The sequence below is a fragment of the Squalius cephalus genome, assembly GCF_949319135.1.
Source record: "Squalius cephalus genome assembly, contig: scaffold_79, whole genome shotgun sequence".
NCBI lineage: Eukaryota > Metazoa > Chordata > Actinopteri > Cypriniformes > Leuciscidae > Squalius > Squalius cephalus.
The window spans coordinates 18,642-162,820 of NW_027645807.1; the positions used below are offsets into that span (position 1 = coordinate 18,642).

Consider the following 144,179-nt stretch of genomic DNA (forward strand, 5'->3'; position numbering starts at 1 on the left):
TTCACACATCACTGATGTCCAAAGTTATTGAATATTTTCATAAAAATCATTAAAAAAATCATAAATTTACAATTGTAGGCTATATACAACTTAAAAAAAAAATTCCAAAATAAGTGTTGTAGTATAACCATCAGGACATCAGTGATGTGTGAACTGAATTTGGCAACAATACAGTGAATTACAGTAAAGTTATTGAATATTTTTCATAAAAATCATAAAAATTATACATTTACAGTAATTGTATATACAATTTAAAATATATATTTTACCAAAATAAGTGTTGTTGTATAACCTTCAGGACAGCAGTGATGTGTGAACTGAATTTGGCAACAATACAGTAAATTACAGTGAAGTTATTGAATATTTTTCATAAAAATCATAAAACTTCTACATTTACAATAGTATATACAATTTAAAATCTATATTTTTCCCAAAATAAGCGTTGTTGTATAACCATCAGGACAGCAGTGATGTGTCAACTGAATTTGCCAACAATACAGTGAATTACAGTGAAGTTTTTGAATATTTTTCATAAATAATAATCGTAAAAAATAAGCAAAACGATATTTATACAAAATAAGTCTTGTAGTATAACCATCAGGACAGCAGTGATGTGTGAACTGAATTTGCCAACAATACAGTGAATTACAGTGAAGTTTTTGAATATTTTTCATAAATAATGAACTCAACTGCACTAGTTCTCTTCCGCAGTCGGTGATGCAGGGAGTCTTGTGATTGGTTTTCAAGCCAGCCAATCAGAATTTAGCAGTCTCATCTCTGATTGGCTGGAATTATGGCATATTGTAACGTTGGGTTGTGTTGAGCAAGCGAGCTGTCTGCGCTTAGAGAGCGCTCACGGCTGGTATGAAAGGAGCAAGAAAGTGAAACTTTGCACACGCACATCCAAATACTTATTTTAAATGCAAAATTGATTTTCGTTCGCTCGCAATATTTTCTTATCTGCGAGACAAACATTTCTGCGCAAAACTCAGTTCACGCGCGTGCGAAATGCCCTTTTGCACGCTCAAAATGTGATCTTGCGCGCGCAGAATTGTGACCGAAATCTCACCCCATATCAATCAAACAGCACAGCGCGAGCCGCGAGAGCTTATCTGGACACTTACCAAACTCGTGCTGAAATAATGACACTGTTGCACTACACAACGAAGCTCTTACTGTGTATTCACATCTTGTTTGCATTGTGATTTGGTGTAAGCATTTGTGAGAGTGCAAAAATTGCGTTGCAATGATAAGATCTTTATTCACGCGATCAACAGACTGTCTGTCATCTGCTCAGTCAGTGCTCATCATGCTGCAACCTTTCATGTAATCATGGAAATGGAATAGATTTAAATATAATGCTTTAAACGATACTGTTCACGATTTGTTAATCTCGATAGCTGTAATAGTAAAAACGTAGTAAAAGTTTTCGAGAGAGTTCATGTAATACTAGCTATTTCATATGCAAGCATGTCAGCCAATCACAGCAGTGGGCGTTTGCACTGCAGTCTCACAGCAGACACGCCCCTTAAAACAGAGCGTTCAAATCTGAGCCTGAAATCAAGCTTGGAAAAATGGCTTTTATTTATAAATTATGACAATTTTTGATGTAAAAATCATACTAACATTATAAGGGTACCCCAGGCAACATTATAAAATAATAAAACAATCCAGTTCATGACCCCTTTAAGTCTGATATGAGTTATTTGCGCTGCGCTTGAATCTTTTGCAGCAATAGCTCCATCTGCAGGTTGAGGTTGGGCTGACCCTTCTTGGTTTTTCTCTTCAACAGCTGATATGTTGCTATTTTCTTTTCCTTGTATTTCTTCAGAGCCTCCTCACGCTGAGATTTGTCTTTCAAGAATTCCTACAGAGACACACATAATAATACATGTCAATCATTTAGGTAAAGAATGTAAGGGTGGTGAAAATGTGTATGTACATGACATAATGGATCTTACTTAAAGGCTTAGTTCACCCAAAAAATTTAAAAATGTCATCAATTACTCACCCTCATGTCGTTCCAGACCTGTAAGACTTTTGTTTATCTTCAAAATACAAATGAAGATATTTTACACGAAATTGACAGTCCACACAACTAAGAGACACGATCATTGTATATGATGAACACATTGAATTTAGGCTTTAATTCACATATGTGACCCTGGATCACAAAACCAGTCACAAGTAGCACGAGTATATTTGTGGCAAAAGACAACAATACATTGTCGGTCAAAATTATCGTTTTTTCTTTTATGCCAAAAATTATTAGTATATTAAGTAAAGATCATGTTCCATGAATATAATTTGTAAATTTCCTACTGTAAATATATAAAACATTTGAGTGAGTGAGTGAATGCAGCGAAATCGCGAAAATAAATGGACAACTTTAAAGACGATTTTCTCAATGTTTAGATTTTTTTGCTCCCTCAGATTCCAGATTTTCAAATAGTTGTATCTCGGCCAAATGTTCCTAACAAACCAAACATCAGTGGAAAGCTTATTTATTCAGCTTTCAGATGATGTATAAACCTCAATAATAAAAAACTGACCCATGTGACTGGTTTTGTGGTCCAGGGTCACATATAAACATTGATCAGCGAACATAAACAGAAGCTCAACAGATCCTGCTTGACGCGCGAGAACAAACCTCATTGGTTCTTGCTGAAGCTCAAACGTGCTGCGTAACACCAGAATGAATCTCATTATTTATTTCTCACATGCTTGAGCTTCTGTTTACCACAACTGATGTGTGAGTTGCTGAATGTTTATGTGAATAAAATCCTAAATTAAATCGATTCATCATATAATTTTTTCTTCCGAGAATTCAAACTATAGTTTTACAATCTCTTTATGACCTTTTTGATGCGTCAAAGTGGTAATTGCGTGTCAATGGAAGGACAGAAATCTCTCAGATTTCATTAAAATAAATCCATTTCTGTTTCGAACAACAGAATGGGTTTAGAACAATATGAGGATGAGTAAATGATGACAGAATTTTCATTATTGGGTGAACTATCCCTTTAATGACATCACATAGGAGATTCATTGGGAAATGGAAAACTATACAACAATTCCCTGATGGGATTGAACCCTTCAAACACGAACAGCATCAAGATGTCGGTAGATGGATGTGACGCCAAGTTCGCCTGGACGCGCTATGTATAAACACGGTGAGTTTCGGTGCTATAAATGGATAGCCTATATAGGCTATACAGTATATTGTTTTGTGTCTATATGTGTATTGGTGTTCTGTTATTCTAGGGAGAGATATTACATGTTAAAAAGGAATCCAACTAATGCTTTATTTTTCCCATAAAAAATTTAAAATAAAAAATAAAAAAAAGCTTTAAAGCTTTTGGCTTCATTTGACAATTTAATTTGATTTTTTTTACAAACACTTAGAAACGATTATTCTTATTAGGTTCTTATTATGAGAACCTGCTGAAAATACAATAAATAAGCTTTTCACTCTCACTGCTAACCTATATTTAGGCTACATCATTGTCACTCTAGCCTGTGAATTAGAAATAGCGTAGCCTATAATTCAGACAAAGAGTAAAAGGAATGTGTTATGAAGTGAACTATATAATCAATTATAAATAAAAATATAATCAAAGTAGCTGTAAACAAAGTAATGTACACTTTCTACCAATAAAGATGTAGACAATGAGAAGCTCAAATGGACAAGACTCTGCTTCTCTTTATAATAAGTGTTTTGCTGCCATCTGCTGGAGGAATTACGCATTGCAATATTAAACACACATTACAGCTACAAATGTCTGCCAAATGTATGTGGAAAAGAAAACAATGTTTATTTACAAATGTGGTCTGAAACTTGTCTGTTTGTTGTACACAACCATTCCAGTTTATTTAATAATTTATTAACATTGCCTACTGTTAATTGTGCTCTTGGTTAGAACATAATAACAGTATAGTTAAATACACTTGATATTATACACATTTGTTTCAAAAATAACTTTAAAATGTTCAGTTTAATATGATTTATATATTTATAACAAAGATCAAGTATTTTTGTGTGTGAAATAAAGTGTCAGTAAGTGAGCAGTCATCAGTCAGTCATCAGTCTTGTATGTTGTGTGTGCAGATACAGGCTTTGATGCTGAATATAACCTGCAGTGTTTCTCTATCAATCTCCTGTAAGTTTAGTGTGACTTTCTCTCCACGCTGAAATATGACTGACACGAGTCTGTCCTCAGTGAAGTGTCTCTTCACACTGGAGGAGGAGTCCCGCTTATCAGCGCTCACACTTTATTGATATATATGGAGAAAATAAAAATGCTGCTGTGTGATTTGTCAGTGATTGTGTTTGATGATTTCCTCTGTTGTGTCTAATAAGGTAACAGTGAGTGTCATTGGCAGCTGTGAGAGTCTCTCTCTCTTTAGGGGACTGACAGGAGCCAGTTTCAGTCCCAGTTAATGAGTCCGGCGATGTATGTCACCATAAGTTTATTTATTTATTTATTTATTTATTTATTTATTTATTTATTTATTTATTTATTTATTTATTTATTTATTTATTTATTTGTATTGCATTTTAATAAGAACAAAACATAATTTACATACAGGAGTAGAACATAACAAACATGTCAGGGGTAAACAAAATATAGTCACCATAAGTCTGTCATCTATCAAAACCCTATACAAAGGATGTACCAGTTCTGTAAAATTAGCAAGGGGGACTTCTGGGAGATTTGAAATAGGTAGAGGGATCAGACAAGGGTGTCCGATCTCCCCATTTTTGTTTTTGTTAGCAACGCAAATAATGGCCCTTCACATCAAAATAAGGACATTTTCAAGAAATTACAGCATTAGGGAAAACATTTAAGTTGTGTCAGTTTGCAGATGACACTGCTTTATTTTTGAAAGATAGGAATGAAATCATTAAAGCAGTGAAATGCATAAAATAATTTTCAGATGTATCAGGGCTAGGAATGATATGAATATATCTGTTTCCTCTTAAAGAATGTAGTTTAACTAAATTCTGTAATATTTCAATTGCAAATCAAGTAACATATCTGGGAGTTGTTATATGTAAAGATGAAAATCTGCGTAACAATTTAAACTTCAATCCAATTATTAACAAAACTAGTAAGAGGTTTAATGCGTGTTACAAAGGGATCTGTCAATTCAGGGGCGGAACTTTTGTCAAAAGCTGAAGGAATCTCCAGATCAGTCTATGTGTCATCATTGGATATTCCCCCTAAAGTTACCAAACGATTGCATACAATGCTTTTTGATTTTATATGGAAAAACAAGCCACATTATTTGAGAAAATACATTTTATGCAATCCCAAAGATCATGGTGGGTTTGAGGTTTTGATTTATGATGCTTTGAACAATGTATTTAAAATAAATTGGCTTATTCAGTATTTAAAAAATAAAGACACTATTTGGAATTCCTTTCCTAACTATCTATTTAAACAATTGGGCAACCTCTCATTTTTATTGAAGTGTAATTATTCAATTGAAAAAATACCATTTATGCTTGCAAAATTTCATAAGCTCTCATGGCATGGACACTGGCCTACAAACATAACTTTTCACCTATAGGAGATATTATATTTGGAACAACAAAGACATCCTTTACAAAAATAAATCTCTCCTTTTTGATTACTGGTTTGAAAACAATATTATATTAGTTAGTCAGCTTTTGAATAATGATGGACATTTATTAACATATAGAGAATTTTTGAATACATTTAAAATATAAAGACTTTGCAGTTGTAATGGATGAAATTCCCAGGAAAGTATTGATCCTTCTTAGAAATGCATCACAGGAGGAAGATCTAAATTTTACAGATATCATGGGTAAAATATTTCTTGGTAATACAAATATTTTACAAAATAAAGTCTCAAATAACTACATTAGGAATATACTTAATAATATTGATCACCCTCCAGCTCGTTTTTTCTGGTCATCTGTTTTTGGAGATGTAAATTGGCGTAATGCTTGGCGAACTGTAGATAAATTCTACATTAATAACAAAATAAAATAAGTCTCTTTTAAAATAATGCATAGAATATATCCAGTAAAACGTGCTGGAACGGTTTCAATTAGATATTAATTACTTCTGCAATTTTTGTAAAGGTGAAAAGGAAACAATATTTCATTTATTTTTCCATTGCACACATTTTGGATTGATGTGGAGCGTTTAATTAAGAAAAAATTTACATTGATTTACAGCTGAGTGGATTTGACATAATGATACACTTCAATGATAATGGGATTGAGAAAGATAAGGCACTTCATACAATTGTTAATATTAATGGGGAAGTTTCATATTCATAAAATGAAATGATCTGACTCCAAACCTAACTTTTCTTGCTTTAAAAATGATTTTAAGCTTTATTGTTCTGTTTTAAAATGTAAAGTAAAAAGGCAATTAGAGCTTATAGCATTGTAAATGATGTTGTATAAAGTTTTTCTGTTGTTTGTAATACTTTTTTTTTCTTGTCCTCTTGCACTGTTCTTATTTTATTTTACTTTATTTACTTTGTATTTGTTTTACTTTGAATGATTATGTCTCATTGTATTGTTCTGGTTCATGGCATTAATAAAAAAAAATAAGAAAATAAAATTAAAAAAAGTCTGTCATCTCATAGTAATTTTACTGCCACCCAGGTGAATAGATCGGTATTGCAGTATTAAACAGAAGTGAAGCTGCAAAGTGCAAACTTCGTCGAGTATTCCAGTATGATGAGCTGGGTAAAGGCATATGTATACTTTATTGTCTTTTTAAAATCATTATTATTTTTTAACAAAATGCTATTTTCCTTACACTCTTTTGTGAAATAACATTTACAGTACTGTGCACAATTTAGGCTACTTCTGGATATATTATAGTAGTTAAAATGAATCTTTAAAACAGCACATTTGATTTCTGTTTGTATCCAACTAATATTTCTAAACATGGACTCAAAGTGAGAAACATGAAGCAGTTAGTTATCAGTGTTTGTATTTGTATATCTGCAAATGCTGTGCTTTGATGCTGTAAATAAACTGGAATGTTTCCTGAAATCAGTTTCCTGTATGTGTGACTGTCACCCCTCTATCTTGCATGTTTCTCCCCAGTTAAGTGTCTCTATGGTGGAGGAGGAGTCCTGTTCATCAGTGCTGACGTGCTTTTAATAAATATGGTGAGAATCATAAATACGTCTCCTGATTTGTCAGTGAAACTTTTTGATGATTTCCTCTCTTCTGTCTAATAAGGTAAAAGTGACTTTGATTGGCTTGTTGTTTGGTGATTGTAGAGCCTTCTGTCTCTGTCTCTCTTGAACCTTTCACTTCTGAGTTGATCAAGAAGAGTGTATGATCAGTGAAGATGGAGAGCTATCTAACACTCATTTTTTTGTCATCTGTGATCAGACTCGCCACAGCTGGTACGTACACACACACGGGATCATTATGTGTGAGTTAATGTGATTAACTCTGTGTTAGTTATGAAATGGTCATAACATATGTTCCACTTTTGTATGTAATATTTGAATTAATATAAATGTTAATTTACTTCTTTCATGGTTATTTTCTCTGTTCATCTGTTTTGCATGACTTAAAGTCTGTTGTTGTTTGTCTTCTCACTGTGCATTATATATACAGTAAATCATTCTGTATCTCGTCTGCAGGAAATGTGAGGCTGGTGAATGGTAATAATTCCTGTGCCGGTAGAGTGGAGGTTTATTATAAAGGAGAGTGGGGAACAGTGTGTGATGATTATTGGAGTTTGTCAAACACTGCAGTGGTGTGTAGAGAGCTGGGATGTGGCGGTTCTTCAAATACAATGCGTGCCGCTCACTTTGGACCAGGATCAGGACAAATCTGGATGGATAATGTGAGATGCAGTGGATCAGAGTCCTCAATATTCAATTGCTCAAAATTAGAAATGGGTGAACATAACTGTGGGCACAGTGAAGATGTTGGAGTAATCTGTTCAGGTAGGTTGGTTTTCTGTCTAGATTTCAACATTAAATGTATTTGATGTATTTATTCTATTAAAAATATGTACTAGATTTTAAAATTAATGTTCAAAGTTCATAAATAGTGGAAACCAACAAGTGTTATAACACAGTTTAACCGATTAGAACCGATCTATCGGCTCAATGTTATATCAATCATACTGCACATGACCACTATCTTGATGTGACAGTAGAAGCTGCAAGACTGTGTACAAATATAAAAAATCTACATGACAGTAACAAATAAATTTTGTTTTATGTATTGCTCAGGCTTATGCATGTTTAATGAGAGCGCATGCATGACCTGAATCAGCAAACTCTCTTGTTTAATTTCATATACAAAATTTACTCTAAATGTTAAACACTTTCACCTTTATGTTAAAAATAAACCAGAAATTGAAAAATAAATTCATGTACAATATTAAAACTGATGTTCTATTAGTATTACAGCTCACCAGATCCAGGGCTGGACAAGTCAATAGCGGTGTAACAATACACTGATGTGACGATTCAGCTTGATACACAATACTGAATACTGAATCTAATACTTTAAACAAAGACAAAATGGACTAAATATTTAACAAAAAGTACTGCAAGATGCTAAATTCGGTATAACATAATGAATTAACTTGAATAGGCTTACTTGGCCCTTCTCCCCTATTCACAGAGCAACGGTGACACCAGTAAAATCTTAGAAATATTTATATTCTTCATAGCATATCTCTTAATATTGTAAATATTAAATATTGTATTTTATTAAATAATGTATTTATTTTTTAATTGATTAATAATAATTAATAAACATGTTAGATCAAATGTGTGAAGTTCTGTGAACTTCTGGGTTAATCATATTTGATGCTACATTAACCCTTTAACTGTCACCGTCCCGTATACGGGACGCCTAAGTTTACTTCACTATATTACAATTAAATCTTAATTTAATCATGACAAACTATATATCATTGGAAAGGTCTAAGACTCCTTAATAGATATTTCAGCACTGTTTTTTTGTTACAATTTATGCAGGAACAGTAATAGATGAATTTATGACAAGAGCGCACATCAAAAAATCTACATCATAACAGGAGTTCTGACCTTTGTCACAAAAAGTCGATGCACACACTTTTAATAATTGAAACTTTGGTTTTCATGCTAAAAGTTCATAATAAAACATTTAATCTAGTATTTGTCAATAAAAAAAATATAAAATAATATTATCTTCTAAAAAGTATAATATATATATTATCCTCTAAAATATAATATTATCTTTTTTTATTGCCTTTTTTTATTCCATTATATATTTTAGTAGTTATCATAAATTAGGTATCATTTGAAAGCTTACGATCTCAGAATTCATCCTGTGAAAACTGTTTTGAAATTGGACATTGTGTTACCATAGAAACGGTACTCTAAATTATTTGATCAGGCTCCTCCCCTTTTGGGCGTCGTCATGTTTCATAATTTATGATCAAAATATTTTCTAATCTTGACAAAACACATATTGTCAGAAAGGTCTGAGTCTCAAGGTTCCATATTTTGTGACAGAAGTGATATTTGGACAGAAATTTATTAATTTGTTATGGCAGAATGCACACAGTTAAATTCAATGGAATTCAATGACACCCGGTGGCTATTTTTGGTAATACGCCTAAACAAAATCTCATGGGAACTTCAATTTTTGTGATATCAACTTCAAATTTGGAACACAACTTGGTTAGATATATGGCTTTGATTTTATAGTATTTTTTTTGTAAAACATATTTTGTAAAATATATATTTTATATAAAATAAAAATATTAAATTTCACTTTCAGCAATAATCTGCTATTTTTTCCCTTTAAAACAAGACCAAACTTAGGTCTATACTCCAAAGCATTCTTGAATTACAACCATTTAAGCTTGAATAGTGCATTTTAATGTCCATTCTCAAAAACGGGGGTGACAGTTAAAATTGCAATTTAGTCCCAAGCAGTATTGAAATACACTTACAATTTTCTACTAGTACATTGATATTAGTATTCTTACTACATAAAGTATACTTAAAAATATACTTGAACTAGAATTATATATTTTATTTTGGGGATTTTTTTTAATGTCTTGATATTTTAAATGGCTTGTTATCATAATCATTTCAGGCATCAGGCTGGTTGGAGGTTCTCGCTGTTCTGGAAGACTAGAGTTGCCTCATGGAAACACCTGGTACACAGTGTGTGACGCTGCCTTTGACCAGCAGGATGCAGAGGTTGTGTGTAGAGAGCTGGGCTGTGGGGCTCCTGTACAGGTGCTGGGAGAAGATGCTTTTGGCAAAGGAGACGCTCAGATGTGGACACAAGAGATTCAGTGCAGAGGAGACGAGTATCAGTTTGCTCTCTGTCCAATGTTACCTTCACACAATTGTTCATATGACAATGATGTGAGCGTTGTATGTGCTGGTAGGTGAACGACATATGAACTATACAAGTATGGACATAAAATCATTGAGTAATATTGTACAACAATTGTTTTTCTTTTTTCTCTATCTTTCTTTGCCCTTTTTACCTTCAGAAACAGTGCGATTAGTAGATGGTAAGAGTTCCTGTGCTGGTAGAGTGGAGGTTCTTCATGATGGTCAGTGGGGAACAGTGCATGATGCTGGTTGGGATATGTCTGAAGCGGCAGTGGTGTGTAGAGAGCTGGGATGTGGAGAGGCTTTAAGTGCACCAAAGGGTGCTCACTTCGGAGAAGGATCAGGCCAAATCTGGATTTCTAGTTTACTGTGTACTGGATCAGAGTCTACATTGATGAACTGTGGATTCAATGGATGGGGAGTAGAAGCTAAACATACTGAAGATGCTGGAGTCATTTGCTCTGGTAAGCTTAGCTCATCCACGTTCATTTCATAACCTTTTTCCCCACAGAATTTCAGGATAAATAAAGATTTTCTCACGACATTCAATGTTACATCAGGTGGTTGTTTGGTTGTCTGTGTGGGGTGAAGTAATCTATTATGTGATGTGCTGAATTACTAGATGGAATGTACATGAAGCAATTTGTGTGCAACATGCTTTTTTTTTGTCCCAGACAATCGCTTTTGCGAACGAAACAAATATATTTTTAAAAGGTTGAGCATTTCGTGCTACATGCATTTTAGTAACACCCTGGGTGCATTTATCTTACTAAAGTTTTCCTCCCCTGTTATTCATTAAATGAAGAAAGCGAGTGTACTCTGGGTTCGGGCCACATTCAGAGCTCTCCCCCGGACAGCACACCAGTCGTCAAATACTCATACTCTTTTACTCTAGATAATTATTTGTAAATGCAATTTCGTGAAATGCAAGAAGCTTGTGTGAATTTTATGCATGAAACAAACTGCTGGCAATTAAAAAAAAAAAAAAACTGGTCAGAATAAATTGTTTAGTTTTATAAAGTAATAGGTCAAGAAGCAAAGCAAATATCATTAAAATTGTCCTTTTTTTATTCAAGGAGTCCGGCTGGTTGGGGGATCTCTCTGTTCTGGCAGAGTAGAAGTGCCTCATGATTGGTCATGGATGTCAGTGTGTGATGCTGCCTTTGACCAGCAGGATGCAGAGGTTGTGTGTAGAGAGCTGGACTGTGGGGCTCCTGTACAGGTGCTGGGAGAAGATGCTTTTGGCAAAGGAGACGCTCAGATGTGGACACAAGAGATTCAGTGCAGAGGAGACGAGTCTTATATTTCTTTTTGTCCAACATCATCTTCTCTTGAATACAACTGTACCCATGAGAGTGACATTGGACTGTTATGTTCTGGTAATGGAGCTTTTCAAAAAACTTTTTTAAACCATTTCTTTTGCATGTTTTGTACTGTTTAACTAAACTCTCTGTTCTTTATCCAGGTTACACTGATCTCAGACTGGTCAATGGTCCTGACGTCTGTTCTGGTCGAGTTGAGCATCAGTACTTCAGTAAATGGGGCACAGTGTGTGATGCATGCTGGGATATGAGAGCTGCCAGTGTCCTCTGTAGACAGCTGGATTGTGGGATTGCTGTGTCTGTTGTGGGATCAGACTGGTTTGGAGAGGGAAGTGGTGAAATCTGGGCTGATGTGTTTGATTGTGACGGGAATGAAACAAAACTCTCAGAATGTTCCATCTCTTCATGGAGTCGAGCTGAATGTTCTCATAGACGAGATGTTGGAGTCGTCTGCTCTAGTGAGTCCAAATTACTGGAAGACTTCATTGATTTCATGCTCCTGAAAGACTTAATAGTAGGCCTATAAATGCAATATTTCAGTTTTCTTTATGCTCATTTTTTTATATTTTTATGTATTATTAATGTAAAGCATACTACCAAACTTGCAAATAAAACATGAGCTCTCCTCTTTAGATTCCTCTCTGGCTGTTCATGATGGTCTGGTGCGGTTGTCTGGAGAGAGACAGTGTGAGGGGGAGCTGGAAGTTTCCATCCATCAGGTCTGGAGGAGAGTTCTGCTGGACTCCTGGAGTCTCACTGAATCCTCTGTGGTCTGCAGACAGCTGGGCTGTGGCTCTGTGCTGAACTTCTCCGGCTCCTCTTCATCCAGTCCTGAACACAGTCATGAGTGTGTGACGGGCTTCCAGTGCTCTGGGAGTGAAGCTCATCTGGGGAACTGCAGCTCTCCACAAACTCTCAACTGCAGCTCCACACAACAGCTGTCAATCACCTGCCTTGGTGAGAACAACAACATCTGGGCAGATTCTTCAGTTGTTAGTGATCAATAATGTGTTTTTCTCTCTCTGAATATCAGGTCGCGGGTCCATCAGGCTGGTGGGTTCTGGGGGAGACTGTGCAGGGAGGCTGGAGGTTTTTCACAGCGGCTCATGGGGGACAGTGTGTGATGACTCCTGGGATATTAAAGATGCCCATGTGGTGTGCAGACAGCTGCAGTGTGGAGTGGCCCTCAGTAACCAGCAGGTACCAGCCTGGTTTGGTCCTGGTTCTGGACCCATATGGCTGGATGAGGTGGAGTGTGAGGGGAATGAGACGTCCCTGTGGAACTGCTCTTCTCCAGGCTGGAGGAAACATGACTGTCAACACAAGGAGGATGTAGGAGTCGTGTGCTCAGGTAAACAGTAAAGTAATGTGATTCATTTTTAAATATATCATTTCAAATATTTAAAGGGATAAGGTGGTAATTTTTGCTAAATAAACACCAGGTTAATTAGGAGCGGATGGATCATATTTGACAACATAGTCCATCTTACTGTATGATGGTCTGATAGACAGCACTGCCATGGATGCCGCTTCCTTTTAAATATTTTTTTATTGACCAAGCAGAATCAAGTCGTAAATAAGTTTCATAGTATATTATAAAAATATAATTAAGTATCTTTTTCAGATGCTACCCAGCATGCATTAGCCTTGTATTAACCAGTTATTTTGGTGATATTTTAGGTTAAGCACAACTTAAACTCCAATATTTTTAATGCACATCCTTTTCCATCTAGAGTTTAAAGAGATCAGGTTAACTGAGGGCTGTGAAGGGAATGTGGAGGTTTTCTACAATGGATCCTGGGGAAATATATGTTACAACAAGATGGACAGAGACACAGCGAGTCTGATCTGTCAAGAGCTGAACTGTGGAAGATCTGGCAGTGAACCCGATTATTCAGAGGGACTGAAGTCTCATAATTGGCTTGATAAACTTAAATGTCGACGTCATGATTCCACTCTATGGCAGTGTCCATCTTCACCCTGGGGACAGAATGACTGTGATAATGAAGTGGCCAAGATCACCTGCTCAGGTAAGATGATATTTAACTGATTTAAGATAGGTGGAAAACATCATGTTTGTAAATAATAAAATAATAAGTAAAATAATAAATTAATAATGTTTATTAATAATTTTTCTATTCAGCATTTAATTAAATTTTAACATTTTAATTTTAGAGGAGCAGACTCGTGAATCTCCTCGGAGTCGTCTGACATGTTCTACCTCAGAATCTCCTCACCAGAGACAGTGTTCAAGTAAGGATGCATTTTCTTTATTCACAGTATCTTGAATTATTAATATCTGAGCACTTGTACACTGAATCCACATTCCACATTCATAATTTGTCACAACTTTAAATAGTCATAAAATGCATTGTAAATGTATTTCTGGTCAGTGATGTGAGTTTCTGTGTTTTGTTGTAAATGTTGTCCTGAAGCTGGTCAGTGATGTTTCTGCGTGTGATTTAGATCATGTTCCTCTCAGACTGAGGGGAGGTTTGGGCCGGTGCTCTGGGAGGCTGGAGGTGTATCATAACGCTGTGTGGGGTTCAGTCTGTGCTGATCTGTGGGACATCAGCGATGCTCAGGTGGTCTGCAGGCAGCTGGGTTGTGGAGCAGCACTGAGGGCTGATGGGAATTCAGTCTTTGGTGCTGGTGAAGGTGTTGTGTGGCTGAACAGAGTCGAGTGCAGAGGGAATGAGATTCACCTGTGGGACTGTCCTCTCTCCCTGGAGAACCACACTGACTGCTCCCACAAAGAGCACGCTGGACTCACCTGTGCAAGTCAGAGCAAAACACTGACCGATAATAGTGATTTTCACATCATTTTAGTGCTACTAACTGTGTATTTGCATGATTTTTAATCTGTCTGTGTCTGTTTTGATAGATTTGCCAGATCTGTCAGTGTCCACTACTCCTGCCACAACAACATCAGCTTCTCCTCCAGTTTCTCAGACAGTGCGCTCAACATCAGTCACTCCTCCACAAACTCCTCCAGTGTCTCTCTCTGTGCTTGTGGTTGTACTGGGAGTTTTGCTCTTACTGCTCTTAGTGCCACTGCTTATACTGATTCAGCAGAACAGAGTGATGAGGAGAGGTAGGAGAGATCCAGAGACTGTCATATTGTGTGTTATTCAGTGTGTGATCAGTCATGTGTTGTGAACTGACAGCAGGTTTGTCTGTCTACACTCACAGCTCTCTCTAAGAGGAGACACAGGACGACGACTGAGGCCGTTTATGAGGAGATTCATCACAGACACAATCACTTCACTCAGAGAGGTGAGACATGAGCCGTGAAACTTATTTAATATGATTAATAAGAGAGTCTGTCAGACACTTGATGTTCATCTATTATTAGTCCTGTTAAACCTCCGGCTTTAAACCAGAGAATTCCTCACAGTAAACCACAGAGCTGCAGGTGCATGTTTATGTGTGTGTGTGTGTGTGTGTGTGTGTGTGTGTCTCTTCCTGTGTGTATTTTTAGAGGGTAATAAGGAGCGATTCATGTTTGTACGTGTGTGTGTGTGTGTGTGTGTGTATGTGTGTGTGCATGTCTGAATTTGTCTCTTGTGTGTGTATTTCTGGAAGGCAGTGAGGAATGGGTTCATGTGAGGATACATGTGTGTTTGCTAATAGGCCTAACAAAAAACAAACAGAAAAAAAACCCATGGGATTTCTGCCTCTAATGTTTTTTTGATCCAATGGAAATGAGGATTCAGTCTGTTTGTGATGATGAACATGTTCCTGACTGTTTTTCTCTCCTTTAACAGGGAGCCTCGTCTCTGAAGAACTGCATTCTGGGTATGAAGATGCTGATGAGCTTCTCTCAGGTTAGACAGCAGAAGCTCATATTCATTCCACTCAAAATACTTTTCATTGAATTCAACCTAAATAAATAAATGTAATTAACAAATTCTATTAAACATTTGACTAATGACTCAATACATTTTAAACACTGCTGATTATTTATGTATTAACATTCTGTTCTCCTTTTTAGCAAAAGATTTCAAGACTGTATATTATGATGATGTCACCAACGACAGTGGCCTGAAAGGTCAGTGACCTTTTTATTTGATCACATGATTTATTATCAGATGATTAATAACTTAATGGTCTCATGACCTGCAACAAGGACATATTTTGGCTTTTGTATCCAAACATATTCTGTGTTGATGCAGAAGAGATGAAGGAAATCACACCGGGATACTATGATGATGTCATCACTGATGGACTGAAGCCAGATCGTGAGTCAGGTGTCGTTCTGTTATTCTATATAGTTTTAAATAACAATATTAAAGTATTGTGAAGAAAAGTGTGTTTTAAATGTAATATTGTTAACCTTGTAGAAGACACACCTGAGAACTATGATGATGTCATCACCAATGGACAGAACTCTATTAAAAAAGGTGTTTTTACTATTTTAACAATATTTTACATAATATTCATCTAATCAAGCTTGTTACTGAAAGTCTTAAAGTTATATATTTTGGCTTCCATGTTCATGTGTAGTGGATGCACCAGAGAATTATGATGATGTCATCATTATTAGACAGAGCGCTCAAGGTGAGTTGCACTACATATCACCCTTTACATATAAGTTTGCACGAGTATTACACGATTTCTGTATAATCAAAGTAAGGGAAAATTATCCATTAAATGAGAAAGTGTTTTATGAACTAGTGTGACATTTTTATGTCATTAATGTTGATCAGAGGGAGTTCAGGAGGAGATGATGATGTGATGAGTGTCACTGAAGATATGTGAAACCTGTTACATAAGTTATTGTAACATTTCTGTTCTCAGTATATTCTAACACTATTTTTATATTTTCCATGTTTATAGACTGACATTTAACTTTTTTATTTAAAAATAATGTTAAATAGTTTAAGATTTTGTTTTTAATAACAGATTATGACGATGTGGGGGAGGAGTCAATCAAAGGGGGAGGGGCCGTATGACTGAATGGCCACACCCACTGCCTCGGTTCAAGACATCTGAACATTCAAGAGTCAAGAGTGATATTTCTGTGTGAAATCTCAGATTTGATGATATTTGAAAATTTTCTGTAATGAAACTATGCTTACTGCTTTTATGACATTTTAGTTGTATTGGATTGTGGCCTATTGTTTTATATCAATAAAAATAAAACAAATATAAATATATGTATCACAGTTTTTCTGAATTGCTAAAACACTAAACCCCATTCTCTGAACCAAATTCTCAATTACCAATTTGTCGAATAAATCACTCTTTCTGTAAAACAAGTTCAGGTAGTTAAAACACAGTTTGCAAATCTCATGCACTCTTTTTTTCAAAACTCTAAACACATTCTCACTCACTAAAACACATTTTGCACTGTGATGCACTTACATTTCAAAATGCTAAACACAGGTAGGCGAAAGTTAAACACAACTGCAACACAGCTGTCCTCGTTTACACACAGCAACTTAAAATTGTTCACACTTATTTCTAATGATGTGACCAAACCAACTGTACATAATACAAGTCAGTTCAGAGTCCCAAATTTACTCAAAATGTTGCACTGAATGTTGATACCAACAATGGATGGAAACAATATAAGAGGGAGAGGAGGATGAGGACGAGGAAGAGGAGGTGAACAAGCAGGAAGAGGATGAGGACGAGGAAGAGCAAGGTGTGGAGAATGTTGTCAAGGCTGGATCTGCTTTAGGGTTGTTCATGAAAAATTCATTGTTCTTGTGTTTATTCATTTAAACTTGTTGATTTCATTTAACTATGTGTAGTAGCATCTGACCATGTGCTTCTCTGGGGGGTTTTCTAACAGCTGAAGAAGGGACAGGAAGACAGGGTAATAAATACTTACACCTGGGCACGAGAAAGGATCCGGCCAGGAGAATACAGGGGTCGTTTAACAATAAACATGGGGTCCCATGCCCTCCCCTTAGGGGAAGCAGGAGGCAATATAGCAGGAGGCAATTTAGGTCATAAATGAAGGCCGTTTGAGTTATCAAGAATCAAAGAACAGTGTAGTCTGCTCAGGGGGGGGGTTAAGAAACCAGTCCAAACCAGCTGAAGATAGAAGGTATCTTTTCTGTAAAATTACACTAAACAAGGAGGGTGTGGTCAAGATGTTGGGGACCTGTATAAAGATGTCTCAGTTTTATTATGTCTCCAGGATTGTTTCTTACAAGCTGGGTAGCTGCGGCTCTGTAACGAATCCTCAGTGAATAAACCTTTTTCTTCTTTATTACAATTTTGCCTTTTGAGTGTTCCTTAAACCTGTGATGCTATATTTTCCCAGTGAGATAAAAATTGTTATTACAGCTGGTGTCAGAAGTTAGGATCCTGTGCGGACGCTTCTTCTCCTGGTCCTGAGAACGGATTGACGGGAAAGTGCACGACCTCGGCAGCAACAGGCGGCCGTCTCATACCTCGACAGTTTGGGATAGAAACTCAACAGATTACGGGAAGAGAGAGCCAATACGAAAAGAGAGAGGAAAAAAAAAAAGAGAGAGGGAACATAAAGAATCCGCGGTGATTGCGGGAAAACAGGACAAAAAGCATCTGGGTAAGACACGGCAAATTGTTTTATTGAAGTTTAAGTGTAATTTGATAATTGAGGTGAACATGAACCATGTTGGCTGAGTGTCTGTCTTTGGTACGAGCGAGAGGTGATTCGGGTAATCACAATTTTTTGGGGAAGAAATTGATCTGACGAATTCGGATCGGTTTCTACCACACTTAGCTCGTTGGTGGACGGAAGGGCCACAGGTGATTCAGATAATCACAGCTACTGATTAATTAGTTTTGCTCAAAAGCGCTAGTAACCCGAGAATTAAACGATTTAGGTGGACGGAAGAGCCACATCAAATCAATTAAGTGGACGGAAGAGCCACATCAAATCAATTAAGTGGACGGAAGAGCCACGTCAAATCAGAATTAATCAAGCGCTAGAAAGTGCTTATGGGAAGATTTTGAGTAAAACGTAATTACAAACTGAAACCCGACCGATCTTGGGGTAAGGGAAAGATCGGGTCTGTCGAAGACGTTTGACAGACATTATAAGACACGTGTCGAATTGTGAAAACCAGAAGGGGGGACTCAGCCAAAATGGGGTCATCTAACAGTAAACCAGATCGTTTTTACACACCTATTTTGTGTCAAATGAAAAATTACGGCCAGAAATGCATGCAAGAAATTGAGAAATGGATAATTGTTTAACAAAAAGGTTGTTGTAGTCGTGTTCAGCATGTGTGTAAAACTGTGAACAGACAGTAGTTTGTTGAACTGAAGAAGGTAGGGAAAGATAGAATCAGGGGTTAAAGTGAAAAAAAATCCTGAGCCTGAAATTTTCTTGGGGGGGGGGGGGGGGGGGGGGGCTTCATTGGCACCATTTATTTTCAAGCATGTTAATGGCATATTTTTATGAATGAAGACCAGTATCACTGATATAGCTACTTAAGTCTCGATGAAAATTTATTTTTCCAAAATTTGAAACATTTATTAGGCTTAAAAAAATATAACAACTTTTAATTTAAGTGAACTTAAAACAATCCTCACTTAAACCCATGATAAATGTCATATTTACCTGTACCTTACCTGTCTAACCGATGTGAATTATATAGAAATTGAATACGTTTATAAAACAGTTCGCACTGCATAAATTATAAATTAAAAATAGATTAATCCTTAAGCGTTGAGCAGTTAGTAATTTTCTCTGTTCCCATTGTTCTTTGGTTAACTTTACTAACAGAGAGAATTGCTGTCACTTTAATACCCGCCGCTGCTGACAGGATCTCATTCTCTACTCTTTACTTCCATTTAAGATTGTATTTAACTCATTTGACTGTTCTTGTGAAGATACTCGACAAAACTGACATTTTGGCATAAATGTGTGTGTTATCGTTCAAGCGCGAAAGAGAACTCGATGGCGCGCTGTCGACTGCGATCCTGGCGCGCGTCTTTCTATGTGTGTGTGTGTGTGTGTGTGTGTGTCAGTGTGTGTTTCAGGAGGACATTCACTGACAGCGCGGCATTGATAGTTTAAAACATTTGCGTGAAGGAGAGCATGATCATATAACCCAAAGGATGACAGAAAGAACGGACGCTGCAATAAATATTTAAACACTTTAAAGCTGGACAAAAATTAATCGCATGCGTTTACGTTGTCATACATTGCTGACAGAAAATGCTGCGGTTTAAAGTGGACTCGTTTTCATGGTAGGCCTACACAGAATGTTTTTGGTTTTTTGTAAGCTACACAGAATATTTAATTAAATATTAAAATTAAATAAGTCTGAAATTACCAAGCAGCAGTTAGCGTTAGCTAAGTTATCAACAGGTGTAGACAGAAAATATGATTATCCTGACCTGAGCTAATTTACTGAATCAACCAACTCACATCTCCTTTCTTTCTTTTCATCCATGATGACATTAAAGTCACCTGTTGTTGTTTCTGGCGTTCCATCACTGTCTGTGCCGCAACCGCTGCTTGCTCATTAGAACATTCAGTGAGCTTTTACACAGGCTCGGTCCTGCTCCTCCGTGGCAATGACGGCGTGCGGTTAAACATAACAAACGAATTTGAGTGGGGGTGGGGGGGACAACGGGATTTTGGAAAGTGTCCCCATAGGAAATTACGCCCGTGGGTAGGACATCATCCCCAAGTTTCATGAACTAGCGCTCCTTTCACCGACAACATATAAATCTCAATCACACTGTGTTGCCAGGCCCCGCCCTGCTCCGCTTCTGATAGGCTTGTAACGTTAGTAAGAGCTGCGTTCCTTTCATATGATTGGTAGGTGAAGTCAATTGACTCGAAAATATTAAACCGCATGCAAGTTACAAATTTTTTTTTTTTTCTTCCTCACGGCCGCACGCCGGAGATCCGGCACGGTGCCGGAATACTTTAAGCCCTGTAGAATGTTTTTCCTGATGGAAATTATAAACAGAGAATTGTTGGATTGCAGATAAAAGAGAACAGATGCAGAAGGAACTAGCATGTAGGGCAAGATAGAGTTCATGGAACAATTTATGAACGCCTGTTAAGTCAAATTAAGTTAAAAATGGTATGAAAAGTGAGTTTTTAGATAAAAATAAGGCATTGAGTATGATTAACAGGGATTAACATGATATGAAGATGAACAAAAGTTTTATTAAGCAGAATGGGAAACAATTTTATTTTACTGGTAAAATAATGATGTCTAGAGAATTTTCATAACAAGAGTTGAAGGAGCAAGCAGCTATAATGGCTGCCTGTGCGATTTAGGGATTGAGAGATGAGTAATATGATATTTAGTTTTTTTTGTGAAACAGCAGAGATAAGTGGGACTGAGAAAATATGGATAACGTTAAGTTGAATCTGCAGCCTAACCATTTGATAGAGGAATACTGTTTCAACACAGTTTTTAATGAAATTGGTGGCATATAATACTAATGTTTATACTTTATGAAGAGTCCTGAAACAAACAGTAGGACAGAAGAGAGCAAACGCTGTAAGCAGCTGTGCTCTGAAGCTTTGACTTCAAAGAAATGTGAAGTTAAAAAAGAAAATGTTCAGTGAAAACCCCTTAGAATATGTTGAGTGATTTTCGTTGCAACTTATGAAAATTTATGTTTTATGCCAATAATAATGATGAAGAATATGATTTGGCTATTGTGATTGAATCCACACTGGTGGACTGTAAAAGAATACAGAGAACTGCTTATCAGTGGCTCTGTTTACATTCCTGATCGGGACACACTGCTTCAAGGGTGTGCAGTAAGTTGGAGCTGTTTGCAAGCTCAATGATCAAACTATAGGTAAAGAGAGTGTTTTAATTGTGGTCAGTGGGGCCATTTAGCCTATAATTGTAAATGGACACTCAGAAAAGAAAGTGATAACGTGAAAGTGACGTGTATTAATGTGGGTTTTTGAAAGTAGAACAGTATTTAAATGAAGATATTAAAGTTTTCGTCTGAGAAAGAACTAAGAATGTGAACGCAGTGCTAAAGAAAGTGAAAAGAACGTGCAAGGGAGAAAAGAAAGTTAAAGGAAAGTTAATAGATGGAAGTCGTAAGAAGATTGAAGATTAAAAGAAGGTTGAAAGATTTAAGTCTTAAGGGAATCCTTTTAAAGGAAAGAGCTAGTGAATTGATGAATACAGGTTGATGTAAAATTACAGATAATAATGACTCCAACAAATGAGTTGCAAAATACATAAAAGTACCTAAAGTGATGATTGTGTTTTAATGGAACACTTTAAAAAGGGTTTAGATGATATAGAGAGACTAATCTGACAGATTATTTACAATGATAAATGCAAAAAATGCATCACAAGCGGAGAGTGCTAGCCTCCTCAAAGTTAGTGTGAATCCTAATTGCAGATTGATAAACTCCTAGAAAAAAACATTGAAGTAATTGAGAACTTGACAACTAAAATTGAGATGAAATGCGAAACGTTATTAAGAACTAGAATAATTATTATTCTTTCTTTAAGATAAAATAAGCAGAAGCAGTATTACTGGATTAAGAGTTGCTAAATGTAAAATGTGTGTCTGATTAAACAAACAGTTTGTTAGTGTTTTGAACGTGGAGGAATAGTATTGACCATGAAAGAACTAGGAGCTGATGTTTTGCTTTCAAAAGATAAGCTTGTGATTGGCTGAAATGGTTTGCTTATCTGAATCTGGTGTGTGCTGTGGCTAAGACGTCCAGTGCGACAGAGACACGATCTGAGAGGAAATTTGTAATGTGATGTCTAAATTCCCTGATGTGGGCAAAAGACAAATGTAAAATATGGTTGTTTGAAAATACATGTAAATTCTGGCAAAGATGCCTTAAGCTGGGCTAGAGTTAAGAGATGGTAGATAAAGTTTGATTTTAGAAGTTTATGAGAGTACAGTGTACCAGTCCTGAATGCCTCAGAGTCTCTCTCATTCAATGTCAGCTGTAAGCTGTTGTCTGAACCTGTGTAAGGCACATTGTTTTAGTTGAAAACCATAGACATGGATGTTAAAGGAAATCATGCTACAATGCAGTTCAGATTTCATACATTTAAAGGGAAATTTGTAAATGTTTTAAAAAAGTAAAACTGAATTTTTGACTAGTTTAGGACCAGTAACTTCTTTGTCTGATTTTAGCCTCCACCATGAAACAGGGCTGATGGCTCCGGCTACAGATGTAACAGTACACTGAATAGACGGTTGTGATGACTAAATTCACTAAGTATAGTCTCAGTATTGCGATTTTGCTGATTTGAAGATGTTTAAAAGATTTAGGTGATTAAATACTGTTGTTATTAACCTGTCTCCCTGTGTTAACACTATTAGGCAGTCCAGAGTGCTCTGGTGACTCTTGAATGTGCCTTTCCTAAGCTCCAGAAAACAACTGAGTCTGTTGGGGAAAACTGATCTCGTGGTGGGAAAGAGCGGTTACCAGTGTGCACGAAGTGATATCACTCAAAGACGGGTAAGATTCTCTAGGGCCAGAGGTCAACCTAAGACAGAGGGTCACGCCGACACTGGGTATCTGCAGAATGGCGGTGTTTTATGTGAGTTGGGTATGAGAGTGGCGCTGATTGACTGAGTGGCCACCAGCATCAGCAGATCATTGAGAGGCCAGATGGGCTGTGAGGAGTTACGGCATGTCTGACCCAGAAAATGTGAGTTCCTCTATATACCACTTGCAAGAAACCGCATTCATTGTATGGCTTGTTTTTCATTATGACAAGTGTTTGCAACCATGCCAGGGGACAACACCCTGATGGAGATTATAGATAAAGAGCTGATGGGAATGGGCTTTCAAGAGCCAGCTGAGACCGTGAGGTGATTGTCATTATTTGTTGGGGAGACAGTAACAAAACTTAATTTTTATCAGGAACATGATGTTGGTTGCCTTATGGGCAAGGGAAAATATTATAGAAGTTGATATTGAAATAATATGTCTGTAAGATATGTAAGATATGTTTGGTAAGTTTTAAATCCTGAAGGTCATTAGACGCGGTGGTGGCTAAAGGTGAAGACAGCTTTTGTAGATTCAAGAAAAGTCTGGATAAAGGTTAATGGTCAAAGGTTATTGAAATGAATTTATTATTAGATTTTGTCTAAATTACAGTCTTAGGAAGCTGTTGAAAAGATTATTTGTTTATAGTGAGAGAGACTGCTTGAGTGAAGGAACGGATGGTATTCTGTCAGTCTTTCTGTTATCGGCATGCTAAAGCAAGTTGAAGCAAAATAATGATAATGAATCAAAACGACCCAGCTGACTTTTCTAAGAGAAAATGAATAATGAACAAACGTGCTTTGAAACTGGTAAAGAGACCATGTAAAATTAGATAAAAGCTACAGGAAAATGAGAAGTTTAAAATCTTATTTAAAATTTAAATATGTTTAGAGTTAGAACCAAAGATATGAACATGAGAATATGAGCGGTTCATAGTCAGGTATGTGTGTGTGTTGGATGGTGACAGCATTGTATGTTTTATGAGTGTTGATTCATGTTTGGTATGTGTTAGTTTAGGGAAGCTATTCTGTCCCCATAGTGTGTATATTGTGTCATTAACCTCTGGAATGAGTTTTATCATTACAGATGGGTTAAGGCAAATGACAAATTTGAAAGAAATTTGGTCATCAAGCTCTGTAGATTATTGTGAACAGAGAGAGAATGTTGTTTGACTGATACTGACCAAGTCTGTACACGACGACCTGACCTGATAGAAACAATTGATGACTTTGACATTGGAAAATGTTAGTAGATGACTGACTTAAGAGACCAAATAACAGGCCTGAAAAGCAGTGAGACTCAGGACCGGTGCCCTTCAAATTATTAGATAAGAAGATGAGATTGTGGCTTACGTAATGTTTTGTTTCAGAGGCAGAGAAAGATGTCTGGGGGAAATTTGGCTGAAGGACAACATTTGGGTTAGTGTTGAAAACTTTGTTTACCCAAACACCATTATGTTAAATTGATGGACGAGTTGTAAGGGGGATGGTAACAATTGCCATACCAAGGGGTTCAAATTTGATGAATGCATCGTACAGGTGGAACAATAAATGTTGGGAGGACACTGCGTTTAACTGGGTAGAAGCCCTGTAAGAAGTCATTTTTCTCCTTAACAAAATTGCTGTCTGTAAGTGTGCAGATTCGGCAGCGAAGGACGCGGCAGCACAGCAGACAAAAGAAACTATGTGTACTTTACTATCTGACAATAACCTCGACGTTTGTTTTTCTTTACAGAGGATGTAGACTTTTGATACAGGGCAAACTGTGCCCAGTAAACTGGGTTATTATTGTGGCAGAGAGGTGCCACACCTTGCGCAGCGCATAACTTAAAACTTTCCTTTTGCAGGATGTCAGGATGGATTGTGTCAAACAGAACTGATTCTGTTCCAAATGTATAAATATTGTTTTGTTAACATGAGCAAAGTGGGTTGAGTGTTTTTTTTCCTTTCAGGTTTTTCAGTGCCATTCAGTGAGCAAAATGATCTGGTGACAATATGTTTCAGGCTGTTGATTCAACAGGTCACACCAAAAGGGACGACCGGCTAGACAAGCGGTCAATAACAAAATAGCTAGGGTCTGCATTCACAGGTGACAGTGGGCAGGAAATGGTTAATTCCAGTAGAGGTGCGGTCGGGATAAGGAAAAATCTTGTAATGATCAGAAAATGGTTGGAGAGGGTGACACCTGGGTCCACGCCTCTGACCTTAGACTACACCAACCAACCTCAGCAACCCCATGCGCCGACACGAAGGACAGTGAGGGGTCAAGGACGTGCTAGTAACGTACCCTCCCTTGCCAACGATGGAAAATCCTCTCTACGGCACGCAAAGTGTCATATTGGTGAAGACGGAACGTCCATGGGGCGAACGAGATGGTCAACACACCTGGAGGAGGATGTGGACCAACTAATGGTTTAAGTTTAGCAGAATAATTTGTTTTGTGATGATGTTGATGATTTTATTTGATTAAATCAAACTAGGGCTTAGTATTGATATAGATCTAATGATTTGATTGGTGCAAATGTTTTCAGGAAAACTATCAAATCTATTCAATGATGTGAAGTACGGTCATAAACAAAAAAAGACAGTCGGTCTGCAATGGAAAAGTAAGAGTTAATTTTTAACAACCAAATTGGATAGAATGGATAAAATCATAAAACTCTTCTGGTTAGATTTGATTAAATAGGGTATTAAATAGAGCTTACTAAGTAAAACCATTGCCCGATTGAATTAAAAGGTTAACAAAATATGGTTAGGAAATATGTGGATGGGCGTGGATTAATGGGAAAGGCTGAATGTATAGGAGTTATGATTGTATGTGTTATTCTGATAATTTTGTTATTCATGGGTGAATACGAGTACTGGAATGTCTGTTCAATTTATCCCAAGGATGGACAAAATTAGGCAGATGGTGGAAGTAGCGGAAGCTACAGTAACGTGGTAAATTGGGGGGTGGTTTTTTCATTTTCCGATTTTCTTACTTTCTAAATTCTTTCTTTCTAAGGACGATGATAATGTGTAAAGAGGGTTAAAAACAGTAGCCATCCGTGTTACGAGGTGGCATACAAGGACAGGGTTTGAAACATGAAAGATTTTCTATTTACTTTATATTTACTCTGTACTTGGTTTTTCTTTTGGGTTTTTATTGAATTAATGATGTTTTTCCAACTAAATATAACTTCAATTTTTCTTATTTATGCTGAAATGACTGAGGGTCCACCTATAGTTGTGGGGATGCAATTACAGTGCTAATTCGTCTAGCCCGGTTTCAGAATAAAACCGGGGGTTAAGAAACCAGTCCAAACCAGCTGAAGATAGAAGGTATCTTTTCTGTAAAATTACACTAAACAAGGAGGGTGTGGTCAAGATGTTGGGGACCTGTATAAAGATGTCTCAGTTTTATTATGTCTCCAGGATTGTTTCTTACAAGCTGGGTAGCTGCGGCTCTGTAACGAATCCTCAGTGAATAAACCTTTTTCTTCTTTATTACAATTTTGCCTTTTGAGTGTTCCTTAAACCTGTGATGCTATATTTTCCCAGTGAGATAAAAATTGCTATTACAGGGTTTTTCCCTTTTCCTGCAGAGATGACATTGTCTGAGATGTGGAGAAACTCCTCCGGCCGGACCAAGATGTGTAATGAATGATCTGTAGTGTTTATAATTTTGACTCGCTGTGTGTATGATCTGAGAGCATTGTTTGATTTTGAGAACAGATAAAATGGTTTTGAGGCAATTGTTTGATTTTGCCAGAAGAGTCAGAGGTTCTGTGAATGCGGTTTGAACATTTGGTTTTGTGTTTAAGGTTGAGTGAGTGATGGTTTCAAGAAATGTGTTTTTAGCAATTCAGAAAAACTGTAAAAACTGCTTATGTATTACTGCCATCATGTGGATGAATTATGCAATACAGCAACTTAATGGTTCTGTCAAAATCTAAATAAACAATTCATCTAAAAATAATTACAGTATTTAAGTTTTCATTGTTTATTTTAAATCCGATATATATATATATATATATATATATATATATATATATATATATATATATATATATATATATATATATATATATATATATATATCACTGGTTCTGAACAATCCGTCTACGGTTCCCTGGTGCCGAAGCCAATACATGGTAATCCTGTACAGGTAAAGATTTTTTTGTTCTTTTGTTCCAATAATGACAAAAGAGATGGTATTGCAGGTTGTGTATAATCTAATACAAATTATGGTAATTTAAAATCAGGTCATTAAAAAATGTTTAACAATAATAAAGGCCCTCTGCAGAATATTTAAAAAAAATAAAAAATAAAATAAAAAAAATAAAGAGTTAAAAAGTAGTCTACTGCAGTACCAGTAATGACAATAGCTAATAGTAACTATAGCCTATACCATAGTCTGAATGATTGTACCATAGGCTATTTATGTACCATGGTAAGTATATCTAAAATACACGATATTTTCATGGTATTGTTTAGTAAGTGCTTTGCTCTTTTGGTCAGATTTTCTTACCTGTGGCTGGGGAACAGTTACAGATACACCTTGTAAAAGTGTCATTTGCTGTGCTGTAAATATGTACCAAATAACAAAATATTTTTAAATAGATCCTCTTGACTGAATCCAGAGGAAAACTCTCCTATGGTCAGGTATCCATTTTTTGTCAAGATCTAGTGAGTCAAAAACGTTCTCGAGTTCCTCAGCAGTGAGTGGCAATTCTTTGTGTAGCCTCTAAGATAGAGAGAATGATGGTATATGATTAAATACTCAAGAAAACAGATGGAAAAATGACATCATTAACACTATTTTCTGCCATCTAGATATTCTGATTTGCCTATTTTGTACTAATAGAACATTGTAAATAACAAATCCTTTTAAATAGTCCTAAAACATGTTCAGTTTGTGGACTCTTCTGTTGTGTTTCCTTCCTGTGTTTAGCTCCTGTTTGCGTGTCCTTTGTTACTATGGTTACTCATTGGTTAATTGATTATGTTCACCTGTGTCTTGTTTGGTTCCTAATTTAGCCTGTGTATTTAAGCTCTCAGATTGTTGCAGTTCATTTTTCCTGTGTTGTTTTTGAGTAAAAGCAGAAACTGTTACCTTTATCTATTCCTACGATTCCAGTGTTTTGGATTATCTTTGTTTTCATTTTTGTAAATAAAAGTAAGACTGCAACAGTTTAGGTTCTCTAATCCTCTTTCTTTGCCTGAACTGTAACAGCAATATATGCACCCTAAGCATTTTAATAAAACAAAAAAACTTTGATGGCCATACAAAGCTAAAAAAAAAAAAAAAAATACAAAAACATAATTTGAATACAGAGCTGTATTATTCCAAAACCATGGCAGATGTAACAATAAATAAAGTAATAATCATGAAAGAATAAAAATATTGTGGTGAAGGACCTGTAAAGTTAAGGCCCCCTACTTTACCCTCAGTGCGTGTGTTGAAGCCTTTTCCCTCGCTGTCACAGATCTGAAAGAAGTCCTCTATTTTGTCCAACATAGCAATGTGTCCCCATCCTGCGTTCTTCTTCACACTTTTCCTTGGCTGCGGTTTCGGCTGCTTCTCATCCTGGTCTGAGCCACTGCTGGTGACCCGTGTGTCTCTAACGTGTCCGATCTCTGACATGATTCCAGCGCTGCTTACCTTGACCGTCTTTCAACAGCTCAGGATCATGTACAATCCAAAGCTAGATCCAATACAGGGAATTATGCTGATTAATTCAGGAAACATCATTTATTGTCTTGTACTGAATGCCTGCTGTGGGTCCCAGCTGAAAGAAACAGAGAGAGTGCAACACATCAGCAATCCTTTTCGTCTTTAGGAATGTTAAGACTTTGAGAAATGCAGATTAGTCTTAGTCATCATCACTGCTGATGTTATTGGTGAGCAGAACTGTCCCACCACCACAATGTCAAGGGGGAACAGGAAGAGGTTTCTGTGGTGAAATTTCCAGTTTGATCACAAGTTGAAGTTGCTAAGGGTTGAATAAGGGGGTATCAATTATTTTAGGCTATATATTTTATTTTAATAAAGAACCAATTGAAATGAACTTTTACATGATTGACAGACATAAAAGTTGACGCATCATGCTATTAACCTCATCAGTGTAAAAAAGTTAAATGTTAGGGCTCTGTGTAATTTGTGACATTAAACTAAATACATGATGAAATACTGATTTCATGAAGCCTAAAACTAAAATTATTGCTAACTTAAATTATAGCTAAGTTCTTATAGACTAGAGAGAAATTCGTAAAAACAGAATTACAGCTCTTACCTGAAAAAGTGTTTTACTCTTCCAGGTTGTAAGGCCCGGCTGGATCGAACCAATGAGGGCAGTCGATCAGCGGGGAAGGTCTTTGCACGCGCAAAGTGTCTTTTAACTGTCTTTCCTTTTACGCAACACAACAAGATTAAATGGAACACAATTCTCATATGTATTTTCTCGTTATTTCATCTGACTCCATAAATGAAAAGGTTTTAATGTATCTTTGGATCATTAATTGTGAGTGAATGTTTGACTATTCCTTTTAACTCTTTAATGAAAATAATGTCAAAGTCAGTTAGAATAATCAAATGAAACAATTTATTATGTCAGGTAAATGTATCATGCCAATTTCATAATCAATTCAAGGATAATCGATACAAAACATCAAATGCTCTGGAATAAAGAGAAAAGATGCAACCCAACATTAAGAAATCCATGAGGCTGAGAGATCTCATGGGCCAATCTGAAATACAGAAAAGGCCTCGAACTCCCTGCTGCATTTCATTAAATAGACAAACCTTTCACATGGAAACAAGTGCTAACAAAAGAAATTTGCATTCAGAGGTTACACCTTTGGGTGTAGGGAGACCATTTGTCTAGAGGCCAACACCTCCCTGTGTGTCAGTTATCCATAAACTCTTAAAAACCTTATTACCTTTTTTTTTTCTTATTTGGAAATGAGACATTTGTACCAGTCGCACTGTGACATTTTAAATGATACCAAACATGAAAGATACTCTGTGGTAATCATTCACATTAAACTATACATTTTCTTGGGTGAATTCAGGTGATCATCTGAGCATGAAAGAGAGGGGGTGAGGGGAGAGGGAAAGAGAGATTAGGATGACTCGGAGGTGAGACTTTCGTCTCATAAATGGTGAGTTTAAATGCTAATTTCCAGCATTTCCAGGTCCTTTGTCCTCTCAGGGTCTGGTTGCTCTTCAAACAGACTGTCCTGCAATTCTTACAAGGTCTATACAGAAGAGCTCGCGGACACTGAAGAGGGGGAACTTTATGTCAGGGTTCTGTCACTTCTGTCTAGTCTATTTCTTGGTTTTGTGACAGAGCCCAGACACTCCTGTTTTGCCTTTCTGTGCCTTGTTTCGTGTGCTTTCATGTCATGTTTTCTCTCGTGCTGTGTAGCACCGGTACCTGATCGGTAAGATAGAAGCGTCTGGCATGGAGCAGGCACAGAAAGACTCCAAATATATTGACCAGGTAATGTTTCACGATTTCATACAAATATTAGGTTACTGCATAGTCTACTCAACTACTGATGATGGTGATAGGATAATAAGTTTGTCAAGTGTTAGACTACTTTATAATAATAAAGTAGCACTGTGTTTGCTGGCTTATAACGTTTTTACATGATCGCAGCTAAATCATAAGTAAATAGCCTATAGTCTAGGCCTACTGTATAATTTCATTTGTGTTTTTTGATTGTAATGTAAACATTACAAAATGCCAGATGACATCAATAAAGTTAGCCTAAATGTACGTCGCATTATTTCAGTTGACCGTTATGATGTCATTAGACATGATTATTGCAATTTATCATAATATTTTGCAAATTGTGCTCATTTACAACCTCTAGGCTTATGTATGTCCTGATAATTATGTGAGATATTGACCTGTTCTCATGATAATCGCAGGAATCAACGTCAACAGCGTCGTTTACAAATAAGAGAGTTACTTACTAGTCCATCAACAAGATCGCCAGGTCAGCATCGCTGTAGCATAGAGTGATAATCGAAGGAATCAACGTCAACTGCGTCAACAGCGTCGTCTGATATCCCTCAGTGCTTTTTAGCTCGCGCCAACGAGTGAAAGCCTGACCGGGACTCTTGTCCGGTTACTCACGCGGTCAGATTCTCTCTTCCTTTTCCTACACTCTTCCGACCGCGCTTTCTTTGTTTTTTCCATTGTCGAGTCTTCCAATAATCACGTCTGAAATGCGCGCAAGTGTCTTCGTGCTTAATGTTGTTGTTGTTGATGTATGTGACGTCGTTGCCGTAAACCAAGTCGTGATTCTCGCGAGATTTGTTGGGGGCGCCTCTCTCAAACTTGCATTGCTGTTTTTTCCAGTGGCGTCCCTCCCAAGCTTTACTACCAGGATGATTCGCCCTACTATGACTTTGTTTACCACCGAAATGACTTTGAAGCTGTTATATTAAGGTACAATTCTTGCATAGTGTGCCTTTAAGATCAAGATGCCGTGAACACCTACCCTGGTAATCCAGAGTTCTCGCGAGAGCACAAGTTGAATTTGCTCAGCGAGTTACTCTGGTGTCAAATAATGATGCTCATTAAATATGCCCCTCGATCTGAGCTGCACCAATCACATCGGATTATCTGATATAGGCGGACCAGAGGCAAGCTAAACAGATGACGACAGCGATGTGACGTCGAAGTCATTAGTAAACATTGCAATATGGCTATGGATGAACACCAGTTGTTTGAAACGGCTTTGGCCGCTACAATGAACGAGTTAGACTTGGCTTTTTATCTAAAACAGGAACAGAAGACGCCGCTCGAATCGTTCCTTTGCAAGAAGGACGTTTTTGCTGTTTTGCAGACCGGATACGGCAAGAGTATAATATACCAGTTAGCTCCGCTGGTAGCTAAGCATATGGGGTTTATTGTTGTGATTGGTCGTATTGTTATCCAACTGCGTGCAGTGAGATTTTCAAATGCATGCTTGGTGCTGCCCCTCGAGCTGGCCGATTTTCATTAGTCGACGCCAGACCTTTAATCTTTTAGATTTAGGTCTGGATTTCCAGGCTAGTGAACACCCAGCATCTATAGGCTAATTTTCGTCTTAAAACAAATTTATAAAAGGAAACTTAATAAAACATTTTTGTGATGTAGTATAGCCTACTAAATGTTTCCATTTTCTTCTAGAATAAAGCATCATGTAGGCCTACATCTAAACTCACATGAAAAGGCCCCCAAACAAACAAACAAAAAAAGATTATAGGGCAAATTTCAAAAATTGTCAGTATAAAACCTTATATTAAAATCCTGCTAAAGAGCCTATGTGTAAAGACATTTTCTGATTAGGCCTACATAGGCTACTGTCACTCTGTGCTTAGGGATAGGCAACTCCGGTCCTGGAGGGCCACTGTCCTGCAGAGTTTAGCTTCAGCCCTGATAAAAACTCACCTGCCTGTATCTATTTAGTAATCCTGAAAACACTGATTGCCTTGTTCAGGTGTGTTTAATTAGGGTTGGAGCTAAACTCTGCAGGACAGTGGCCCTCCAGGACCGGAGTTGTCTATCCCTGGCTTATAGGCTATAGTAGTGGTTCTCAACTCCAGTCCTCGGGACCCACTGCTCTGCACATTTTGTATGTCTCCCTTATTTAACACACCTGAACCAGATCATCAGCTCGTTAGGAGAGACTCCATGAACTGATTTGAGTGTGTCAGATAAGAGAGATATACAAAATGTGCAGAGCAGCGGGTCCCGAGGACTGGAGTTGAGAACCACTGGGCTATAGGCCTAGGCTATTACAATGGCAGATAAAGTGTAAAATCAATGTGCAGTGAAATGAGCTCTACTACATGAAACAAGTTACTTATAAATGTTGCTATAACTGAAGAAAAACCATTGATTGCCATCCTATATCCTGTCCGTTCACTCTCCCTTATGTGCTAACCTTTACCCTTTACAATAGAAGATGTTTTGCGGCCATCTGCTGGACAAATACAGCACTGCAGCATTAAACGCACATTCATTGCTGTTATATTTTCTCAAAAAAATAGTTTACCTATTTATGTAGATAATGTAGATAATGTTTAATCTATTTAATAAATACACATCTGAATAGCTTAGCAACAATATAGTTTATACTATGGTGTAATAAAATTATATATTTTAGAATAAAAGATCAAAGCAGTAAAATCCACATATAGTAATATGCATAATTTTTCCAGAAACAATGAGATTAAAATGTTACATTTATTCAAATAATTCATGAAACAATAGGTCTACTCCTACTAAGATCTCTACTAAGTTACAAGTGTTTGAAGTGATCAGACTTACAAAAATCAGTCACCAGTCTTGTATCTCCTGTGTGCAGTGACAGGCTTTGATGCTGAATATAACCTGCAGTGTTTCTCTATCAATCTCCTGTAAGTTTAGTGTGACTTTATCTCCATCCTGAATAATTAAAGATATGTTTCTATCCTCTGTGAAGTGTCTTTTCATGGTGGAGGAGGAGTCCCGTTCATCAGCGCAGATGTTCTTTTGATATATATGGTGAAAATAAAAATGCTGCTGTGTGATTTGTCAGTGATTGTGTTTGATGATTTCCTCTGTTGTGTCTAATAAGGTAACAGTGAGTGTCATTGGCAGCTGTGAGAGTCTCTCTCTCTTTAGGGGACTGACAGGAGCCAGTTTCTTCAGTGTGTTTGAGGGAGCAGAGGAGAAACAGAGTCAAACAAACAGTGTGACGAGCAGAAGAAGATGGAGGGATTTCTGACACTCGTTTTACTCTCCTCTATAGTCACTATAACCACATCTGGTAAGTGCAAAATAGATTTTAAAGATGTAAAATTTAACATTTTTAAATAAGTAGTTTGCTTATGATGGCATTAGACCACTACAAACTGAATAGAAGCCTTTGTTATATCTAGAAACCAAGATCTTGTGACACTAGATCAATAATTATCAATTACATTTTATAAATGATTTGAGCTTTTACAGGAAACCAATTTGTTATACACTCATGCACAGCTTTAGTTGTCCAGGTAGACATATTTATATGTATATACTGTATTTCTATTACCCAACTTAGTTATTACATCTTATTTTTCTTGACGTTGCATGATTCGATCCCTTTCTCTCTTTCATGTACAGATTTTGAGACTGTGAGGTTAGTTGGTGGTAACAGTCCCTGTGCTGGTAGAGTGGAGGTTCATCATGGAGGTCAGTGGGGAACAGTGTGTTATAGGAACTGGGATATGACTCATGCTGGAGTGGTGTGTAGAGAGATAGGATGTGGAGAGGCTCTAGAGGCTGTGCGTGATACTCGCTTTGGATCAGGATCAGGACCAATCTGGATGGATGCTGTGTTCTGTAGTGGATCAGAGTCAACACTGAAGAATTGTGAGTCAAGAGGATGGGGTGTTCATGGCTGTAGTCATCAAAATGATGCTGGAGTCAGATGCTCAGGTGAGCGGCTCCATACATCACTCTGTTAATACATCACTGATCAGACTTTCATTGATAAACATCTTATAAGCAATTTAATGTAATTTAATGTAATTTGTTGTCAGAGCAAATCATAACCAGCTAATTGATGAAAAGTATATTTTATTGTCTTAACTCAATTTTATCTATTTATAAACCTATTATTAATGAATGAATATTGTTTTATGTCCATATCATAATCATTGTGAATTTGTGACAAATGGTCTTCTCTTTTGTGTAAATATATTCAGAAACAATAAACTACGGAAGGTCGAGACTTGTGGACGGGTCTCACCTGTGTTCTGGGAGAGTGGAGATGCTTCTTGTAGGAGGCTGGGGTTCAGTGTGTGACGCTGCCTTTGACCAGCAGGATGCAGAGGTTGTGTGTAGAGAGCTGGACTGTGGGGCTCCTGTACAGGTGCTGGGAGAAGATGCTTTTGGAAAAGGAAATGGTCAGATTGGATCAAAAGAGATTCAGTGCAGAGGAGATGAAACACACATTCGACGCTGTCCATCATCAACCTCACATAATATGAACTGCACCCATGACAATGACGTAGGACTGATATGTACTGGTAAAATGTCAATGTTCAGCCTTTCTATAGAGAAATCAAATTGTTAACTAAAACTTAATTATTTGATTGGTTTCTTCTTGGTTTGATCAGTTTCAGTAAACTCTGTGTTCTTTGTCCAGGTTACACTGACCTCAGACTGGTCAACGGTTCTGACGTCTGTTCTGGTCGAGTTGAGCGTCAGTACTTCAGTAAATGGGGCACAGTGTGTGATGCATGCTGGGATATGAGAGCTGCCAGTGTCCTTTGTAGACAGCTGAATTGTGGGATTGCTGTGTCTGTTGTGGGATCAGACTGGTTTGGAGAGGGAAGTGGTGAAATCTGGGCTGATGTGTTTGATTGTGACGGGAATGAAACAAAACTCTCAGAATGTTCCGTCTCTTCATGGAGTCGAGCTGAATGTTCTCATAGACGAGATGTTGGAGTCGTCTGCTCTGGTGAGCAAATTCACACCGTGATAAAGTCATTGGTTTCAGATTAAAATGTTGTATACATTTTAGATAAATACTGAATTACAAATAAATACTCTCCAGAGAGTGAAGCTCATCTGGGGAACTGCAGCTCTCCACAAACTCTCAACTGCAGTTCCACACAACAGCTGTCAATCAAACACTTTGGTGAGAAAATCAACATCTGGGCAGATTCTTTAGTTGTTAATGATGAATAATGTTCATGTACAAGCACTGTTTTTCTCTCTCTGAATATCAGGTCGCGGGTCCATCAGGCTGGTGGGTTCTGGGGGAGACTGTGCAGGGAGGCTGGAGGTTTTTCACAGCGGCTCATGGGGGACAGTGTGTGATGACTCCTGGGATATTAAAGATGCCCATGTGGTGTGCAGACAGCTGCAGTGTGGAGTGGCCCTCAGTAACCAGCAGGTACCAGCCTGGTTTGGTCCTGGTTCTGGACCCATATGGCTGGATGAGGTGGAGTGTGAGGGGAATGAGACGTCCCTGTGGAACTGCTCTTCTCCAGGCTGGGGGAAACATGACTGTCAACACAAGGAGGATGTAGGAGTCGTGTGCTCAGGTAAACAGTAACGTAATGTGATCTATTTTAAAATATATAACTTCAAATGTTTAAAGGGATAATGTGCAACTAGTAATTTTTGCAAAATGAACACCAGGATAATCAGGAGTGGATGGATCATATTTTGCAACAAAGACCATCTTACTGTATCGATGGTCTGATAGACAGCGCTGCCATGGATGCCGCTACTTTTTAAATATTTTTTATTGACCAAGCAGAATCCAGTAATACATAATATTCATAATATATTATAAAAATATAATTAAGTATCTTTTTCAGATGCTAACAGTGTGCTAGCAGTGTGCATTCGCCTTGTATTAACCAGTTATTTTGGTGATATTTTAGGTTTAGCACAACTTAAACTTCAATATTTTTAATGCACACCCCTTTCCATCTAGAGTTTAAAGAGATCAGGTTAACTGAGGGCTGTGAAGGGAATGTGGAGGTTTTCTACAATGGATCCTGGGGTAATGTGTGTGTAAACCAGATGAACACAGACACAGTGAGTCTGATCTGTCAAGAGCTGAACTGTGGAAGATCTGGTGTTTTGTCTGATTCTACATCAAGACTGGAATCAGCTCGTAACTGGCTGGATAAAGTGAAATGTCGACCACATGATTCAAATCTGTGGCAGTGTCCATCTTCACCCTGGGGACAGAACGACTGCAATAGAGATGAAGTGGCCAAAGTCAACTGCTCAAGTGAGATTATGTTTTAAATAATGTAAGATGGTCTCAGTAGTTATGTTTCTTTATACACAATGTTTGTATATAATGTGGTGAATAAACTGTTTCTGAAACACTAAACTAATTTGATGGACAGAGCCTAAGATGATTTATGAGGCTTAAATTATGTTTTTACATTGATATGTTTCATTGAGAGAAGTTATGACTTTTGAGTCCTAATGTTCAGTTCTCTTAATATTTAATCTCAGAGGAGGAGAATCCTGAGTCTCCTCGGAGTCGTCTGACATGTTCTACCTCTCCATCTCCTCACCAGAGACAGTGTTCAAGTAAGATTTTTAATTTAAGACTGTTTTCCATTAAAATATGCATTTAAACAAGAATTTACTTGCATTTAAAAATCATAATCAAATTCATAAATGTAATCCACTAATCATACATTTAAAGCCGTCTTAGTTAAGTTTCAGTGTGTTTTGTTGTAAATGTTGTGCCAAAGCTGGTCAGTGATGTAAAGTAAACACCCATGAGACAGTTGAGACAGTGTTCAAGTAAGATAAAAATAAATAAAAGGATGTATTTTCTTTATTCACAGTATCTTGAATTATTAATATCTGAGCACTTGTACACTGAATCCACATTCATAATTTGTCACAACTTTAAATAGTCATAAAATGCATTGTAAATGGATTGCTGGTCAGTGATGTTGCTGTGTGTGATTTAGATCATGTTCCTCTCAGACTGAGGGGAGGTTTGGGCCGGTGCTCTGGGAGGCTGGAGGTGTATCATAACGCTGTGTGGGGTTCAGTCTGTGCTGATCTGTGGGACATCAGCGATGCTCAGGTGGTCTGCAGGCAGCTGGGTTGTGGAGCAGCACTGAGGGCTGATGGGAATTCAGTCTTTGGTGCTGGTGAAGGTGTTGTGTGGCTGAACAGAGTCGAGTGCAGAGGGAATGAGATTCACCTGTGGGACTGTCCTCTCTCCCTGAAGAACCACACTGACTGCTCCCACAAAGAGCACGCTGGACTCACCTGTGCAGGTCAGAGCAAAACACTGAGCAATAGTAGTCGTTTTCACATCATTTTAGTGCTACTAACTGTGTATTTGCATGATTTTTAATCTGTCTGTGTCTGTTTTGACAGATCTGACAGATTTGTCAGTGTCCACTACTCCTGCCACAACAACATCAGCTTCTCCTCCAGTTTCTCAGACAGTGCGCTCAACATCAGTCACTCCTCCACAAACTCCTCCAGTGTCTCTCTCTGTGCTTGTGGTTGTACTGGGAGTTTTGCTCTTACTGCTCTTAGTGCCACTGCTTATACTGATTCAGCAGAACAGAGTGATGAGGAGAGGTAGGAGAGATCCAGAGACTGTCATATTGTGTGTTATTCAGTGTGTGATCAGTCATGTGTTGTGAACTGACAGCAGGTTTGTCTGTCTACACTCACAGCTCTCTCTAAGAGGAGACACAGGACGACGACTGAGGCCGTTTATGAGGAGCTTCATCACAGACACAATCACTTCACTCAGAGAGGTGAGACATGAGCCGTGAATCTTATTTAATATGATTAATAAGAGAGTCTGTCAGACACTTGATGTTCATCTATTATTACTCCTGTTAAACCTCCGGCTTTAAACCAGAGAATTCCTCACAGAAAACCACAGAGCTGCAGGTGCATGTTTGAGTGTGTGTGTGTGTGTGTGTGTGTGTGTGTGTGTGTGTGTGTGTGTGTGTGTGTGTGTGTGTGTGTGTGTGTGTGTGTGTCTCTTCCTGTGTGTATTTTGAGGGTAATAAGGAGAGGTTCATATGTTTGTAAGTCTAGGTGCAGGTGTGTATGTGTATTTGTCTCTTCCTGTGTGTATTTCTGGAAGGCAGTGAGGAATGGGTTCATGTGAGGATACATGTGTGTTTGCTAATAGGCCTAAAACTTAGGATTTTCTGCCTCTAATGCTTTTAAAATGCAAGTAATTAATATTTGTGTTGTGTTGTAAGTAACACAATGCTTCATGATCCAAATGAGAAATGAGGAGTCAGTCTGTATGGAATGATGAATATGTTTCTGACTGTTCTGCTGTCCTTTAACAGGAAGTCTCGTCTCTGAAGAACTGCATTCTGGGTATGAAGATGCTGATGAGTTTCTCTCAGGTTAGAGAGCTGAAGTAGATCCAAATTAATAATTTGATTTACAAATGTAAAAAAAAAATATTTACACATTTTAACACTCATTCAACTGTTCACAATACTAAAACTTTTATCTTATTAGAAAAAGAGTTCAAGACTGCATATTATGATGATGTCACCAATGGCAGTGTCCTGAAAGGTCAGTGATCCCGCTGTGTCCCAATCAGAGGCTGTGTCCCAATCAGAGGCTGTGTCCTCCGGAGGCCGCATCTGAAGACTGCATACGTCATTGAGTCGGTCTCATTTAAGAAAAATAACCGTTAGATTGCAAAGTATGAAAGAAATCTCAGTATTTTACACCTCATGAGGAATAACAGTCAATTTTATTACGGTTACTTCTCTTAAATAAGACATCCTTGATGAGGTATACAGCCTTCAAATGTGACGACTGGAGGACACAGCCTCTGAATTGGGACACAGCAAACATTCATTACCCAAAACCTGCAACAGTATATTTTACATTTATTTTGTTTCCCAAAATATTAAAAAATGCCCAAATTATACATGTTTTGATGTAGAAGAGATGAAGGAAATCACACCGGGATACTATGATGATGTCATCACTGATGGACTGAAACCAGATCGTGAGACAGGTGTCGTTCGGTTATTATATAATAGGAAGAAATATTTAAAATATATTCAAATCTGTATATATATATATATATATATATATATATATATATATATATATATATATATATATATATATATATATATATAAATATATATACATTATATATTTTCTCATGTTGAATTTACAGAATACACACCTGAGAGCTATGATGATGTAATGACAAGTGGACAGAACTCTATCAAAAACGGTGTTTACTTTTTATTGTTATTGGTGTATTGGTGTAGGGGTGGTGGTGGCGCAATGGATGAGACACATGCCTTTGGTGTGAGAGACCCGGGTTCAAATCCACTGTGAGACACCAATGTGTCCCTGAGCAAGACACTTAACCCCTAGTTGCTCCAGAGGCGTGCAACCTCTGACATATGTAGCAATTGTAAGTCGCTTTGGATAAAAGCGTCAGCTAAATGAAATGAAAATGAAATGAAATTTTCCATAATCCTTTTATAGTGATTTATGATATTATGTATTAATCCCATTACATTGTAAGATATAATGCAATGTTTGTTCTGTCTGTATGTTCATGTGTAGTGGACACACCAGAGCATTATGATGATGTCATCATTAATGGACAGATCTTTCCAGAAGTAAAAGGTGAGTCACACAGAACTGCATTTCATGATCACCTTCACCCACTAATATTGAACATTTCTACCATTAATGAATCATCACGACTTTATCAGGAGTAAATCTAATAATCTCAGACAGTCATGAGGTGAAGAGATCAATAACATCATTAATGACACAAGCTGATTTACAAACTACAATGTGAGGTTTTTATTTCACATGTGAATCAGAGGGAGATCAGGAGGAGTATGATGATGTGAAGAACAGCAGTGAAGATGAGAGGAACCTGTTGGGTAGATTATTGTAACATTTCTATAGCATATTTAATGTATTTGTTGTGTTTCATATTTAATGTATTTGTGTGATGTAAATATTACAATAAAAATGATCATTGTAGTTAAATTATAGTTTGCTTTTGTTTTTAAAAACAGATTATGATGATGTGGGGGAGGAGTCAAATAAAGAGGGAGGAGCCATATGACTCACTGACCACACCCACTGCCTCTTCATCCAATCATATTACAGTTACTGGAGAAACTGGGAGATTCTTATGTTGTTTCTAATGCATCAGTGCCTTATGTTTTTATGCTATTTCAAATATTTTTGTATGAAATGCTACATGCCACAAAATTTGATTCAGTGTTTGGCCTGTTATTTTTCTATTGATATCAATGGACACTCAAAAGATATGTTTTTTTAATCAATAAATTAATTTGTATGAACTTAATGAATTGATTTTTTTTTAAAGAACATTTGCAGGATAGTGGACAAAAGAAAATGTAGGGAAATAATTTTTAGTTACAGTATTTTAGGCAGTTGACAGCACTATCCAATGACACAATTTCAAATCAATTTAGCATAACAATTCCCAATGCAATTTTATTTTATACATTTTAGTGATAACAACAAAAAGGTGTGCAAAGATAATTGTACGAATAATTTTGGTCATCAATAAATAAATAACACATATTTAAACACCGATCTCAACTGCAGTTTATTGTGTGATGGTCCATTTTAAATTTAAAATGCGTAAAATAATTTAAAGTTTTTTAGTCTTATTTTGTGGTTGATAGAATATTTTGCATTAGCTCATCTTGCAGGTTGATGTTGTTCTTGGTTTTTCTTTTCAACAACTTTTCAAAATTTCATAATTAATTTCATAATTTAAAATTTTCATCTTTCAAAAATTCATACAGACAGACATAATAAGACATGTATCAATCATTTGCCAAATAATTGACAGGGTTCTGAATATGTTTACATGATATTAAATACAGTAGATTCACTAAGACAAGGTAAACATATAAATATATTCCATCTTTTCTTTTCTTCTTATCTAATCGTATTAAAAAGAGTAAACTAATCCAGTTACCTCAACATGAAAGTAACATGATAATACTGAATTATTTTATTTATTATAATTTTTATTATTATTTGTTATACCTATATTACTTCAAGACATGCAAATAAAGAAGGGGGGGGGGGGGGTACAATTTTGCTGTTCTAGAAATGTATTTACAATAAAATCACTGACCAGCACACGTATAATTTGATGTTCTGTTGGTCTAGGGGGAGATATTAACTGTTAAAAAGTATTATTTTATTTTTCCCATTTAAGAAAACAAGACCTTTTATAATTTGTCCCTTTCTTTTATGGCTTCATTTGACAGTTTCATTTGATTTTTAATAAACACTTACCTTTAGAAACGATTCTTCTTATTGGGTTATTATTATGATAAGAGAACCTGCTGGAAATAAAATAAGCTTATCACTCTCACTGCTACATAGCTTATATTTACATCATTGTTATTCGGTGTACTGTGTATTACAATAGCCTACATTATAAAGTCAGACAAAGAATAAAATGAATGTGCTATGAATTGAACTGACATTTCAGTTTAACCAATTAGAATTGAGTTACAGGGATGAAATCAGACAATAATATCTCAGTGATTTATGACCTCATTCGGAGGAGACAGCAGAAGTTGTAATAAAAAATAAAAGGATTTACCAGACAAACAATACATTTTAGAAGTAGGCCTATACATTTTTGCAATATTGTAAATGTAACATACGAATGTAGAAAATATATTATCTGAATCAGCGGAATCTCTTTAAATGTTTGATATATAACATTTACTCAACATTCACTGAAAAGTAAAAAAAAAAAAAAGTAAATTTTAATACAAATATTACAAACTGCTGTTATATTAGTTGCAACACCTCTAAAGTCTGTAACTCTTTATTATTTTAAACTGTTTTGGGATAAGTAGCAGATTTCAAAACAACTTTAACTGTAAATCTGTGGCAGACACATTTGGCAGATATCAAATATTGAAAAAAAGAAAAAGAAAAGCTGACTTAAAAACATTAAAGGAAATGTCCAACATGCCATGCTCTCCTCTACCATATAATAAAATATGTTTTTTTTTTATTTTGGGGAATATATGTTATGATATTTTAAATGGTTAATCAACACTCCTGTATTTTAGGAGTCAGGCTGGTTGGAGGTTCTCGCTGTTCTGGAAGACTCATGGAAACACCTGGTACACAGTGTGTGACGCTGCCTTTGACCAGCAGGATGCAGAGGTTGTGTGTAGAGAGCTGGACTGTGGGGCTCCTGTACAGGTGCTGGGAGAAGATGCTTTTGGCAAAGGAGACGCTCAGATGTGGACACAAGAGATTCAGTGCAGAGGAAATGAGTCTTATATTTCTTTTTGTCCAGCATCATCTTCTCTCAAAAACAACTGTACCCATGAGAATGATATTGGACTGTTATGTTCTGGTAATGAAGCACAAGATTTCAACTTATTGAGATAATCACAAAGAAGCTTTTTTTAAACATTTATTTTAATTTACTGTTTAACTAAAAAGCTCACCTACAACAAACATCAAAAATCTAAAATTCTGGTTGATATGATCTCCTCTTTGGGAATATATAAAGCAACTCCCTCAACATGCAGACCGCTAATTTGCTAAATCTGCTAATTTCCTTTGATTTCCTATTTAAATGATGCTCTAAATCAATGACATTGTTTATCTGTGGTTGTTGTTTTATCATTATTATTATTATTTTTTAGGTTTTGTACACCCTGTAACATGAAGAGAACTTTGTTGTGATACTGTTAATGTTAGTTTTCCTGCAAAGCAGAGCTGAGCTTATGAACAATACGCGTTACACGGAGGGAAAATGAAAAGAAAATGTCCTTTTCTCGAGGCAGTCAGTTTCCTTCAGAGATACATTCTTTATTCATAATTTCCCTCAGCACTCGGTTGTAAATTGTAAAATTTCTCACTTCATTCTGCAATTTTTAAAAAAAAACAAAACGAAACCTATACGCTGCTGTGTCTGTGTGAGACTGTTGCTTAATACTGGACAGTATTTACTGTGAGTTTTTCAGATCCTGGCAATAAAACACAGTTTTAATGATGATTACAATATTAAAATGTAATTAACAATTACCATAAGAAAAATAAAAAAAACATCAAACGAAAGTGAGCTTGGCGACCCCTTGTAAACCTTTAAACCTGTATGTGTGTCGATCATTGTTTAGATAAAAATGAAAGGCTAAATTAAATCTGTTCATCATATAAAGCAATCCTATATCTCTTTAATAGACTTTCTCAAATCATATGGATTAATTTTATGATTCCTTCTTAACCTTTTTGGATCTTTTAAATTTTGTTTACTTGGACTTTCAATAGAGGGACAAAAACATTGCAAAGATAATTTCACTAAAAAATATCTTAATTTGTGTTTCAAAGATGAAATGTCTACAGAACGACAACAACCTGAGGGTTAGATTATGATGACAGAATTTTCTGTGAAATTGTTTAGGTGTTTTTGCTGTGAATGGTGTCCTGAAGCTGGTCAGTGATGTTGCTGTGTGTGATTTAGATCATGTTCCTCTCAGAATTGATACATTTTGTCTGTTTTGTGAACATGTTTCTGGTTCTGCCGTCCCTCCAGAACAGGAAGAGTCCTTCCTGAAGAACAGCATTCTGGGTATGAAGATGCTGATAAGTTTCTTTCAGGTTAGATGACTGAAATATAATGCATTTTATTTTTGCATACACTGTAAAAAATTTCTAACCCTCCCAAATCAAAAATTTCAAGTGACTGATAACATCTAAATTTTTCAATTGGCCCAAGTGAAATTCTGTAAATTATAAAATTAAATTTACAGAATTTCATTTGGGCCAATTGAAAAATTTAGATGTTATCGGTCACTTTAAATTTTTGATTTGGGAGGGTTAGAATTTTTTTACAGTGTATGATGTTGCATATATTATTTATTAATTTAATTATCAGAATCTGCGGTAGGAATCACGCCTGGTTATTATAATGACGCCACCACCATTAAAAGCCCAACATCGTGCTATAGTTTTATTTCTGTAATTATTAATATTATTTGAAAATGCATGTGTATTTTATGTGATTTCATTAAATATGTTTAATTTTCAAAATCCAACATTTACACACATGGATTCATTTTATTTTGTAATATTTTGTTGCAGATGACATATCAGAAACCTATGATGATGTCGTCATCATATGACAGTTCTCCAATAATAAAGCAGGTGAGCGTTTAAAATGTATTTTTTTTTAATGTAGCCTGATAAAATATTTTTCTTTTCAAATTAGTGTTATATAAAATAACTTTAGCAATTAATTATTACATTATTACATTATAATTGATATATTATAATAGTGTACTTTAAAGCGCAGTGTGAGTTTAGTTTATGAAAATAAATGTAGATGATAAAGATGTGACAGACCTGTTAAGTAAGTTATTGTGTCCTGCTTTATCTCTCACTGAATAGGTCCTGTTTAATCTTCATAATTAAATATTCGAAATTCGAAATTTCGAATGAATTTAAACATTAATGAGCTCAATGTGTTACTTTATAAACATAAATTGATACATTAATATTTTCTCTTTTTTTAACAACAGACTATGATTATTTGGGGGAGGAGCCAAGAAAACAGGGAGGAGCTGTTTAAGTTCACATTGTTTTATATGCAGCTTTTATATGAGCAGAGTTTAGTTGCTGCATACTGAAGGGGGTGGATTGGAATCCACTGCTGCTTCAATGTATATGTAATGAGTGATTATAATCAAGGTATTAATCAATATTTTTCCTTCTAAATATAACATGGGTTGACTTACTTCTCTGGAGATTTTACTTTGTTATAGAAGTTACCAGTGTGATTACTGAAATGTTCTTTTCATGTATTCTTTAATATCTGTATTTGATATTTGAATGCAGTAACATTGCTTGCCTATTTATCCCAGCTTCCAGAAATTAAATAGGGACTGGTTTTGTGTTTTTAGAAAGGTCTTCAACGTGTTAAAACATATAGGGGTCATTGAAGTCTATAGTTTAAGGGACCATTTGTCAGTTAAAGCCTATATTTTCCATTTAGACTAAAGTGTCCTATCCTGAGAGAAAGAACTTGTTATCTTAATGTTTTGAGACGAGACTCCTGTTTATAGTTAGAGCCTGGCCAAATCCAACCTTGGAAAAGATGTGTGTCGGTGTGTGTGTTAGTCTTCTTGCTTACAGGTTAAGGAACCACTGGCATTATTGGAGTTTGACAGAGTTGTTGTTCGAGACATGCTGGCACCCAGCCACCCAAAATCTGCGACCTGGAAGGTCACGACGTGCCTGACTTCAGGGTCTGAGTGTCAGCGGCATAATCTATGGAGATATGCTTCTGTCTATCTGTATATGTGTGGAAAATTACTATGTTTATCAATTTCTTAGCCAATCAGAATCATTCAATGACGTAGCTTAGACCTTGGAAATGGTATAACTGCTGTGATCTGTGTAACTGTAAGAGGGGCGGCCTACGAACTCCTGTGTGAGTCTTGAAGCTGAACTTCTGCTGATGAAACTGCAAACTATCTTCAGTAAAACTTTTCTTCAATTTTTTTATAATTCTGACTCCGGGTCTTCTTTCAAACATTTGGTCCATGGGTCTTAAACTGTTTACCCCTAACAATATTATTAAGTTTTACTTGCAATCCATCAATATTTTTTGTTACACAGCACTTAGTTTTGAAATGTACCAGATCAATTACATTTAGCTGATTTTCTACATTTAAACTGAAAGAGAATATGCTTTGCTTTCATGTTGTTTCTTATTAATTTCATCTGTGTGCTTTTTGCCAAATTCTTTTGCTGTATTATTTGTAATTCAAAGTGATATTATTGGACAATCTTTCAGAGGCTTGTGAGAAATGATGTACTTTGTTCATTGGCAAAAAATGATGATGCAACAGGACTGTGACTGAACCTCTTACCAGTTCAGAACATCACTATTAAACAGAACAACTCAGTATTTAACAATTCACTGCACCTTCAACTTATTAAGATCATATATAGATGAACATGTGGAAAATGGATTATGATTCAGGCATGTGATCAGCTAAGGAAAAAAAGGAAACCCCCCATTTTCTCCTGCATTCAATATGACTGTGCAATAACTACAACAACAACAACAACAATAATAATAATAATGATTATTATTCACAATTTATTTTATTATTGTTTAAACTATAAATTCAAACAAATCAATAAATATATTACTATTACAATAATGCTTCTCTAATGTAAAATAAAAACAAGCATTTAATAAAAATAATTCACATTAATAATATTATTAATATAAATTATATTGTAAATAATAATAAAATGTTAATTGTAATTTTTTAAGTCATCCTGCAGACCCCTATATGGAAGTTTGCTGAGGCCCCCTATAGTGGGCCCTGACCCCCGGGTTAAGAACCACTGATCCTGGGGAAGGTAACTTCAAAAGGAAGTCAACTAAGTTTTTTATTTTTATTTTTAGCTTTATATTATAATGATTATTATATGTTATATGTTAATGATTATTATAATAACCTAAAGAAAATACAAATATCACTCAAATACATGTGCAGTAAAATAAGATCTATGTTTAATAATAAAAAAAGAGAAGTATCTGTAAAAAGAGTAATGAACAATTTCTGTCCAAATGTCTGTCGATTTATCCACAAGCAGTGGCGTGCACAGACCTCCTCCGGGGCAGGGGCGGAAGGACCAAAAAGGGCACTTTTTTTAAAAATCTTTTATTTTTAAAATAAATCACCTGTATTTAAAGCAGTATCCGTCTGTCTGTTGTGTTTTATCTATTTTAATGACTTCCTCACAATTATTTGGAATATCTCACTCGATGGAGAGCAGCAGTAGGTCAGAGAGCCTCTCTCGGAAATGATGATAATATAACTAATTATTATTTACATTACCAAACAAAACAGAGAATCAAGTCGGTAATTATGAGGAATTCATGTTTAGTTATGTTGATGTTATAAATTGTATGCCTATGTATTCAATAAAGTGTTAGCTATCATGAAATCAGTAACACTTTACAATAAGGTTTCATTAGTTACATTTATTAACATGAACTAATAATGAACTACACTTCTACACAATTTATTAATCTTAGTTAATATTAATTTCAGCATTTACTAAAACATTATTAAAATCAAAAGTTGTATTTGTTAACATTAGTTAATGCACTGACTGTGACATAACATGAACAAACAATTAAAAGTTGTATTATTAATAACTAAGATTAACAAATAGGCCTACAGTAGCCTAACAAATGTTTAGTTTAGTTTCAGACACAGTTGAGCTAACAAACAACAGCACAGTCTGAAACAGGTGTAGGCTGAAGCTCTTGCTTATAATGCCTACCTTTTTAAAACATCTCATTTATTTATATAATAATAATAATTATTATTGTCTTACATCATTATGCTGACAAACAAATATAAACAGAATACAAAAACATTAGTATTTCCTATGCAATACCGTTGCACAATCCAAATACAACAAAAGCAGCTTGTTCATTTATCATTCTTTAAATGGTTTCATATAGTTTCAGTGCATTATTTTTTAAATAGTTTCTTTAACTTATTAAGTGCCCCACATATTTGTAATTCCTCATGACAGCTATTCCATAGATTTACACCTTTAACTGAAATACAATGGTATTTTGCATTGGTCCTATGTTCTTTTTGAATTGTACAAGTTCCCCTTAAGTCATGTTGGCATTCTCTTTCTGTGAACAACCCTTGGATACTTTCTGGCAATTGATGATTTTTTACTTTGTACATGATCTGTAATGTTTTTAGTTGTTTTGCATGATTAGTTAATGTTAGTTAATATGAATAATAAACAAATGAACCTTATTGTAAAGTGTAGCCTACTATGAAATCAAAGATATAAATTCCTTACAATTTAGAGCTGGACATGGACTTTTCCTTGGACATGAAATTTCCTTTCACTAGATGCATTTCCCCAAGCTAATTACACTTGCTATGGCCTGGACAAAAACGAATGACATTGTCAGACTCAGAATGCGGCTGAAATTGAGTTATACTTTTATGATTGTTAAGCATAACTCACATGCTGCCGCAACTTTTACAGTAGCATGGTAGGATAAATGTAGCCTAACTTTTCCGTATTAGCTTAATATTACCTGCTGCCCGTGCAGTTTGAAGACTCGCGGCGAACTGCTGCGTACATAGCGCTGAAAAAAAGAACTCCGCCTACTGCCACTTCACCTCCGCCAAATGCTTCCGCCAAAAAAATAATATTTAATATTTGTTTGTATTATTATTGTTCGTGGCAATGGTGTATAAGTGTATTGTTATTTATTATAATATTTATTTTAATAATTATTATTATTTACATTTATCAGAGAGGGGCACAATACATTTTGAGACAAAAGGTATTTTGTCCCCCCCCCCCCCCCCCCCTGTGCACGCCACTGTCCACGCCACTGTCCACAAGGTCAAAACTCCTGTCTGCTCCTCTTCACAATAACAAGTTCTGTGTCGCCATCTGGTGGATGAATCAAGCATTACAGCATCAAACACACTACTCCACTAAACACACATAACAGCTACAAATGCATAATATAATGCCAAAGGAATAGCTTTGGAACAGAAAACAATATTTATTTACAAATATTATCTGAATAGCCCTCTGTTTGTTGTACACAAACCAGTCCAGTTCATTTTTTATATTATTAACACACTGTTTATTGTGCTCTTGGTTAGAACATAGTAAACTACACTTAATATTATGCACAAAAAGAAACTTATTAAAACATTTATTTACAGCAAAACTATTTTTGTGTGCGAAATGAAGCTTCAGTAAGTGAGCAGTCAGTCATCAGTCAGTCTTGTATGTTGTGTGTGCAGATACAGGCTTTGATGCTGAATATAACCTGCAGTGTTTCTCTATCAATCTCCTGTAAGTTTAGTGTGACTTTCTCTCCACGCTGAAATATGACTGACAGGAGTCTGTCCTCAGTGAAGTGTCTCTTCACACTGGAGGAGGAGTCCCGCTCATCAGCGCTCACACTTTATTGATATATATGGAGAAAATAAAAATGCTGCTGTGTGATTTGTCAGTGATTGTGTTTGATGATTTCCTCTGTTGTGTCTAATAAGGTAACAGTGAGTGTCATTGGCAGCTGTGAGAGTCTCTCTCTCTTTAGGGGACTGACAGGAGCCAGTTTCTTCAGTGTGTTTGAGGGAGCAGAGGAGAAACTGAGTCAAACAAACAGTGTGACGAGCAGAAGAAGATGGAGGGATTTCTGACACTCGTTTTACTCTCCTCTATAGTCACTATAACCACATCTGGTAAGTGCAAAATAGGCTGTAACGATATTAAATTTTACCTTTTTAAATAAGTAGTTTATGATGGCATTATACCACTAGAAACTGAATAGATTTGTAAAATATATATAAACTGAGATCTTGACACTAGATCATTAATTATCAATTACATTTTATAAATTATTTGAGCTTTTACAGGAATCCAATTTGTTATACACTCATGCTCAGCTTTAGTTGTCCAGTTCGAAATATTTGTAGGCTATATATATATTTCTATTTACCAACTTTTTACATCTTATGTTTCTTGACTTTGCATGATTCGATCCCTTTCTCTCTTTCATGTACAGATTTGGAGACTGTTAGATTGGTTGGTGGTAACAGTCCCTGTGCTGGTAGAGTGGAGGTTCATCATGATGGTCAGTGGGGAACAGTGTGTCATAGGTTCTGGGATAAGACTGATGCTGCAGTGGTGTGTAGAGAGATAGGATGTGGAGAGGCTCTAGAGGCTGTGCGTAATGCTCACTTTGGACAAGGATCAGGTAAAATCTGGATGGATTATGTGGCCTGTAGAGGATCAGAGTCAACACTGAAGAACTGTGGGTCATTAGGATGGGGTGTTCATTACTGTGGTCATCAACATGATGCTGGAGTCAGATGCTCAGGTGAGCGGCTCCATACATCACACTGTAATGCATCACTGATCAGACTTTCATTGATACGTATTGATAAATCTTATTTGCAATTTAAAATAATTGTGTGTAATTTATTTTCAAAGCAAATTTTATTATTAAGCATTTCATGGTCTGAACTTCTCATTAGTTTTAATCCATTAAAAAAAAATCTGGTGTTGTTTTATGTCCATGTCATAATAGTGACAGATGGTCTTCTCTTTTGTGTAAATATATTCAGAAACCAAAAACTACGGAAGGTTTGGTCTTGTTGCTGGTTCTCACCTGTGTTCTGGAAGAGTGGAGATGTATATTGGAGGACGATGGAGCACAGTGTGTGACGCTGCCTTTGACCAGCAGGATGCAGAGGTTGTGTGTAGAGAGCTGGACTGTGGGGCTCCTGTACAGGTGCTGGGAGAAGATGCTTTTGGCAAAGGAGACGCTCAGATGTGGACACAAGAGATTCAGTGCAGAGGAAATGAAACACACATTCAACACTGTCCATCATCAACCTCACATAATATAAACTGCACCCATGAACACAATGTGGGACTGACATGTTCTGGTAAAATATCAATGTTCAGCCTCTCTACTGTATAGAGGAATCTAATTATTAAATACTACATCTAATTATTTGATTATTCTTGGTTTGATCAATTTCAGTAAACTCTTTGTTCTTTGTCCAGGTTACTCTGACCTCAGACTGGTCAACGGTCCTGACATCTGTTCTGGTCGAGTTGAGCGTCAGTACTTCAGTAAATGGGGCACAGTGTGTGATGCATGCTGGGATATGAGAGCTGCCAGTGTCCTCTGTAGACAGCTGAATTGTGGGATTGCTGTGTCTGTTGTGGGATCAGACTGGTTTGACGAGGGAAGTGGTGAAATCTGGGCTGATGTGTTTGATTGTGACGGGAATGAAACAAAACTCTCAGAATGTTCCGTCTCTTCATGGAGTCGAGCTGAATGTTCTCATAGACGAGATGTTGGAGTCGTCTGCTCTAGTGAGTCCAAATTACTGGAAGACTTCATTGATTTCATGCTCCTGAAAGACTTAATAGTAGGCCTATAAATGCAATATTTCAGTTTTCTTTATGTTCATTTTTTTATTTATTTTTATGTATTATTAATGTAAAGCATACTACCAAACTTGCAAATAAAACATGAGCTCTCCTCTCCAGATTCCTCTCTGGCTGTTCGTGACGGTCTGGTGCGGTTGTCTGGAGAGAGACAGTGTGAGGGGGAGCTGGAAGTTTCCATCCATCAGGTCTGGAGGAGAGTTCTGCTGGACTCCTGGAGTCTCACTGAATCCTCTGTGGTCTGCAGACAGCTGGGCTGTGGCTCTGTGCTGAACTTCTCCGGCTCCTCTTCATCCAGTCCTGAACACAGTCATGAGTGTGTGACGGGCTTCCAGTGCTCTGGGAGTGAAGCTCATCTGGGGAACTGCAGCTCTCCACAAACTCTCAACTGCAGCTCCACACAACAGCTGTCAATCACCTGCCTTGGTGAGAACAACAACATCTGGGCAGATTCTTCAGTTGTTAGTGATCAATAATGTGTTTTTCTCTCTCTGAATATCAGGTCGCGGGTCCATCAGGCTGGTGGGTTCTGGGGGAGACTGTGCAGGGAGGCTGGAGGTTTTTCACAGCGGCTCATGGGGGACAGTGTGTGATGACTCCTGGGATATTAAAGATGCCCATGTGGTGTGCAGACAGCTGCAGTGTGGAGTGGCCCTCAGTAACCAGCAGGTACCAGCCTGGTTTGGTCCTGGTTCTGGACCCATATGGCTGGATGAGGTGGAGTGTGAGGGGAATGAGACGTCCCTGTGGAACTGCTCTTCTCCAGGCTGGGGAAAACATGACTGTCAACACAAGGAGGATGTAGGAGTCGTGTGCTCAGGTAAACAGTAAAGTAATGTGATTCATTTTTAAATATAAACAAATGTTTAAAGGGATAATGTACAGGTGGTAATTTTTGCAAAATAAACACCAGGAAAATCAGGAGTCGATGGCTCATATTTTACAACAAAGACCATCTTACTGTATCGATGGTCTGATAGACAGCGCTGCCATGGATGCCGCTACTTTTTAAATATTTTTTTTATTGACCAAACAGAATAAAGTAGTAATAAGTTTCATAATATATTATAGAAATATACTTAAGTATCTTTTTCAGATGCTACCAGTGCTAGCAGTGTGCATTATCCTTGTATTAACTAGTTATTTTGGTGATATTTTAGGTTTAGCACAACTTAATCTCCAATGTTTTTAATGCACATCCTTTTCCATCTAGAGTTTAAAGAGATCAGGTTAACTGAGGGCTGTGAAGGGAATGTGGAGGTTTTCTACAATGGATCCTGGGGTAATGTGTGTTACAACAAGATGGACAGAGACACATCGAGTCTGATCTGTCAAGAGCTGAACTGTGGAAGATCTGGTAGTGAACCCAGTTCTTCAGAGGGACTGAAGTCTCATAATTGGCTTGATTATTTTAAATGTCGACGTCATGATTCCACTCTATGGCAGTGTCCATCTTCACCCTGGGGACAGAATGACTGTGATAATGAAGTGGCCAAGATCAACTGCTCAGGTAAGAAGATATTTAACTGATTTAAGATAGTTGGACATGATCATGTTTGGTTAAATATTATTTATGATGTCTAATATTCTGTTCAGTCATGTTATGAAACTTTAATATTTCAGAGAAGGAAAATCGTGAGTCTCCTCATAGTCGTCTGACATGTTCAAACTCTTCATCTCCTCACCAGAGACGGTGTTCAAGTAAGTTTATCATAAGCTTATATTTCTTTTTTTTTCTTACATATATTTTTTTTGTAAAGTAAATTAATTTTGATTCCACATTCAAAATTAATCACAGCTTTAAAGGCCTCCAGCTTTAGTTTGTTTTGTTGTCAATGTGTTGAAGCTGGTCAGTGATGTTGCTGTGTGATTTAGATCATGTTCCTCTCAGACTGATTGGAGGTTCGGGCCGGTGCTCTGGGAGGCTGGAGGTGTATCATAACGCTGTGTGGGGTTCAGTCTGTGCTGATCTGTGGGACATCAGCGATGCTCAGGTGGTCTGCAGGCAGCTGGGTTGTGGAGCAGCACTGAGGGCTGATGGGAATTCAGTCTTTGGTGCTGGTGAAGGTGTTGTGTGGCTGAACAGAGTCGAGTGCAGAGGGAATGAGATTCACCTGTGGGACTGTCCTCTCTCCCTGAAGAACCACACTGACTGCTCCCACAAAGAGCACGCTGGACTCACCTGTGCAGGTCAGAGCAAAACACTGACCGATAATAGTGATTTTCACATCATTTTAGTGCTAATAACTGTGTATTTGCATGATTTTTAATCTGTCTGTGTCTGTTTTGCCAGATCTGTCAGTGTCCACTACTCCTGCCACAACAACATCAGCTTCTCCTCCAGTTTCTCAGACAGTGCGCTCAACATCAGTCACTCCTCCACAAACTCCTCCAGTGTCTCTCTCTGTGCTTGTGGTTGTACTGGGAGTTTTGCTCTTACTGCTCTTAGTGCCACTGCTTATGCTGATTCAGCAGAACAGAGTGATGAGGAGAGGTAGGAGAGATCCAGAGACTGTCATATTGTGTGTTATTCAGTGTGTGATCAGTCATGTGTTGTGAACTGACAGCAGGTTTGTCTGTCTACACTCACAGCTCTCTCTAAGAGGAGACACAGGACGACGACTGAGGCCGTTTATGAGGAGATTCATCACAGACACAATCACTTCACTCAGAGAGGTGAGACATGAGCCGTGAATCTTATTTAATATGATAAATTAATAAGTGAGTCTGTCAGACACTTGATGTTCATCTATTATTAGTTCTGTTAAACCTCCGGCTTTAAACCAGAGAATTCCTCACAGAAAACCACAGAGCTGCAGGTGCATGTTTATGTGTGTGTGAGTGAGTGAGTGTGTGTGTGTGTGTGTATTTTGAGTGTAATAGGGAGGGGTTCATATTTTTCTAAGTGTAGGTGCAGGTGTGTGTGTTTGTGTCTTCCTGTGTGTATTTCTGGAAGGCAGTGAGGAATGGGTTCATGTGAGGATACATGTGTGTTTTTCTAATAGGCCTAAAACAAAAAAAACATGGTATTTCTGCCTCTAATGCTTTTAAAATGTAAGTAACTAATATTTGTGTTGTGTTGTAAGTAACACAATATTTCATCCAAATGAGAAATGAGGAGTCAGTCTGTATGGAATGATGAATATGTTTCTGACTGTTCTGCTGTCCTTTAACAGGAAGTCTCGTCTCTGAAGAACTGCATTCTGGGTATGAAGATGCTGATGAGCTTCTCTCAGGTTAGAGAGTAGATTAAAATCAATAATTTGATTTACAAATATATAAAAAAATATTTACACATTTTAACACTAATTCAACTGTTCACAATACTAAAACTTTTATCTTATTAGAAAAAGAGTTCAAGACTGCATATTATGATGATGTCACCAATGGCAGTATCCTGAAAGGTCAGTGATCCCGCTGTGTCCCAATCAGAGGCTGTGTCCCAATCAGAGGCTGTGTCCTCCGGAGGTCGCATCTGAAGACTGCATACGTCACTGAGGCGGTCTCATTTAAGAAAAATACCCGTTAGATTGCAAAGTAAGAACGAAATTTCAGTATTTTACACCTCATGAGGAATAACAGTCAATTTTTATTACGGTTACTTCTCTTAAATAAGACATCCTTGATGAGGTATACAGCCTTCAAATGTGACGACCGGAGGACACAGCCTCTGAATTGGGACACAGCTAACATTCATTACCCAAAACCTGCAACAGTATATTTTACATTTATTTTGTTTCCCAAAGTATTAAAAAATGCCCAAATTATACATGTTTTGATGCAGAAGAGATGATGAAGGAAATCACACCGGGATACTATGATGATGTCATCACTGATGGACTGAAACCAGATCGTGAGACAGGTGTCGTTCGGTTATTCTATAATAGGAAGAAATATTTAAAATATATTAAAATCTGTATATGTATATATAGAAATATATATACATTATATATTGTCTCATGTTGAATTTACAGAATACACACCTGAGAGCTATGATGATGTCATGACAAGTGGACAGAACTCTATCAAAAATGGTGTTTACTTTTTATTATTATTGGTGTTGTATTTACCATAATCCTTTTATAGTGATTTATGATATTATGTATTAATCCCATTACATTGTAAGATATAATGCAATGTTTGTTCTGTCTATATGTTCATGTGTAGTGGACACACCAGAGCATTATGATGATGTCATCATTAATGAACAGATCTTTCCAGAAGTAACAGGTGAGTCACACAGAACTGCATTTCATGATCACCTTCATTATCACATTAATGAATCATCACGACTTTATCAGGAGTAAATCTAATAATCTCAGACAGTCATGAGGTGAAAGAGATCAATGACATCATTAATGACACAAGCTGATTTACAAACTACAATGTGAGGTTTTTATTTCACATGTGAATCAGAGGGAGATCAGGAGGAGTATGATGATGTGAAGAACAGCAGTGAAGATGAGAGGAACCTGTTGGGTAGGTTATTGTAACATTTCTAAAACCTATATCTATTTTTACTTATGTTGCTTGTTTAAACTAAGCCTTAATGCATTTATAACAATGAGAATATGAATTTACTTCTGTTTTCAAAAACAGACTATGATGATGTGGGGGAGGATGGAGGAGCCAAATAAAGAGGGAGGGGCCATGACTCACTGACCACACCCCACTTCCTGTTCATCAAATCATTACAGTTAGTGGAGCTACTGGGAAATTATGTTGCTCCTAATGCATCAGTGCCTTATGTTTTTATGCTATTTCAAATATTTTTGTATGAAATGTTGCATGTTTCGCATTCAGTATTTAACCTATTATTTTTTTATTGATATCAATGCATACTCAAATTGTTTTTTTTAAACAATTAATGATTTTTTATGAACTTTATGAATGAATACATTTTTAAAAGAGCATTTGGAGGATAGTGGACAAAAGAAAATGTGGAAAAAATATTTTAGGTGATTGACAGTATTTTAGGCAGTTGACAGCAGTATCTACCTGAATAATGAATTTAAAATAAGTGTAGAGCATAACAATTCCCATTGCAATTTTATTTAAGAAATATTTGTGATAACAACAAAAAAAGGTATGTAAAGATAATTGTACGCATTATTCATCAAATAAATGAATAAATAGCACATTTAAACACCAATCTCAACTGCATAGTTTATTGTGTGGTCTATTTAAAATTTTATATTAAAGAAACATTAAACAGTTTTTTGGTTTTATTTTGTAGTTGATGCTGAATTATTTGCACTGTAATATTTTGCATTTGCTCCATCTGCAGGTTGAGGTAGGACTGACCATTGCTGGTTTTTCTTTTCAACAACTTTTCAACTCTTTCAAGAATTCCTACACAGACAAGCATGATAAAACATGCATCAATCATTTACCAAAGAATTTAAAGGGTGCTGAATATGTTTTAAATGACATTACATACATTCATAAGACAAGGTAAACTACATAGGCCTATATTCCATCTTTTCTCATCACATCGTATAGGCTATGCAAGAAAGTAAACTGACCCAGTTACCTCAACATAAGAGTAACATAATCTGATCATTTTAATTAGCCTACTTTTATTTTTCTATTTATTACAGCCTAGTTTTATTACTTCAAGACCGCACATGCAAATAAAGAAGCATGCAGCATATCAATATGTCGGAAGATGGATCCATTGCCATTCTGTGCAATTTATAAAGGCCTACATTGTATTTCAGTCGTGGTTAAATAATGAGTTGATGATCGTTGACGCTGTATCAACGGTTCGAGACTAAAGCAGTGTTGTGAGAGAGTGTCAGTTGCTCATGTTAAAGTCACTGTACTAGTGAGGTTCTCAAATAAAATGCATATGGCAAGCCGTTTTAACATTTAATCCTTAAAACCTACTAGTATCTATTTTCATGCTACTAGTGCTTATTTTTTAGATACTAGTATCTTTTCCATTAAGTACTAGTACTTATTCATTAGCTACTAGTGCTTATTCTTTAGGTACTAGTGCCTATTTGTTAGATACTAGTGCTTATTCTTTTGGTACTATTACCTTTTTAAATATACTAGTAATTATTCATTAGTCCTTTTTATTAGATACTAGTACCTGTTAAAAAGACACTAGTACTTATTCATTAGATACTAGTACTTATTCATTAGTTACTAGCAGTGTTGTAATGTAACGGAGTACAAATACTTCGTTACTGTACTTAAGTAGAAATTTCACGTATCTGTAGGCTATACTTCGCTATTTAAATTTATTTCAACTTTTACTTTTACTCCACTACATTTCCTAGATAAAATATATACTTTTACTCCGATATATTTCCACTAAGCATCTTCGTTACTCGTTACTACAAAATAAAATCAGAAGAAATGTGTGCGACTGCAATAAGGGATGTTTGGCGAATCACTGCTCCTAGATTACGCACGCTCCGCACGGCGCGCGCTCTATTTCAGCGTATGCTTGTTTGTTGCCATGCCAAAGGAGGAGGAAGCACAACCATAGACTGTAAAAAATAGAGCACAACTGAAACCGCCATGGAAGCACGAGCACCTACTGGAGGACCTCCCGTTATCGTAGACGACCGTCCAGAGCTGCCAATTCTCACGCATTCACCGTGAGACACACGCAATTGACACTTTTCACACGCTCTCACGCCACACATCCATTTTCTCATGCACAGAAAAATCGCGAAGCAAAGAGGACACTAGACAGAGCAGGTTAGTTATGATATAAAAAAAAATCTCAGCTCTTAGATTCTGTCAATTTTATTACGAAATTCAAACAATAAAAAACGTTTTGGCGCTTGTAAATGTGACGTGACGTGACAGATCCCAAGCGCACGTGAACCGATCATCTCAACTAGCTAATAAACACGAATGAACAATGTTAAAAGAAACAGTACAACTTACCGAAATGTATATTCATCATACATAATATCGATCAATCAGTGTTTTTCAACCGCGGAAAGGGTCAGTAAAACAGCTGGAGAACAATTATGTCACATAACATTTACCTCAGGAAAGCCATTTGATGACCATAATATAGCACGTTAACGTTAGTTGGCTAGAAAAAAAAGAGAGCTATGGAGAGTATTTAGCTAAATATGTGTACTATATTACATATTTATTATATTTTTACTTATATCATTAAATAAAGTTGTTATGACAAAAAACGCATTATATTTAATTTGAATTATTTTTAACCTTAAATAATACTACCAGCTGATAGGGCTCTCTGTATGTTTACAGCATTAGGTGAGATTTTTTTTTCTTGAGAAAAATTAATGCCTATCTTGTGTAGGGCCAGGGCCGTTTGAAGGAATTTGGGGGCCCCAAGCAAAATGGACATGGAGGCCCCCCCAATAAAAAACATATTATAATTCCGTCCGTTCGAAAAAAAAGTTGCACTAACTGTTTGTTACAAGCAGCATTTGCCGTCAGGCAGGTAGCTAACATAAACATATTTTTTCTAGCCTACCTGCTGCAAAATTACACCATTTGTACAAGACAAGTGGAGCTATTTTATCCAGTGTAATTTATCACTTACCACTAGGGGTGTAACAAAATTCACGGTTCGGTTCAATACGATACACACGGTTTGGTAGGGCCTATGTTTTCGATACAGCAAAAAGAAAGAAATGCCAATTTCCTTGATTTATTTATTTTTCTTCTTTTTTTAATTAAAACTAGCATCATAAAATATGATTTCTTTTTACTTTGAGCAATTCTGGAGCTATAATTGACTCTTCTTAGGAGCATATAAAACAAAACAGCTCCTTGGAAAAAAATAAATGTAATATTGTAGTAGTTATAAACAAATGTTTATTTTAGTTAAGATTAACATTTGAGGGCATTGTATTCTGTCAAAATAAAACCGACGTAATGTTACTTGAAGGCATTATAGCCTACTATTCCTGCCAAACTATGTGAATGTTTCAACTATGTGAATGTTTCTCACTAGATCTCGCAGCGATGTTATTACTTCTGTGGCGAATTCAAATGCTTTCTTTACTGGATCTCTTATTAGCACCGTGTAGTAACAGTGTCGCATGATCACGATCGGCTCGCGCTGCACTGGTCCAAACTGATAAACAACGGTCCGTCAACCACACAATAACGAGTAGCCCAGTTTCGTTCCGCTTGCATTACGTTTGCACATTTGATGCTGGGCAATGTTGTCGCGCCGGCGTCTCTACATTATGAGCGCGCTTGCCACGCGCAATGCGCCTACATTTGAAATAACGAAATTCTGGTCGGCAGGAAAAATTATCCAACGAACCGTTCGGTTTGAAAATGCGTACCGAACACTGAACCGAAAGCCTCGTACCGAACGGTTCAATACGAATACGTGTATCGTTACACCCCTACTTACCACTATCTTGTTTTTTCTTATCCTCCTCTTCCTTTCTCTTCATTCTTTTCTGGCTTCCTGAAGCATAATTCCGCTTCATGATGACTGCCGAGGAGTTTTTGTATTTTGCCGGCAGCAGAGATCGCGTGGTTGGCTGGCTGCTGTCATTGCACTTTACTGCATTGACTATCAAAGGGGCGCTCACACATTTTGTCATTGCATTTTATTCTTAACCAGTCGTTGTCTTGGGGCCCCAGGCCAGCTCGGGGCCCCAAGCAATTGCTTGGTTTGCCTGCCTTGTCGCGACGGGCCTGTGTAGGGCCTACCTAATATTTATCCAAATTAGTCAATATTGCATATTGTGATGCAAGATTATTTTTTTACATCCCAAAAACACCCCCACCCACCCCACAATAAAGCCACAATAAAGTTCACAATCAAAGTTCTAACCGCTTGCTTTTAAAAAAAAATTAATATTTTTTTTTTTACTTTTACTTCAATTACTTAAGTACATTAAATATCAGAAAATTACTTTTGATACTTAAGTACAGTATATATCAGATACTTTAAGACTTTTACTTAAGTAATATTCTAAAAAGTAACTTTCACTTCTACCAAAGTCTTTTTCTAGTACTATACTTGTACTTTTACTCAAGTATTGCTTTCTAGTACTTTATACAACACTGGTTACTAGTATTTATTAGATACTAGTACCTATTACTAGATACTAATATTTATTCAATAAATACTAGTACTAAGTCATTAGATACTAGTACCTATTAAATATACTATTCATTAGATACTACTTATTCATTAGATACTAGTACTTATTCATTAGATACTAGTACTTATTCAGTAGCTACTTATTCAATATATACTAGTACTTATTCAATAGATACTACTTATTTATTAGACACTAGTATCTTTTGTAATTGTTACTAGTAACTATTCTTATTTTACTAGACACTGCTTTTTTACTCGTCTTATGTTATGACTAGTCAGAATGGCCACTGTAGTATGGCAAGCCGTTTTAACATTTAATCTTTAAAACCTACTAGTATCTATTTTCATGCTACTAGTACTTATTTTTTAGATACTAGTATCTATTCCATTAAGTACTAGTACTTATTCATTAGCTACTAGTGCTTATTCTTTAGGTACTAGTGCCTATTAGTTAGATATTAGTCCTTATTCTTTAGGTACTAGTACTTATTCAATAGATACTAGACTTATTCAATAGATACTGGTACCTATTAAATAGATACTAGTACTTATTCATTAGATACTAGTACTTATTCATTAGATACTAGTACCTATTAAATAGATACTAGTATGTATTCCAGTTGTGACTAGTACGTATTTATTAGATACTAGTAGTTATTTATTAGGTACTACTTATTTTTTAGATACTAGTAAATAGATACTAGTACTTATTCATTAGCTACTAGTACTTATTCAATAGATACTGGTACCTATTAAATAGATACTAGTACTTATTCATTAGATACTAGTACTTATTCATTAGATACTAGTACTTATTCATTAGATACTAGTACCTATATATTAGATACTAGTACCCAGAGGCGTCGTCAGCCGATTTTGCCGGGGCTTCAGCCCCGAATGTTTTGAGTGTAGCCCCGAATGTTTTTGAAAAGTTGACTGACAAATATGAAACTGGACAATAGCCTATGTAAACCCCCGAAATCATAAGTTGCCTTATTTCATTGTGCTTTGGCTTTGCTGCTGTCTCTGACTAGTGATTGTTGAAATCTGTCTCTGCAGACACGCACCACGTGAGTGATTAGATCCTAGAATATCTCCAGGATTTGCGCAACAGCAAACAATCTCACAGCAATTTAAAAAAAAAAAAGAATAAATAACGCAGTCAGCACCGTCGCAGTCCTCTGTCAGACCTGATGTTGTCTGGCTATATGTCAGTAAAACTCAGAAAAACTAACTTACTGTCGTATCAGCCGTGTGCTCGCAGCGCGCACTCTTCAATATCACGCGCAAATGCAGTGCGCCCTGTATCACGCAAAAGAAACTACGAGCATGTAACGTTGTGTTCTGTCGTCAATTAAAGGGGGGGTGAAATGCTCATTTTCACTCAATCTCCTGTTAATCTTGAGTACCTATAGAGTAATATTGCATCCTTCATATCTCCAAAAAGTATTTTGTTTTATTATATTAATAACAGAAAGATAGACTGTACCGAGTCTTTCCGGAAAAAAACGAGCGGCTGGAGGCGGGCCCTGTGGGCGAAGCTTAGCTGGGCTAACGCGCCGAGCTAGTAACGTTAACAACACACAGATACATTTGTTCAGTTCAACAGTTTTACTCACCGTCCGGTTTCAACGCACGACCGCAAATCTTTATCATTGCGACTGCTCGATCCTAAACATTAGACGATCTGCAAATCCATCGATCTGGGCTTTGTTTATAAAACAATCATCGTCGAAATGCAGGGAACACAACTCCGTTTATGCTCAGGAAAACAAACTCCATCCACGGGTTCCTTAATGCTGGGTTCTTTGGGAATCTGTGCAGGGTTGTCTTGCCCTGGCAACCAAAAACACACTTCTTTGGTGACATTGACTTCCCAAAAGCCGGGCAGGGCGCTTTGATGGCGAACTGCTTTCACTCTCTTGCTCTTGGCCGCGATATTGCTTGATTAACATTATTACAATGTATTCCTATTTAACACAGATGTTCTTCGCTAATTACAGAAACTAAAAGCAAAATATAAGTATAAATATTTATAAAATAAACAAACAAAAGATTGCACTGGTGTTTGATTGAAATGTAGCCTAACATCTATGCAAAATAATCCTTGAAAGATTTCTCATTTAAGGCCATTCCTGTTTGGAATATGTGATTGTGTATTGTCAACAATAAGCAGAAACGTTCTGCTTTTCCATTTTGTAGTGTGGATCATTCATTTCAACATTTATCCTCATTCTAATGTTTAAGAATCTGTTATCTTCTTGACAAATAATTTATGCTACTGCCCACTGACATGCTTTTAAAGCTATTGTTATCCTTTTTTTTTTTTTGGGCCTTCAAACACCACATATGTAGGGCCAAGAAATCCAAATTTTCTCGGGGGAGCATGCCCCCAAACCCCCCTAACTACCTCAAATTTGAATGCGCGTGTCTGTGGGGTAATGTGGGCTGGTGTGGCTGCCCCCTGCATATAGACCTACAATATATATTATTCTCTTTATCGAATCATGTTATCTTGTAACCCACCCCCAGCCCCTGATGTTTCGGGCTCAGCCCCTGATGTTTTTACAACCTAGAAACGCCCCTGCTAGTACCTATTAAATATATACTAGGACTTATTTAATAGATACTAGTACCTATTTATTAGACACTAGTATCTTTTGTAATTGTTACTAGTAACTATTCTTATTTTACTAGTCACAACCAGAGGTGGGTAGAGTATCCAAAAACTGTACTCAAGTAAAAGTACAAGTACTTATAGAAATATTTACTCAAAGTAAAAGTAAAAGTAATAATCTTAATAGTTACTTGAGTAAGAGTAAAAAAGTATCCAATGAAAAAACTACTCAAGTAGTGAGTAACTAGTTACTTCGGATCATATATATATATATATATATATATATATATATATATATATATATACACACACAGGTGCTGGTCATAAAATTAGAATATCATCAAAAAGTTGATTTATTTCAAGAATTCAACTTAACAGGTGAAACTAATATATTAGATAGACTCATTATATGCAAAGTGAGATATTTCAAGCCTTTATTTGTTATAATTTTGATGATTATGGTTTACAGCTTATGAAACCCACGAAATCAAAATCCCAGAAAATTAGAATATTACATGAAATCACACAGTAATTACACAGTGATACCATGGTCATTGAACCAGGTTTTGGTTCTTTTGGCAGTGTGGGCAGGTGCAAATCCTGCTGGAAAATGAAATCAGCATCTCCATAAAGCTTGTCTGCTGAAGGAAGCATGAAGTGCTCTGGAAATGTCCTGGTAGACGGCTGCGTTGAGTGGACAGCACAGTGGACCAACACCAGCCGATGACATGGCTCCCCAAACCAACACAGACTGTGGAAACTTCACACTGGACTTCAAGCATCTTGGATTGTGTGCCTCTCCATTCTTCCTCTAGACTCTGGGACCTTGGTTTCCAAATGAGATGCAAAATTTGCTCTCATCAGAAAAGAGGACTTTGGTCCACTGTGCTTTATTAAATCCAGAGTCAACGCAGCCGTCTACCAGGACATTTCCAGAGCACTTCATGCTTCCTTCATTCTCCAGCAGGATTTACACCTGCCCACACTGCCAAAAGAACCAAAACCTGGTTTAATGACCATGGTATCACTGTGTAATTACTGTGTGATTTCATGTAATATTCTAATTTTCTGGGATTTTGATTTCGTGGGTTTCATAAGCTGTAAACCATAATCATCAAAATTCTAACAAATAAAGGCTTGAAATATCTCACTTTGCATGTAATGAATCTATATAATATATTAGTTTCACCTGTCAACTTTTTGATGATATTCTAATTTTATGACCAGCACCTGTATATATGAAGACTTCATGATGCAAAAGCCTCTGAGTGCCATCTGAAATTTTCTTCTAAAACAATCATTTGTATCAAGCTCGTATATTTAAGTTCAGTAATTTCACTTTAATGACAATTAATAGGTAGGCTACTTTTCATTGCCATTTAAGTGTGAACATAAACATACAAGCTTGATAAAAATGCTCTTTTAGAAGAAAATTTCAGATGGTACTCAGAGGCTTTTGCCTCTGAAGTCGTCATATATATAAAATGATATTATTTAGATTTTGTTTATTTAAATGACTATTATTATCAGCTATCTTTGCAACAAAAACAGAAGAGAGACGTGCATTATTTCTGCCATCTGTATAGCTCGAAAATCATTGCCTGTCCTCTGGTTTGTATAATAGTAACTTATACAACTACATTTGGATTATTAGACAATGTCGAAATAAAGTGAATCTGCAGAGTGTTTCATTCAAAGGCATTTAATTCACACAGAGAATAAAGAGTTAAAACCAGAGCCGGACAGTAACGGAGTACATTTACTTGAGTACAGTACTTAAGTACAATTTTGAGGGATCTGTACTTTACTCGAGTATCATTTTTGGGGAGTACTCATGACTTTACTCAAGTACATTTGAGAGGCAAATATTGTACTCTTTACTCCGCTACATTTCTATCCATAACCGTGAGTACCCGTTACTTCTTCTAAAAAAATAATAAATAAAAAAAAGGAAAAAAGAAAAAGCGAGCGACAGTGCGCGAGAGAGACCGAGTGTGTCTGCGCGCGCGACCGGCTCTCTCTCTCTCTCTGCTCGTTCATTCAGTTAAACATGCGCCCTGTCACAAGCGGCAGTTCATCTACTTTACTCACCGATCAAATAAGACTTTGGCGGGACAAAAATTCACTTTGGCGAGCGCTAAAACAAGTTCAATGCAGGAAAATTCATGCGTGAATTTAACTGAGTAGTACATGACCATGCACTCGCACAAATGGCACCACATACAATTTGAACTCGCACATTCTCAATAAAATGGTCGCATATTTGGTCGCAGTCTGGAACCCTGTGATTTGATTGATGAAAAAAAGAGAAACTCACATGTACACACAATTGTTAGCTGAATTTTCTTTTCTGATATTACACATTAATGTAAGCTGAGCATTTGCGTTGATGTTCTTGAGTATGCGGTGTGTTTAACACAGTCGGGTTCAAATGTGGGTGCAAAAAATCCATTAAAACTCTAGCAGAGGTTTGTCAGAGCGTTGCCATTGTGCTATTGCCTTGTGGGCAAGTGAAAATGTTAAATAAAGCAGCATGGTAAAAAGATGAAAATGACTTGATTTTACTTTCAATTTCTTTACATTCTCCAAGGTATTAACTAGGGGTGGAACGGTACATGTATTCGTATTGAACCGAATCGGTACGGGCGTCACGGTTCGGTAGGCTACATGAATTTACACGGAGAATACGGTATAAAAATAAATAAAACTCGCGTGCAAATTAATTAATGTAATGCGGAACTACTGTTAGATACGCGGGTTCTTTAGGGACACCTAATCTGTAGCCCCGCCTTAAGCTAGGTTTGTTTATACCTTCTTATACTGTCTATGGTTTATACTTTCGCCTGCCTCCGCAGCGCGAGCCTCCGCTGACCGTGCGCGCGCCTCCCCAAATGGACGAGGCATTTATACTTAGCGCTCGCCGGTGTATATTCTTTGAAACGACAGGGTGCGACAGGGTGTAATTGTCCTCTAAACCATCAGGAATCAGTGGTTTGAAGTAAGGTAGGCTACACTCGTGAATGTTTATTTTAGTAAAACAACACTTTAGTACACCAAAACCACACAGCAAAATAATCGTGTAAAGCAGTAAACCAGATTATTCCTTGTGACATTAGAAAAAAAAAAAATGGATTTGAGAACGTAACCTACAACTAAATTAACGTTATCTTACATAATTTCTAAACATTTTTATTTAGTTTTGTGAACCTTTTTATAAAACATGGCCATTTATTTTTATTTAAAGGGCTGATGTCTGCTATTGTAGGCTCATTTTGTTAATGTAAGCAACTAATTTAGACGCAAGAACTGGGTGCCGGTGCTGTGAGATGTACATGCTCGGCCAGATTCGGCTCGAAGTCGTGCGTCTTCGGATGCGGAGCCGTGCGCTAAAAGCCGTGCACTGCACACCGCCAAGCAAAATGTGGCCTTGCACACCCAACGCGCATGACCGCCCACACCACAATGACGACATTTTTGCTGCGCGCACCCTCGCGCTCGTGCGTCCACACATAAATAAGAGATGCTTTATTTTTAGTTTTATAGCTGATTGTCTTATTTTGTTTACATCTTACTTTACACACTTCAGGGCAGGCTGTTGCAGCTAGCTCAGGGGAGAGACTGTATGACACTAGGTGGTACAGCCTGAGACATGCACAATAAAAAAAAAATTGCCTTCTGCATTTTTGTTTTGCTTTTCCCTCCATTGTACCGAACTCGTACCGAACCGTGATGTCTGAACTGAGGTATGAACCGAACCGTGACTTCTGTGTACCGTTCCACCCCTAGTATTAACATTAACATTTTTCATAACTCCATGTAGGACGTTTCTGTACATAAATGTAAGCACTATGGCAGTAGTAATGCAATATTTAGAAAATGTACTCTTGTACTCTTGGTACTCAAGTACTTTTAAAAACAAGTACTTTAGTACTTTTACTTGAGTAGACATCTGACTGTAGTACTTTTACTTGTACTTGAGTAAAATTTAGCAAGGGGTATCTGTACTTTTACTCAAGTAATAAAGCTGTGTACTCTGTCCGCCTCTGGTTAAAACTCTTCACATGTGCTCGCGCTCAGGACTGCTACTGAATATCTGAACACAAAAAAACAAAAACAAATAAAAGTACATCGACGGATCTTCTTCTGACTGTTCTCCAAAATATAATCAAATGTATATTTCTGCAAGCATGTTTAAACTGGTTAACTGTCTACGGCAGGCAAAGGCATTCGTTTTCAAGTCGAGTTCGCACGCCACTGCGCAACGATACACACAATACCGCGGGATGGCGGGTGTTCATAAACTGTGAACAATGGTAGCTTTATTTAATGTAAATTAATGTATATGTCCAAAAAACGGGTAATGTCATACTTTCTAGTATCGTGTCGTAATAATCTGTTTGGTTGTAAAATGTATTACCTGAGTGAAATGAAATCGAATATATCGTCCTGACTCCTGTGGAATCATTCATTCACAGACAGCTTACGAAGATGTTCAAGTTCAACTAATAAAGATCTTCATCGCTGGCAAAAATATGATGCATTTGAAGATTTGCTCTCACTTGACTGTACTGTAGGTCCACTGCCACTTCATCTAACGCTCAGGATGTGCTTAAATCTTCCTGTTACGACTCCGAGTCCAGTGTGAATTGAAAGGGCTTCAGATTCAGTGCGTGCAGGAACTGAACAGACTCAGGAACTGAATCATTCAAACTGATTCGCGAACCGATTTAGACAGATCTGCCAACTTGTTTGATGAAGTCTTTGAACAGAATCGACTCAAAAGAGTCATTCATTTGTGAATTGAGCATCGCTCAAGTCCAGAAAAAAGATACAGCGCGCTTGGAATAAACTACGCATTTAACAACACATATTGCATTAAAATAAAGTAACGAGAGGAACGTCGCCCAATGTAACGAAGTAAAAGTACAGTTTTTTCATTAGAAATGTACTCGAGTAAAAGTAAAAAGTACCCACATTCAAATCTACTCTTAAAAGTACAATTTTTCTAAAAAAGTACTCAAGTAAATGTAACGAAGTAAATGTACTTCGTTACTACCCACCTCTGGTCACAACAGCTTTTTTACTCGTCTTATGTTATGACTCAGAACGGCCACTGTAGAGTTCAATTAAAAATCTTACTAGTAAAATAAAAAATCTTACTAGTAACATTTGGAATAAATACTAGTATCTAATAAATAGGTACTAGTAGGCCTATCTATTGAATAAGTACTAGTATCTAATTAATAGGTACTAGTATCTAATGAATAAGTACTAGTACTTAATGGAATAGATGTATCTAAAAAATAAGTACTAGTAGCATGAAAATAGATACTAGTAGGTTTTAAAGATTAAATGTTAAAACGGCTTGCCATAAAATGTAGGCCTACTGTAACGGAGAGCGGACGCGATAAATGGAGTTCGATGAATGGATTTTGCTCTTCTAGAATTTTCTTTACAATAAAATCACTGACCAGCACACAGTGAACGTAGGCCTATAACTTAATGTTCTGTTGTTCTAGGACGAGATAATTAACAAGGAATCCAACTAATGTTTTATTTTTCCCATTTAAAAAAACAAAACAAAAAAAAACAAAAACAAAAAAAAAACAGGACGTTTTATAATTTGCCCCTTTCCTTTATGGCTTCATCTGATGGTTTAATTCGATTTTTAACAAACACTTACCTTTAGAAACGATTTTTAGGACCTGCTGAAAATACTATAAATAGGCCTATCACTCTCACTTACAGTGTTGCCTACATCATTCTGTCATTCTCTGTATTACAATAGCCTATCTTATAAAGGCAGACAAAGAGTAAAATGAATGTGCTATGAACAGAGGTGGGTAGAGTATCCAAAAACTGTACTCAAGTAAAAGTACAAGTACTTATAGAAATATTTACTCAAAGTAAAAGTAAAAGTAATAATCTTAATAGTTACTTGAGTAAGAGTAAAAAAGTATCCAATGAAAAAACTACTCAAGTAGTGAGTAACTAGTTACTTCGGATCATATATATATATATATATATATATATATATATATATATATATACACACAGGTGCTGGTCATAAAATTAGAATATCATCAAAAAGTTGATTTATTTCAAGAATTCAACTTAACAGGTGAAACTAATATATTATATAGACTCATTATATGCAAAGTGAGATATTTCAAGCCTTTATTTGTTATAATTTTGATGATTATGGTTTACAGCTTATGAAACCCACGAAATCAAAATCCCAGAAAATTAGAATATTACATGAAATCACACAGTAATTACACAGTGATACCATGGTCATTGAACCAGGTTTTGGTTCTTTTGGCAGTGTGGGCAGGTGCAAATCCTGCTGGAAAATGAAATCAGCATCTCCATAAAGCTTGTCTGCTGAAGGAAGCATGAAGTGCTCTGGAAATGTCCTGGTAGACGGCTGCGTTGAGTGGACAGCACAGTGGACCAACACCAGCCGATGACATGGCTCCCCAAACCAACACAGACTGTGGAAACTTCACACTGGACTTCAAGCATCTTGGATTGTGTGCCTCTCCATTCTTCCTCTAGACTCTGGGACCTTGGTTTCCAAATGAGATGCAAAATTTGCTCTCATCAGAAAAGAGGACTTTGGTCCACTGTGCTTTATTAAATCCAGAGTCAACGCAGCCGTCTACCAGGACATTTCCAGAGCACTTCATGCTTCCTTCATTCTCCAGCAGGATTTACACCTGCCCACACTGCCAAAATAACCAAAACCTGGTTCAATGACCATGGTATCACTGTGTAATTACTGTGTGATTTCATGTAATATTCTAATTTTCTGGGATTTTGATTTCGTGGGTTTCATAAGCTGTAAACCATAATCATCAAAATTCTAACAAATAAAGGCTTGAAATATCTCACTTTGCATGTAATGAATCTATATAATATATTAGTTTCACCTGTTAAGTTGAATTCTTGAAATAAATCAACTTTTTGATGATATTCTAATTTTATGACCAGCACCTGTATATATGAAGACTTCATGATGCAAAAGCCTCTGAGTGCCATCTGAAATTTTCTTCTAAAACAATCATTTGTATCAAGCTCGTATATTTAAGTTCAGTAATTTCACTTTAATGACAATTAATAGGTAGGCTACTTTTCATTGCCATTTAAGTGTGAACATAAACATACAAGCTTGATAAAAATGCTCTTTTAGAAGAAAATTTCAGATGGTACTCAGAGGCTTTTGCCTCTGAAGTCGTCATATATATAAAATGATATTATTTAGATTTTGTTTATTTAAATGACTATTATTATCAGCTATCTTTGCAACAAAAACAGAAGAGAGACGTGCATTATTTCTGCCATCTGTATAGCTCGAAAATCATTGCCTGTCCTCTGGTTTGTATAATAGTAACTTATACAACTACATTTGGATTATTAGACAATGTCGAAATAAAGTGAATCTGCAGAGTGTTTCATTCAAAGGCATGTAATTGACACAGAGAATAAAGAGTTAAAACTCTTCACATGTGCTCGCGCTCAGGACTGCTACTGAATATCTGAACACAAAAAAACAAAAACAAATAAAAGTACATCGACGGATCTTCTTCTGACTGTTCTCCAAAATATAATCAAATGTATATTTCTGCAAGCATGTTTAAACTGGTTAACTGTCTACGGCAGGCAAAGGCATTCGTTTTCAAGTCGAGTTCGCACGCCACTGCGCAACGATACACACAATACCGCGGGATGGCGGGTGTTCATAAACTGTGAACAATGGTAGCTTTATTTAATGTAAATTAATGTATATGTCCAAAAAACGGGTAATGTCATACTTTCTAGTATCGTGTCGTAATAATCTGTTTGGTTGTAAAATGTATTACCTGAGTGAAATGAAATCGAATATATCGTCCTGACTCCTGTGGAATCATTCATTCACAGACAGCTTACGAAGATGTTCAAGTTCAACTAATAAAGATCTTCATCGCTGGCAAAAATATGATGCATTTGAAGATTTGCTCTCACTTGACTGTACTGTAGGTCCACTGCCACTTCATCTAACGCTCAGGATGTGCTTAAATCTTCCTGTTACGACTCCGAGTCCAGTGTGAATTGAAAGGGCTTCAGATTCAGTGCGTGCAGGAACTGAACAGACTCAGGAACTGAATCATTCAAACTGATTCGCGAACCGATTTAGACAGATCTGCCAACTTGTTTGATGAAGTCTTTGAACAGAATCGACTCAAAAGAGTCATTCATTTGTGAATTGAGCATCGCTCAAGTCCAGAAAAAAGATACAGCGCGCTTGGAATAAACTACGCATTTAACAACACATATTGCATTAAAATAAAGTAACGAGAGGAACGTCGCCCAATGTAACGAAGTAAAAGTACAGTTTTTTCATTAGAAGAAACCAATATTTATTTACAAATGTGTTCCGAAACTTGTCTGTTTATTGTAAACAACCAGTCCAGTTGATTCCAATAATTTATTAACAACATTCTGTTAATTGTGCTCTTGGTTTAAACATCATACAATGTAAAATACATTTAATATTATAAAACACGTTTGTTCCAAAAATAACTTGAACTAAAATGTTCAGTTTATTATAATTTCTATATTTAAAGATCAAGTATTTTGTGTGTGAAGTATAGCATTAGTAAGCGAGCAGTCAGTCATCAGTCAGTCTTGTCATACACACACAACACTCTCTCTCATACACACACATGCACACACATATGGACACTCATTCCTGTTACCAAGTGTTCATTTCTGTTTTTTTGTTTTCTAAAAGAAAGAATAAAGGTAAACCACTGTTTTTATCAGTTTTGTTTGGTCCATCATTTATACAATTGTTTAATAAATTAAATTATTAACAAAATTATAACTTGAGGCTTTGGTCTTCTTTAAAATGAAAAAAAAAAAAAAAAATTGGCTTTGTGTTTTGTATTAAAATACACCTTAGTGTTTTTTTGTTTGTTTGTTTGTTTGTTTTTTGTCACAAATATCAATTATTTGATCATATAACAAACAATTTCTTCAAAATAAACACTTAAATGTGTGGAAAACAAAGGAATTAACTGACATGCTTTTAAACATGCTTTTAAACGGCACATGAGTTTCGCCAACGGGACTGAGAAAACATGCGTCCATCTTCTGCTTAGAAACCTTGTAAAAAATAAAGTTGCCTGAGATTTATGAAAAATAAAGTTGCCTGAGTTAAATATGTGTAGTATTAGATTCAGTGTTGAAAAAAAGATAAAAAAATAAAGTTTGATTTTGAAGTTGCACTGGAATGGCCCAACTGCAGATAAAGTGTAAAATCAATGTGTAGTGAAATGAGTACATGAAACAACTTATAAATTGTAAGCCCGTCTATATTGGTCCAATGGGGGTCTCCAATAATACGGGGAAGGATTCTCTGCGCGTTACTGTCTTTCCTTTTACGCAACACAACAAGATTAAATGGAAAACAATTCTCATATGTATTTTCTCGTTATTTCATCTGACTCCATAAATGAAAGGTTTGAATAATATTTTTTGCCTCACTATAAGTGAGCGAATGTTTGACTATTCCGTTTAACTCTTCAATGAAAATAATGTCAAAGTCAGTTAGAATAATCAAATGTAACAATTTATTATGTCAGGTAAATGTATCATGCCAATTACATAATCAATTCAAAGATAATCGATACAAACATCAAATCCTCTGGAATAGAGAGAAGATGCAAACCCAACTGCCTACATGTCTGTGCATAGGCTATTACAACAGCAGATAAAGTGTAAAATCAATGAGCTCTACTACATGAAACAAGTTACTAATAAATGTTGCTATAAGTGAAGAGAAACCATTGATTGCCATCCAACATCCTGTACGTTCACTCTCCCTTATGTGCTAACCCTTACCCTTTACAATAGAAGGTGTTTTGCGGCCATCTGCTGGACAAATACAGCATTGCAGCATTAAACGCACATTCATTGCTGTTATATTTTCTCAAAAGTTAAAAAATAGTTTACCTATTTATGTAGATAATATTTAATATATTAAATAAAAACACATCTGAATAGTATGTCCACGTATAGTAGCCTAATATTATGCATAATTTATCCAGAAACAATGAGATTAAAATGTTACATTTATTCAAATAATTCATGAAAAAAAAAAGTTTTCTAAGTTTTCTACTAAGTTACAAGTGTTTGAAGTGATCAGACTTACAAAAATCAGTCATCAGTCTTGTATCTCCTGTGTGCAGTGACAGGCTTTGATGCTGAACATAACCTGCAGTGTTTCTCTATCAATCTCCTTTAAGTTTAGTGTGACTATTTCTCCATCCTGACTTATGAAAGATATGATTCTATCCTCTGTGAAGTGTCTTTTCATGGTGGAGGAGGAGTCCCGCTCATCAGCGCTCACACTTTATTGATATATATGGAGAAAATAAAAATGCTGCTGTGTGATTTGTCAGTGATTGTGTTTGATGATTTCCTCTGTTGTGTCTAATAAGGTAACAGTGAGTGTCATTGGCAGCTGTGAGAGTCTCTCTCTCTTTAGGGGACTGACAGGAGCCAGTTTCTTCAGTGTGTGTGAGGGAGCAGAGGAGAAACAGAGTCAAACAAACAGTGTGACGAGCAGAAGAAGATGGAGGGATTTCTGACACTCGTTTTACTCTCCTATATAGTCACTATAACCACAGCTGGTAAGTAAAAAAAATAGAGAGTAATGAGGTGAAATTATGTTCAAATGAGCAGTTGATATATATATATACCAATAGAAACTGAATAGAGGCCTGTGTAATATATAAAAATATATCTTATGACACTAGATCATTTAACTTATACTAATTAAATTTTAATAATTAATTTTTACAGGCAACCAATTTAATTAGTCATAATGATTTTCTCCTATTTTGAATATGTCCTCAACTTTGCAATGTTCTACTGCTACTAGCTAAATCTCTCTTTCATGTACAGATTTTGAGACTGTTAGATTGGTTGGTGGTAACAGTCGCTGTGCTGGTAGAGTGGAGGTTCATCATGATGGTCAGTGGGGAACAGTGTGTCATGTTAACTGGGGTATGCTTGATGCTGAAGTGGTGTGTAGAGAGATAGGATGTGGAGAGGCTCTAGAGGCTCTGAGTGATGCTCGCTTTGGAAAAGGATCAGGTAAAATCTGGATGGATAATGTGGGCTGTACAGGATCAGAGTCAACACTGAAGAACTGTATATCAAGAGGATGGGGTGTTAATATTGGCTGTGGTCATCAACATGATGCTGGAGTCAGATGCTCAGGTGAGCGGCTCCATACATCACTCTGTTAATGCATCACTGATCATGGTTCAACATGCACCAATACTCAACTTTCTATATATCCTAATCATTTGTTAACAACATGTATTCATTACTTCAATGAGCTCACCGTTTCTGCCTTAAATTAATACATTGTTTAAATGAATACATTATTAGCTGACTCTGTGATTTTTATATGTACATTTCTGAAATATATAACTTGGACACGTGGACTCATGCATTTTCTGTAAAGCTGCTTTGAAACAAACATTTGTATTGTGAAAAGCGCTGCACAATTTTTTGTTTTAATTTGTTTTCAGAGCAATTCATAAACAATTTGTTGAATAATTAACATGTGTTATTGTCTAAAGAATTATTTAATTTTCATCCATTCTAAAAATATTTAATTAATTAAAGGACAGTGACTTGCTGTTGCTTTATGTCTGTATAAAACTGATAGTGCCAGATGTCTCTTCAGGACATAACACATCCAGTTAAAGTGTTCTTCTGTGCTGTGCACTCTCTCAATATAATCAGAAACCATAAACTATGGACGGTTTACAAGACTTGTTGATGGACCTCACCTGTGCTCTGGGAGACTAGAGGTCCTTCGTGGGAACACCTGGTACACAGTGTGTGACGCTGCCTTTGACCAGCAGGATGCAGAGGTTGTGTGTAGAGAGCTGGACTGTGGGGCTCCTGTACAGGTGCTGGGAGAAGATGCTTTTGGCAAAGGAGACGCTCAGATGTGGACACAAGAGATTCAGTGCAGAGGAAGTGAATCACACATTCGACGCTGTCAATCACCAACCTCACATAATATAAACTGCACCCATAAACACAACGTGGGACTGATATGTTCTGGTAAAAAATAAATGTCCAGCCTCTCTACTGTATAGAAGAATCTAATTATTAAATAATAAATCTAATTATTTGATCAGTTTCTTCTTGGTTTGATCAATTTCAGTAAGATCTCTGTTCTTTGTCCAGGTTACACTGATCTCAGACTGGTCAACGGTCCTGACGTCTGTTCTGGTCGAGTTGAGCGTCAGTACTTCAGTAAATGGGGCACAGTGTGTGATGCATGCTGGGATATGAGAGCTGCCAGTGTCCTCTGTAGACAGCTGGATTGTGGGATTGCTGTGTCTGTTGTGGGATCAGACTGGTTTGGAGAGGGAAGTGGTGAAATCTGGGCTGATGTGTTTGATTGTGACGGGAATGAAACAAAACTCTCAGAATGTTCCGTCTCTTCATGGAGTCGAGCTGAATGTTCTCATAGACGAGATGTTGGAGTCGTCTGCTCTGGTGAGGGGGTTTACTAAAAAAAAGATTACCTATATAAATTACCTTGCAATATTTTAAAGGGGTGGTATAATGCCCTTTTCACAAGATGTAAAATACGTCTTTGATTTCCCCAGAGTGTGTATGTGAAGTTTTAGCTCAAAATACCCCACAGATATTTTTATATAGCATGTTAAAATTGTCACTTTTTGAGGGTGAGCAAAAACGCGGAGTCAGAAAATGGAGAGACTCAAGAAGTGACAACATATAGACAACATTTCTGAATGGTTAGTTGATGAATTGATGTAGCTTATGTGTAGTTATCTTCTAGTCATTGTGTCTTGATCATCTATAAAATGTGTTCCGGGGGGCGGGGTTTATGTACATTTTAGGGTTAGTAATGTCACTAAGTTGGGAAGAAGCCATTTCTTTAAAAGAAAATATCTCCCTTTGTTTTGAACTTTGAGTGTCATAACTTTGCAGATGTTGTTTATGATCAAACAGCACTTAGTTTCTAAACTAAAGTTAGAAAAGTGTAATCATAATCAACCACCCCTTTAATAAAATGCCACATCTTTCACTCAGGTTCCTCTCTGGCTGTTCATGACGGTCTGGTGCGGTTGTCTGGAGAGAGACAGTGTGAGGGGGAGCTGGAAGTTTCCATCCATCAGGTCTGGAGGAGAGTTCTGCTGGACTCCTGGAGTCTCACTGAATCCTCTGTGGTCTGCAGACAGCTGGGCTGTGGCTCTGTGCTGAACTTCTCCGGCTCCTCTTCATCCAGTCCTGAACACAGTCATGAGTGTGTGACGGGCTTCCAGTGCTCTGGGAGTGAAGCTCATCTGGGGAACTGCAGCTCTCCACAAACTCTCAACTGCAGCTCCACACAACAGCTGTCAATCACCTGCCTTGGTGAGAACAACAACATCTGGGCAGATTCTTCAGTTGTTAGTGATCAATAATGTGTTTCTCTCTCTGAATATCAGGTCGCGGGTCCATCAGGCTGGTGGGTTCTGGGGGAGACTGTGCAGGGAGGCTGGAGGTTTTTCACAGCGGCTCATGGGGGACAGTGTGTGATGACTCCTGGGATATTAAAGATGCCCATGTGGTGTGCAGACAGCTGCAGTGTGGAGTGGCCCTCAGTAACCAGCAGGTACCAGCCTGGTTTGGTCCTGGTTCTGGACCCATATGGCTGGATGAGGTGGAGTGTGAGGGGAATGAGACGTCCCTGTGGAACTGCTCTTCTCCAGGCTGGGGGAAACATGACTGTCAACACAAGGATGATGTAGGAGTCGTGTGCTCAGGTAATCAGTAAAGTAATGTGATTGATTTTTAAATATATTATTCAAATGTTTAAAGGAATAATGTACAGGTGATCATTTCTGCAAAATAAAAACCAGGATCATCAGGAGCGGATGGATCATATTTTACAACAGTCCATCTTACTGTATAGTCTGATAGACAGCGCTGCCATGGATGCCTACTTTTTAAATATTTTTTTATTGACCAAGCAGAATCAAGTAGTATATAAGATTCATAATATATTATAAAAATATATTTAAGTATCTTTTTTAGATGCTACCAGTGCTAGCAGTGTGCATTAGCCTTGTAATAACCAGTTATTTTGGTGATATTTTAGGTTTAGCACAACTTAAACTCCAATTGTTTTAATACACATCCTTTTCCATCTAGAGTTTAAAGAGATCAGGTTAACTGAGGGCTGTGAAGGGAATGTGGAGGTTTTCTACAATGGATCCTGGGGTAATGTGTGCTGGAACCAGATGGACAGAGACACAGTGAGTCTGATCTGTCAAGAGCTGAACTGTGGAAGATCTGGTGTTGTGTCTGATTCTACATCAAGACTGGAATCAGCTCGTAACTGGCTGGATGAAGTCAAATGTCGACCACATGATTCAAATCTGTGGCAGTGTCCATCTTCACCCTGGGGACAGAATGACTGTGATAATGATGAAGTGGCCAAAATCACCTGCTCAAGTGAGATTATGTTTAAATAATGTAAGATGGTCTCAGTAGTTATGTTTCTTTAAACACAATGTTTGTATATAATGTGGTGAATAAACTGTTTCTGAAACACTAATCTAATTTGATGGACAGAGCCTAAAATGATTTATGAGGCTTAAATTATGTTTTCACATTGATATGTTTCACTGAGAGAAGTTATGATTTTTGAGTCCTAATGTTCAGTTCTCTTAATATTTAATCTCAGAGGAGGAGAATCCTGAGTCTCCTCTGAGTCGTCTGACATGTTCTACCTCTCCATATCCTCACCAGAGACAGTGTTCAAGTAAGTTTTTTAATTTAAGACTGTTTTCCATTAAAATGTGCATTTAAACAAGAATTTATTTGCATTTAAAAATCATAATCAAATTCATAAATGTAATCTACTAATCATACATTTAAAGCCGTCTTAGTTAAGTTATGTGTTTTGTTGTGAATGGTGTCCTGAAGCTGGTCAGTGATGTTTCTGTGTGTGATTTAGATCGTGTTCCTCTCAGACTGATTGGAGGTTTGGGCCGGTGCTCTGGGAGGCTGGAGGTGTATCATAACGCTGTGTGGGGTTCAGTCTGTGCTGATCTGTGGGACATCAGCGATGCTCAGGTGGTCTGCAGGCAGCTGGGTTGTGGAGCAGCACTGAGGGCTGATGGGAATTTAGTCTTTTGTGCTGGTGAACGTGTTGTGTTGCTGAACAGAGTCGAGTGCAGAGGGAATGAGATTCACCTGTGGGACTGTCCTCTCTCCCTGAAGAACCACACTGACTGCTCCCACAAAGAGCACGCTGTACTCACCTGTGCAGGTCAGAGCAAATCACTGAGCAATATTAGTCATTTTCACATCATTTTAGTGCTAATAATCTTTGTGTATTTGCATGATTTGTATCTGTTTTTTCAGATTTTACAGATTTGTCAGTGTCCACTTCTCCTGCCACAACAACATCAGCTTCTCCTCCAGTGTCTCTCTCTGTGCTTGTGGTTGTACTGGGAGTTTTGCTCTTACTGCTCTTAGTGCCACTGCTTATACTGATTCAGCAGAACAGAGTGATGAGGAGAGGTAGGAGAGATCCAGAGACTGTCATATTGTGTGTTATTCAGTGTGTGATCAGTCATGTGTTGTGAACTGACAGCAGGTTTGTCTGTCTACACTCACAGCTCTCTCTAAGAGGAGACACAGGACGACGACTGAGGCCGTTTATGAGGAGATTCATCACAGACACAATCACTTCACTCAGAGAGGTGAGACATGAGCCGTGAATATTATTTAATATGATTAATAAGTGAGTCTGTCAGACACTTGATGTTCATCTATTATTAGTCCTGTTAAACCTCCGGCTTTAAACCAGAGAATTCCTCACAGAAAACCACAGAGCTGCAGGTGCATGTTTATGTGTGTGTGTGTGTGTGTGTGTGTGTGTTTCTTCCTGTATGTATTTTTAGAGGGTAATAAGGAGCGGTTCATATGTTTGTACATGTGTGTGTGTGTGTATTTGTCTCTTCCTGTGTGTATTTCTGGAAAGCAGTGAGGAATGGGTTCATGTGAGGATACATGTGTGTTTGCTAATAGGACTATCAGAAAACAAACCTAAAAAAAAACATGGGATTTCTGCCTCTAAATTTATTTTTATTTATTTATTTATTTTTTATATATGATTTTTTTTTTTTATCCAATGGAAATGAGGATTCAGTCTGTTTGTGATGATGAACATGTTCCTGACTCTTTTTCTCTCCTTTAACAGGAAGTCTCGTCTCTGAAGAACTGCATTCTGGGTATGAAGATGCTGATGAGCTTCTCTCAGGTTAGACAGCAGAAGCTCATATTCATTCCACTCAAAATACTTTTCATTAAATTCAACCTAAATAAATAAACGTAATTAACAAATTCGATTCAATATTTGACCAAAAACTCTTTAAATACTATTTAAACACTGCTGTTTATTTATATATTAACATTATTTTCTCCTTTTTAGCAAAAGATTTCAAGACTGTATATTATGATGATGTCACCAACAACAGTGTCCTGAAAGGTCAGTGACCTTTTAAATTAATCACATGATTTATTATCAGATGATTAATAACTTAATGGTCTCATGACCTGCAACAAGAACATATTTTGGCTTTTGTATCCAAACATATTCTGTGTTGATGCAGAAGAGATGAAGGAAATCACACCGGGATACTATGATGGTGTCATCACTGTTGGACTGAAACCAGATCGTGAGTCAGGTGTCGTTCTGTTATTCTATATAGTTTTAAATAACAATATTAAAGTATTTTGAAGAATGTTTATGTGTGTGTGTGTGTCAGTGAGTGTCTCTTCCTTGTGTATTTTGAGGGTAATAAGGAGGGGTTCATATGTTAGTAATCAAGGTGCAGGTGTGTGTGTGTGTGTGTGTGTGTGTGTGTGTGTGTGTGTGTGTATTTGTATTTGTGTTTGTGTGTGTTTGTCTCTTCCTGTGTGTATTTCTGGAAGGCAGTGAGGGTTCATGGGTTCATGTGAGGATACATGTGTGTTTTTCTAATAGGCCTAAAACAAAAAACATGGTATTTCTGCCTCTAATGCTTTTAAAATGTAAGTAATTAATATTTGTGTTGTGTTGTAAGTAAAACAGTGCTTTATGATCCAAATGAGAAATGAGGATTCAATCTGTTTACAATGATGAATATGTTTCTGACTGTTCTGCTGTCCTTTAACAGGAAGTCTCGTCTCTGAAGAACTGCATTCTGGGTATGAAGATGCTGACGAGCTTCTCTCAGGTTAGAGAGCTGAAGTAGATCCAAATCAAGAATTTGATTTACAAATATAAAATATATATATATATATATATATATATATATATATATATATATATATATATATATATATATACAGTGCTATGCATAAAGTTCCCTTGGCCTTTGGAATTAAAATAGCCCCACATCATCACATAGCATTCACCATACCTAGAGATTGGCATGGTTTTATTTCAGTTAGCCTAATAGCTGGTTTGATTTGCATTGAGAGATGATCTTATGGAAAGTACTCCATGCCAATCTCTAGGTATGGTGAAGGCTATGTGATGATGTGGGGCTATTTTAATTCCAAAGGCCAAGGGAACTTTATCAGGATGCATAGTATCCTGGATCCATGAAGTAACTGGCCTTTAAAAATAAAAATCTGCCTGCCTCTATGGGAATTTAACATAGGGGTGTCCAAACTTATGCACCCTGTATTTTAAGGAAGAACATTTATTTATTTACGATACATTATTCATTCACAAAGAAAATTGGTGTCCTTAAAGGTTGGATTTTTCCTAATTTTTTTAATTAAAGGAACTGTATGTAGGATTGTGGCCAAAACTGGTACTGCAATCACTTTAAAAATACTATAGAGCGGTGTATCCCCTCCCCCTCCCCCCTCACTCGAGGTTGCCAGATAAGCTGAATTCAGCAGAAACGTAGGCTGCTTCAATGAGCTTCCGACGAGACGTACACAGTACGTTTTTTTTCTGTTAATTATGTTTATGCTTCATGAGAGATATTTTGATAAGTAATTATGCATTTAAAAAATGTACTAATTGTCCTTAGTTAAATATAATCGTAAAGATGTAACGTTATGCTCGTATGTGACAGACAGAACGGTAGCTGTAAGTCTAACTTGTAACGTCTGTCATTAGTGTAAGTACAAGCACAAGCCTATGTCACTATGTGTAACCAATATCAAAGATACAGCTATTCATTTAGCTGATGCTATAGCAGCTAAGTGAAAGTGGCCAGCTGTATTTTTTTACTTACCCTGCAGCCCACGTCCATAACACGCTAAAATATGTGATGTGAAATACAGGTCAACTTGCAGCATGTGTAACTTAGTCCACGATATACGTGAAGAACGAATGTCGAATAATTTTTTCTGAGGTAAAGTTAGGCTTCTGTCTCAATTACGTTTCAAATTTTCATATAATGGGCGTGCTAATGTTTTCCTCAGCATCTCAGCATAATAACAGAGAAACGGGCTCCTATAATGCATTGCTAATGTTAGCATACGTCCATGTGAGCTAACGTTACGTTACTTTGCACGAACATGCATAACTTTGTTCGACTGTCATGAATTTATGAAATGTCCATTGACATCAAGTACAAGTTAGCCAAGCATAAGTTAACTTAGATGAATCTTACCTGTCCAGGAGAAAATTAGCTACGTTGGCGTCTGTGTTCAAATTCTTCTCCGTTTTCAGCCGTCTCCATCTTTCAAAAGCATCTCCAATACAAATTCTGGTTTTATTTCAGACTTTGTCACAACGAATTTCTGAATTATAACGAGGTCTTTTTGATTTAGTAACATTAGACATTTTTATCCGACTAGAGTAGGTTAGAGCAAAGCTGGCAACCCGGATCCCGAAACACTACTGACTTCGTGATTGGTAGATAGGTGGAGGGAGGCGCGTCAGGCCAAAACACAAAATGACAACATCAACATCAGTTGAGGGCTGCAAGTCCACTTTTTAAATGACAATATCCTAGCCATACTACTGTTGTCAGTGATATAAGTATTTGAAATGAACATGATTTCTTAATGTCTAGTGACACATCAGGGCCATTTTATGATTAATTGAAATAGATTTCTTACATACAGCTCCTTTAAGGCATTAAGTTAAATTTCCAAAAGATAATTTTTTATTCCTCTTTTTAGTCAACTTTAGCATGGGTGTCTAAACTTATGCATAGCACTATATTTACACATTTTAAAGGGGTCATGAACTGGATTGTTTTATTATTTTATAATGTTGCCTGGGGTGCCCTTATAATGTTAGTATGATTTTTACATCAAAAATTGTCATAATTTATAAATAAAAGCCATTTTTTCAAGCCTGATTTCAGGCTCAGACTTGAACGCTCAGTTTTAAGGGGCGTGTCTGCTGTGAGACTGCAGTGCAAACGCCCACTGCTGTGATTGGCTGACATGCTTGCATATAAAATAGCTAGTATTACAGGAACTCTCTCGAAAACTTTTACTACTTTTTTACTATTACAGTTATCGAGATTAACAAATCGTGAAAAGTATCGTTTAAAGCATTATATTTAAATCTATTCCATCACATGAAAGGTTGCAGCATGATGAGCACTGACTGAGCAGATGACAGACAGTCTGTTGATCGCGTGAATAAAGATCTTATCATTGCAACGCAATTTTTGCACTCTCACAAATGCTTACACCAAATCACAATGCAAACACGATGTGAATACACAGTAAGAGTTTCGGTGTGTAGTGCAACAGTGTCATTATTTCATCACGAGTTTGGTAAGTGTCCAGATAAGCTCTCGCGGCTCGCGCTGTGCTGTTTGATTGACAGCTTGGGCGATTGGAAAGGGATCGTTCTTTGATCGCTTTCTGTATATAATTTAATAACAGTTTAAAAAAGATTATTTTCATAATACTACGAGAAATTATGTGAAGTTGATCGTTTAGTCACTGATGCATAAACAGTGTTGAACGATTTTAAGAGAAATATCTGAACTTGAATAATTACACAGAAATCACTGATCGCAGATCAGGCATTAGAATACACATGGTTACTTACATGTTGCTGGCAGATCCGTGTCGGGAAATTGTGATTGACTGATTTAATAAAGTTTAACCATGCTGGAATCCGAAGGAAGCTTATGCAGACTGTCTTCTTCCACAACCAGGCACTGCACAATATTTAGTAAACAGCATGTTTATTGCTTGGAAGTAGCTCGATCCGGTTTAGCAAATCATCATGTCGTCCTATGTTATTTAGCATGTTTGGGCGAATCGGTGGGCGGGGCTAAACAGGCCGTGTTGAAGTAGGCGTTGATCTTCTTTTGTGGAGGCGGTGTTTTATCCTCTTTGACGTCATAGTTCCCCACTTTAAAACTCAAACAGTAAAACTTTTATCTTATTAGAAAAAGAGTTCAAGACTGCATATTATGATGATGTCACCAATGGCAGTGTCCTGAAAGGTCGGTGATCCCGCTGTGTCCCAATCAGAGGCTGTGTCCTCCGGAGGTCGCATCTGAAGACTGCATACGTCATTAAGGCGGTCTCATTTAAAGGAGACATATCATGCTTTTAAATCGTTCCTTTTTACATATAAATCATACATTTGTAGTCTATATAAAGCGGAACTGCAATGCTTGGGTCTGAATTCCTTATTATTATAGCTCCACAGGCCCCTTTTCTACCCCTTTTCTGATGTGCGTCTGAGAGCAACTCGTTTTGGTGCGGTCTCTTTAAATACAATTGAGACACTTCATACCCCGCCCCCTCTCCAGGATGCAGAGGTGACACTCGGTTCAACTCCACCCCGTTCGGCCATTTTTGTAGTTTGATAGCAGAGATACGATTATCTAGCGGCACAGAAACTTTTTATTCACACGTTATTAACAAAATGTCAACAACGGAAGACTTGTCCAGCCAGCCTTACATGTTCGAGCCAGAGTCGGAGCCGGAGCGAGATGAAAATGAAGACGACGAACCTGCAGAACAACGTCTTCATATGGATGTATCGCAATGGTGTGTTACTGTATTTACACATGAAACTTTGGTCTTCCGACCTTTTACCACCGTGTCGATTTATTTTGATTAATATGTGCGAGGGAGAGAGAGCAAGACAGCGTCTAGTTTGGTGTCTTGTTTACATTTTCGCCTGGCTCCGAAGAGAGAGAGAGTGCGTGCGCGCGACCGGGTCTCTCTCTCTCTGCTCGTTCTTTCAGTTAAACAAGCGCGGCAGTTCATCTACATTAGACGGTGTAATGAAGCGTGTGGGTTACTACATCCAACAACCGAACATTTTAACTTACCCTCTCGTAACTTCTGCATCTTTTAGCTTGGACTACAAAATTGCAGCGAGAAATGAAAATGGCGGATTGCTCGAAGTGTTGGGCTGGAAGTCAATGTCCTTATTTGGCAGTTCCGCTGCAAATACTGTGACGTAATAGTTCACAAAACGTCATAGATAACAGAAAAATCAGAACAGGTTGAAAAATAAGGCCAAAACAGAATATAAAGATATCAACGAAGCACATTTAAGGGCTAAAAAAGTGGATTTTAGGGCTGTAGTCAACCAAAGAAATGCTTAGTCGACCAAAGTCCTGTCCTGCACAACGATTAGTCGACTAAAAAAAAAAAAAAAAAAAGACGTGATGTTTTGCATTTTGATTGAACATTTATTAAACAATTGTCATAGAGCATTTATAAAACAACAACGAAAAAACGTTTTTTTTTTTTTATTGACACCTGGGATCCCCCGCGAAACGGTTCTCATTCGCGCTTGAATAAGGCCGGCGACACACTGGCTGCTGGCGTGAGAGTCTCAGCTGCGTTGGGTGTCTGTTTTTATTTCGGCTCCCATGTTAACAGGTTGGAGTTTGCACACTGCCTGCGTGAGACATGCGTCTCAGGCGCGGCTCGAGCCACGCAGAAAACGCGTGCATGCTAGAAATAGAACCGACGCCTGAGTGTTCCAGCGGAGTTTGTATGGACCGAAGTGCATGTCTGAGCTTGTATTGCTGCTGTTGCTTTGACATTGTGGAAAATATAATAATAGAAACAAAATGTATTAGACTTTTTACCCGTTATTATCATCAATCTAAATTAATCTCGTTTTTAATTTAGGCTAACTTAATTTCGTTTTTCTTTATTTAAATTTCGTTTTTTCTTTATTTAAATTTCGTTTTTCTTTAGGCCTATTTAAATTTTGTTTTTCTTTATTTAAATTTCGTTTTTCTTTATTTAAATTTCATTTTTTCTGTATTTAAATTTCGTTTTTTTCTTTATTTAAATTTCGTTTTTCTTTATTTAAATCTACCCACTGTGTCAGTAATTTGTTAGTCAGAAAAAATATTAGACTACCTTAAAAGTATTGCTTAAGTTAACAGACTGTGTGCGTTTTATATCACTAGTGCAGTGTCCGTTCTCGGAGAATATAGCCCTGCTCGCGTGAGGTGCACCGCTTCCCGCTCACGCTGTTCTGTAGTTTACTATTAATTCTGAACGTGTCGCGTCTCGCGTGTCTGTCTATATTGCACCAAATGCCACACTGCACTCCCTTGTGAAGTCGATTGGATGAACGGTTCTCGAAATAATCAAAATGCAAACGGACAGACAGACACATTGAGATTACTTCCTATATTCCTTACTGAGCGCGAAGCAGCAGTGCAGCCAGCCACAGGTGCGGTTCCTGAGTGTTCTACGTGGTGCGCTAAACTGTGGCGCTGTTACAAAATAGCCTAAATTAAAGCATTTAAAGTTGGGGATAAAACATAGGCTAATTATATTTAGAATACAGTAATATATAACTGCTTATAAAGGAATAAATATCAAGGAGTAAATCAATGAAAATTTCTTTATTGGTGAAAAAAAAACAAAACAAAAAAAAAATGCGACTGGTCAAACAATGAGAATGTCAGTCGACCAAGACGGCATCGACCGATTAGTCGACTAAACGACTAAAGTTGACAGCCCTAGTGGATTTAGCACGATATGTCCCCTTTAAGAAAAATAACTCGTTAGATTGCAAAGTAAGAAAGAAATTTCAGTATTTTACACCTCATGAGGAATAACAGTCAATTTTTTTACTTCTCTTAAATAAGACATCCTTGATGAGGTATACAGCCTTCAAATGTGACGACCAGAGGACAGCCTCTGAATTGGGACACAGCTAACATTCATTACCCAAAACCTGCAACAGTATATTTTACATTTATTTTGTTTCCCAAAATATTAAAAAATGCCCAAATTATACATGTTTTGATGCAGAAGAGATGATGAAGGAAATCACACTGGGATACTATGATGATGTCATCACTGATGGACTGAAACCAGATCGTGAGACAGGTGTCGTTCGGTTATTCTATAATAGGAAGAAATATTTAAAATATATTAAAATCTGTATATATGTGTAGAAATATATATACATTATATATTGTCTCATGTTAAATTTACAGAATACACTCCTGAGAGCTATGATGATGTAATGACAAGTGGACAGAACTCTATCAAATATGGTGTTTACTTTTTATTGTTATTGGTGTATTTACCATAATCCTTTTATAGTGATTTATAATATTATGGTTAATCCCATTACATTGTAAGATATAATGCAATGTTTGTTCTGTCTATATGTTCATGTGTAGTGGACACACCAGAGCATTATGATGATGTCATCATTAATGGACAGATCTTTCGAGATGTAAAAGGTGAGTCACACAGAACTGCATTTCATGATCACCTTCACCCACTAATATTGAACATTTCTACCATTAATGAATCATCACGACTTTATCAGGAGTAAATCTAATAATCTCAGACAGTCATGAGGTGAAAGAGATCAATGACATCATTAATGACACAAGCTGATTTACAAACTACAATGTGAGGTTTTTATTTCACATGTGAATCAGAGGGAGATCAGGAGGAGTATGATGATGTGAAGAACAGCAGTGAAGATGAGAGGAACCTGTTGGGTAGGTTATTGTAACCTTTCTATAACCTATATCTGCTTTTATTTATTATGTTTCTCATTTAAACTACATCTTGGTGCATTTATAACAATGAAAATATGAGTTTGCTTTTGTTTTTAAAAGCAGATTATGATGATGTGGAGGAGGAGTCAAATAAAGAGGGAGGAGCCATATGACTCACTGACCACACCCACTGCCTCTTCATCAAATCATATTACAGTTCCTGGAGATATGGGGGTTTCTTAAACTGCTGTTAAAGATTCATGTTTTTGTTATCTGAAATATTTTTGTATAACAGGTTACATGCATTGAAACAAATTTTGTATTATTTGTATTTTAATATTTTGCCTATTTTTTTTTTTATTTTAATATCAATATTTTTCACCTAATAAACAAAAGATACCATTTATTCATTACATTTGTCACAATATATTTTAAAAAGCAGTTAGAGGAAATGAGAAAATTATGCAAAACACTGTAAACATTTAAAGTTGTTGAAAAAACGGTTAAGCAGTTCAGCGGCTGACAGCATTATCTGCCTAAATATAATGAGAAAATGGATTTACCACTCAATAAATTATTATTAGGCATCACATTTTTCCATAAATTCACTGCCATAGTAATAGTATTTCTTGCTACCAGCTTGAATTAACTTTATGTAACCTTTTATTTAAAAAACAAAAAAAATACTGTAAAGACAGTTATACACATTATGTAAATAAAAAAAAAGCACTCACCCAAACTGCACATTTTATTGTGTGATGGTGCATTTTTACTTTAAAATGCTTTAAACAACTTGAAACAGTTTTTAAGTCTGATGTGAGTTATTTGCGCTGCGCTTGAATCTTTTGCAGCAATAGCTCCATCTGCAGGTTGAGGTTGGGCTGACCCTTCTTGGTTTTTCTCTTCAACAGCTGATATGTTGCTTTTTTCTTTTCCTTGTATTTCTTCAGAGCCTCCTCACGCTGAGATTTGTCTTTCAAGAATTCCTACAGAGACACACATAATAAAACATGCATCAATCAAAGAATGTAAGGGTGGTGAAAAAGGTGTATATGTGCATGACATAATGGATCTTCCTTAAAGGCTTAGTTCACCCAAAATTTTTAAAAATGTCATCAATTACTCACCCTCATGTCGTTCCAGACCTGTAAGACTTTTGTTTATCTTCAAAATACAAATGAAGATATTTTACAAGAAATATGAGAAATTCTTGTCCTTCCATTGACAGTCCACACAACTACCAAGATACACGATCATTGTCTATATGATGAACACACTGAATTTAGGCTTTTATTCACATATGTGACCCTGGATCACAAAACCAGTCATAAGTCGCACGGTATATTTGTGGCAAAAGCCAACAATACATTGTCGGTCAAAATTATCGTTTTTTCTTTTATGCCAAAAATTATTAGTATATTAAGTAAAGATAATGTTCCATGAATATAATTTGTAAATTTTCTACTGTAAATATAAAACATTTGAGTGAGTGAGTGAATGCAGCAAAATCGTGAAAATAAATGGACAACTTTAAAGACGACTTTCTCAATGTTTAGATTTTTTTGCTCCCTCAGATTCCAGTTTTTCAAATAGTTGTATCTCAGCCAAATATTCCTAACAAACCATACATCAATGGAAAGCTTATTTATTCAGCTTTCAGATGATGTATAAATCTCAATAATAAAAAAATTACCCATGTGACTGGTTTTGAGGTCCAGGGTCACATATAAACATTGATCAGGGAACATAAACAGAAGCTCAACAGATCCTGCTTGACGCGCGAGAACAAACCTCATTGGTTCTTGCTGAAGCTCAAAGTTGCTGCGTAACACCAGAATGAACTTGCTTGAGCTTCTGTTTACCACAACTGATGTGTGAGTTAATGAATGTTTATATGTGAATAAAATCCTAAATTAAATCCATTCATCATATAATTTTTTCTTCCGAAAATTCAAACTATAGTTTTACAATCTCTTTATGACCTTTTTGATGCGTCAAAGTGGTAATTGCGTGTCAATGGAAGGACAGAAACCTCTCAGATTTCATTAAAATAAATCCATTTCCCTTTCGTGGTCACTCCGAGTTACGTCGGATGACGACGAATGGGGTTTCGCTTAGAAAGCCTGTCATCTTCGAGTATATAAAATGAGCCAATGGCAATGAAATGCCATGGGTCTGCGGAATTTGCATAGCGTATCTCCGCCCCACGCCGGGGGTATATAAGGAAGTACGCTGGCAACATGCAGATATGTTTTCGCTTCGGAGCCAAGAGTTTTCTTCACTCCTACAAGCCATTCTGTATCATCTTCACTCTACGAGACGAGCGGCTCTTCAGTGTGTTTGTGTGACGGCGTGTTCCAGCGAGATCGCATTGCCTGCTGCTGATCTGTGCAGTGATCTGCCGACAGTGAGTGTGTTTCTCCCTGGGCGCTTCAGCACACTGCTGAGCTTTTCCTCTCTCTAAAAGAGCTGCACGCGGCACGTCTTTTTCAAGACGGTTCGCCCGTGTATTACTGGATGTGGGCGCGTGACTCATCTGTTTAACGGTCGCGAGCGCTGTTTTGCGTGTTGGGCTTAATCACGCTCGGCAGTGCTCGTGGATGAGTCATGTTTTCATTGCGGGAACATGACCATCGCGATGTTTATAGAAAACTCAATGATCTCTCTGTGAGAGTCCCCTCTGCCACACCCCAATCTATCTCTTTCTAAAAAGAAAAACGAGAGGGATACTTTGGCTGGTGGCCAGGGTGATCTGAGGGTTATGGTGTGGCATAATTCCGACGAGCTTTCCTCGGGCCACGCCCCCCTCCACATCGCAAACCGTGGGGCTTCCGTGTGTGCCTGGTTCCTCTCGGGGACCCAGTGTTTTCATTCGGGACTCCAGCAGATGGTGTCATGTCACTCACAGCATCATAAGGCGGGCTTGATTCCTCTGGAAATGAGGATTCGACTGCGTTGCCTCCCTCGGGAGTGTCAGCGTTAGTCGAGTCAGATCCAGAGCTGATGGCCATGCTTTCCCGGGCAGCTGAAAGCATCGGTTGGAGTGGCATCCTCCCCCCGAGCGCTGTAGGCTTCCCGGATGTGCATCAGGACGCTTCCGGCCCGCGGGAGTCCACGTGACTTTCGCGGCCCACGGGCGTCCTCCGCCTTCGCTGCCCTTGATCGTGAGGCGATCTTGGTTTGTATGTTCTCTGTCACTATTGTGACACAGGCATGCAGTCCTGTGTGTCGCCTTCGCCTTCGAGGCAGTGCTGACTCTGGAGTTCTGTCAGAACCGGCCGCAGTGGAACGCTGGTCCTTCCCTGGCCAACACTGACAGAATGCGGAAACTCGACCACGCCCCCTTGCTGGGGCCTATGCCTATGCCTCCCATGCCCCTATGCCTCCCATGCCCAGCCTGGTCGTTCCGCCGCGCACACTACTGACCTTGCTCTCGGGCGACATCGGTACCTGCGTGATCCTGGGTCAGGTGGTGTCCACTAGAGTGGTCCAGACATGGGCTTAGCCAGGTTGATGTGAGGGGGTCTGGGAATTCATTTTCTCAGCTCCCCCATGTCCCAGGCTGGGCTCTTTGGCGGTGTGGCTTCGGCCACCAGAAGCAGACTCAGGTGCGTCTGCACTGATGGTCATCCATCCGTGTGGTCTCCTTAGTTTGCTTCCCGCCAAGGCCACCTCCATGCGGCTCCTCCCCTCAGGCCTTCACCGGCCCTGAGCAGGAGGAGGTCACAGGAGGGCGGCGCTGCCAGTCTCCGCCCCTTAGACTGCCACGCCAGTCTAAGCAGCACTCTTGAGATGGGCAGCTTGGTCGGCGGGGTGGTTGAGGACTGCGCCCAACAGTCTTCGATCTCTCCAGAAGCAGACTGAGGCTTCTGCACTGACGGTCATCCGTCCGTGTGGCCTCCTTAGTCTGTTTCCCGCCGACGCCACCTCCATGCGGCTCCTCCCCTCGAGCCTTCACCGGCCCGAGCATGAGGAGGTCGCTGGAGGCTGGCACCGCCTGTCTCTGCCCCTTAGCCGACTAACACCTGGTTAAGCAGCACTCCTGAGACGGGCGGCTTAGAGTTAGGGCTCAGTTCTTTCAGGAGCTGGTAGCAGGACCACTCCTTCCCCCGGTGGAGGGCTGGGGGAGAATCTCATTCAAAAAGAACTGATGCTCTTTCTCTGAGCCCCAAGAGGCTGTGGATGACAGCACGCGCCGCCCACGGGCCACGCTCCTCTCATCCCCCTCTGTCGCCAGACCCCTGCCAGAGCACGCCCCCGTGGGACGCTGGTCCTCCCCTGGCCACCTCTGGCAGGACGCGGCTATGACCGCGCCCCCGCACAGGGCCGCTATGCCACCCTCGCCTGGGCCGGTCATTCCGCCTCGCTGCCCCACCGACGGTACGTCTGTGGTTCGTATGACCCCGCTGGTGCAGTTTCTGGAGGCCTGGTTAGAGCTTCCCAGACTGGCCCGCTGGGTCGCGAGAACCATCAGGCTCGGCTACGCGATTCAGTTCGCACGGTCTCCTCCCCGCTTCAGGGGAGTCCGCTTCACTATGGTCGGTGGCAATGCCCCTGTCATGAGAGCGGAGGTCGCCACCCTACTGGCGAAGGGTGCGATCGAGATTGTCCCTCCAGCCGAAATGAAGTCCGGCTTCTACAGCCCGTACTTCATTGTACCGAAGAATTCCGGTGGGTTACGGCCAATCCTCGACCTGCGCGTCTTGAACCGCTCCCTTCACAGGCTGCCGTTCAAGATGCTTACGGCCAAACGCATCCTCCAGTGCGTGCGGCCGCAGGATTGGTTTGCAGCGATCGACCTGAAGGACGCCTACTTCCATGTCTCCATTTTACCTCGACACAGACCGTTTCTTCGGTTTGCTTTCGAGGGGCGGGCATACCAGTACGCGGTTCTTCCATTCGGGCTAGCCCTGTCTCCTCGCGTCTTCACGAAGGTCGTCGAGGCAGCCCTTGTTCCCCTCCGGGAACACGGGGTTCGCATCCTGAACTATCTCGACGACTGGCTGATCCTAGCTCACTCTCGAGACCAGGTTTGCGAACACAGGGACCTAGTGCTCCGGCACCTAGCTCGTCTGGCCTTCGGGTCAACTGGGAGAAGAGCAAACTCTGCCCCGTGCAGAGGATCTCTTTTCTCGGTATGGAGATCGACTCGGTCGCCATGTGCGCGCAGCTTACGAGCGAGCGCGCGCAGTCACTGCTGACTTGTCTTCACCAATTCGACGACAAGAGTGCGGTTCCACTGAAACTATTTCAGAGGCTCCTGGGGCATATGGCATCCGCAGCCGCAGTAACGCCGCTCGGATTGCTTCATATGAGACCGCTTCAGCTTTGGCTTCGCGATCGAGTCCCGAGGTGGGCATGGCAACACGGCACGCTCCAAGTCCCAGTGACTCCAGCCTGCCGTCAGACCTTCACCCCGTGGACGAACCTCAGTTTTCTACGGGCCGGAGTGCCCTTAGAATGAGTTTCCCGGCATGTTGTTGTATCAACGGATGCCTCCACCACGGGCTGGGGTGCCATGTGCAATGGGCATGCTGCCGCGGGCTCCTGGACAGGACCCCAGCGCCTTTGGCATGTCAATTGCCTCGAGTTGCTGGCTGTACGTCTCGCCCTGCACCGCTTCCGTGCGTTGCTCCCGTGCGTTGCTCAAGGGTCAGCACGTACTAGTCCGTTCAGACAATACCGCGACAGTAGCGTACATCAACCATCAAGGTGGTCTACGCTCCCGCCGTATGTCGCAACTCGCTCGCCACCTCCTCATATGGAGTCAGAAGCATATGAGGTCGCTTCGAGCCATTTATATCCCGGGAGACCTGAACCAGGCGGCCGACGAGCTGTCTCGGCTTCGGCCTCTCGCTGGAGAATGGAGACTCCATCCCCAGTCGGTCCAGCTGATTTGGGATCAGTTCGGGGACGCACAGGTAGACCTGTTTGCCTCTCACGACTCGTCCCACTGCGACCTGTATTGTTCCCTGACCGAGGGCACGCTCGGCACGGATGCACTGGCGCACAGCTGGCCGCGGGGCCTACGCAAGTATGCGTTTCCCCCAGTGAGCCTTCTTGCGCAGACTTTGCGCAAGATCAGGGAGGACGAGGAGCAGGTCATTTTGGTTGCCCCGTATTGGCACAACCGGACCTGGTTCTCCGAACTAGTACTCCTCGCGACAGCACCTCCCTGGCCAATTCCTCTGAGGAAGGACCTCCTTTCTCAGGGACGGGGCACCCTTTGGCACCCTCGTCCCGATCTTTGGAACCTCCACGTGTGGCTCCTGGACGGGACGAGGCAGGTTTGAGTACCCTACCACCAGCGGTGGTGGCTACCATCACTTCTGCTAGAGCTTCGTTCACGAGACATGCCTGTGCGTTGAAGTGGAACCTCTTCGTCAACTGGTGTTCTTTTAAACATCAAGAACCCACGAAATGCCCGATCAGTGTCGTGCTTTCCTTCCTGCAAGAAGGGTTGGAGCGAAGGCTGTCTCCCTCCACCCTGAAGGTGTATGTTGCCGCCATTGCCGCACATTACGACGCAGCTGATGGTAATTCTCTAGGGAAGCACGACCTGATCATCAGGTTCCTGAGGGGAGGGAGGAGACTGAATCCTCCTCGTTCTCCCCTCGTACCCTCTTGGGACCTCTCAGTGGTTTTAACTGCCCTGCAGAGTGCTCCCTTTGAGCCTCCGCAATCAGTGGAGCGTAAGTTCCTGTCAATGAAGACAGCGCTCCTGGTTGCATTGGCCTCCATCAAGAGGGTAGGGGACCTGCAGGCATTTTCGGTTGACGAAGCGTGCCTGGAATTCGGGCCGGCTAACTCTCACGTGATCCTGAGACCCCAGCCTGGATATGTGCCCAAGGTTCCCACCACACCCTTTCGAGATCAGGTGGTGAACCTGCAAGCGCTGCCTTTGGAGGAGGCAGACCCAGCCTTGGCACTGCTCTGTCCAGTACGCGCCCTTCGTGCTTACGTAGACAGAACGCAGTGTTTCAGGACCTCAGACCAGCTCTTTGTCTGTTATGGTGGGAAGCTGAAGGGAAAGGCTCTCTCCAAGCAAAGGTTGTCCCACTGGATAGTGGACGCCATTGCTTTGGCATACCAGCAGCAAGGTCGACCATGCCCCCTTGGTGTGACGGCCCACTCCACTCGGAGTGTGGCATCCTCTTGGGCTCTAGCGCATGGCGCCTCGCTAACAGACATCTGCAGAGCTGCAGGCTGGGCGACACCCAACACATTCGCGAGATTCTATAATCTCCGTGTGGAGCCAGTTTCTTCTCGTGTACTCGCTTCAACTAGCCGGTACTAGATTCTGCTCAGGTGTCTTCGCTTGCTCGCCATTCCTCTCCACGGACGGGATACGTGCGATATTCTTCTCAGGTGAGCCTAATAAGCCCTGAGTCTCCTCCAGCACTGACTACGTCAACGCCAGAGTTATGCCACCGGCAGCTTTCGCGCTTGGCTAGGTGCCTCCATGTGCATGGTTCCCTCTCCGGGCGACCCCCACATGTGTTTTTCCACTGTAAGCCTCTTTGAGCATGTGTCTTTCCCTTGGCAAGCCACCTTGCCACCCCTGGGGTTGAAATATTCCACCTGTGGCTGGACACCCCAGTGATTCTCCATATGCAAATTCCGCAGACCCATGGCATTTCATTGCCATTGGCTCGTTTTATATACTCGAAGATGACAGGCTTTCTAAGCGAAACCCCATTCGTCGTCATCCGACGTAACGTCTCCGTTCCCTACTCAGGGAACGAGGGTTACATACGTAACCGAGACGTTCTGTTTCGAACAACAGAATGGGTTTAGAACAACATGAGGATGAGTAAATGATGACAGAATTTCCATTATTGGGTGAACTATCCCTTTAATGACATCACATAGGAGATTCATTAGGAAATGGAAAACTATACAACAATTCCCTGATGGGATTGAACCCTTCAAACACGAACAGCATCAAGATGTCGGTAGATGGATGTGACGCCAAGTTCGCCTGGACACGCTATGTATAAACACGGTGAGTTTCAGTGCTATAAATGGATAGCCTATACAGTATATTGTTTTGTGCCTATATGTGTATTGATGTTCTGTTATTCTAGGGAGAGATATTTCATGTTAAAAAGGAATCCAACTAGTGCTTTATTTTTCCCATAAAAACATAAAAATTTAAATTAAAAAAAGCTTTTGAAGCTTTTGGCTTCATTTGACAGTAGTAGTACTTATAAGATACCTTGTGTCAAAATGATTTACGACTTTGACCTTTGACCTTTTGACAGGTTGAACTTCCGGTGACCTTTATGATTGATGGGTGAACTTCCTGGTATGAGTTCATGGGATTAACCTATTGACCCTGCTAGCCTATCGATCATGTTTTTTGACAGTTAGTTTTGAACTATGACCTAGCTAGGACTGAATCATAATTTTGACGGGTAGTTTTAGTTATATTTGAACAGATGTTTTTGCCGGTTGTTTGAACTTTGTCCCAGTTATATGTGTGTGGTTATATGGCTTGTGCCTGCGCCCCCTCCCTTTACATTGTTGAGCAATGTATATAAATGGGGTCAGTGTGTTCTACATGCACCACCAGAAAGGGAAACATGAGCTACATGAGCATGGATGGTTTATCCTCCCCTCAATCGTCAGATGCGGGGCTGAGCAACAGGATGATGGAAAGTCTGACTATGGTCGCCGAGAAAACCTTTAGGACACATCCGTTTGACCAGTTTTCTCCATGAAATTTCGGAATGGACTAAAGCTGAATTTCTGATGTGTAGCAACCGTGTATTCGGCTACAAATTTCACAAACCAACTCGAGTAGTTACGCTCTACACCACTGATGGCGTCGACGAGTTTCAGCCTGGGCAAGACGCGTGCGTGGTATTCCCTGAAAAAGACTGGACTCTATTTTACAAATGTGTCTGGAAGGATCTGAATGACGGCGGCGAGGAGCCTTTGTACGTGGGGGAGTGGGACGGGGTGACCCCCAATGTCCGGTACCGTGTGGTAGGTGACCATACTCAAAAGAAGCCGAATGATTCTGTTTACATATTCTGCTGTAAAGACAAGACATAGCTCAACAACACTCGAATGGGGCCCATCCTGCCTAAAGAGCATCAGGATCTGTATGAAATGCAATTCTTGTTCAAGTGGTGCGATCTGGATCTGCTGAGTAGTGTTTTTTCAATCATCAACAAAATGTTCAAATGGTGCGACATGCATGATGGATACAACAAAATTAAAGTGCAGCTGTTCCACCCTGAGAGATGTGCACGCAGCAGGACGTACGCTCTGCCGTCCCCGCCCATTTACTACAGCCATCATAAAGCTCGGCGGTCGGACCTTGTCAAGCGTCGTATATAAATCAAGGCTGAAGCGCTCCAACGTCCCCACCCCCTTTTCCACAGCGATCATAAAATACAGCGACCCGACCCTCCCAAGCAGCATTTATAAACCATGGCTGAAGACGACGCTTCAGAACCCGATCACGTATGCAGCTGCGGTATCTCTTTCGGCAGCATTCTCGACCCTCCCGACGACAACGCACCCCTACATACTCTGACTGATGCCTGCGGTCCATCGGGCCTCCACAACGGCTGGGTCTCGGCTAAAACGGTCAGACGGCGCATAGACTTGGAATCTTGCTTTGAAAACGATCGGGCTCCTGGCAACATCATCACCCGCGAACCCTCGGGCCTCCAAAACGACTCTGGTCCGGCTATCAAATGTAGCTTAGACTGGGATCCGATGATCGAGTGCGACTGCGCTTGCACTAGACCTTCACCGCCACCATCACCATCCGACAAAAAACATGGATCCGACAGCCTGACTTACCTCATCAACCCTCGCAAAGACACGGAATCGTCCAACGATGGATGCGACGACGGTCCAGCTAACAATATCATCGACAAAGGCTGGGGGTTGTCCCCTGAGACAGCCAAAAGTCTCGGGATCCATAACGATCGGCAATCGCACGACGCATCTACAATCGACCGGGCCCTGCCTCATTCTAATCGCGTCTTCGACGTCACAGACGGCTGTTTCAGCGACGTCGGATTCAAAATCATAAAAGCCGCGACCGTGATTTTGCTGCAACATCTCATCAACGACAAGCAGAAGGACGAGTGCGAGGGCTGTGCGATTAACCATCCTAGCCAGCTGCAACATTCCTGTCTGTTTGACCCTCCCAACTACTACTTCGACACACACTTTGACGAACTTTCAGGCAAGCTGTTTAAACCCTCTTTTCATTCCATCATCACTACCCTCCTAGGACGGTTGGGGTTAAAATCTCAACCCCATCGTATTCAAGGAACAGTCGGGACTATTCTGCGCGAATTAAAAGACGAACCATTCATCGCCGCCAAGGAATCAGGGCGAGACTTCTGGACAAACCCTGCAAGGAAATAGTCTACGACGTCGTTGATCTCTGGGAAAATCTCCCCAACGTGAATGGCCAGTGACCAAACCACCTCCAACATGGGTGCAGCCTGTAGCCTAAAGTGGTGTATGGAATTATTGTTTAAAGAGCATTACAGAGACCAGATGACCGATCTCATGAGCAAGATTATTATGGACGCATCCCACCCCGATACTCCATGTCATGATACTGTGCGCGAAGCAAATCTCAAGAAAAATATGGTGTATATAAGAGGCCTGACTAGCTCATGGGACTATATGACGGACAAATGTGTTGCCGGTAACGATCCACCCATTGTAATGATAAAACAGGTTCTAGATATGCTGTGTGAATCACAATCCCCGCTCGGGGTCACCGATCTGCTGTGTACTTGTACGTATGTGATGGATGTCTGTACCGAGCTAATGAAGAAATCAAAAGAATATGACTCCGATGATCAGGACGACGCTATCAAAATTGTTGAAGTGATTAAAAACGTAGACAAAATTGTCGTAATGTACGTCGATTACATCCTAGACAAAAACATGATGGCCTGCCGCGATTTTCTTTTCTGGTTAGATTACCACTGACGACATTTTGTATCCTGTTACAACCATTTTACTTTTTAGTCTGTGTATGTAACGTCATTATATCCATTTTTTACTTAGAGTGTGTATTTTTATTATACCCCTTTTTGCATGCTGTATCATATTAATCCCATTATATCCATTTTTTACTTATAGTGTGTATTTCACATGTTCTATTATATTAATACCATTTTACTTATAGTATGCATGTTTTGTATTATATCCATTTTTACTTATACTATGTATTTTTATTATATCCATTTTGCATATTGTATCATATTAATCGATTTTTTACTTAGAGTGTGTATTTTACATGTTGTATTATATTAATACCATTTTACTTAGTCACTGTATGCATGTTTTGTATTATATCCATTTTTACTTATATTATGTATTATATCCATGTTTACTGTCTTCTATTATATCCATTTTACTTGTATTATATCCTGTAACGTTTTTTAATAAAAGATTGATTCAAACCCCTTGTACGCGTCATTCTTTTTCAACGGATGCAACAGCAGCATGTCGGAGCTCATGAAAGAGGCTTATTATACGCCCTCCAACCCAGGCTATCAAACGTAGCTTAGACTGGGATCCGATGATCGAGTGCGACTGCGCTTGCACTAGACCTTCACCGCCACCATCACCATCCGACAAAAAACATGGAACCGACAGCCTGACTTACCTCATCAACCCTCGCAAAGACACGGAATCGTCCAACGATGGATGCGACGACGGTCCAGCTAACAATATCATCGACAAAGGCTGGGGGTTGTCCCCTGAGACAGCCAAAAGTCTCGGGATCCATAACGATCGGCAATCGCACGACGCATCTACAATCGACCGGGCCCTGCCTCATTCTAATCGCGTCTTCGACGTCACAGACGGCTGTTTCAGCGACGTCGGATTCAAAATCATAAAAGCCGCGACCGTGACCGTGATGCGTCGGAGCTCATGAAAGAGGCTTATTATACGCCCTCCAACCCAGGCTCTTTAGGGGGTAAAAAACGATTAAAAGACGCCGTCTTGAAAGACAGCGGGGTCCGTCTAAGCGATAAACAGGTTTCAGAATGGCTGGCTGGTGAGGACGCTTACACATTACACAAAACAGCGCCTATAAAATACAAACGAAACAGAGTGGTCGTGTACGGGGTCGATACTCAGTTCCAGGCCGATCTCGTCGACATGATCGCCTACGCCAAGGATAATGACGGTCATAAATATCTGCTGACGTGCATAGACGTATTTAGCAAGTACGCCTGGGCTCGCGTGTTGAAGAATAAGAGCGGCGCAGAGGACACTAGAGCGTTCGAGTCTATACTAGAAGAGGGACATGTGCCGCAAAAATTGCAGACGGATCAGGGAAAGGAATTTTTTAACAAACAATTTCAAGATGTGATGAAAAAGCACGACATTAATCATTTCGCTACCGCTACCGATTTGAAAGCCAGCGTCGTGGAACGATTTAATAGGACGTTAAAAAGTCGTATGTGGAGATTTTTAACGGCTACAAATTCCCGACGATACATAGATGTCTTACAAGACATTATGCAGGGGTACAACACCAGTTATCACCGAAGTATCAGAATGAGACCCGTGGACGTCGACAAAGTAAACGAGGGTCAAGTGTTTCAAAACTTGTACGGCGATATAAAGAAGACCGAGAGACCCGTATTTAAATTCAAAGTCGGTGACGTCGTCAGGATTTCTAAAGTGAGAGGTCCGTTCGCCAAAGGTTATGAGCAGAACTACACGGAGGAATTTTTCACCGTATCCTTGGCTATCCCTCGTCAACCACCGGTCTACAGACTCACCGATTATGACAGTGATGTCATCTAGGGGTTTTTTTATGAAAAAGAGTTGCAAAAAATAATTGTCAGTAAAAACAAATCTTTTAAAGTGGAAAAGATTTTAGGTCAGAAAAAACAAGGGAAATCTACGCTTGTTTTAGTGAAATGGCTAGGATGGCCTTCAAAATTTAATAGTTACATAGATAAAAAAACTCTGCTGGACTTAAAACACCCCGACGTTTAACGGATCAGGTCATACTAGCGAAGGACCGTCATGGATGATCACGGGTTCTACGTCACATTGCCGTGCAATGCATCGAGGTCGGTTTATCCCGAAAATCGCATATCCGCCTATACAACCCGGCTGGCACAAGCTATAGACTTGAAAGGACAATGGGAAGTCGGACTCGCCGAAATCGAATATCCTAGGAGTTGGTACAACTTAAATGACGAAGATGGTCATTTTATCCTACATACGGCCCCGGAACCCTCCAAAGACTCGAATATCGGTTTTTCTAATATTACGAAATTATACATAAGCGGGGGTTACTACCAAAACATTTGTGCGATACTGCGTGTTATAAATCAACTTATGGCACCAGTGGCCGTATTGAATCACGACGAATTAAAAAACAAGGTGTTTCTGGTCGCGAAACCCAACATTTCAGTGAGTTTTCGGGGGAGACTCGCCACTATTTTAGGAATGACGCTAAAACCTCTCGGAGGTTTAAACTATCATAAAAAACCAGATTTTACCGCAAACGTCATCATGTACGCCCCTCATCAATGCGATATCAACGCGGGGTTCTACACATTGTACGTTTACACAGACATCATCCAGTATCAAGCGGTCGGTGATTCTCACGTCCCCCTTTTGAGATGCGTACATATATCGGGTAAAAGCAGCGACGCGGTCATTGCTAGATACGACAACCCACATTACGCATCGATCAATAAGGATCACATCACCGACATCACCATAGAGTTGAAGGACGATCAAAACCAAGAAGTACCATTTTCTTACGGGAAAGTCATCGTAAAACTACACTTTAAACCAAAAAATGGTTTATTATAGACCCGGAGAAACCGCTGACTATGTCAGCTACTACCAAAATCAGGCCGGCGGGGGTTTACCAGGGTATGCCGGGGGAGGGGTTATGTACGGAGCAGGCTTAGGTGGTCTTTTCAGAGGCCTGTTCAGGATGGCTATACCTCTGTTAAAAAGAGGATTTAGCATCGCAAAACCCCATCTAAAATCGGCCGCTAAAAATATAGTATCCGACGTCGTCTCAAACGTATTGACGCGATCTCATAACGATAAAGCTCAAGACGGATCGGGTCTGATGGTCATGGCTCGTAAGAGGATGTCTAAACCACCGGGTGTGAGGAGGCGTGGTCAGTGGGGAAAGAAGAAAACAACACTTGGACCAAATAAACGCTCAGTCGTACGTAGAAACCGTAAGACGTCTGTTAGTCGAAAGGCGACGATCAAGAGAGCCGGAAAAACCATTTTCTAACATGGCGTTATTGCACCGCATGTCGGGAGAATGCATCAAGTCCGAGTTGGACCTATTTACGGTCCCGCTGACGCAGACCGTTATTGAGAAAAACGGCTATTTAGAAGTAGCCCCATTATCGGCCATATCGGACTCTGCACCATTGGAGTTTTTTATCGCCGGCAACGGCGATGATTATTTGGATCTCAATAACACGATGATCTATCTACGGGTGAAAATCAAAGGGCCTGACGGAGCCGATATTGCCCACCCGGCAACGGTGGGTCCAATAAACTACCTGGCTGCTAGTATGTTTTCACAAGTCGACGTAACCCTCGGCGACCGCCTGATATCACAAAGCTCCGGAACTTATCCCTATCGCTGTATCCTTGAAAGTCTGCTCAACTACGGTAAAGATACGCTGGAATCTATTTTCTCCGCCGGTTTGTTTCACAAAGACACAGCCGGTCACATGGATGTGCGCGACCCGGCAGGCCGTAACGAAGGGTTGACGAAGAGATCGACCTACACCGGTCGAAGCAGGGAGGTGGAACTTCTCGCCCCCATACACAGCGATATATTCTTTCAGCAGAAGCTTTTAATTAATGGTTTGGATTTAAAGCTACGCTTTATACGGGCAAAGGATGAATTCTGCCTGATGAGATCCGACGACGTGGCTTACAAATTACATATAGTGGCGGCGTCCCTATTAATCAAAAAAGTTTCTGTATCGCCGCCGGTGAGACTGGCTCACGCCCAGACGCTGCTTTCGACCACGGCCAAGTATCCCATCGATAGGGTCTGTCTAAAATCGTTCTCCATACCCGCCGGCTCTCGTGTTTCGAATCAAGAAAATCTGTTTTTAGGAACACTGCCAAAGTCTATCGTTATCGCTATGGTCGACAACGACGCATTCACCGGCTCCTACGAAAAAAATCCATTCGCGTTCAAACATTACAATCTGGAATTCCTAGCAGTCTACGTAGACGGCCAACAATTTCCCGCCAAGCCTCTACAACCTAATTTCGATGCCGGTTTGGCAGTACGCGAATATTATCAGCTGGCGATGACGACCGGGAGACACCTTAAAGATCAACCGCTCTGTATCGGCAGGAATGATTTCCTGAACGGATACACGCTGTACGCATTTAACTTATCGCCTGACGAGGACTGTGGCCAGCACATTTCCCTGATCAAGTCCGGGAACATCAGAGTCGAAGCTAGATACAAATAATACCATTTTTTCAATCTACACATGAGAGACCTTCAGAAGTCAGAACTTCAGGGGTCAACGGTTTAGGCCCGTTGGCGAAAACACTGCATGTGTAAGGTAGTTTTCCAGATTTTCACCCAAAATCAAATACTGTATGACACTTTTCAAAGTTAGAATAACCTGTTGTGTTCTGACACAAGACCATTAACCGGTTCTTTTTGTTTTATAAATGTATTTTTAGCTTATTTCTAAATATAAACCTGATAAATATGAATACACGATTAAACAAGATAATTTTTAAGAAAAAACATTTTTAAGAAAAATACAACTAAACCATGATAATGTTTAGTTTAGATGTTGATGATTAGGTTTCAGGCGTAGTGCAACCAGATTTCTCTAACATCTCACTCACGACGAACAACGTTGTAAATAAACATTTTCAAACTGTAATTTTATTTTATTGATTATGGTGATTTAAAGTTTTTGTTATTAACTAATACCTTTATCTTTTAACTAACATCTAACCCCAAATAAACAGATAATGGAATGTTCACAATCTACATTGTTAGATATTCTCCTACATGTATGTAAGTAGTTGTGCTTAAATCTTTGGCTGTATCTATACACAGCATAGCGATGCAAAGTTCCACACTCTATGGACTAACTTATCAGACACTCACCACACTGATGTTAACATCACCATATATTGTCTTTTCTACCATGATTGGAGCAACTATTGTCCCACCATTCTTCTGGTCAATTGTGAAGGTAAGCTGATTAGGGATCTGAATTAATAGCCGTCCGAATGATGTAGAATTATTATTATTATTAGTATTATTATGCTGTCGTTGTAGATGGTTGTTAGGCTGTTGGTTTGTCATGTTTCCAGAATGTGTTTGAATGCTCAGCGTCTGAACGTCACCATCTGTTAAAAAAAAATTAACAATTAAATACACAACCAAAACCATGTAAATGTTATAGTAAAACTTATTGAAGATTGAGAAACATATTCACTACTAACAAAGTAAATTATAAATTTTTTCCTACGTTTGATATTCTTTTTTCTGATTTTTTTCACTATGGACTTGATCCTTTTTAATGCTGTTTTCTCTCCATATTTATTCTGTAGTTCCTCTACTGTGTCTTCCAACCTCCCTGTTGTTCTTCTCCAGCTGTGCTAACCAAAGACAAACAGTTAGAAGAATATAATGTATGTACAGCAAAAATAAAGTTAACATAAAATAAACACATTCATACACCAGTTCAAAGTCAATGAACCGGCTGATGCTGCAGGTGTTAGAGCACATGATGGATGGTGAACAGACGCACATCAGGTTAAACCAGAGCTAAAACAATAGTCTATGTTAGGACAATAGTATCTGATAATAGCTGATAACGGTCATAAAGTGCGAGATAAGGTGCAAGTAGCTAAACTAAACATTTCATATTTGACAGAATACAACGACAAAAATAATCAACTTTTTTCTAATTTCTTTTTTTCTAAATTGTGATTTAATGTGAGAGGAGAAGAAACAATATTAAGAATCATTAATAATGAATGTGTACAATTTAATAAACGTATTTACCTAACATCCATAAAGTAAATTAAGGCTAAGTTCCTTTTTGTGGACAAAGTGAACTTTGGAACTCTTTTATCAAAAATATGTTGATAATGATAGTTTGGCATGCATGGGATTGGTTGTCCATAGTGAGAGAGAAATACTTTTATTATAGAAATGGCTATTTTTTATTCTATTCTTTAATCCACAAATAAAATAGGTTTTTATACCTGCTCAAGTACTTCTTGATGAGTTTCTTCTGTATTAAACAGCGAATCTTCTCAGTCAGATCGTCGCAAGATCTCAGGAATCCTCTCACACTGCTCGTGTTCACGCTCTCCATCGCTGCACTTGTGTGTATGACTCGAACGATTCAAACTTCTCTCTGGCGACATGTAGGACTTGTTGGTTATGCAGGAACTAGTTATTTATGGCTTTCCTGAGGCCAACCTCCATACATTCTACACAACAGGGTGGGTGGACCCCAGCCTGATAAATATTTCAGGACATTACACGCTCTACTCTAGCTCTACTAGCCTCGGACTGCTGCGCCACTGCAACAAAAGTTGAAAGTCCTGTTTGTCTGAACCTGACGCAAACTTCTGACCCACAAACTTCTGCGCATTAACGCACAAGGCACGATTGTACCGCAAGGGAGATTCCAGGAACCTTGCAGGAGATTCAGGAGACTCTTCGAAAAGCTGAAAAAATGGCGACGCAAAACCTAAAGGAGAGCGACTCCCCGTTGAGTTCTGGCGATACGGGGTACAATTATCCTCCGGCGTGTGAGTGTGCCACGGGCAAAGAGTGTCGTTTAAGAGCTATGCTGGACTCTATGTTTAAAGATTATTTTAGAGGCCAAATGGTTGGCTTGATGCACAGGATCATCGACGCTGCGTGTGATATGAAAAAAGATTGTGCGCAGGACACCAAACGTGTGACAAATCTCAAAAATGAAATGGACGTCGTAAGAGGCTTGACAAAGCCATGGCCTGATGTAACGCCCATGTTTTTTAACGGCAAAGAGCCGATCGGCGTAATCCTCAGAAAAGTTCTGGATGTGTTGCGTGAATGTAGTGACGAATTCGAAATCACTGAAATTCTCGCTATATGGACATTTGTAACGGATCTCTGTGTGTCACTGGTGTCAAAAAATGCAAAAACTGATGTTGGTGAATTAGTTGAAAGTCTGGTCAACTATACCCTGGAGCAAAACATGATAGCCTGCAGAGATTTTCTATTCTGGTTAGACCATCTGTAAATGTCTTTCACTCAAATTTCTTCAATGTATGAAAGTATAATGTTGAAATAAAATTCTGGTAAAAAAATGTCTGAGCTTATAAAAATAGTATTATAATAATAATATTTAGAATAATTCAATATTTCAATATTTGTTTTCTGCATTTTATGTGCATGCATGTGCAACCATTTACATTCCAGACACGCCCTGTGGCCCCATTTTTATGTCATTTTTATGAGAGTTTTCCGCCCCTGCGACATCCGTTTCAGGCCAAACGGAGGAGTTTACTTAAACATGGATATGTCTCACCAGCAACCTCCGGCTTGTCACAATCCTGGCATGCGTCGGGAACAGGAACGCCTTGACACCTTTCAGAATTGGACTCTTGCACCAGTATGTCCGGCCGAGCTTGCCAAAGCTGGTTTCTACTATCTTGGCCAGGGCGACAGAGTGGCTTGTTTCAGTTGTGGAGGCCAGCTCTGCAACTGGGAACCGGGAGATCGTGCAGTATCAGAACACCAGAGGCATTACCCCAACTGCCGCTTCGTTCGAGGTGACCGTGCAGATAATGTACCTTTATCTAGCCTTTTCAATGTATCGGCAATGCAACGGTGTGAAGAAAGGTCACTCACATTTGTCTACTGGCCCTCAAGAATAACTGTTCGACCAGACCAATTGGCTAAGGCTGGTTTTTACTATGTTGGTCGTAATGATGACGTGAAGTGCTTTTCTTGCGATGGTGGACTCAGATGTTGGGAGTCTGGTGATGATCCATGGGTAGAACATGCCAAGTGGTTTCCAAGATGTGAATACCTGCTGCAAGAAAAGGGCCAAGAGTTTGTTCATCAGATTCAAGCAAGATTTCCAAGACTATTTGAGCGGCTATTGACTCATGGAGACAGCGACTCAAGAGAATTTGTTGATCCGCCTGTGGGTCCTGGAGAAGACCGTTCAGAAGATGCGTTGGTGAAGTCTGCTTTAGAGATGGAATTTGAGCGTGGCCTGACGGCCCAGACAAATAAAGCTGCATCACCGAGTCAAGATCTTTCAGACTTGCCTATGGAGGAACAGTTAAGAAGACTTCAAGAGGAACGCACATGCAAAGTTTGCATGGATAAGGAAGTGAACATTGTCTTCATCCCCTGTGGTCACCTAGTTGTGTGCAAAGAATGTGCGCCTTCTCTGAGCAAGTGCCCCATATGTAGAGGATTGGTCAAAGGCGCCGTCCGTACTTTCCTATCATAAAGTTTTCCTATCATTTGGATTTGCAAATTTACATTTAACTTGATGCATAAAAACAAAGGAGAAGTTTATTATTTTCACTCGATCCAGTGACAACATTTTTGGATTTACAAACATTTAGAAAGTAGTTAGGATGTATTTCATTTTTAAGTTCATTTTACCAACAAGATGTTAAAGTTCATAGACCTTTAGCGCATTCCAATCTATTGAGTTAAAACGTGATATCAATATCGCATTAAACACATCATTACCGAATTCAGGGGTGTTTAATAGATTCAATAGTGATCAAGCACCCGCTGAGTTTTTCTTCAAACAAAAGTAATTTTGTTGTATGCACAGATTTTGAGGGTCGCTTATAGAAATAGGCGTCCTTGTCTTTATTTTTAAAAACATAGAACACAGAAGAGAACCTTGTGTGGTATTCTATATCCGCATAAAGGGTTAAAATATACATTTTAGCGCTATTTATAAACTAGGACCGTATAATAATATAATGTAAATGTCTCGCATATCAAATCAAGATACAAATCAAGCCAATTCATGTGAATACCGTCGTGTATGAACAAAGAGATATATAACAAATATGATATCCCGGGGAAAGTGTAACGAAAACGGCATAAAAAAAAACATTACAATCCATTATCTGTTTATTTGGGGTTAGATGTTAGTTAAAAGATAAAGGTATTAGTTAATAACAAAAACTTTAAATCACCATAATCAATAAAATATGGTTAAATTACAGTTTGAAAATGTTTATTTACAACGTTGTTCGTCGTGAGTGAGATGTTAGAGAAATCTGGTTGCACTACGCCTGAAACTTAATCATCAACATCTAAACTAAACATTATCATGGTTTAGTTGTATTTTTCTTAAAAATGTTTTTTCTTAAAAATTATCTTGTTTAATCGTGTATTCATATTTATCAGGTTTATATTTAGAAATAAGCAAAAAATACATTTATAAAACAAAAAGAACCGGTTAATGGCCTTGTGTCAGAACACAACAGGTTATTCTAACTTTGAAAAGTGTCATACAGTATTTGATTTTGGGTGAAAATCTGGAAAACTACCTTACACATGCAGTGTTTTCGCCAACGGGCCTAAACCGTTGACCCCTGAAGTTCTGACTTCTGAAGGCCTAGATTCGCTCGGCTGAAAAATGGTATTTTATTAGCTAAAATCATTGTCTTTATTCATAAATATGTCCTCATTGGTGTAAAATGATCTCTGCCAATGATCTGATTTTAAGAAAGATCATTTCTTATCTTTTATTTACATGGGGTGGGTAAGTCCAAGGAGGCTTCCGTGTTGTTCCGCCATCTTGAAACACTATAATACCAGAGAGGGACAAAAATCACTAGCACGTTTCATCATCAACACTACTATAGTCAACAACCAAATTATGACTTAAAAACGTTTTAAGCATTACATTAACAAGGCGTCATTGTAATTCTGAATTAAAAAGTTAAAGAAGGCCTCTCATGCGCAGATTCGCTCGGTTGAAAAATGGTATGTTGTCATTAAACATGAACTCTTTATCGCGATGCTCCCCAACAGATATTTTATTCTAATATTACTTATTCTAACCCTACCAGTCCACTAATACTCTACTAACACTAATGAGAGTTTACTTTACACACTCTGACTCTCACAAGCGAGTTAGTGGACATGCAGGTGCAACACTACTATAGTCAACAACCAAATTATGACTTTAAAACATTAAAAAGGCGTCATTGACAAAAATTGTAATTCTGACTTAAAAAGTTGAAATTATGACTATGCGTCATGATAATGAGATGAAAAGTTGAAATGATGACGTACTAAATTGAAATTATGATAGATAAAGTATTCCATAGTGAAATTTTCTGAATTCAATATAATTGTATTTGTGAAAATGATTCAGTACCGAATCTTCAAGAAACTGCTTGTTTCTGCAGTTCGTGTAGGCCCCTAAGACTATGAATAACTAAAAATGATTATTGATGATTATTCGACTATTGAGTAGCAGCCTGGACAGCCTGGATGAAAACCAGGAATCCTAACCGCTAGACCATATGGGAGGAAATGATACTGTCCTCGGCACATTTGAAAGGCTGCACTGCACGGAGGCAAAAATCCCCAAAAAAAGCCAAAAAGCTCAAATTTAATTTATCGGTATGTAAATAAATATCGGGATAGCTTTTCCCCAGGTGGAAAGAGCTAATGAAGGAGAAAGACTTTGAAAGGGAAGTTGCCTGATTTCTTCTCGACAGGTAAGTCAAAGGCACGGTCTATTGCTTGGTTGTGTAAATCACTATATAGAACGGTAGAACATGTACGGTAGAACATGTAACAAGTACTACATCATAACGGTAGAACATGTACAGTTAAACTCAATGATGTGCTATTGGAAGACATGTTGTCCTTTATTCACCTTTTTCTCACGTTTTCTCAATAAAATTAATAAAAGTATAGAATATAAAAGCATATTTCTAATAGGGGCACATTGTAACGCAGTCTTACAAAATGCCCCCGCCTGCACAACTGGGATTTAAACCCGGCTAGTGTCTTCTGCTAGTTAGCGAAGCATTAAATAACTATCTCAACTGTTAAATAACATCTTGGAGATTAAAATAATATCAGATTTGTCTTATTTTAAATAAACACAAAAAATAGAGATGAAAAATTAACTTAAGAAATTTACTTTTGCTATGGTTTAATAAATGTCTATGGATATCTTCCAAAAAAAAAATAATTTTGGCGGAATTTTTTTTCTATATAGTGTTGATATGGCAACTAGTAAATACTAGGGATGTCCCGATCCGATCACGTGATCGGAAATCGGGCCCGATCACATGGTTTCAGACTCGATCGGAATCGGACGTTACCTCCCGATCAGGACTCGGATATATATGTATATATATTCTCATTATTTTTTAACACATCTATAGTTATGCGGTGGCACAGAGTTACCCCGGTTTCACACTGCACGCGATAGGAGAGGGTAAGCAGCGCAGGAGCAGTGCGTATGGTGAGCAGGAGCAGGACACGCGCGCATATCCCCTTTTAACCAGCGCATGAACGTGCAATTATCTCAGATAACTCAATCCAGCGATACTAATCATATCCAGCAAGTGTGTTCGAAGAACCGAGTTAGCCAGATCATGATTCGCACGATGATATCATCTTGGATGTGTCATTTGATCTCGGATGTAATAAGCAACGTACGAAGAACGGGCCCCTGACCCCTCCTTTGCATACCAATCTCACACTAACAAAAGTTGAAAAACATACCTTTAAAAGTGTATAATATAAAATAAAATAATTTTACTAAGGTTGAAAAAAATATTCTGTTCTTTTTAAAATAAAAAGCTTACTAAAACCAATTCATTCAGCTGAATAAATAAAATCATCTTACCTTATTTTAGAAAGTTGAAGTATACCATTGATGTCCACAAAAATGTAATGTATGAATGGATTCAAAATTGTTTTACACAACTGAATTCACATAGTCATTCCTGAATGTCTCTCAAAGCACCGTCTCAAAACATAGGGAGCACGCCTCTAATGTATGTGCGTCAAAAGTAAAACACACGTGTCTGTGTGTGCTCTGACATATGAAACAGGACCCCACTCCACATTCCTGAGCCCAGTGAAAGTGTAAAGCCAGTAAAGTATATCTCATTTAAAGTGAGAATAATGTTTTATATTTCACAAATAACATAATATACAATAATATAAATATATTACAAAAATATACTGAAATGCTTGTAAAAAGAATAAAATTCATCTTACATGTTTAGAGTTACAACTCTTGAACTTACATGTTCAAGAAGGTCTTAAGAGACATAAATCACAGAGTGGTTCTCTCTCACACCAGCGTCTCAGAGGAGTGTATTCAGTGATGGGATGAGACATTGTGAGTGTTGTGTTAAAAGTTTAAATGACATCTTTTAAAAATAAAATTTAAATAAATTATTAAAAGTCTTAATAAAAACAAATATTCTACAACGATGGTCTGTGGAAAAATTCGACTTGAACTTAAAGTATATATTTTTTTATCATGGGTATGTAAAATAATTTGAAGCGTCACAAGTCATCTCACGCCTGTGAAATGTTCAATAATTTCTTAAGTTGAATCTGTGAGAAAATGACAACAACATAGGTCTATCTTCAGAGAGAGCAACCATGAGAACATTTAGAGACTGGGAATCTTCCAGAAATAAGGTCCTTCCGATCAGCGCTGAGAAAGAAGTTACTTGACAATAATGATAGTTTCAGGATTGTAATTGAGGTTTAAGTTTATGCTAATTCGGGTTATTTCGAACCCCTGCAGACAGTCGGTCAGAACTGTGTAATGACATCAAATGTAGTGAATTCACTCTGCAGACTCCAAATCTCTTTGAAAGTGTTTACTGATGATAATTTAACAGGTGTGGTTCTGGAACAGAATACAGAAATAAGCTTAAATGAGTGACTTACATAAATTTACTTTAACATTTGTAAGTAATATGATTCTAAGGCAATGATCATTACAGGTATGAATAACAATAACATTGAGCCCTTAATAACGTAATAGGAAAAACAAATAGAACAGCCATTCTGTATGAGTCCGCTAGATGGCGCCCTTAGCGCATTTATGGTGACTGAACACATTTAGATCAATAATTATTACATGTACTGATAAATCACAAAATAATCCAACACATCATCATCTCTTACTGTAAATTGCGTGTATTACTTGCAGTAGCTATTATGGATATTGATAAAGGGATAACAGAACGTCAGTATTATTTAAATAACACAGATTCCTATGGCGCAATGGCGCTAGATACATCTGAATCGCGGCATGAACGATCGGCGCATTCTGAGGAAAAACTGACAAAATACACTTACTTTCTATTCACGCACACTATATTACATCAGTAATATTCAGATGCTGCCAACAAACGTGCGATAAAGTGGAGTCATCTTGGAACAGCATACGTTCATTGCATCTGCTCGGTGCACCTGCTTTTCCTTCTTGGCACATGGTCGGTGATGACGTTGAAGGGTGCGATTGGTCAATAACAGAGGAGCCTTTTGAACAAGGATATCGGATGACAGATAGCCTCTGTGCATCGTGTCAGAGCGTATGTCATGTTACGCCGGTTTCACACTGCACGCGATAGCAGAGCGTAAGCAGCGCAGGAGCAGTGCATATGGTGAGCGGGAGCAGGACAGGAGCGTTTTGCTTTCACACTAGCAGCGTTTGTATGGAAGGCCAAAAGGGCCAAAACGTGTGAAACTGTCGTGTAAACACGTAATTAAGTGTTAACACGTAAACACGCAATTTACGTGTTAATACGTCATTACTAAATTATTAGACATTAGCACCATGACCATTTTCACAATCACGATAGAAATTGTGTAAGGATATTTACACATTTCTCCAAACAGTATTTTCATGTACACTTATAGCATATTTCTAAAGCATCTTTTTATAATTTAACCTCTATGCATTTGTTATAGAGCCCCTTCTGATAACATCATTAAGCCTTATGAATCTGAGATAGTGCATTGTTTTGCTGTTTTTTTTCGAAGTTAATATATATATAATAACAAAGTTATTTATATTTTATATTACAACACACACTTTGCACATTATATTACATTACACACACAAACACATATATATTACAAAGTTATTTATATTACAACACGCACACTACACTTTACAAATTATACTACATTACACCCCCCCCCCCCCACACACACACACACACACATGCGTATGTCATAATAATAATCTAAAACAAGAGTGGCTTGAATTATTAATAATTGAAATGAGACAGAATTCCTGCCATAAAATGACACTTTACAATGGATATTCAAATGTGAAATCTGTGAATAAGACCAACAATTATTAAAATATATTGTAATAATACTACACAGAACAAATGGTAAATGGACTGCATTTATATAGCGCTTTCACAGACCGATGGCCACCAAAGCGCTTTACATAGCCTCACATTCACCCATTCACACACCGACAGCGGTGTCAGCCATGCAAGGCACCATCCAGCTCCTCGGGAGCAGCTGGGGTTAGGTGTCTTGCTCATGGACACCTCAACATTTGGTCAGGTGGAACCGGGGATTGAACCACCAACCTTTCGGTTTGTAGACAATCTACATGAACCACTGAAAAATTACTACAAAATTACTATTAGAGACTAACCTCGGCTTTCAGATGATATTGCAATTAGTTGTGTTTGGAATAATTATTAATGATATAGTTAATATTTAAATTCATTGTAAATTTTCTGCTACTATTCTATGTTATATTTGTGTTAGCATTCGAACATGTGCCGAGCCGCCGTGCAGGAAATCGTGTTGCATCTGTTCAGGGTATTAGGTGGCTGATGGCCTGGCTGCAGTAGCCTACTTTTATAACGAAATATCCTTATTTTATTATTATTATTATTATCATCATCATCATCAATATTATTATTATGATGCTGGTATAATGCTAGCTAATACATATAGGCTAATTTATTTTGATAAGATTGATATTTCACGAAATAAAACAAACTAATTATAGGCTATAATCTTTGGGGCAACAGTGCAAAACCCTGAATCATCAATTAGTTAAATTTTCACATTTATTAGAAATTAAATTTCGTACATATCCTAACATAACAGATCCATTTATGAATGGACTTTGATTCCGGTGGTGGCTGCATCAACAGAAGGGTGTTTTTTTTTTTGTATGTTGTGTTAATTGATTTGAGAGCAAATATTCATTTAAAGAAGTTTGATTGAGGAAAAACTAAATATCATTATGTGGCCCAAGACAAATCAGAGTGATTCTCAAAATGTTAAAAAAAAATATAAAATAATTATGTATATGCTATTTATTTATGCTCATTGTCTATTTTTAAAGACATTGTTAACATTTTATTTTAGATTTAATACTGCAATTTACAGGATTTGTTTGTTATTTGTGCTTGTGCAAGATAGCCATACCAGCCAGTAAAGTTCCATGGTTTCCAATGTGCCAGCACGCAAATCACGTGTGTGGTGTGTGTAATTTGTAATTTGTAGTGTGCATGTTGTAATATAAATAACTTTGTAATATATATGTGTTTGTGTGTGTAATGTAATACAATGTGTAAAGTGTAGTGTGTGTGTTGTAATATAAATAACTTTGTTATATATATATATATATATATATATATATATATATATATATATATATTGTTGGAGCCAAATGTAATTTAATTATTCCACCACTAGATGGCGGTGTGGTTCAGTGGTGTGGGTAAAGCCGCACTTGTTCCTTCACATGGTATTTAAGCTACTTTGGGTTGAATCACAGGTACAGAGCTACAGAGCAGTCAAAAAGAGGACAACAGATTACCTGTCAGTTTACACGGTGGAGTTAGTAGCAATTTTACTAGCGTTAGGGTGGGTGGAAGAAAATAGTCAGGACCAAGGTGTCGTTATAGCCTCAGATAGTATCAGCATTATTAAGTATTCAATCTGGGAGAGCATCATGTAGACAAGACCTCATTCATCAAATACTTCATTTGCTGCTTACACTTCATAATAAAAGAATAGCTGTCTCTTTCCTTTGGGTTCCTGCTCATGTAGGGGTGGAAGGAAATGAAGCTGTAGATATGCTAGCAAAAAACTCTATAAAGCATGAAATAGTAGATGTGTGTATACCAATATGTAGAGTAGAGGTTAAAACCATCATAAAGCAACATTCAATTAAAAAATGGCAGGAATATTGGAGCACAGCGGATACAGGACGTCATTTATACAGTATTCAAAATCAAGTAGTCACAAGCATGAGGAAGGGCAGAAGCCCAAAGGAAGAGATGTTAGTTTCACGTCTTAGAATGGGTCACACTGGTTTAAATACAACATAGTACAGAATAGGAAAACACCCCACTGGACTATGCACTTATTGTAATGTACAAGAGACAGTGAAACATATATTGTTAGACTGCAAAAAATATGAAAAAGATAGGGTAGAATTGAAGACACAAATGGATGAACAAAGTATTACACTTGAACATTTATTAGGAAAAACATCTGGGAAAATACACAAATTATTAATTGTGTTTTTGAAAAATACTGGGTTAAGCGAAAGAATTTAATCGTTTTTTTTTTTTTTTTTTTTTTTTTAACAGTCTTCTTTGTTGTCATTATAATGTCCACACTCCAGTCTAGTAGGTGGCGGTAATGCACCTTTTAGATGAGTTGCCAACCGCCATTAAAAATCTGAAAGAAGAAGAAGAAGAAGATCACAGGTACAGGTGGCGGGAATATATGGTTCTTACCATAGAACCGATGTATTGTAAATCTCTGAGCCAGCAGATGTTGCATTAAATGGACAAAACACTGTTCAAACGGATATCGCTGTGTGCATTGTTTATTATGCGTGAAGAACATCTTACCACCTTTCCTGGGCTTATAGGAAAGCCACTACAAAAAGTAAGAACCTTCTCGGACTAAGAAGATATCGTTTGAAATTGAGTTTCTTGTGCATTGGAATGGACGGAGGAATTCTGTGAATGGAAAAAAGGTTGATTTGCGCACATGGCAGAGTGAGTGACTACTACTGGAGTGTGGATCGCTTACCTGATGGGTTGCAGAGTCTTATCGTCTTAAACTGAACAGAGTATGTAGGCCTATGTTTTAAGCTGGCACATGTGGAGAAATTTCAGAAGCTCTACGAAATGCCGGTGAGTGAACTTCTTTGATCGATATTTAACACATTATGAGATACTGATTCAGGAAGAAGTTTGAATCGCGGCTTGAGCTTGACTGTTTACGTTCTTCTACAATCAACAATACTTTCAGCTTGTTGTATGTTGTGTTGGAGTGGATTTTGCTTTGTTCAGTATCATTATCATCGCTTTATGGCTCATTGAACGTGCTTTAAAGGAAACGCTTACGTGCAATTGCAATGAGTGTCCTTAGAGAAATGAATGATGATGAAATCATGAGTGAAACGGATGATGCCGATGTTGTTGAAATAAATTCAGTGCATGGTCATGCTGTTACTGAGAGAAACAGTGCTGTTGGAACAGAGAAAAGAGTCAGGAAAATGACTGACAAAGGTGTTTCATTGTCTATTGAGAATTTACAAAAGCAATGTAAATCAAAGTTCACTCAAACAAATCAACTTAAACAAAGGATCAATGATCTCATTTCTGGAAAAGTGACCAAAGAAACTGTTTCTGATGTGCAAATGTGGTGGTTACAAAAGTATATAAGCATTTGTAAATAAATAAGTAAATAGTAGTAAATATGTTATATGTAAGATAGATGGATGACAAGAGAATTTATTCCTTAAATGTGTTTATTTCATTGATTAATGTTCCCTGTTCAATCGTTCTATGATTTGATTGCTTTCACCTTTTGGGAGTGTTCGCCTGCTTGGGGTGGGGCACACGCGCGCTGCTCAAACAATACAGACTCTGATAAGTGAAGCAGCAGCAGCTCCGTGTCCTGTATTAATTTATACATATATCTCCCCTCATCAGGTATGAATTACATAAAAGCAATGAGAGTATGTTTTTTGACATGTAAGAGTTTAAGAAATGTTAACTACGTTGTTTAAAGTGTTTAAGTTTACTGTTATGACGGACATGTAAAAGTTCGCTTCAAGTCATGTCTGTGTGCTGCGTCACGCGTGCTAGTTACACATTTTCATGCTAGTGATGGAGACCATGCGGTCTCAGAGAAAATACGCAATATTAGAGTAAAGTCCACAAATAACATGTGTTTTGGTGAAATAATACAATGAGTAAGTTGTAAGTGCCAAATAACTGTGAAAATGAGTGTCTGTACTAAAAAGTGTATCAGAAAGAATAATTCTGGCAAACATGAACACATTTTTTAGGATTTATTCACATGGAAAATGTCATAAATGTTATCAGTGAATATTTCATAGTACATAATGCTTAATCTGTAGACACAGCAGTAAAGGGAAAATACTGTATGTACTGTATATGTAATTCTGTTCTATATTTTGTGATTACTACTCTTGAAATGATGCACTGTCATTGATTGACATAAGAGTGATTGAACTGTTTTACATTGTATAAAAAAAACAATACAGACTCTGATAAGTGAAGCAGCAGCAGCTCCGTGTCCTGTATTAATTTATACATATATCTCCCCTCATCAGGCGGTGAGGGTACTACACAAAAATATTTCCAGAATTATGAAACACTGTGTAAAGATGCTGTTGAAACTCATAATTCATTGCTGAAAATGCCAATGCTTAAAAGTGAGTGGGAACAGCAACAAAAGTGGCTTGCTGGCAAATTGAAAGAAAATAGAGGGTTTTCACGACGCGTCATCAATCCGGAAGTCGGCCATTTTGGAGGCACTGAACGTAAACAGTGCCATTGAACTGAACGGACTCGCAAATTTGGCAGATTATTGCTTCTGAAAAATGGGCAAGTTTTGGTCTGTACTCATCGGTCGCACCGAGAAAAACATTTCTAGTTCTATAGACTGCCGAAAGTTAAAGAGAAGAGTGCAAAAAAACTGATGAAAGATGGCGTTTGTGGTTGAGAGAGGCACAGCATCAGCCACATGTGTAAATGAAGCGTTAACTATGGCTAAAATTAGTAAAACTATGGGTACATACACACTGTCAATCCGATTATCTTTGTATCCGATTGGAATATGATCTAAAATGATGTCCACACTGTATGCAACTGTTCAGGTCCGATTTGTGTGTCCACGCAGCTCTTTGACAACACGGCAATGATGTTGCGTTGATGGAGGGGTTTGCATTTGCAATATAAATGTTTTCTTATTTAAATTTTACAATATGGAGATGTGTAGCCAACGCGCTGGACTACTGCGTCTCGAGCTGCAGAACTGTAGGAGGCTGGTACTGTATGCACAACTCTTTTTCCGCGCCGGTTTCAAAATACTTTTCAAAAAGAATAATTTTCTGCTCGTCCGTCACTTGCAACAACACAACGTTGTTTCGGCAGCGACTTTCAGCATGTTCCCTATAACAACGTCTGATGTTTACATTTTACGTGGCTTGAGAAAGTCACATAAACCACGCGAAAGAGCGTTCAGACTGGTGGATTTCCTGATATGTGATTTGGATATTAAACCACATAGGGATGTAGCTTGAAACGGATTTCATGTGCTTTTTTTTTGGACTGACAATCTGAACGTAGCCAATGTCGAGATACGAAATAGAAGTAAGGACTAGTTAGAGAAGCTAGCTCGTTCAGATCTTTACCACATATTACCTTAAGTTTGTCAAAATGTTGAGCTCTTTCCTGCTTTAAGTCCTTCTCTATATGATTTCGCAGCTTCCATGTGTTGTTCCAGTGGTTTAGACATCAGAAATTAGTGTAACAATGTGTTCAGTAGTACATAAACAGTGCAATCCATGCCGTTGTTTACATCCGAGTACCTCCAATATGGCCGCGCATCCGGGTAACTGACCAAATCGTGACGTAGGTGAAAACCCTCTATAATGAGTTTATCACTGATGTCAAACAATGGTTATCTGAGGCTGGAGTTTTATATGAGGATGGAATGTCTTTAATAGACACAAATGTAGATCCTGACGACAGTGTATCTAATGCTTCAAAGCAAGGATCTCGCTTTAAACCCCATTCCTCGTCAGGTTCTTCAAAGGCTTCAAGCACTGCATCTGCTCGTCTCAAAGCTAAAGCTGAAAAGGCAGCCCTTTTGCAATCTGTAGCTGCTTTGAAAAAAATGCATGTTCTTGAGGCCAAAGAGGAAGATCTCCAAAGACAAAAGGAGAAAGTGCGGAGAGAAAAGGAACAATTAGAAATGGAAACACAATTAGCAATTGCCACTGCAAAATTGTCTGTGCTGCAAATGAGTGAAGGAAGTGTTGAACGAATGAGTAAAGAAGAGGATCCAATGAATGCGTATTACGCGAAACATGTAAAATCATGCTCCTCAATTAAATGCTCTAACTCAAAGACGTCTTCACAGCCAAGAAATGGAAATACTCAACATGTCAATTTGGTTGTACGTCCAAAGGAGAGATCAATCATGCAAACTCAAGCACCAGCCTCAATGAATTGTAAATCTTCATCTTCATCTGCAAAGCAGCAAAATTTAAGTTCCTACAGGCCTAAAGATAACATTCAGACGCCACATTTGTTGCCTCCACAAATTACTACTCCGGTTTCTACTCAAAATTCTACCTTGTACGATGTTGTACAACAGCAAACTAACATTGCCGCTCAATTGGTGCAACAGCAAGCTTTGGTTTCTCTTCCACCTCGAAGGATATTGGAGTTTGATGGAGATCCATTGCAGTATGGCTCCTTTGTTAAAGCTTTTGAGCAAGCCATTGAAAAGAAGACTGGGGACAAGCAAGAATGCCTTTACCATCTAGAGCAATATACAAGAGGACGGCCAAGAGAGCTAGTCCGTAGTTGTCACAATATGAGAGCTGATCAAGGATACGATCGAGCAAAGAATCTGCTTAAAGAACATTTTGGCAGTGAAATTAAAATAACAGCAGCATATATGGAGAAGGTCATGCGCTGGCCTGTAATAAAGGGTGAAGATGTTGATGCTTTGGAGTCTTTTTCCATTTTTCTGCGAAGCTGTTGTAACGTAATGGAAGACTTACAGCAAATGGAGGAAATTAATGTTCCATCTAACCTTCGACTCATTGGCCCTCATTTATCAAAAGTGCGTACACCAAATTTCCAGCGTACACCTGGCGTACACCCAAAACCACGGTGACTTTGAGATTTATCAATATGGACGTTGGCGTACGGCACGCTCAAATCCTACGCCAGCTCAGGAGGTGGTGTACGCACGTCTTGAGTGCGGGAATGCGCAGAAAAACAATTCCTAACACCACAAAACGCACTGACAAACTAAAAGATATGATATATTATGACCCACTGTAAAAAAACAACAACATAGTAATTATAAACTTCAGTGTTTATTTTTGTGCAACATGGACTTCAATGTTTAATTTGTGTGATTTTACCAAAGCATTTGATTTGTAGGCATATGTATTCCTTAAGTTGCGAGCCTGTGCGCTTTACCTGACGTTTCAAGCCTTGTTTATACTTTAGCCTGGCTCCGCAGCGCGAGTCTCCGCAGACTGCGCGCGCACCTCCCCAAACGGACGAGGCGTTTATACTCGACGCGCTCGCCGTTGTACTATTCTTTGAAACGATGGTTAGGCCAGGGTTAGGCCCGGCAGATGTGCTGGGTTTAGTAATGACAGGCTTTCAATGACCAAAAAAATAATTCAGACTGACAAAATAATAAAAATGACATTCTTCTTCTTTTAAATAATAATAATAATAATACATATAATAATAACGACATTCTTCTTCTAAATAACAATAAGCGTCATTAATAATAAAAATCTAGAAATCAATTTTGTTTCTTTCCACTTCCCTGGTTTCGCTTTCTCTTTCTCAAAGAAGTTTCTCTTCTTTGCCGTCTTCCGTGTGTCCATGGCGTAAAATGAGGGCGTGGGGGGAGCGGAGACTTGAATATATAGGGGCGTGTTATTCTAATGACGATCGTTTTCAGCCGCGGCATTTATCAAGGGCAGGTATTGCGTACACCTGTATTTCAAAGGTACGCACAGCTTCATAAATCAGGCGATGAGAGGAGTGTAAGCATAATCTTACGCCAATATATACGCCCGTTTCTACGCAAGAATGATAAATGAGGGCCATTGTGATGAAGCTACCTTACAAATTCCGAGAAAAGTGGAGGGCTGTTGCTTGTGAGTTACAGGAGCGTCACGGCAACAGGGCCATGTTTTCTGATTTGGTGAGGTTTATTGAGCATCAGGTAAAGATTCTTTCCCATCCATTATTTGGAGATCTACAGAGTGGACAGGCATCCTTTTCATTTCATGCTAAAGCTCAGCCTAAATCTACTAGTAAAGGTCTTACAACTGTTGCAGCTGTACATACTGTTTCACAGCTGTATCCATCTGAAGCACAACATACCTACACTAGTTCTACTCAACAAAAGAACATCAACAAATTGTGTATTGTCTGTAAAGGCTGCCATTCATTGGATAGGTGTTCTCGTCTAAAGAACATGACACACAGAGAAAAACTGAGCGTTTTAAAAGAAAATCGATCCTGTTTTGGGTGCTTGAAGATTGGACATGTAAGTAAAGATTGCAGAAACCCATTAATTTGTGATGTCTGCAATCAAAGGCATCCCACCTTGCTTCACATAGAAACCAAAAGTGAACCATCACCATTAGCAGTAACAAATGCTCTGGCTGCTTTGCAGGCGTGTGGTCAAAATGGGGCCGGGAACAGGGAGTGTGTTCTGTCTATCATCCCAGTACAAGTCAAGGTGAATTCAGGCAGCAAGATCATCAACACCTATGCGTTTTTGGATCCAGGAAGTTCAGCCAGTTTCTGTACAGAACATCTTATGAGAAAACTGAATCTTACAGGAACAAAAAGCTCTATACTGCTCCGTACTTTAGGCCAAGAAAAGTCCGTAGACACGTTCATGCTCCGTGGTCTTCAAATTTCAAGCTTGGATGGACAGACCTTTGTGGATTTACCAGAACTGTATAGTCAACCATCAATGCCCGTGAGCAAGAATAACATCCTCACTTTATATGACTTAAAGGATTATCCATATCTGGAGAGTATCAGAATTCCCAGTATTAATGCAGAAGTTGAGTTGTTGATTGGTCTCAATGCATCAAATCTTATGGAACTGTGGGAAATCATTAACAGCCAAGGCGGGGGACCCTATGCTGTCAAGACCCTATTGGGGTGGGTTGTGAATGGGCCATTAAGAGGTGGTAGTAGTGACAAAGGGGAGACTGGCTGTCCTGTAGTCACTGCTAATCGGATCTCTGTTGCCAGGCTGGAGGATCTGTTGATTGCTCAACACAATCATGATTTTAACGAGAAGCTGTCAGATAATGATGTTACCATGTCAAAAAATGACCAACAGTTTATGGAAATAATGGAATCCACAATCAAGTTTGAGGAGGGTAATTATTGTATTGACTTACCTTTTAAGTCTCCTGATGTCATCATGCCAAACAACCGTAGTGTTGTAGAACAGCGCGTTCTGGGTCTACAAAGGAAGTTTCAAAAAAATCGAGAGTATCAGCAGGAGTATACATCTTTTCTGTCTGACGTCATTGACCAGGGATATGCAGAGATAGTACCACCTCACCAGTTGAAACGAGAAGATGGTAAGGTTTGGTACATACCACACCACGGAGTATATCATCCGAAAAAGAAAACGCTAAGAGTAGTGTTCGATTGTGGTGCAGTATTTAAAGGAATTTCGCTAAATACTCAGTTGCTGCAGGGTCCCTATCTCACCAACTCTCTGCTGGGAGTTCTTACAAGATTCAGACGAGAGCCTGTTGCTTTGACAGCTGATATACAATCCATGTTTCATCAGGTAAAGGTTTCCCAGAAACATGTGGACTTTCTGCGTTTTTTGTGGTATCCCAGTGGTGATATTACACGGAACGCTATGGAATATCGGATGAAAGTTCATCTTTTTGGGGCAGTGTCCTCGCCCAGCTGTGCTAATTATGCATTGAGGAGGATTGCACATGACCATCAAGCTCACTTTGATCCTTGTGTTCTAAACACAATTCTTCATAACTTTTATATGGATGACTGCTTAACATCTTTGCCTACAGAAGCTGAAGCACTCCATTTGGCTCAGAATCTCATTGCTGCTTGTGCAAGGGGAGGATTTCCGCTGTTAAAATGGTTGAGTAATAGTCGTGTTGTTATGTCAAGCATTTCAAAAGAACAGAGATCAAAGGCAATTAAAGAGCTTGACTTGGATAAAGATGATCTTCCAATGGAAAGAGTACTCGGTTTGCATTGGTGCACCGAAAAGGATACATTTACCTTCAGGTTATCCATAAAGGAGTATCCTCACACAAGACGTGGCATGTTGTCTGTGGTTAGTTCCATTTATGACCCCTTGGGGTTTCTTTCCCCATTTACTCTGCCTGTAAAACAGGTACTTCAAGAAATGTGCAAGTGCAATGTTGGATGGGATGATAAGATTCCACAGGCCTTCTCTCAGCGATGGACAAGATGGCTGGCTAACCTGCACTGTATAGCAGCACTGAAAGTAAACCGGTGTGTAAAACCCAAGGACTTTGGTCCAGCCAAACATGCTCAGCTCCACCACTTCTCGGATGCCAGCGAGAATGGCTATGGGACGGTGTCATACTTGAGGTTGGTGAATAGTGAAAAAAGGACTGTAGTGGCATTTATCTTAGGAAAGTCAAGAGTTTCTCCACTAAAACAGATGACAATCCCGAGGTTGGAACTTACGGCTGCTGTTCTCGCTGTACGAGTGGATAGAATGCTAAAAAGGGAGTTGCAGATTCATTTGGATTCATCTGTATTTTGGACAGACAGCATGACTGTACTGAGATATATCCAAAATGAAACTAAGCGGTTCCACACCTTTGTAGCAAATAGAGTGGCTGCCATAAGAGACTCAACAGATGTTGTGCAATGGAGGCACATAAAGTCAAGTCTGAATCCGGCGGATGAGGCATCTAGGGGTCTTGGTGCTGAAGAGTTTTTAGCATGTGAGAGATGGCTTAAGGGACCTGATTTTCTTTTAAAGGAAGAAGAAGAATGGCCCAAGTCCAACATGAAGTCGTTGTCAATACCTATAGATGACCGGGAAGTTAAGGTAGATTACACTGTACATGCCTTTGCCTGTCAGGTTTCAAAGTCTCCTACCAGTCAGTTCTTCAGCTATTTTTCTGATTTTGCAAAGCTTAAAATCTCTGTAGCATGGATGCTCAAGATCAAGGAAATGCTTGTGCAGCTTGTGAAACAGAGGAAGGCTTTACAAGCATCTATTTGTACAAAGGACATTCCAAACACTGAGGCAAAAAGGTCTCATGCAACAAGAAAGATGAAGGCAAAAATGGATTGCAAAGCATTGACTGCTGATGATCTCATGAGAGCAGAAATTGTTATAATTCAATATTGTCAACAAGAAAGATTTTCTGATGAGATTATTGCATTGAAGGCAGGAGCTACCGTCAAGAAAAAGAGTGACATCTTTCGGCTTGACCCAGTGCTGGAAAATGGTCTTTTGAGAGTAGGAGGGAGATTGGCTAAGGCTGCCATGCCAGAGGAAGAAAAGCATCCAGTTATATTGTCTAAAGACCAGGCTATTTCTCACCTTCTCTTGAAGCATGTGCATCAACAACTGGGCCATGCAGGAAGAAATTATATGTTGTCATTTCTTCGTAAGCGTTACTGGATAACTAACGCTAATTCCGCTTGTCGGAAAATAATCTCTGACTGCGTCACATGTCGTCGCCTTCAAGGAAAGATCGGAGAGCAAAAAATGTCTGACTTGCCAGCGGAGAGACTTTTGCCCGATTTACCACCATTTACAAACGTTGGTGTTGATTACTTTGGACCTATTGAAATCAAGAGAGGTCGAGGAACAATTAAGCGTTACGGGGTCATTTTCACCTGCATGGCAAGCAGGGCTGTCCATCTGGAGATGGCCTATACATTAAATACAGACTCCTGTATTAATGCTATTCGCCGGTTTATGTGTCGTCGTGGTCAAGTCACTCAGTTGAGATCAGATAATGGTACCAATTTTGTTGGAGCTGAGCGGGAGCTGAGGGAAGCTGTTACTGGGTTAGACCATAATAAGATCCAGCATGCATTGTCATCAAGGGGACTTACGTGGATATTTAACCCTCCTGCCGGGTCTCACTTCGGTGGAATTTGGGAGAAGCTTATTCGGCTTGTGAAAAAGGTATTGCATTCAACCATTAAACAGCAATCTATGGATGATGAAAGCTTTCAAACTCTTCTGTGTGAGATAGAAGCAATCCTTAACGCCCGTCCTATTACGAAAGCCTCTGACGATGTGAACGATCTGGAGGCACTTACGCCCAATCATATTCTCCTTCTAAAATCTAAACCACTAAGGATCCCTGGAGTTTTCGATGAAGGAGATTTGTACATCAAGAAACGATGGAGACAGGTACAATATTTATCGGATCTCTTCTGGAAAAGATGGGTAAGGGAATATTTACCATTACTACAAGAAAGACAGAAATGGATAAAACCACGAAGAAGCTTTACCGTGGGAGATATCGTTGCTATCATGGATCCTTTAGCTCCTCGTGGCTCCTGGTTGATGGGAAGAGTAATTAAAACCTATCCTGATAAAAATGGATTCGTTCGATCAGTCCAACTGAAGACAAAAATAGGACATTTGGAGAGGCCTGTGTCCAAAATGTGTCTACTACTAGAAGCTGAGCACTGAAGCAGAATCGGAATTCACATACAAAGACATTTATGGCTCCTTATGTATATGTTGTTTAATTGTGAATTTACATTATTACAATTGACCTTTCGCCGAGCCCCGCCCCCCTTAGTTACTGTTGCTACGTCCGACAAACAAATGGTCAAACACGACCAGCGCGACAGATTGCCATGACGGAAAGAGGTATACCCGTGCGTGTCAGTGACCTTCTTTGGAGCAATACCTCCGCGATATCCTCCAGATTGAGGCAAAAAGGGTTACAGTATGCAGTGGAGGGATATATTATAATATAAAAATACGCAATGAAGGAGACACGACTACTATCTACGTCTCTATCGAGGCTAATGCTTAACGTTACCGGTGTTCATACACATCATTTGTGATTATGACAAAGAACAAGGAAACAAGTGTTTAAAAGCATTGTAAGACACTTACTGTTGTGTTTTTGTGTGAAAGAAAAAACTGTCTCTGAAAATAAATGTGCTGTCAGCAATAATTTCTTATGTGTGTTTTTTCGCATAACACGACTAAAATTTTAAATGCTGCAAAACACATGGGAGTTATATTCCCGATGCTGTAACGTTAGTTTATTTGATCAGTCACAGTAACGTTATATCATTAATCAAGCTTAATTTGACTTTTCAACTACAATTAGGCAGGTGAACTGAAAGCTTTTACAATCTTTTAGCTATAACTTAGGCCTATATCATTGACAAAAGTATGTGGTGCATTTTATTCCAAAAATGATTTTCTTTCTCAAATTCATGCTTCAAGTTGACAAAGCACAATAAACGAAATCACACAATAACTGTTTAACCAGACATAGCCTTAATTTGCATCTAAATAACTTTCATTGATTGTCTTTCATAATGCACTTACCATAATATTTATTAGGGGGACAACAGATCACAAAAATCGCGGTTGAGACCATAATATTTATTAGTGGGGCAACGGATCATAAAACTCGCGGTTCAGACAATATTATGTTTTTTGAGTTACAGATAGGATAGTTTTTCAGATCAGAAAAACAAAACAAAAAAAACTTTAAGTAGCCATCGATACCACAGCCAGCAGACGTATTTATGCTTCGTAATGTTCGACACATTTAACTGGGATTGGGGCCGTCCACACTGTTTTATCCATTGTAGGCACCGCTCACGTTGTGTTTTCGGCTTTGGGAATGGAAAGAACACAACTCCTCCAGACAATCTCTCGGGGTATGTAGTGTCCGATTTACAAACGCCATGGGCGCACGCTTCACCATCTTGCTAATGTTTGTCGGACCTGCTCACATAGTAACGGTTGCTATGATGTGTGATTGGACAATGGCCGTTTTGGGGGAGGGGCCGGCGAAAGGTCAATTATGGGGCCGGTGTGTTGGAGCCAAATGTAATTTAATTATTCCACCACTAGATGGCGGTGTGGTTCAGTGGTGTGGGTAAAGCCGCACTTGTTCCTTCACATGGTATTTAAGCTACTTTGGGTTGAATCACAGGTACAGGTGGCGGGAATATATGGTTCTTACCATAGAACCGATGTATTGTAAATCTCTGAGCCAGCAGATGTTGCATTAAATGGACAAAACACTGTTCAAACGGATATCGCTGTGTGCATTGTTTATTATGCGTGAAGAACATCTTACCACCTTTCCTGGGCTTATAGGAAAGCCACTACATATATATATATATATATATATATATATATATATATATATTATCTTCAAAAAACATCACAAAACAATGCACTATCTCAGATTCATAAGGCTTAATGGTGTTATCAGAAGGGGCTCTATAACAAATGCATAGAGGTTAAATTATAAAAAGATGCTTTAGAAATATGCTATAAGTGTACATGAAAATACTGTTTGGAGAAATGTGTAATTATCCTTACACAATTTCTATCGTGATTGTGAAAATGGTCATGCCTTTCATGGCTTGATTAGTTATAGTTAACTTAACTGTCTAAATAGGCCCATTTAAAATAATTATGTAGTTGTATCCTATATTCTGAAAATACATTGTTCAACATGTATTTTCACATTAAAAACGGCTTTTTATAAGCTTAATCTAATTAGGTTCTGTGTTTGAGCAAGAGCACCAAATCAGTAGGTGGTGCTAATGTCTAATAATTTACGTGTTAACATGCCATTTACGTGTTAACACGTCATTTACGCGTTAACACGTAATGACGTGTTAACACGTAAATTGCGTGTTTACGCGTAATTTGCGTGTTAACACGTAATTACGTGTTTACACGACAGTTTCACACGTTTTGGCCCTTTTGGCCTTCCATATTCCATACACCACAGACGCGTGACACCAACGTGTGACTCCAACATCGCATCACAATAAATTAATAAATTAATTTAAATAAATTAATAAATAAATTAAATTCTATTTTTTCCCCCTAGCTTTTCTTATCTTTCCTTTGTTATCTTTCTAATCAATCATTCTTTTCTTGTGTTCTGATGACATTGAAAATATCATTGATAAAAAGTTTGTATTGTATACAAAGTTGTGTATGCCATTAATACAAATTTATTTTATACAAATAAATTTGAATTAATGTCATCTCTGAATGGTTTACGAACATAGTATTTTTTTTAAATAATTCACTCACTTTCTACTAGATATGAGGACTATGCAAATTATACACCATCAAAGTCACAACTTTTTGCACAATTATTAACAACTTTAAAGTTGAACAGATAAATTAATTAATTGAAGAGTTCAGATGCAAAAGCCTCTAAGTGCCATCTGAAATTTTCTTCTAGAATGATCATTTTTATCAAGCTCGTATATTTAAGTTCAGCAATTTCACTTAAATAGCAATGAAAATAACCTATTAATAGTCATTTAAGTGAAATTACTGAACTTAAATATACGAGCTTGATAAAAATGATCATTCTAGAAGAAAATTTCAGATGGCACTCAGAGGCTTTTGCATCTGAACTCTTCAATTGTAATCTATAAACATAATATTCTGGAATGTGTCATTCTGAGTTTTTACATTTGAAGTTGGTAATAATTTTAATTAACACAGTTGACCATAATGGGCGACACAATATGAAACTATTCACGATATTGTTTACAGGAGAAGGTGACAAGAAAGTATTTTAATAGCCTATTATTTTCAAGAAATCAACAATGAAAAAATATAAGACAAGGAAATAGTCTTTTAGTCACAAAATGCAAAACAATGTAGGTTCATGTTCAAATGTTCAAAACTAGGGCTGTCAGTGTCGACTATTTTATTTATATATTTTTTGGTCATAAAGATAGATCTGAAGTGAACAATAGCCTTTTAGTATGACTTAAATACATATTACAAATGAGGCAATATAATTGGTTCAAATAAAGTAGGCTATTAAAAGTGATTAACTATTTTATTTTATTTAACAACACTATTAAAATACATGAAGAAATATATAAACAATGAACATAATGTAGGCTATATTATGTACAAATGCCAACAGAGGGCGCAAGAGGGCTGACGATAATTGTTACACTTTACATCAAGAGCAGTACTACGGTGACGCATTGCTGCCACATACATATTATTTTTCCCCCTCAGTAATGTCGTAACGAGATCTTATGTCGTTTAAACGACATCTTTTCTCGTAATAACGTGATCTTATGTCGTTAAAACGACATATTTTTCTCGTAATAACGAGATGCTATGTCGTTAAAGGAGAACTCCGGTCAATTTTAACATTGAGCTCATTACAAGTGCCCAGCTAATGTGAGTGATTCCTTCGGAGTGATCACGGGTGAATCTGACTGCAGTAGATGTGAAAGTCGGGACTTCGACCGAAAACAGGAAGAAAATACAGGTATGTGAGCTGGCTGAAATAACAATTTTTATTCATATCTTTCACATCTACTGCAGTCAGATTCACCCGTGATCACTCCGAAGGAATCACTCACATTAGCTGTGCACTTGTAATGACACATCAAGGATGTTAAGAGGCTAAAAGCAGGTTTAAATATTGCCCCATTGAAGTCAACAGGGTGCAAATTTTAAAAATAGGATAACACGGTGTAGGCAACACCGATTTTTGTCGTTGTTCTCTGTATTGACACCACTCCAAATTTACAAAAAAAAATGAGCTCAATGTTAAAATTGATCGGAGTTCTCCTTTAAAACGACATTTTTTTTTTTTTTTGCCTTTATAAGGACATGTGTAGTCATGTACAAAATATGCCTTTATCCACAAAAAAATGACAGCCTATCGCGCCTTTATCATACTTCTACGTTCAAAAAGCATAGTACCAGCCTCCAATTAGGCAAAATTAATCAATGAGGCCCTTTTTTAAAATATAATTTATATAGGCCTATAAGTTGTTGTTTTTTTTTTACATAATATATTATATATAGCCTAAGATGTATTTTTGTTAATAGGCTATATCTTCATTACCTAGAGATATAATTAAACAAAAAGTAGTCAAAACACATCTAACAGAACATAGCCTAAGTTGTTTATTTTTTACAACATTGTGTTCTTATTTTGTTTAATTAACGAAATGTCAATCTTAAAACAACTTCTACACAATTCTCTGATAAGATCTTGTCTTTGGAGGTCATAATTTCTACAATACATCAAAACATGTTGTACCGTCTCAGATTCTTGACATAAAAAAAGTAAATAACTAAAATAAATAAAGTGCTGTTTAACAACGTATGACCTATCTTCATTCTGGAAAAAAAATCACCTGCTCTTAACGTTTCATTCCTTCTCTTTTAAAAACATTAACTGAGTCAGTTACCCTACTAGACAATGAAAATAGGTGCATCCCTTTGTTTTCTTGCTCCCAGATCTGTTGCCATTTTAAAATTGTTTCCTGCCACACAATACTTTTACCCTCGCCCTGGGATAGATTATATTGACATCTATATTTTCCTTTTGAACAGCTTCCTTGGCCAACTTATCAACCTTTTTATTTGTTACAATCATGGGCGTCAGTTTGGTTTGAAATGTGCTGGGGACAGAGACGCATTCGGAAGTGCATTTTCAGAAGTGCTGGGTACAATGACGCATTCATTTTTTCTCTCTCTTTCGCGCAGGTTATGTTTTGTCCACCTGTCTTTAGAATAAGAAGTGTTTTGCTGCCATCTTGTGTGTGAGTAACGCATTGCCCCCTTCAACTCATATAGCCTACCCATTGCTGCTAATTTGCTGTATAGGCCTTCTTGCTAGTGATTATGTCTATCATGCGATAGTGAATATTTTATAAACAGTTTAAACTTGTGCTTTAGATTTTTTCTAACAATAAACATTATTATTGAATGCAGAATTTATAAACGTTATATATATATATACTTTTAAGCAGTTATCAGTATCTGTATCAGCAGGTGTTTGGATCTGATGCTGTAAATATCCTGGGCTGCTTCCTCTCTGAAATCTTTAATGCCTCCTGTTGTGACTATTTTTGCCTCTGGCAGGTGTGTGTGTGTGTGTGTGTGTGTGTGTGTGTGTGTGTGTCTGTGCATCCTCACTGAAGTGTCTCGATATGGAGGAGGAGTTCTTTTCTCTGCTGACACGCTTTAGATAAATATGGTGTAAATCAGAAATGCCTCCTCTGATTTGTCACTGAAGTTGTTTGATGATTTCCTCTGTTCTGTCTAATAAGGTAATGATGAACCTGATTGGAAAGTTTTGCGGCTTGCTCTCTCTCTTTAGGGGACTGACAGTTCCCAGTTTCTTCAGTGTGTTTGAGGGAGCAGAGGAGAAACTTGTGCTGCGTTCTCTGAGCTGATGAAATAGAGCTGAAGGAGATGATGGGGGGATATTTGATGCTGATATTTCTGCTAAAACTCATCACCGCTGGTAGGTTTATCTAGATGTTTTTTTTGTGTGTGTTTGTTTTTTTTGCTAACTGCCACATATTACCTATATTTTGTGCATTTATTAAAATGTTTATTTAAGTTTTGTGTTGTGGTTTTCTCACTTTTTTTCTTCTGTCTTACTGTTCTTTTTCTAATAGCTCTTTCCCTTTTGGGTCATTCCGTGTCAAATCAAACTAATTTCTCGATTAAATGTTTGAACTTATGAACTTTTTTTTTTCTTTCTGAACGAAGACATACTTAAATGGTGATGAAAGTCAGAATATCAAATTCCATGGATAAATATTTACTGAATAATCCACTATTTTGTACCAATCTCTGTGTAAATAAAACATCTTAATGGTGCCATCTTTCTATTGTCATCCCTCTTATTTTGACCCCCCTGTACAAAATAGTGGATTACTCAGTAAATATGTCAATATAAAAATATTTTTTTTAGCTGTGGACCTCTGGTTGAGTCAGAGCCGGCGGCAGGACCGTTGAGTTGACACAGAATGTTCACAGACATTTCTCTCTCTCTCTTGTTTGTCATTTACCTGTTGCAAAAAGTGTGAATTATTTAATCACTCTCTTTCTTTCTCTGTTTTCCCTATGTTTCTTCATGTCTTGTTTCCCTCTGTTTTATGTACTGTACAGACAGTACAAATGTGAGGCTGGTTGGTGGTCACAGTCGCTGTGCTGGTAGAGTGGAGGTTCTTCATAGAGGTCAGTGGGGAACAGTGTGTGATGATGGCTGGGATTTGGCTGATGCTGCAGTGGTGTGTAGAGAGCTGGACTGTGGAGAACCTGTAGATGCTCTGGGTGATGCTCATTTTGGACCAGGATCAGGACCAATCTGGATGGATATTGTATTATGCACTGGATCAGAGTCTACACTGAAGAACTGTGAGTCAACAGGATGGGGTAAAGATAGATGTTACCGTAGTAAAGATGCTGGAGTCATTTGCTCAGGTAAACTGCTCCAAATCAGACTTCAATATTACGTCACTAAACGTTGTTCACTTTTAACTAAATTTGAATTCATACTTGTACACTAAGAATCTAAATCACTCTTTGAACTTTCACTGTTTCACAATGATGGAATAATTCTGTCAACTCTTCCTGCTTAGTATTTTCTACTCACTCTGTTAATAAACTCTTCGCTACTTATAACATTAACACTTTGTATTTAACACCAAACAGTGAAACATAAACACACAAAGTTCTAAGAATTAATGTGGGTGTGTGACAAACTTAATTTTCAATTATATTTATGAAATTCTCAACATTCCTGTATAAACATTTGCTCAAACAATTTCAAAAATTAAATGCCATATGAAATTATCTTAAGAATCTATTTTCTATACATCAAGACACACTCAAAAAAATAAGCTGTTGAACGAACTTAATTAAATTAAGGAAAGGTTTTCCACGAAAATGAAATGAATTCATGTGGTTTTCACACAAATTAATTAAGTAAACTTCAGTTTTAAATATTAGGTTGATTGAACACAATTAAATTAAGTTGTGACAAAATATTAAACAATTGTGTTACTTTTGCTTATTTTAATTAATTAAATTTAACAAGAGGCAAAAGTTAATTTTTTGAGTGCAAGTTTAATTATTGTCTTATCATTAAAATTCTCTGTGTTCTTTCAGAAGTCCGCCTGGTTGGAGGTTCTCGCTGCTCTGGGAGGTTAGAGATACTTGATGATCAGTCGTGGGTTTCAGTGTGTGACGCTGCCTTTGACCAGCAGGATGCAGAGGTTGTGTGTAGAGAGCTGGACTGTGGGGCTCCTGTACAGGTGCTGGGAGAAGATGCTTTTGGCAAAGGAGACGCTCAGATGTGGACACAAGAGATTCAGTGCAGAGGAAATGAGTCTCAGATTCACCTCTGTCCAACATCACCATCACATGAAAACAACTGTTCACATGACAGTGATGTTGGACTGGTGTGTGCAGGTTTGAGCAAATTTCCTTTGAGTAATATTAATAATAATATCAATAATATTGTAAGTTGTTTTTCTCTCATTTTTTTGTGTCTGTGCCCCCTCATTTTCTATGTTCAAAATCTAGATGGTGTGAATGTGAGACTGGTAAATGGTAGCAGTCGCTGTGCTGGTAGAGTGGAGGTTCTTCATAGAGGTCAGTGGGGAACAGTGTGTGGAGCTGGCTGGGATATGACTGATGCTGCAGTGGTGTGTAGAGAGCTGGACTGTGGAGAACCTGTAGATGCTCTGGGTGATGCTCATTTTGGACCAGGATCAGGACCAATCTGGATGAGTTTTGGCATGTGTACTGGATCAGAGTCAACACTGAAGAACTGTGGGTCATTAAGTATTCCATGTGATCATAGTAAAGATGCTGGAGTCATCTGCTCAGGTCAGTGAGATTGATCTTCAAAACACTTACAGTAAACAGTTCCCTAAACAGTTGCGGCACATATGCATGTGCTATCAGTGCAAAAAGCTGCGTCTTACTTTCTAACAATCCACAAACTAATTTAAAGGTTACAGTTACATTCATTGCCAAAATGGCACTCTGTTTTGACTTGTTTAATTGAGTCGTTGTTCTTTTCCATGCAAACATGCCTCCTTTCTGTCTAAATAAGGCTCATTACTGATGGATTTTCACAAAACTTTTGTACTTTTTGCCCGGTGCAGTTTAAATCACACTATTATCTTTATTTAAAAGAGATATTTGTGTTGTCTGACGTCCACTTATGTTATCAAGATTTTTTACATCAAATAACATTCTAATTTAGAAGTAAAAAGCTATTTTCTATCCTGTTTTTGACCTTCTTTTAAACACTTCATTTTGATAGGCATGCCACATTCAAGACTTGGAAGTAAATGTTTTTATGTGTGTATTCTCTTCTTCAGAAGTCCGGCTGGTTGGAGGTTCTCGCTGCTCTGGGAGGTTAGAGATACTTGATGATCAGTCGTGGGTTTCAGTGTGTGACGCTGCCTTTGACCAGCAGGATGCAGAGGTTGTGTGTAGAGAGCTGGACTGTGGGGCTCCTGTACAGGTGCTGGGAGAAGATGCTTTTGGCAAAGGAGACGCTCAGATGTGGACACAAGAGATTCAGTGCAGAGGAAATGAGTCTCAGATTCACCTCTGTTCAAAATCACTATCATATGAAAAAAACTGTTCAAATGACAACAATGTTGAACTGGTGTGTGCTGGTAAGAGCTGAATTAAAAGACTGAAAAGATACACATATACTGTATATGAACCCATCACAAAGCAACACGCTGGTCTATTATATTATTTTAAGTTTTGTAAATGCTTTTCTCTCTCCATTTCTATTACCCTCTCATAGATGTAATGAATGTGAGACTGGTAAATGGTAGCAGTCGGTGTGCTGGTAGAGTGGAGGTTCTTCATAGAGGTCAGTGGGGAACAGTGTGTGATTTTGGCTGGGATATGGCTGATGCTGCAGTGGTGTGTAGAGAGCTGGACTGTTTAGAACCAATTGATGCTCTGGGTGATGCTCATTTTGGACAAGGATCAGGACCAATCTGGATGAGTGGAGTCATGTGTACTGGATCAGAGTCTACACTGAAGAACTGTGGATTATTAAGTGTTCCATGTGATCATAGTAAAGATGCTGGAGTCATCTGCTCAGGTCAGTGAGATTGATCTTCAAAACATTTACAGTAAACAGTTCCCTAAATAGTTGCGGCACATTTGCGTGTGCTATCAGTGCAAAAAGCTTTTTTTTAGTCTTACTTTCTAACAATCCACAAACTAATTAAACGGTTACGGGTAGGCTACATTCATTTCAACGTGATCTCATGAGAATACGTGTGTATTTTTACGTAAAATGTAATTTTACCATACGTTCATTTACTTACGTTTTATACACACAGAAACGTATAATACTGACGTATTTACAGCACAAAAACGTAAATTATTTACGTATGAACAACTCTACCGACGTATATTTGTACGTATTCTTATTTATGCATATTAAAATCGTGGCTCTATTGCATTCAAATGTCTTATCAATTACGTTTTCAGTTTACTCAAGAAATAGACTAATAACATTTCGCGCCTTCTGCTGCAAACTCGGAGGATTAGCCTACATGCAGTTAAACAAGAATACACTTTAAAACATTAAAAATACCTTATTTAATCGCTTGACCATTTTAATATTTTGTTTATTTACAGTGAGACACAAAATGCGTTTTCTCTAATAGAACAATAATACACCAAAACCCATCATAAATTCACAAAAGACATCAATTTTATTATACTTGATATAATCCAAATCTTTAGAATCCATACGTTTGCAAGAAATTCCAAATTCAGCCCTTTATCCAGTGAGTGATCTTCATCTCCACCGGCTATCAAAGCAGCGCAGTCCGTAACTGTCAAATCCCGCGCTCGTGATGATTGATGAATTCAAATTCAAAAATTGCGCCCTCAGGAAGCGTTACGACATGTTTTACGGCAGTGATATCAAACGCTCATTGGCTCTCACCTGTTCGTCTATGTTCGTCACAGATTGCGACATGCCGTATTTCAGTCTGTAAACTACATTTGAAATGGAGAAGCGCGCGTGCCTTCACACAGAGCGAAGCCGGATTAACATTTTCATGGATTAATAACTTAAATTCTGCTCTGTACCTCATTCAAAACTATTATATGAAAGAGAGGACTGTGACTGCAGCACATCATCATGTGAACGAGTTTTGGTACCGGTTTTGACATTTTCGCAATAAATAAATTATTGTGATTACATGTTGTTTTTCTTCATAATTGTAGCCTATGTAGCAGCTAGTTTTAAGAAATTGTTATGGGTAGGTTTAGGGGTAGGAGTAGGATTAGCTGCTAAAAAAAAATCGTAATGCTATATTGTTAATAAAATTGCCATTTCCCTACACTCTGTACGTTTTATCCTTTTTATATTCTGTATTAAATGGGTAACGTTATGTTTAGGTTTGGGAGTAGGATTAAGGGATCTTCCATTTATCTATAAAACGGTAAAAGGTAAATTATACAGATATCTTAATGATATGAAAGATTCGTAAATATTTTACGTTTTGTAGCAGTAAAAACGTAATAATGTTACGTTTAATTGTTGCAGATACATCCATATCATACGTTTCAGCATCTATCCAAACGTACAAAACGTACGTTTTCTATCTTTGAAAATTACGTATTAATACTACGTATTAACAATGAGACCCAGGCTGTTCATTTCCAAAATGGCACTATGTTTTGACTTGTTTGAGTCGTTGTTCTTTTCCATGCAAACATGCCTCCTTTCTGTCTAAATAAGCCTCATTACTGATGGCTTTTCACGAAACTTTGTGCTGTTTGCCCGGTGCAGATTAAATCACACTATTACAATTGAAAGAAGATGGCAAATTAATCTTTATATAAAATATATATTTGTGTTAAAGGGGTTATGAATTTTATTTAATTTTTAATTTTATAATGTTCTCTGAGGTCAACTTATAATTTTATCAAGATTCTTACATTAAAAAACATTCTAGGCTAATTGAGAAGTAATTAGCTATTCTGTTAATTTCTATCCTGTTTTTGACCCTCTCTTTCGAACACTGTTTTGATAGACATGCCACATACAAGAGTTATGAGAAAACACTTCAAGAGTTAAGTAACTCTTGTCCTTTGTTTTGCAACATTTCTGTCGGATACAATGTAGTTGGCACTGCATTAGCTTTTATTTTCAGTCTCTCTGAAAAGCCTGCATCGAAGTCGGTCAAACTGTGTCTTGTTTAAAAAGGAAGCTGTGGAACCTCGTTAAAAATAAAGTTCATACACACTTTCCTAATGTTAGGCTCACAAAGATGGCAATGCAATTGTAATTGCAAATGTAATCCTCAGAGATATCTCTATTGTTTTGTTGCAGGAGTAATGCTGTTTGCATCTGTCTCACATTTATTACTACACAACATTCGTTAATCAGTGGGCGGGGCTAAAGAGGCAATGATGTAGAAGTAGGCGTTGGTCTTCTGCAGAGGCGGTCTTTCATCATGTTGTTAACCTTTCCTGTTTCTGTTTCCTAACCGTGGTTGGGAGACACAGGGGAGATCCGTCTTCTCCAGGGCCGGAAGTTCTCCTCCCGGGGTTAACTCCCTAAACTTCACGCTGTTTAGTGTGATGGTAGCATATAAAAACAAAGAGGCTGTCTTGCCGAAGAGTTTAGGTGCTTTATTTTTCTAGCTGCACTGAAATACACTGCACATGGACTCGCTAACTACCTGTACTGGTCACCGTGTCACTCTCACACACTCTCATCCGCTGCTTCGCGGGGATCAGACGGGGGAGGGGCGCGCCTCGGACACGCGCACTCACTCACTCTCCTTCACACACACACACTGAGCTGTCCTAAACTAAACACATTGGAGACACATCCCACAACACTACCCCCACCATGGACTGGCAATTAACACTAATTCCATTCCATCTAAATGTACTTAGCACACACTCTCTATATCTGTAGGCCTAAAATGTGAAGAGATAGCTGTGTCCCAAATAGTATGTAAATCTAAATGGGTAGGTTATACTAATTTAACAAGTGCCTAAGCAGTGCTAAAAGTTCTAAAGCTCATTCAACAGTGAACACAAGAGTGAAACATCAACGGAAATGCAATAGTCTCTAATAAAACATAAGAGTACATCACCTTTTAAATCCTATTCTTCGGTGACCAGAGGTAATACTGTCTGACTAATACAGTAATAATCAAAACATACATTGGATGCAATAAAGTGCAAGCATGTAAAAGCATTGAAAAACTCTTCTCCTTTTTTTTTTTTTTTTTTTTTTTTTTTTTTACGTGAAAACAAAAGTGCTTTTTGTAGAAAAAAAAATAATATAGAACAAACTAGACTAGAGTCCAAAAACGTGAACTGTAAAGTCTCTAGTGCAAATATGAACTGTCATAGGTGACTCACTCAGTGACCCAGTCCCCATACCGGGACGGTCCTCGGCGCTGACGTTGGGGTCGAGGTTCGCGCAGAGACTGGTGGTGAGGCTCTTCCACCGCACCCCCACCATGATCAAGTATCACATGGGAAGGAGTGGATGGAAGAGACCCGATCATGTGAGAATTAGCAGCAGGTGGAGTGGACGGCCGGGAGTCGCTGGAACCATCACTCGAGGCAGTAGAGTAGAGGCTGTCCAGGCCGAGATCCTCCCGGTCCGCTGGGTGCCCATCCACAGCTGGTGGCAGGATCTCAGAAGGCGTCCAGTTCTGGGATTGGTCCAGGACCCAGGCATTGTCCAGAGGCTCACGGCTGCGGTAGCATTTGAGTTGATCATGGTGGACGACTTTGACCTTAGTTCTGGGGCCCTTTTGGATCCGGTAGACTAGATCGTCTAAATGTCCCATAACAAAGTAAGGTCCTTCGTAGGAGGGGAGGAACTTTTTGACTTTGTTTTTGACATGACGTGTTCCTTTGATGAGATACCACACCGCGTCGCCGACTTTGTACTGTGTGTGGCAAGCGTTTTTGTCGTATTGTCTTTTTGCACGCGTGACTGACTCACCGAGAGCTTCTCGGGTGATGTTGTGAGCTAGTTCCAACCGCTCACGCATTTGTTGCACATACTCAGGGGCGGAAGGTGCATGATCTGAGTCCGGAGGCAAACCAGCCACAAGGTCCACTGGCTCGCTTATTTCACGGCCGAACATCATGAAGTTGGGGGTGAAACCAGTAGCGCTGTGCTTGGTTGCTCTGTAGGCCATCACTGCATATGGGATCATCAGGTCCCAATCCCAGTGACAGTGTTCTGCAGTGGAGGCCAGGATCTTTTGGAGGGTGGCGTTAAAACGTTCAACTTGGCCGTCGGACTGCGGTCTGAATGGTGTAGTGTGGGTTTTGTCGATGCCAAACAAACGGCACATTTCTTGGAATACCTCTGATTCAAAGTTGCGCCCTTGGTCGCTGTGCAGACAGTGAGGCATTCCAAAGCGACATACCCATTCAGTTGCTACCACGTTTGCCACTGTCACAGCCTTTTCGTCAGGGATTGGGAACGCTTCAGTCCATTTTGTGAAATACTCCTGTATTACGAGTATATAACTGTTTTTACGTTCTGTCTCATTGAGTGGGCCCATAATGTCCAGTGCAATGCGCTCCATGGGGGCTCCAACTCTGACAGTTCCCATGGGTGCTTGTGGAGTCTTGTGGGGTCTGGCTCTGCATGCGCAGTTTGTACAAGTCCGGCACCAGAGGGCCACATCTTCTCTCATGTGGTACCAGTAGTATCTGGTTTGAAGTCTGGCCACAGTCCTTTCAATACCAAAATGTCCACCTACTGGCCCTTCATGCATTTGGCGCATCACATCGGGTTGCATTTTGCGAGGAAGAACAATTTGAGGATAGAACTGTGTGTCGTCTAAACAGTAAAAGCGGCGTACCAGTACTCCATCTCTGAAGTACAGTCTTCTCCATTGACTCCAGTACGTTTTGGTAGCTGGGCTGCATGGGGAGACTGTGACCCACGGGGGCCGCTCACTGCTGACCTCTAACCAAGCTCTGATTGGTGCAATGTCTGTATCAGCAGCTTGAGCCTGGCGCAACTCCTCCATAGTCCAGCCAAGAAACAGTCTGGTCTCGTTTGTGTTTGTCACATAAATAATCTCTGTTTGTTTTAAAGTGTCTGTGTTGGTAACATTGACAGCGCTTACCCCCACCGGACTCAGCAATAGGGAGCTGGTGTCAGAGTCCAAATCACACTGAATTGCTTGGTGACTTGTGGTTCTCCGCTGCGAGAAAGGGTCCTGCAGATTACAAGGACAGGACTGGCGGCAGGGCCTGCGGGAGAGACTGTCAGCATTTGTGTGCAAGCGACCTGGGCGATGGATGATCTCGAACTCGTACTCCGCTAGCTTCTCAAGCCACCGGGCTAACTGACCTTCCGGCTCTTTCATTCGCGTGAGCCAGCGCAAGCTGCTGTGGTCGGTTCGTACCTTGAAAGGCCTTCCAAGTAGGTATTGCCGAAAATGGGATGTGAAATCGACAATGGCTAGCAGCTCCCGTCTCGTAGTGCAATAGTTCTGTTCAGCTTTGGCTAGTTTACGGCTACCGTACGCCAACACCCGTTCTGTGCCACCCTGCATTTGCGACAGAACAGCGCCGATACCTGAGTCGCTGGCATCGGTGTCCAGGATCATTTCACCATGGTCCAGTGGATAGCCTAAGACAGGGGCTGTGATGAGGTGGTGCTTGAGCGTGTCGAAGGCGGCTTGGTGTTCAGCGTGCCACTGGAAGTGTGCATTCTTCTTTGTCAGGTTATGTAACGGTTCGGCAATGGAGGCAAAGTCTTTCACAAACCTGCGATAGTAGGAGGCGAGGCCAATGAAACGTCTGACCTCTTGGACTGATGTGGGAGTGGGCCAAGCTTGGACTTTGTTGACTTTATTGGGGTCAGTGGCCACACCGTGCTCGGACACAATATGACCTAGATAGACAACTTGACGGCGGAACAGGCAGCATTTGGCTGGTTTCAGTTTGAGATTTGCCTGTTTGAGTCTCTGGAACACTTGGCTCAGTCGCTGCAACATCTCAGGCACATCCTTGGCCAGCACGATGATGTCGTCCAGATAGACGAGGCAGGTCTCCCACTGCATGCCGGCAAGGACACGGTCCATAAGGCGTTGGAACGTCGCCGGCGCATTACATAAGCCGAACGGCATAACGTTCCATTCAAATAGCCCATTGCGGGTGCAAAAGGCGGCTGCACGGCGGGCCCTTGGTGTTAGCTCAACTTGCCAATAACCTGCAGCAAGATCCAAAGTACTGAACCATTTGGCGGTGGCGAGAGTATCCAGCGTGTCTTGGATGCGGGGTAGCGGGTACGCATCGGTGATGGTGTGGTTGTTAAGTGCCCTGTAGTCTATACAAAGGCGATAAGTCCCATCCTTTTTACGCACCATAACGATCGGTGAGGCCCAACTGCTGTGGCTGCGTGTGGCGATGCCGCTCTGGAGGCCCTCACTGATCTGCCGTTCTGCACTTCGCTGCTTTTCCCCAGCCATGCGACGAGGAGGCTGCTTCACTGGAGGTCCCGGCCGGGTTATGATGTCATGCTGCACAAGACTGGTCCGGCCCAGATCACCAGGTCCCCTAGAAAAAACACTTTCATAGGCACACAACAGGTTAGATAGTTCAAGTTTTTCATTGTCATTAAAGTCAGTGGAACTCTGGGAATAGAGCTCCCGGAGGTGCTCTGGGACTGCAGGGGGGCTGGCTAGAAAGTCTGCCGCTGTGGGGACACTGGACGAGGGCAGAGCTTCAGCTGGCTGGAGGAGGCCTGCAATGGCACCTTCTTTAATAGTCACAGCCTTGTTGCCAGGGTTAAAGAGGCGTAATGGAACGATGTTGGTGGGCTGTGCATTGACTAGGGCTCTGGCAATGAGTACTTTGTGCTTTTCAACGAAGCCTTTTGTGGGGCTCAGCATCATGTCTCCCTGAGCTTCTCTGCAAAAGTGCACGTTGCCCTTGACAAGGTACTCTTGTCCCGCTTCAACCACAACAGTTCTGGCCACTCTTACAGCGTGTGACTTTGGAACAGTTTCTGGGTGAAAGTAGGGCACTTCTTCCCCAAACAGAATTATGCGGTGCTTACCGAAATCAAGGCGGGCCTCAGCTTGGGTGAGGAAAGGATGGCCAAGCAGCACCTCATTGCCCTCTATATCCGCTACAAGGAAGTCCACTTCAACTTGACGGTTGTTGATACTGACCGGTATCTTGGCCTCACCGAGCACTGGCACGTCTCCTGGTCCCACCCCGAGCAAAGTCTCTACGGTGGATGACTGAAGCGGTGGTCTCACGTCTTGGTGAATGGCGTTGTATTGGTGAAGGGGCAGCACGCTCCTCCGCGCTCCACTGTCCAGGACTGCACATACCTCCAGCTCAGATATGCGCATGTGAATGTTCATTTCACGATGCTGGCTTTTAAGGTGGAACACAGTGGTCAGCGGGCTTTCTTTGGCGGCGCTTGAAAAGAAAGTCTTTGTATTTCTTTGAGGGGACGAGCACTGGCTCTGTTTGTGACCCCAACCATTACAGTTATAGCAGCGAATGTCACCCTTTTTAAAGTTCTTGTGCTGCTTTAGTGTTTTTGCAGATGTGCGTGGGACAAAGTGATTGAGTGATGGGCTAACTGCAGAGGTAGTGGTAGTCACAGTCTCATTTTTGTCTCTTTCTCTGACAACAGCAGCCCGGGGCCTGCGTTCAGTGAGGTTGCGGGCCCCTGGCTGCATGATGCTGGTGACATAGGAAGCAGCTCTCTTGGTAGTGTCATGACGGTGAGCTATCTCGTAAGCTTTGGCTAATGTAGCTGGACGTTTTTCTAATGGTCTTTGAACTAGCTCTGCATCACCCAGGCCGTTTGTGAAAACTTCAACAGCTATAGCGTCTTGCTCAGCCTCTGACCAATCACCATAAGCTATAGCTACTTTTCCATAAATGTCATCTCTGAACACATGAAGCGCCTCACCAGATTTACGCACTCTTTGCCTCAGCTCTACTGCTACAGCCGCTGCATGATCTGAAGAAGGGCCATAAGCAATTTCGAGTTCCTCCAGCAGGCGGCGGTAGTCCCATTTAGACGAACGAGGGTTTCTGTGGACGATGGCGCCTGCAGCTCCGGTGAGGCAGAATTTCAGCTGAATGGCCATTGTTTTGACTGACCAGTGATTTGCCTCTGCGCAGCTCTCAAACCTGTGCAGAAACTCTCTCCACGGTGTGCTGCCGTCGTACTGGCCGGGACGGAGAGTGGGGACTCTCTCTTTGGGGTTATAGTCCTCATCACTGTCCGACAGAGGAGGCTGACGGGACGCAGAGCGGCTCTTATGTGTTGGAGATGAGGGACAGGGCTGGCGCAGTGGGAAATGTCCATGTTTCACAGTCATGTCGGGATTAATAAAAGAATAGGGCATAGGAAGCGTAACGGCTTCAGGTTTGGATATAGCTGGTGTGCTTTGTACAAAACTTCCCATGTGAGCATTGGCAAAGGGATTTGTAACTTCATAGTGCCCCTTAAATGGCATGTCTGGAGCGGGATATGTGAAAATGTGCATGTCTGGCCTTCCCACGGAGCCGTGGCTTTGACTGTTGCCTCTGCAAAAGGGATTTGTGGGCGAAAAATGGGCGGGGCTGTCGAACGGCGCGAACAGATCTTCTCCATTTGCAAGTGTGTTAGTGCAACTTTCATCACACAGGAATGGGTTATAATGTTCGTGTTTTCTCTCAGCCTTGCGTTCATAAGCTTTCACAGTACCTTGACTGTTGTCCTCAACATTGGTTAGCGACATGAACGGGTTTGAGTAGTTAGTTTCTCGTCCGTAAACATCAAAGGGATAACGAGCGGCCGCCATGTTATATTAGTTTAGCCACGCCACTATTACAGTTGTATTACAGTCACTCGGCTTTACTTTATATTGTCCTTTTATTTTCATTGCTCACCAGTTTAACAACGTGAATGTCCCTTCGTGGTCGCCAGTGTTAACCTTTCCTGTTTCTGTTTCCTAACCGTGGTTGGGAGACACAGGGGAGATCCGTCTTCTCCAGGGCCGGAAGTTCTCCTCCCGGGGTTAACTCCCTAAACTTCACGCTGTTTAGTGTGATGGTAGCATATAAAAACAAAGAGGCTGTCTTGCCGAAGAGTTTAGGTGCTTTATTTTTCTAGCTGCACTGAAATACACTGCACATGGACTCGCTAACTACCTGTACTGGTCACCGTGTCACTCTCACACACTCTCATCCGCTGCTTCGCGGGGATCAGACGGGGGAGGGGCGCGCCTCGGACACGCGCACTCACTCACTCTCCTTCACACACACACACTGAGCTGTCCTAAACTAAACACATTGGAGACACATCCCACAACAATGTGTTGAATGTTTTTATCAGTATATACGTAATAATGTGACAAAATCTAAAACGAATCATTTTCTGAGATTGGTTTTAATAAAAACTGTTTTTGAACTAACAAGGAAGTTTTGAGTTCTGAAACTTACAGGATATTTCTATAGTACAATGACTATATGACAATATGTCAAAAGATCAAGGACATTTTTATTTCTCAATTCATGACTCCTTAGATTCTAGTTTTCATGACAGCAGCAAATCCGCCACAATACAGAACTCAGACAATACAACAACTCTTTGCAATACGTCA

At 38.8% G+C, this 144,179-nt stretch overlaps 6 protein-coding genes and 1 long non-coding RNA gene across 7 annotated transcripts; 6 read left to right on the forward strand and 1 right to left on the reverse strand.

The window, feature by feature from the left end:
- Nucleotides 1-7,904: 7,904 nt before the first annotated feature.
- Nucleotides 7,905-16,816, forward strand: LOC307154217 (scavenger receptor cysteine-rich type 1 protein M130-like; the record flags this gene model as incomplete). The annotated part of the gene is made up of 18 exons (XM_079898982.1): nt 7,905-7,956; nt 10,112-10,408; nt 10,521-10,826; nt 11,439-11,741; nt 11,828-12,142; nt 12,318-12,641; nt 12,718-13,035; nt 13,418-13,714; nt 13,860-13,937; nt 14,151-14,465; nt 14,569-14,778; nt 14,877-14,960; nt 15,452-15,511; nt 15,679-15,735; nt 15,860-15,925; nt 16,028-16,087; nt 16,191-16,244; nt 16,590-16,816. The coding sequence occupies 18 exons, from the start codon at nt 7,905-7,907 to the stop codon at nt 16,637-16,639; spliced, it is 3,246 nt and encodes a 1,081-aa protein (XP_079755108.1). The 3' UTR covers nt 16,640-16,816.
- Nucleotides 16,817-33,698: 16,882 nt separating this feature from the next.
- Nucleotides 33,699-40,875, forward strand: LOC307154218 (scavenger receptor cysteine-rich type 1 protein M130-like). The gene is made up of 16 exons (XM_079898983.1): nt 33,699-33,932; nt 34,268-34,582; nt 34,852-35,175; nt 35,295-35,609; nt 35,706-35,789; nt 35,881-36,198; nt 36,597-36,899; nt 37,133-37,210; nt 37,603-37,917; nt 38,030-38,230; nt 38,329-38,412; nt 38,965-39,024; nt 39,143-39,199; nt 40,223-40,285; nt 40,489-40,551; nt 40,690-40,875. The coding sequence occupies exons 1-16, from the start codon at nt 33,875-33,877 to the stop codon at nt 40,737-40,739; spliced, it is 2,688 nt and encodes an 895-aa protein (XP_079755109.1). The 5' UTR covers nt 33,699-33,874; the 3' UTR covers nt 40,740-40,875.
- A 1,308-nt stretch (nt 40,876-42,183) lies between these two features.
- Nucleotides 42,184-56,829, forward strand: LOC307154219 (scavenger receptor cysteine-rich type 1 protein M130-like; the record flags this gene model as incomplete). The annotated part of the gene is made up of 20 exons (XM_079898984.1): nt 42,184-42,245; nt 42,751-43,043; nt 44,229-44,293; nt 49,768-49,882; nt 50,283-50,474; nt 50,845-51,168; nt 51,290-51,604; nt 51,782-52,144; nt 52,182-52,499; nt 52,893-53,189; nt 53,555-53,869; nt 53,973-54,173; nt 54,272-54,355; nt 54,856-54,915; nt 55,027-55,083; nt 55,464-55,541; nt 55,654-55,713; nt 55,847-55,909; nt 56,096-56,158; nt 56,279-56,829. 20 exons carry the CDS (start codon nt 42,184-42,186, stop codon nt 56,314-56,316), a joined length of 3,363 nt encoding a protein of 1,120 aa, XP_079755110.1. The 3' UTR covers nt 56,317-56,829.
- A 1,381-nt stretch (nt 56,830-58,210) lies between these two features.
- LOC307154221 (scavenger receptor cysteine-rich type 1 protein M130-like) lies at nt 58,211-87,857 on the forward strand (the record flags this gene model as incomplete). The annotated part of the gene is made up of 19 exons (XM_079898985.1): nt 58,211-58,290; nt 71,386-71,450; nt 74,317-74,634; nt 75,169-75,495; nt 75,622-75,936; nt 76,498-76,821; nt 76,896-77,213; nt 77,602-77,904; nt 78,137-78,214; nt 78,410-78,724; nt 78,829-78,978; nt 79,077-79,160; nt 79,661-79,720; nt 79,892-79,948; nt 80,073-80,147; nt 86,868-86,927; nt 87,057-87,119; nt 87,324-87,386; nt 87,510-87,857. The coding sequence occupies 19 exons, from the start codon at nt 58,211-58,213 to the stop codon at nt 87,557-87,559; spliced, it is 3,105 nt and encodes a 1,034-aa protein (XP_079755111.1). The 3' UTR covers nt 87,560-87,857.
- A 13,808-nt stretch (nt 87,858-101,665) lies between these two features.
- LOC307154222 (uncharacterized protein F54H12.2-like) lies at nt 101,666-102,877 on the forward strand (the record flags this gene model as incomplete). Its single annotated transcript, XM_079898986.1, has 1 exon — nt 101,666-102,877. One exon carries the CDS (start codon nt 101,666-101,668, stop codon nt 102,875-102,877), a length of 1,212 nt encoding a protein of 403 aa, XP_079755112.1.
- Nucleotides 102,878-103,738: 861 nt separating this feature from the next.
- On the reverse strand, nt 103,739-104,736 carry LOC307154216. The gene is made up of 3 exons (XR_013820307.1): nt 104,646-104,736; nt 103,904-104,022; nt 103,739-103,781 (listed from the first exon to the last, which is right to left on the reverse strand). It is a non-coding gene; the product is annotated as an uncharacterized lncRNA (long non-coding RNA).
- A 1,213-nt stretch (nt 104,737-105,949) lies between these two features.
- On the forward strand, nt 105,950-106,900 carry LOC307154223 (putative inhibitor of apoptosis; the record flags this gene model as incomplete). The annotated part of the gene is made up of 1 exon (XM_079898987.1): nt 105,950-106,900. The coding sequence occupies one exon, from the start codon at nt 105,950-105,952 to the stop codon at nt 106,898-106,900; it is 951 nt and encodes a 316-aa protein (XP_079755113.1).
- Nucleotides 106,901-144,179: the final 37,279 nt, after the last annotated feature.

Excerpts from the sequence above, each read along its gene's own strand:
- LOC307154218 (XM_079898983.1), top strand. The coding sequence starts at position 33,875 with ATGGAGGGATTTCTGACACTCGTTTTACTCTCCTCTATAGTCACTATA. Across the intron at positions 38,413-38,964 it reads CAATCACTTCACTCAGAGAG|GAAGTCTCGTCTCTGAAGAA; the intron begins GTGAGACATGAG and ends GTCCTTTAACAG. Across the intron at positions 39,200-40,222 it reads CAATGGCAGTGTCCTGAAAG|TGGACACACCAGAGCATTAT; the intron begins GTCAGTGATCCC and ends GTTCATGTGTAG.